This window comes from Pygocentrus nattereri, chromosome 13 (assembly GCF_015220715.1).
Source record: "Pygocentrus nattereri isolate fPygNat1 chromosome 13, fPygNat1.pri, whole genome shotgun sequence".
NCBI lineage: Eukaryota > Metazoa > Chordata > Actinopteri > Characiformes > Serrasalmidae > Pygocentrus > Pygocentrus nattereri.
Window position 1 is genome coordinate 13,811,334 of NC_051223.1, and position 143,376 is coordinate 13,954,709.

At 39.3% G+C, this 143,376-nt stretch overlaps 7 protein-coding genes, 1 long non-coding RNA gene and 1 pseudogene across 15 annotated transcripts in view; 7 read left to right on the plus strand and 2 right to left on the minus strand.

Moving 5' to 3' along the window:
• Positions 1-214: 214 nt before the first annotated feature.
• cdc42ep1a (CDC42 effector protein (Rho GTPase binding) 1a) lies at positions 215-14,099 on the plus strand. 2 transcript variants are annotated; one of them, XM_017705500.2, is made up of 4 exons: positions 215-348; positions 804-914; positions 7,308-9,460; positions 11,964-14,099. In XM_017705500.2, the coding sequence occupies exons 3-4, from the start codon at positions 9,013-9,015 to the stop codon at positions 12,587-12,589; spliced, it is 1,074 nt and encodes a 357-aa protein (XP_017560989.1). In that variant the 5' UTR covers positions 215-348; positions 804-914; positions 7,308-9,012; the 3' UTR covers positions 12,590-14,099. The 2 variants fall into 2 exon arrangements, with proteins under 2 accessions (XP_017560989.1, XP_017560988.1); XM_017705499.2 differs by lacking the exon at positions 804-914.
• Positions 14,100-14,104: 5 nt separating this feature from the next.
• sh3bp1 (SH3-domain binding protein 1) lies at positions 14,105-43,093 on the minus strand. 4 transcript variants are annotated; one of them, XM_017705495.2, is made up of 19 exons: positions 42,968-43,093; positions 41,694-41,830; positions 38,768-38,810; positions 37,930-38,034; positions 36,386-36,462; positions 35,936-36,047; positions 35,771-35,847; positions 35,351-35,438; positions 35,169-35,237; positions 35,001-35,091; positions 33,430-33,566; positions 23,444-23,555; positions 23,046-23,127; positions 22,867-22,947; positions 21,801-21,914; positions 21,309-21,406; positions 16,910-17,015; positions 16,155-16,462; positions 14,105-15,886 (listed from the first exon to the last, which is right to left on the minus strand). In XM_017705495.2, exons 2-19 carry the CDS (start codon positions 41,738-41,740, stop codon positions 15,570-15,572), a joined length of 2,064 nt encoding a protein of 687 aa, XP_017560984.1. In that variant the 5' UTR covers positions 41,741-41,830; positions 42,968-43,093; the 3' UTR covers positions 14,105-15,569. The 4 variants fall into 4 exon arrangements, with proteins under 4 accessions (XP_017560984.1, XP_017560983.1, XP_017560986.1 ...); XM_017705494.2 differs by lacking the exon at positions 42,968-43,093 and having other exon boundaries at positions 41,694-41,935; XM_017705497.2 differs by lacking the exon at positions 42,968-43,093 and having other exon boundaries at positions 38,122-38,810; positions 41,694-41,935.
• A 157-nt stretch (positions 43,094-43,250) lies between these two features.
• Positions 43,251-49,489, minus strand: LOC108431939 (annotated as a pseudogene).
• A 12,541-nt stretch (positions 49,490-62,030) lies between these two features.
• On the plus strand, positions 62,031-64,125 carry cby1 (chibby homolog 1 (Drosophila)). Its single transcript, XM_017705446.2, has 5 exons — positions 62,031-62,124; positions 62,528-62,631; positions 62,807-62,912; positions 63,022-63,134; positions 63,990-64,125. Exons 2-5 carry the CDS (start codon positions 62,554-62,556, stop codon positions 64,068-64,070), a joined length of 378 nt encoding a protein of 125 aa, XP_017560935.1. The 5' UTR covers positions 62,031-62,124; positions 62,528-62,553; the 3' UTR covers positions 64,071-64,125.
• A 3,088-nt stretch (positions 64,126-67,213) lies between these two features.
• On the plus strand, positions 67,214-70,591 carry slc16a8 (solute carrier family 16 member 8). Its single transcript, XM_037544280.1, is given in 9 exon segments — positions 67,214-67,252; positions 68,362-68,495; positions 69,000-69,069; positions 69,071-69,185; positions 69,188-69,450; positions 69,510-69,633; positions 69,636-69,722; positions 70,412-70,466; positions 70,468-70,591. Coding segments are annotated over 9 exon segments (1,011 nt in total).
• Positions 70,592-74,086: 3,495 nt separating this feature from the next.
• Positions 74,087-79,177, plus strand: pdap1a (pdgfa associated protein 1a). Its single transcript, XM_017705447.2, has 6 exons — positions 74,087-74,249; positions 76,693-76,775; positions 76,882-76,953; positions 77,044-77,168; positions 77,297-77,448; positions 78,060-79,177. The coding sequence occupies exons 1-6, from the start codon at positions 74,237-74,239 to the stop codon at positions 78,092-78,094; spliced, it is 480 nt and encodes a 159-aa protein (XP_017560936.1). The 5' UTR covers positions 74,087-74,236; the 3' UTR covers positions 78,095-79,177.
• A 10,707-nt stretch (positions 79,178-89,884) lies between these two features.
• Positions 89,885-92,712, plus strand: LOC108431987. 2 transcript variants are annotated; one of them, XR_001858191.2, is made up of 3 exons: positions 89,885-89,940; positions 90,762-90,946; positions 91,776-92,712. It is a non-coding gene; the product is annotated as an uncharacterized LOC108431987 (long non-coding RNA). The 2 variants fall into 2 exon arrangements; XR_001858192.2 differs by having other exon boundaries at positions 91,805-92,712.
• A 10,655-nt stretch (positions 92,713-103,367) lies between these two features.
• LOC119265013 lies at positions 103,368-108,801 on the plus strand. The gene is made up of 2 exons (XM_037544281.1): positions 103,368-104,337; positions 108,550-108,801. Exons 1-2 carry the CDS (start codon positions 103,456-103,458, stop codon positions 108,799-108,801), a joined length of 1,134 nt encoding a protein of 377 aa, XP_037400178.1. The 5' UTR covers positions 103,368-103,455.
• A 10,370-nt stretch (positions 108,802-119,171) lies between these two features.
• Positions 119,172-143,376, plus strand: part of zc3h7bb (zinc finger CCCH-type containing 7Bb) — a 37,058-nt gene continuing 12,853 nt past the window's right edge. Inside the window, exons 1-15 of one of the 3 annotated variants that reach the window (XM_037544158.1) lie at positions 119,172-119,469; positions 120,265-120,325; positions 120,444-120,480; positions 120,592-120,789; positions 121,361-121,519; positions 127,891-127,971; positions 128,081-128,140; positions 128,243-128,282; positions 128,435-128,676; positions 134,880-135,180; positions 139,762-139,820; positions 139,955-140,057; positions 140,159-140,320; positions 142,078-142,283; positions 142,393-142,493. In XM_037544158.1, coding sequence (XP_037400055.1) covers positions 120,267-120,325; positions 120,444-120,480; positions 120,592-120,789; positions 121,361-121,519; positions 127,891-127,971; positions 128,081-128,140; positions 128,243-128,282; positions 128,435-128,676; positions 134,880-135,180; positions 139,762-139,820; positions 139,955-140,057; positions 140,159-140,320; positions 142,078-142,283; positions 142,393-142,493 — 1,808 coding nt within the window. In that variant the 5' untranslated portion in view covers positions 119,172-119,469; positions 120,265-120,266. The remainder of the gene's footprint in view (positions 119,470-120,264; positions 120,326-120,443; positions 120,481-120,591; positions 120,790-121,360; positions 121,520-127,890; positions 127,972-128,080; positions 128,141-128,242; positions 128,283-128,434; positions 128,677-134,879; positions 135,181-139,761; positions 139,821-139,954; positions 140,058-140,158; positions 140,321-142,077; positions 142,284-142,392; positions 142,494-143,376) is intronic. The other 2 variants (XM_037544160.1, XM_037544159.1) reach the window with 2 other exon arrangements.

Sequence of the window (143,376 nt, forward strand, 5' to 3'; positions counted from 1 at the left end):
ACAACAACCGGGCAACTATCTTTGCAATAATTTATGACACGTCGAGGTGGCTAAAAGTGCGAGTATGCATAATCGTTCATTAATAAGGTTTTTGCTCAATGCTTGAAAAAAGCAAGGTCCTTGTTCAAATTCGACTTTTACTTGAGCAGAGAGAGAGAGAGAGAGAGAGAGAGAGAGAGAGAGAGAGAGAGCGAGCGTGTGTGCGTCCGTTTCTGCCCCAACGGTTCGTAGTGAGGAGCAGAAGGAGCTGCCTCAGTGGGAAAGTTTGCTGTCTGAACGTGAACGCTCACTGGAATATAACATTCACGGATCTCATTAATCACAGGGAAGATGATTCATCTTGATCAGGTAATTTGCTGAAGTAAGAAATGCTACCTTATACGCTCTAACGGGTTAATTAGTGGCAACTGTAGGCTGTTCCAAACTGGTACACAGAAGGCTAGTGTTGACTATTCCTGTACACTCCATTTGCTTTGACAGCTTTTGACCTTACAAGTACAGTAAAACTAAATCCTGTTTTTGTGAAGTGGGTAGGAACGTTGGCTTGTTCTGAATATGGTATGAAGTGTTGGAGATTTATGGCGCTTTACTGTACTTTATGCCATAGTACTGTAACAGGCATACTAGATAGTACCTAAATTGCTTTCTTCTATCTATCTATTCTTGTAATTTTGTACATGTTACAGGGGCTGGTCATTATCAGTATGAGGTCTTACAAAGTATGACCTCACAAATGGCAATACACAAACTGCCTTGGCATCAGTTACCCAACTTTACCAAACCTTCATTGTGTTTTATTACAGTATTGGAGGAAGTACTCAAAGTAAGCCTCTATTACCATGCTGTAGCCTTTGTGTGCAGTATTCTTGTGACACATCAAAAAGCTGAGTATTGACACAGTTTTCATTTTATTGGTAGGTAATGGCCCAATAAATTTACTCCATTCATTTGTCACTGTTTTTATGTATTGTATTTCTGATTCTCTCAAGAATTATTGATTAAGTATACAATGTATAATTATTTATTCTGCATAATTCAGATTACAGAGTGTGCTAGGTGTCATGGCCTCCAGGCATATTTTAAAATACTATTGTACATACCTGGACACGTCTTCATACTATTGGTGGGGTCTCAAATTCTTGTGTATGCATTATTGTTGATAGGATGATGCAAGCCATTTGTCTAGATGTTCTTTATGTTCACATGATACCACCAAACATACTTGTGCTACATTACTGAGATGAAGCACCTTGCACTAATCGCCAGTCTTGACATAAGTCATCAAATTATTAAGATTAAGTTACAAGTTATGCATTAATTGAACGTTTGAGAATGGATAAAATTGATTTCATTAGAAAACTAGTGAGAAAATGAAATTTTAAGGTTTTAAGGTATCTTCAGTTTGGTTTTAGGTACCTTTCATGACATTAGAAAAGGGTGCTTTTTAGGGTTCCTGTCATGTTATTCAGATCAAGAGTCATTGAAGTAAGGTCATTGGGTAAAGACAAAAGAATCATTATCTCGTGTGTTTATTCACCTGGTAAGTTACAGAGCACTACAGCCTATCTGAGAGTTTGGCCAGAAAGCACCAAAATTAAGCAAGTTCTTAACTACTGAAGTTATTAAATGAAAGAATCAGGTGGAGGAAACAGGGACAAAAGATCATGGCTTGAATATATGAGTACTTGAATATATGGGTGTTAAAATGCATTAATGCATCGTGATGCAATGATCTGACTGTGGCAATTCTACCGCATCAATTTTGGAAAGTTGTAATCAATTATAATAATACTGGCTAAAATAAAATACTCTAGCTATTATCAAACACAATAATCCTCTAAAACAGTGCATTGGTTTTATTTGTATTATATTGTCTGCATTGTGCTACTGCTGTAAACAGTTCCTCCATTCACATTTTTGTGTTTTGTGCATTTTGAAAATTTTGAATCATATCTGAATAACTGAATCAAGTAAAATCTTAGTGAAATTTGAGATTATCATGCAATGGGGGACAGAGATTCTTCCCATAATCTCATGCAGATCTTTCATTTCAGTAAACAATAACCTGTTTAAAGTATGATAAAATAGGTTTGTAGTGCCTGTTCATAAACTGGCAGTTTTGTGTAGGTTTGCAGAGAGAACACGGAGAAGAACACAAATGTGTTTCCAATCTTGGACACGTTCCCAGGAATGTGTTCACACACGCGGACCCCGTTATTCTGCGGTTTCTGAAATTTACATGCGCCTCCCCTATGGCTGCACTTCTTCTGCTTTCCAGAGCACAGCCATGATTGCACTGTTCGTATATTTTGTGTTACATCAGGACAAGGTTTTTGCAATGTATGCTTTGATGGCTTTTTAATCTGGTCACTTAATGTCGATTCAGGATGATCATGTTGATATGTAGCATCTGTGACCTCCAGAACAATGCTAATTGACAGTGCATTTATTAGAAAAATGATGCATGGATCACCATGTTTAATGCTTTTAATTTATTCATGAAGACACCAACATCATGAAGATGCAATTTTCCCATTACTCCAAATGTAATTGATCAGCCAAGACATATTTTCAGTTTTGTAATGGAGCTTTTGACGCAGACACAGCTAACAAGTAATGAAAGGCAATTTACATTGTGCAAATTGCATGCCTAAATCATCACATACATGCCTTAAATCACAAGTAATGTCAAATAGACTTGCTTATGCAGTTTTTGATACTGTATGACATACTGTTATCTAGTATGTAGGTAACAAGGACACAAGGGCTGCCTGCCGGAGCAGGATGACAGCAACAACACTCCCAGTGTACCATAATACTCTATGTCCATGAACCCTCATATCTGCGCCTTTTATCTAATGGGAAAAAAAACGTACTACCAAAGGCTAGGCTGAACAAGTAGGTTTTTAGCCTAGACTTAAAAAATTAGGTTGGGTCTGAGTCCTGAAAACTGACTAGAAGTTAATCACAAAACTGAGGACTTTGTATTAAAAGGCTGTATTACATCAGTTATGTAACTTCACTTATTCTAGGTACAAATAGTTAGCCAGCAACATGTGTTCTAAGTAGGTGTGAGAGTTTCTAATAAGAGATTCACTCAGTTACTGAAGGGTGAGGTCACTTAGACCTTTATATGTCAGTAAAAGAATTTTGTATTAAATGTGCAATTTAACTATAAACCAATATATGTTTCTCTGGATTGAAAACTGGCTTTAAATAAGACAGTTTGTTTCTAGCAGCTTTCGGACAAAGAAGAAGAACCTCTGTTTTGTCTGTGTTGGTTGAAGTTAAGAATTATGACAAGTAAGTTGAAGTTTGTTATTTTCTTCAATATATACAATTATATGTCATCAGTGCAGCAGGGAAAATTAATGCCATGTTTACTGATAATGGTAACCAGTGGTAGCATATATAGTGTGAATAATAGAGTTCCTAAAACAGAGCCTTATAGAACACCATACACTAAGAATAGATGATTCACTGTTTACATTCACAAACTGATAGCACTCAGGGAGGTAAGGTCTGAACCAGGAACGGGCTATTCCTATTAATTCTACATGTTTTCTTCTAGCCTCTCTAGTAGTAAGTTCTAACAGAATCAGGAAAGATACTTTTCCTTGGTCAGAGAATAATAAGAAATCATTTACAGTTTTCGCTAGTGCTGTGTCTTTATTATGATACCTTTTTTTCATATATGCGATTGCTATGCAAATAGGAACTTAATTGTTGTGCCACAGCTTTTTCCAAAATCTTTAATATAAAGAGAAGATTTCAGGTCTATAATTTGATCAAGGGGATCAAGATTACATTTCTTAATCAGAGGTCTAATTACTGCTAGTTTATGAGTTTTTGGCACATAACCAAGGCTAATAGAGTAGTTCATTACCAACAAAAGAAGCGTGGTTCATTTTGAGGAAATCATTTTAATTAGCTCTGTTTGACTGTTTCATTTTATTCTGCAAAAATTAATAAAATCATGGCTGTTATAGGCTTATGGCATCTGGGGTGCAGTAACGGTTTGTTTTTTAGTTTGTAATTTAGAAATTGTGCTAAATATTAATCTAGGATTGTTCTTATTATTTTCAATCAGAGGGGAGAGCGTGCTGCAGTGAGTGCCTTTCTATATGAGCAAGCTTTTGGTGCCTTATTCTTTTACTTTTTAATGGAGCCACTTTATCAAGAGTAGAACGAAAAGGATCTTCTAAGCACTCAGTCATCATATCTACATCAGTAGGTTCAGACAGACACCTGAATCTAGATCTAGGATGTCATAGTCCACTTTAAAATAGTGTGATAGTGTGGTGATAAACATAAATTAGAATGAAAGTGAATATATCCTAATCTGAAATTACTGTGTTCTGTTTACACCAAAGGTCAAAATGAAGTCAAGAGCATGGCTGCAGTAATAAGTGGGCCCCATTTTATTTTAAACGAAACCAACAGTCTAAGATAAATACAAATGTCTTACTCAGTGGATCCTGTGGTTTGTTAAAGTCAATATTAAAATCTCAAACAATTATTACTTTATTCGAGAGTGTTATCAAAGGTGATAGAAAGTCAGTAAAATCCTGTAAGTACTCAGAATACAGCTCTGGTGGCCTATAGATTGTAATTTGTGAAAATTAATTCTTACACGTTCCTAGATCACAAAGCTTTTGTATTCCTAATATGCCTCTTAAATGAGAGCTATGTACATAACTGTAGCCTGTGCTATATTTAGAGCAAAGTATTCATCAGGTCTTATTATGTTTCTCTGAGGCACAGAGCATCAAAATCATTATCAGTAATAAATCTATTACAACAACAGTCTTAAGATGTAAGAGATCTTATGTTAAGCAGTCCTAGCTTTAGACCAGACATGCCCAAAGTCCGGCCCGCGGGCCAAATCCGGCCTGTGTCTAAATTTAGACTGGCCCGAAGCATGTCATAAAATCAATAATATGTGGCCCGCTGGCACAATTTCCCACAGTAAACAATACACAGGCATGCACACACAAAAAAGCACTCTCATAACGTGAGCCCTGTGTGAACTTTCACCCCTGTGGTATTTTTTTAACACATTTCTAAAATGGCGACTGGTGCAAAACCGAATAAAAAGAGGAAAGTTGATAACGAGGGCCGCCGTTTCCAGGACAAGTGGAAGTCGGAGTACTTTTTCACTGACATACGAAACAATTGTCTGCTTAACATTAACATTTATGGCATTTGGCTGACGCTCTTATCCAGAGCGACTTACAATTTGATCATTTTACACAGGAAGGCCAAGGTAGTGTTAGGAGTCTTGCCCAAGGACTCTTATTGGTATAGTGTAGGGTGCTTGCCCTGGTGGGGGATTGAACCCCAGTCTACAGTTTGAAAGGCAAAGGTGTTAACCACTACACTAACCAACCACCACATGAACCGCATGAACCGCAACAAGAACCGCGTGAGGACAAGACTAAGTGACTCTCACCTGCGCGACATCTTGCGCATCAAAACCACTGCTTTTGAGCCAGACCTGGCCTGTTTACTGCAGTCAAAACACCAATATTACCCATCTCATTAATACAACAATAACAATAATAAAATAAACTCAATACATGTAATAAAAAAATTCATTCAACTTTCATAAAATCGTTCATTTGTATTTATTTTATTATTATTGTAATCTTTAACTATCCTGGTAATGCAATTGACAATAGATTCTGATTTGCAATATCAACCTATCTGCAGACAGCAAAGGATATAGTTACATATTTACAAGTTAATTTACAATGGTAATGGTTCGAGGAATGTCAGTCCGAATGGTCGGCCCCTATACATTTTCATCTAACCAAATCTGGCCCCCTTTGCAAAAAGTTTGGACACCCCTGCTTTAGACCAAATGTGCTGTCAACAAACTTTGAAAGAGTTTTTGAAATTTTGTTTGATTTGGTAAACACACACAGTCTCAATCGAATGGAACCTATGTAGTGTCTCAAGGTAGTTACGGTTGGTTTAAGCTGTCTGTCTCCTGCCTGGCCTTGGCCCTGGTTTGTCAGGCAACTGTCTGATGGCTATCTGAGAGACTACAAGCTATTCTACAAGAAATGAGAGCCAGATGGGGCCAAAGCACATTATCACATTGTATATCACCTGGGATAACCTTAAAGTTATCTTTGGTTATTTCTGACTGCCGCAGATGAACATCTTAGTACCTACATGAATGACTGTCCTAGAATACCATGGGTAGCTAACAGCTTCTGGTTCTCTCTAATGTCTGCCTCCCTGGTACCTGTTTACAGCTAACTGTTACTGGCACCCCTAAAGGACAAGCCATTTTCATGTGCTGTAAAATAGCATCACCTATAACCAGAGCTCTTTCAATACTCATCTCAGAGGGTGTCTCACTGAGTGGGGCAAACCTGTTGGACACTATGTGTCTAACTATGAGATGCCACACATTCACCCTGCTGTGAGGGCTCTGCTGCTGAAGTTGAGGGTATGCTTACTCTCCACTCTCTTCTAACAGCAAGTCTGAGCCCTGCTGACTAGCCCTGCTCTTTTCTAATTTCCAGATGCACACTTCTAAATGTATAATCTTCTCAGGCATAGCTAAACATGTAGCACTAGCTGTAGAGTAGAGCAATAGCTCTAGGTCTGCCATACTGATACTTATATTGCTTTCTCAGCTTTACAGGTGTCTTGCGAATCCAATGAGTGAAAGTAACCTCTAAAAATTGGTGGTTGTAATTTATTGCAAGAAATATGCAACAACTACTTAAAAAAGTAAAAAAAATGTAAAAACAGCAAGAGAGTAGCAAAAGATAGCACAGAAAACAGTAAACATTCCTCCCAGCCACAAATAAGAATAGGAGCAGATTCATCCCTCACCAAGGTAAAAAAGCATATCTTAGTGTCAAAACCCACAATGTTGCTGCCCAAAAAAATCGCTAAGATTTTATCCTTATTGGTCCATTCGTCATGAAATTTAAAGGGCATGTTTTTTGTTCACATTATGCAGAAAAGTTATCATTTTTAGTCATTTTGAAATTACAGAAATGATAAGCTAAACTTTTTAAATTTTACTTAAGCACTTCATGTGGTTTCAGGTGAACATATGATGATTTAGGCATGCAGCTTTACAGTGCTAATTTGAAGGACATAAATTTCAATTACTTGTTAGCTACAGAAGCAAATATCAAACTTCCAGCATGTTATAAGGTGATGGACTACATTTAGGATGATGAGGATTTTTTTAACCATACTGATGCTTTACTGCTTGGTTTTGTGGCATATGTGGCAGGACTGATAATGTTATAATGTTTATGATGATCTTTATCCCTCAGGGACACATAATTTCAGTGCAGCCACTTGCGCATCCAAAAAGCCAAAAGGACTGAGGGAACTGAAGAGAGGGACAAGAGGAGATGAGTGATTAGCAACTAATCCAGGACATGACCAATCCTGAAGGAGCTATTGCAAAGATTACTGCATTTACTTTATTTCCTTTAAAAGCCTTTTTTATCTATTTTTCCCTGACCGACGTGGATTAGTGAAATGTTGAACATGGACCAGGGGAGTCTCTGGCCAGGGCATGGTGTGTACATGCAAGGATAAAATACCAAACATGTGCTGGACATCCCTTGGAGAACACACTACAGCATGGCCTTCAGTGCACAGTCTGGCTAATTCGAAAAGGAAACTGTTTGTTTATTTTAGCTGCATAGCAAAAACTTCACTTAATATACTTAAGACTTGTTGAGTACTTAAATATTTTTGGTTTTATTGGATCATTGTTGGTGGATAACACATCAGATTTTGTCAGGAGATGTGACCACAAGACTCTGTATCAATACAGTCTTGAATTATGCAATTAAGTACATTGCGAACAGAGAGGTTACTGAAGTACTTTAAGTCAAACAGAATATCATACTTGAGCTTTTCTTGAGGGCATGAGACCTGTGTGACAAAAGAAAAAAACAAAACTAAAAGAAAGGTTTCAAATAAAGGCTAGGAATTGGAGTGCAAACAAGACCAAATTAAAAAAGCCCACTTGAAAGCTGATGAATCCTGTTGAAGCGTTGTAATAAGTCATTAATGAAGTCAAGCTAACATGTCTGGGAGGCCAGTGTTAAGCCCATAAAACATGCAAACCTATAAATGTGTGTTACTCTGTCAAAATGTTTAAGGAGCAATGGCCATTATGCATTCCATATTGAAATAACAGCAAAAAAGCCCAGATTTAGTGAAGATGTTTTTGGCTATAAATAGGTTCTCAAATATAAATATTCATATAGAAGGTTGTGGGCTGCAAAGGTTGTAAAGAACTTGATTCTTTTAGTCTTTCTTAGTCTGAGATTGAGAAACTCTTCACTTAAATGGGAGGCTTTTGCAATAGGATATATTGCAACTGAATGCCTAAAACACAATTTGTTACCCCCCATGCTTAATTTAAGGACTTTATACATTTTAAAAGCAGTGGACTTCAGCCTGAAGAATTTGAATGGGACATAACCTAGTTTTCCAAAGCCTAGAATCAGTAGTATAACTAACTATGCAGCAAATTAATAATTTTTGTATCCACACATACCACCATGTCACTTTCTTTTTTGGAAAAAAAAAAACAGGGCCTGTGATATTTGCTTAAAACCTGGTCTTCCTCAACATGTAGAAGTGGATTCTCTCAAATTCTGTGTAGAAGTTTTATGGTTTCTATCTTGAACCACAACACATACCAAATTTATTTCTAAACTTGTGCTGAGTACATTGTCGTGGAAAATTTTCTCTGAGAAACATTTTGATCAACTGCAGTTTTTTTCATTTGTGCTTAGATGAGCACTGAGCCATGCATAGTTTTGCACAAATGGCACTGTGTGGAACATTTTCTGTCAAGATCAGGCCAGATTCTTCTCACTACATAGTAACAAACCTCAAAAAAGAAACTGCTGGAATACAAGTTTTTTGCTGAAAGGCCATCTAACTAAAAAAAAAAAAACGGTTTTGAGTTTTTTGTTTTTGTGTTTTGGGTAATCACAATTGTCAGCTGCAGTCATGAACTTGGGCAAGCTGTCTGGACTGAAGGGCCTGGTGTCTCACTCACCAGGGAAGCGCAGATTCAAGGGTGATTTGACCCCAGATATGATTAGCCCACCACTAGGTGATTTCCGCCACACCATGCACGTGGGCAGAGGGGGTGATGTATTCGGAGACACGTCTTTCCTTAGCAATCATGGTGGGGTAAGGAGTGCTGGTGATGGAGACTCCATTGCTGCCTCAGAGAAAAGTGAAGGCTTCTTCTCTCGCACCCTGCGCCATGTCCGCAAAACCCCAGACAGGCCACAGGGGGGGTCCAAAGACCTTTCTCCCCCACCTCCACCCATTTCCCCCATCATAAAAAATGCAATCTCCCTCCCTCGTCTGGACATGGACTCACCCAACAGTTGCAAAGTGGTGTTTCCCAGCACACTGAAAACCCCTGAGGACTCTACGTGCTCCTACGGTAAGGCCAAAACAATACCACACATGTGCTTTTACAATTAACCTCCCAACCTTGTTTACTAAGTACCACTTTTTAGGATATGGCCAAGATTTAATAAATCGATAAAAAAAACTTTACACTGTTAAAAATGAAAGTCACTTCTTGGGATGATGGCTTAGTCAGTAGCAAACCTTGGATACCTGAAGTCACTCAGATTTTGTTTTTATACATGTTTAATACACTGTATAGAATATTTGTTGTTTTAACTAGCATGGTAACACTTGGTGCAACTGTCAGATAATCTAATAATTCATACCAACAGCAAGATTTTTTGAAGCCCAGCAACACCTTAGCAGTCCATAGCTGGAAGGCTAAGATGAGAAAATGCCTGATAGGATGGAAATGGAAAGAGTCCTAGCTAGAGGAAAAATTGTGTAAAAAAATAATTCTTTATAGTTTACTGAGATGCAGAACCAAAACTGATAACTTTTGACTAAGAAGTTTTAGTTAACTCAAAAAAGCTGTGTAATCAGTCAAGTTGAGCTAACTTCTCATTTTTACAACTTACTAGTAGACGTACAACTGATATTTTCCTGAGGCCCCCTTTTAAGAACCACTGCAAAAACCTATTGCTAGCAAGATCATTGTAAAGACTGAATTTGCTTTAGGACTTTGTTATACTCTTATATAGACCTTCTTATTGATCTGATATTATATATTATACCGTCTATAAAATATCTATAAATATCTATATATATCTATTAATATCTATTTATAAATAATTTTAAAAAGTTTGCACAGCTAAAGCAGTTTCAACTATCTTGAAATCAGAATTTTTTCCATACTTCTCTCCATATTTATAGATAAGATTGTGTTAGAAATCACAAAGACTTTTCTGAGATTAATTAGCAACTTCATGTGGTTAGCAGTATGTGCTATGGGTGCTATTGCAGCACAACCAACAACTGATGATATTTTGCACAAAAAACATGATTTGTCAGAAGGCAAAGATGTAGCATTATTTTATTTGGCCTTTGTTTCACATGTCCAGTCACTGCTGTTTATGCTGGCCGCATGGCGAACATCCAACTAGAATTTTCTGCCAAATGCCAAAAGGATTATTTCATGTTATTTGTGAAGCTAACACCTACTAACTCAACTACTAGCTCAAACTTAGTTATGGGGAGCCGAGCTACCTTTGAAAGCACTCAAAAAGTTTCAGCTCCTGAGGGAAGAAATTAAACTTGCTGTTCTCTTTTTGTTTCTTTTAAAATGGAAAGTATCTTTAAGCTTTTGCAATTTGTTGGTTACAATAGCCTTGTAGCTCGTGCAAAGCTAAATAAGGAAACGGCTGACGCCAATTGTGTCATGGCTGATCGACTACATTTGGGGTAAGGGGAAAATTGTGTGTAATGTGAATTTCATGAGATGATTAAACACATGCACATGTCAAAACAGCATCAGACAATTATCTTTTCCACATACCAAAAAAAGTTAAGAAGAGAGGAGACGATATTTTATTTTGGTCTTTGATCTGTGTTTTTCATACTTCAGACAAACTGCAAAAGAGTTCATTTTTTTGCTCTAACAAGCTACACTAAAAGAGCAATCTTGCCAGTGTTTGTTTTGATTGAACTAAACATGCCAAGTCTGAACACACCCAAGTCTGATATAGCATTAAGAGCTTTCCTAAGCATGGGATCAAACCCCAGACTGCAGAGTGAAAGGCACAGTTGTTACCTACTACACTACACCAACCACACATTTCTCCTTATTCAATTGATTAAGGGTAGTTTACCTCAGAGATTTCTATATATTTTTTAGCAAAAGCTTGTTGAAGTTAAACGGTAATCTGCACTGATATAAACTATGCATGAGGGTTGACTGTGGATTTGTTCAGCAAGTGCAAAGTTCTAAACATCTTTAAAATGCCCTTTAGTCACTGCCATCTGCTGGTGAAAGGAAAGTAAAATTGTAAAGGGGTCGGTGACCAATATGGAGGAGGCTAGATCACTCAACCTAAAAGCAAAGCAAGATGAAGATAACTTTTCAGCAGCTTTAAATAATGTCATTTAAACTTTTCACGGTTTTTACAATAAGTCACATTAGTGTACTTATCAGAACCCCTTGATCCAGTGAGAGGCAGGATGGAACTACTTAACAATAAACAAATATTATTTTTGGTGAATTGTTTTAGACTTTTTTTTTTTTTTTACTTTTAACTTGTAAACATGTAAACCAATGGCTGTTATATACCAAATTGCTCCTTCACCCACATTCAAAGCAATAGCACATGAACTCTAAAAACAGTTCCTACTTTCTGTTAGTAATAATAATAGTAATAATAACATATATTTTATTTGTGTAGCACCTTCTCCAAAAACTCAGAAAGCTTAATAGAAAAATACACAAATCTAAGACAAAGCAATGTACAGTCAGATAAAGAAATATCATAAGACCAGTGTAGCAAATATAAATACAAAGAAACAAATATATTATTATTGTTTTCTCCTCCTCTCTGTAGGTATAGAGTCTGGTTTTGTGACACTGCCCAGGATTCTCCATACAGACCATTCACTGCAGGGCAGCGCACCCTCTGGCTGCTCCACCCAAATCCATTGCAGCACCCTCACAGACATGGCCATTCTGAACCTCTCCTGCTCAGACACACTCAGTCCCTCTGACTCCATCACCTCCTTCACCATAGACCTTGGTCCCTCCCTCATGTCTGAGGTTTTCGCCGTGATCAACAGTCCTAATGTCCACCAGGAAACTAACAAAGTCTCTGAAGTGGAGCATGAGCCTGATGCTCCATTTGAGTTGGTGAATGGCAAAGCAGGAATGGGCCTGCACCCCAGAACCTCACTGGTGGATTCTCTTCTGAGAGAGGATTCTGAGGGCCTGAGCTGTTTGTGTGGTGTAGAATCAGGGTGTAAAGATGTAATGAACAGCGAAACCCCAAAAAGGCCTATCGTGGGGCAGGTGCGGTGTTATACTAGAGAAGAACATGGCATGGAAGCTGAGAGATTTCAGATGGCTGGTAATGTGCTGGCACGTCATTATGGTAGTGGAACAGAAAAGAATACTAAAATGAGCTTCTGTCAAAAGAGGCCTAACACTGACCCTGATGAAGAAGAGATCAAAGTGTAGCCTATGGGAAAAATGTTCTTGAGACAATCAAAAGTTTAACTGAAGCTCATATTACATGTTTTGTTCTAAGTGAAGGTAAGTTAATATATCCTGTACAGGGAATAAACTGTATATAAAATATTTAATTTTTTTCTGTACATTTTAGTGCTAAATTTAACATATTGGAAAACAAGAAAATATAAAAAAAAATTTAAATTTGCTTTTAAAATGGGATTTAGCAAATAAACGGTAATTGTGCATTAAAATGCTCTCTTTAGAGCATGTGTAAATATTTTCACGTATAAAAAAAAACAAAAAAACAAAACATGTAATTTGACTAGGGACTCACAGACCTGCATCTCTTGTTATGGACAAAAGCCTTTTTTTTCTAGAAAAGTGTGAGTTAAATGGATTTTTGTACTTTATTTGGACTAAAGATGGACTGGTGACCTGTCCAGGGTATATCCTGCCTTCTGCCCAATGACAGCTGGGATAAGCTCCAGCACCCCCCATGGCCCAGAAGAAGGAGAAGCGGCTTAGATGATGTGTGAATGTGTGTGTGGGTGTGTAGGTGTTTGGACTAAAAACAAAGCTTATCTTTATGTTTGTAATTCATTGAACTAAGTGCAACATGTGTAGATGAAAACATGCATTGAATGATTGGTGAATGAAATGCTTATTGGAGTCACTGAGAGATGTGGACGGTGAGAGAAGAAAGTATGTGGACTGGATGTTTGAGTATCTTTTTTTATGTGTACATGTAATATTTAGTGAGTGTGTGATCAAGGCCATGAGAAATGTGACCCAGTTACTGTCACTTTCCTTTATCTGATTATGAACATTAAGGTCGATTGCTAGATCTTAAAGGCACAAACGCAGGCCAGACTGTATGAAAGATACACTTCTATCTGCCAGTTGGTGGAAAATTGAATTCCTTTTCTATTGTAAAGGCTACACTTCATTATGGTATCACCTAATTATATTTTTCCCACATCTATTACAAAAGTGTTTTTTCTAAAAGTATAAAAAAAAATAACCACAACAATATGTACTATTCCTGAATGACAACTTATGGCATACTCACTTTTAAACCACCACTACTGGTGCATTCAAGTGGTTTATTACACATTTATTATTAATCTTCATTTAGACTAGGTGGCATTAATTGTTTGATTTATAAGTCTTGTTGCAAACAAGATTCCCATATAATGGGAAAGTAATTTTTAGTTCATAAAGCAATAAATATTTGCCTCCACAAATTTGATACGAATTTGTAAAATCACTTTTGTCGTGAAGATGTCCTTACATATCATTTGTCTGCCACATCAAATGCTGTGAATTATGACAGTAAATATGATGTTTGTATAAATCTCAACTCCCATATTATGACAAGAGGAGTTGACTCCTCAATGATGTTATGATGTCTGTTGTAGATATGCGGACGTGCTTCTATGCACAGGACATGCACAGTCCTAATGTACCCTTATAAACAATACCAGTTATGTTTCTAATAAAAAAAGACAACAGAAAACTTTGTATGAAAATATTGTTTACATGTATGATTATGATGATATGAATTACTGCTACAACTGTATCAGAGCTAAAAATCCCCAAATTAGTGAAGCATTTTAGCTGCACACATTAATACTGTTAACATACATATGCACCTTCAAATAGAAGTGAAAATGCAGATCTATAGAGTCATGCCTCGCAAAGCTGGAAGAAGTATAATAGTCTAAATAATAAAGTTGTTACATACCACTTCAAATGCAAAAACATTATGTACAAGAAATAAAGAATTGTGTTTTACAAATCATAGATGCCAGTTTGTCAGTTTTAAAAGGTTAATATCTTTTAATATACTTCATCAAAAGACCAGGTATGACATGAGCTGGCATTTATGGGCTGGACTCACTCTATTAACATCATCCATCTGCAGACCAGCCCCTCATTATGCCTCTGGACAAGAAAGTCTTTCATACTTCCCCTCTGTCCCTCCCTTTAAGGAGCCTCCATCAGCCTCTGTCTCTAAGGGCATTCCATTTGACAAATAGGTTAAGGAAAGTATATTATACTGGTAGCCCTGCAAACCTTTGGTTTTACTCAAACTGAATTAACTGCTTTTTTAAAATTTATCACAATCCTATAGCAATGAGCTATCCCCAGCTCAAAGTACAACATATACAAAAGATTTTAGCTAACATACAGCCATATGTGAGCATTATTTTTTTTGTCTGTGCCCATGAATTGCCAAAGATTTCAGTAACCTGCAACCAGCTGAAGCTAAAGTAAAGCTATCTAACTAACTTTAAGGAACTTACATTAACAAATGTTAGTTCAGCTTACCCTGATGACAGAGTGCTTAGCCCATTGCTAAGTGCAGTGCAAAATGCTAGGGTGCCAAAATGTTTTAACTTCATGTTTACAAGTGTTGGGTGTCTGTTCTGTTTTAAAACAAAGCCCCACACTTCCATTAGGAAGTTATGTATGTTGCAAATACACAGTTTGGGCGTGTTGAGGGGTAGTCACTGAAAAATGTAATTAAATTTGGGTGCCAGAGGGCCAGCAGCAGTTCAAGACCTGCAGTTTCAAGACATGCTGTGGTTTGTACCACCCCTCAGAGTTATGGTCATGGTTAGGGTTGCTTGGACTACCTGTTCACAGCTGAAGTTAATAGCTAGCGAGCTAAAAGCCATGGTGTCCAACGTAATTGTTAATCATTAAGAATTTGCCTTTTAATTCATAATGAAAAATAATACCCTAAATGTAAAGTTAAAGTTCAAATGTGTCAAACTATCTTAAGTATAAGCTGACTTACCAGCTACAAAAAAAATATACTAGTTAGCTATTGAAATTGTATACTAACACAGGCACATAAATAACACAGTGTTACTTTAACACAACATGTTTGTAGTTAAGTCTACAGTCACATTATGTTGTTGAAACTGCATGTCTAAATCTGCTTCTGGCTCTGCAGATCTGCAGATGGATGCATCTGGACTTACTGGACTGAGGATGAGAGCTGCTTGGGCAGCTGCTGAGGTGGTAATGGTGGCGGAATTTTAGGTCTTTTGCCAGGGGCCTTACGCTGTGGCCCTGCTTCAGGCAGTGAAGCTGAAGGGGCAGGTGGAGCTTGTGTTTTAGCCACAGGCTGTGTATGTGCTTCAGGAACTGTGGGAAGGGCTGATGCTATGCTTCTCGGCACTGGCGTTGGAGGAATTCCAACCTGGCTCAAGGGAGAAATGGGGGCTTTGGATTTGCCAGAGGTTATAGTCATAGATTCTCTGTATGACCTGGGCTGAATGAAAGACCTCCTTGCTGTAAAACAAAGAAAAAGAGTAATTTGTGATAGGAAAACAAGCTAAATGTACAAGCCATCAAGACTTACTGCAGAGTTTCTGTGTCATTCCTGTTTTAACACATCCAATTTATAAGTAATAAAAAGTAAATAAGTAAATAAATTAGTTATTTAACGATTTTTTTCCTGAGTTGAAGTTGGTGTGCTAAAACAGAGAAAACACTAAAATGTGCAGGATATGGGTAATACATGACCAGGATTGGGAGCAAGTATTAATGGAAGTCATACGTTTAAATGGAGTTGTGATTTTCAGTGTGGGCTCAGGTGAACCATGAGCCTGCCCTGAGCTGCCCTCTCCAGGACTAGAAGCCTTCAGTTGAGTTCGAGCCTGAGTCTGGATCTGAGGCTGGGCTTGGGTCTGAGGACTGGTCTGGACTTGGTGTTGAATATGACAGGGTACTGGATTTGGACTTGGGCCCTGAGCAGATGACTGACTGACTGGAGCAGGAATATTACTCTCCCATACTGTTGCACCACGATTGAGTGGGCCAGTTTTAACCATTATTGCTGGCCCAAAGTCGTTAGATGACGTTGTGCTATGGGATAGAAAAGAACAACATGCTCATAGCTTTAAAAGTTAAAACATTTTTCTTATCCATAAAAAAATTATTTACACAACATTGTTACTGCTCTTAAATCCTAATGTTTGACTACTTTAAATGTTATGTCTTTGAATGCCTATGTGAATTATAGGCCTTGCCGAAATCATGGCATCACAAGCAGTTTTATTCATCAGTTCACTTAGTTATGTAGGTTACTCTGATTCTGTAAGCTGCATAACTCCATCAAGGCAAAAAATGTTTTAAGTTAATTAAGCAATAAATATGTTTGTACAATGACTCTTTCCATGTTTTGTCATAATTTCTTTATACAATATTTGTTTGACAATCATGTCATGATGTACACGTACAGAAACACAGCCTTACTGTAAAATCAATTATAAGTGAGGTCTTGCTAAGAGAAAATCCATATTGAATGATTACCTGTCAGTTTTTGAAACAGAGGCAGGTGGAAAGACACTGTCAGACAGGCTCCTCTGAGATAAAGATGGAGATAGCTCTGGCAGTTCTGGAATGTCAAAATCAATTTCTGCAAAACAGTAAAACTGAATTGAGACAGAGATGTAGAACAGCTGATGCATTTCTCATCTCAGTCTGCAACAGTTAGTTTTCTCTAGATGTTAATTCACTTTTCAATTTCCACCAGCTGCCAAGTAAAAAGAATTCAACTGACAAATACAAAAAAAAGAAAAATTGATTAAAAAGAAACAGCAACATTTGACTTGCAACCATGTGATCAGATTCAAAAGAAAGGTAGGACATTAGCTGACCAAATTTTCAACCTGTTGTTTCCCTTAAGTCAACTTGTCAACAAGCAATTGTGAACTGAAAAGTAACAGTAAAATTTTTTTGGCAGAAGTAACTGCTATTATTAAAACTTATATTTGAAAAAAATTATGCAAAAAAAAAGAAAGCCTTTCTTTACTTTCTTTTGCTAACTGTTGTATACAAGCACTAAACTCAATGTTGTGTGTTATTGCTAATGACATCATGGCTGTGATGATCTACAGCAATCACCAAATCACAGCTGTAATTTTATTTGCGATAACCAGCTCCCTCTTATGTACTATGAGACCTCTGAGGTTGTGCATCTTAATGAAGTAATATAATATAATAATAATGTCCAAAAATGCACTCTGGGTATAAGCCATTTTCAATTATAAGGAAAAATGAAAAGCATTTTAAAAATGGGCCATCATCACCCCCTGCTATAAACAAAGCTAGTCCAATGCTGATGAGGTCAGTAAAAAATTCAAATATGAATGCTACATACATACTACGAGCAAGCTAGTAATTCTAATACTCCTGCTCATAATTGATGTCACCAAGTGGTAAGATACTATATACACATATGTATATAGACATTACATACACAACAAAAACGAAGAAACAGTTTTGTTCTGACAGTGACAGTATATACACTCGAGGAAATAAAATCACTCTATGAAAGGTTTCGACTTTTTCAACATATTCAGACAATAAATGTATCTCCATTTTTGTTGATTTTTAGTTTTCTGCATCATATGAACACAGTGATTTTCCTTTATATTTGGTGAAAATTTCATGATGAATGCACCAGCACAGCAATGCTCTAAAATTGCTTGGAATAAAAAGTAACATTGACTTACAGTAAAAGTAAAGTAAAAGTAAAACAATTTTGCCCTCTCCTTTAAAGTTACCATTTTGGAGATACTTGATTTTTCTTTGGACAGGAGCAATATATATTACTACTGCAAATATGTCAAATTGAGATCAGGTGCACCCAATCAGGTGTCAATAATTCAAACACATTTATTGCATGTGTTAGTGGAAACTGGTCTTACTTAAACCTCAGATATCTGATCTACTTTGTTCTTTTTTATTTAGAGTGTACTGTCCACACTAACATGTCCAGGCCTGGTTGCCCAGCAAATTAAACCCAAGAACAGAACAAAAGATGCTAAAGAAGTCTCCATGAAACCCAAAGTTTCAACACCGTATTTGCATGTAACTCTGTTGATGTGAACGTGCATGCACCATAAGAAAAAGACTGCACAAATTTGACCATCACAGGAAGCGCGCCAGGTGGAAGCATTTGCTGTCTAAAATGAACATCAGGCCAACACTAAAGGTTGCTAATGAATGAGTAGGCAAGGCCAGGACTTCTGGAACAATGTGCTATAGAAAGCTGAGTAAAAGATGTTTTGGCTACAGTACCAGAAACCATGTTTGGCGAAATGAGACTTCATCTGATCAAAAGACCCTCATAAAAACTGTAAAGCATGATGATGGAAATGTTATGGTATGGGCTGCTTTGCTGCCCTAGGGCCTTGACAACCTGCACTGAATCAAGTATGAATTACACTTCATACCAGAAAGTACTTGAGGACAATGTGTCCAACTGTCAAAAAGCAGATGCTGAAGAATTGTACCTTTCAACAGGAATATGATCCCAAATATACAGGTAAACCAGTAAAGAATGGCACAAAAGGAAGAAAGACAGTTATGAGATGGCCAAGTTAAAGCCCAGATCTGATTTCCATTGAAATGCTGAGGACTCCAGATGGTTTGTACATGCAAGAAACTCCTTAAACATTGCAGTTTAAAGAATTCTGAATGGAGGAGTGGGCAAAAAATTATCTCAGTAGATAACAAAACTAGTAGGCGGTTATAAGTATCATTTTCGTGAAGTTGTTTCTGACAAAGATAACAGTTACTGAAGTTAGAGGTGTGCTTACATTTTCTTACAAAAAAGGCAGTTTTTTAAATAAATGATTACAAATTCTAATTTACTATCTACACATACAGTTTAACTTAGGATCCATCCAAAGTCCACAGAAAATAAAAAAGTTCATGGGATGTACCTGACAAAAATAATATTTAAAAAATGTATAACTGAGCAGTGAAAATCATTAAAATTAGGACAAATGTGAACATTGACAAATTAATTATTGATTTTATTTTACTGTGTTTGGTTAACTGATTCCAAAACTCTCCTCAAGAATGCCCAGTATTATTTGTTGCTACTGTTCAACACCTAGTTTAGCTAATCCGTAATAAAAAAAATTTTGCACAGTATTATTTGGCAGCCTTCCACTTCCAAAATCACTTGACTACCTTACCTAACAAAGCTCACAGTCAGAATATTTTAATAAGGTTGACAGTTTAATGTGTCGATGATACTACTTAAATATACACTGCTCAAAAAAATAAAGGGAACACTCAAATAACACATCCTAGATCTGAATGAATGAAATATTCTCATTGAATACTTTGTTCTGTACAAAGTTGAATGTGTTGACAACAAAATCACACAAAAGTCATCAATGGAAATTTGGTAACCAATGGAGGCCTGGATTTGGAGTCACACACAAAATTAAAGTGGAAAAACACACTACAGGCTGATCCAACTTTGATGTAATGTCCTTAAAACAAGTCAAAATGAGGCTCAGTATTGTGTGTGGCCTCCATGTGCCTGTATGGCCTCCCTACAACGCCTGGGCATGCTCCTGATGAGGTGGCGGATGGTCTCCTGAGGGATCTCCTCCCAGACCTGGACTAAAGCATCTGCCAACTCCTGGACAGTCTGTGGTGCAACGTGGCGTTGGTGGATGGAGCGAGACATGATGTCCCAGATGTGCTCAATCGGATTCAGGTCTGGGGAACGGGCGGGTCAGTCCATAGCTTCAATGCCTTCATCTTGCAGGAACTGCTGACAGACTCCAGCCACATGAGGTCTAGCATTGTCCTGCAATAGGAGAAACCCAGGGCCAACCGCACCAGCATATGATCTCACAAGGGGTCTGAGGATCTCATCTCGATACCTAATGGCAGTCAGGCTCTTTTCATTGTGCGGCCCTCCAATGAAATGTCACCCTACACCATTACTGACCCACTGCCAAACTGGTCATGCTGAAGGATGTTGCAGGCAGCAGATTGCTCTCCACGGCGCCTCCAGACTCTGTCACGTCTGTCACATGTGCTCAGTGTGAACCTGCTTTCATCTGTGAAGAGCACAAGGTGCCAGTGGTGAATTTGCCAATCCTGGTGTTCTCTAGCAAATGGCAAGCATCCTGCACGGTGTTGGGCTGTGAGCACAACCTCCATCTATGGACGTCCGGCCCTCATACCATCCTCATGGAGTCGGTTCTAACCGTTTGTGCAGACACATGCACATTTGTGGCCTGCTGGAGGTCATTTTGCAGGGCTCTGGCAGTGCTCCTCCTGTTCCTCCTTGCACAAAGGTGGAGGTAGCAGTCCTGCTGCTGGGTTGTTGCCCTCCTACGGCCTCCTCCACGTCTTCTGGTAGCGCCTCCAGCCTCTGGACACTACGCTGACAGACACAGCAAACCTTCTTGCCATAGCTCGCATTGATGTGCCATCCTGGATGAGTCCGTCTCATGCTACCACGAGTGTGTAAGCACCACCAACATTCAAAAGTGACCAAAACATCAGCCAGAAAGCATAGGTACCGAGAAGTGGTCTGTCTTGCTAATTGCCAATAATTTCCACCTGTTGTCTATTCCATTTGCACAACAGCATGTGAAATTGATTGTCAATCAGTGTTGCTTCCTAAGTGGACAGTTTGATTTCACAGAAGTTTGATTTACTTCGAGTTATATTGTGTTGTTTAAGTGTTCCCTTTATTTTTTTATATTTACAATATATACTCAAAATAGGCATATTAGTACCTTAATGACTTTCATTAATTTTATTCAAATATCATGGTGACATTCAATTCAACATATGCAAAACCAATTCATTACTTTTTTTCCATACACACATACTGCATAGACTCAGACTACAACTACAAACTACAAAATGATGACACATTCTGCATTACCTTCAGGGAACAGGATGTTGGCATATTGTATAAGTGGTTCTATAACTGTCACAACTTGGACTGAGGAGGCAGAAGCCATGTCCAGCAGGGAGGTTTCTCTGAGAAAGAGAAATGATTCATGACATCAAGCACCTCTTGATTCAAATTCCCACTTACACTAACCAGCCTACTTGTAATAAGTTGTTTTTTTTGTTTGCTTACTATTATTATTGTTAGAATTATTTTGGCTAACCTTATAAATGCTGTTACTTCTGGGGAGTAAATTAAGTATAAAAACTCCATGGATCATAACTCAACTGATATGCCAAAAAAGTATCTTAAGCTTAATTAGTAATGTAATTAATTTAATTGTAATGTAGTTTACAAAAGAATACGAGTTAAATAAAACAACTGAATTTTGATGTTAAACCTGTGTGAGCACCTATTTTAAAACAGCTTGGTGTACAGACCTGTATGTGTATGTGTGCGTGTGTGTGTGTGTGTTACACTCACCCCTCAGTACGAGGCCACAGTAGATTAGGTCCGAGCACTATGGCAATATTACTTGGAGTCATCCTGTTCACGGCTTGCTGTTCTGACAAACATGCCAGAAACTGTATAAGGTATCTAAAGCAGTAAGGGAGAGGTTTGACAAATTTACCATTTTTTTCTTTATTCCAAATGTTATCAACAAACATAAGTTTGCTTCTCTAATGTTATAATGGCAATCAAAGGTTAATGCAGCCACCATTTTGCTATCGTGCAAAACATACAGCATACTTTTTTTCTATTTTTCAGTATGCAAAAAATACTCAGTAATACAGAGTTGGAATGTCCCAGAATACTAGTATATAGAATGTAAGTATCAGTTCATGCTCAGTCCATGTTACATTTTGGAAAAATGACAGTATTCAGAATACAGTTACTCTTTATCCAACTTGTTACCTTTAGCTTGTTCTCATCTCACAAATTATTTCCATGACTCAAGAAACCCATGCTTTCCATTGCAATTTAAGACAAAGAATACAGTTATATGACTGACAAAAAATATTTGGCTTCCTAGCAGTAACATTTGTTATTTGGCTTTTTTCTGCCTTAGACCAAAGGAATTAGCCAGCTAATGAAAATAAATTAATAAATCAACAGCAGACTTTGCAGTTTTCCATACTGCTTAGTGTCACTCAAAGATTCCTCCCATCTAGAGACTACTGGGACTGTAAGAGACAACTAGGCATGTGTACAACAGATGCAGCCCTGAATTATACACACACACACACACACACACACACACACACACACACACACACACACACACACACACACACATACATACATACATACATACATACATACATACATACATACATATATATATATATATATATATATAATGGTTTTTAATAATAATAATAATAATAATAATAATAATAATAATAATAATAGTAAAACATGTTAAAACATAAAACAAGTGTGTGACAGTTTTTTGATGAGATGTAAGCTTACAAGGGGAAAAAAAACGTGTGAATTTAATGTTTGGCCAAACTGTCTCTAAAAAAATTTTCATTTGAGCAATACATACCGGAGGTTGTTGTAGTTTTCTGGAGGGAGTTTTTTCAATACTTCTCGCAACTGCTCCAGTTTGCTGTCTAATTCTTTCTCTCTTAGAAGTCAGAGTTAGTGACACAGAATTATCAACATATTGCACTCTTAAGAATTACATGCACTGTTCAAATTAATTCTCATTAGAAAGGCCCTTACCCTGCTGCTCTGAACCAATCATTATACAGTTCAAATGTCATGAGAGGTTCTGGTAGTTCTCTCAGGTAAGACTTCAGCGCACCTACAAAGGCATTCACAAACAGTTGACAGAAAACAAAAAAAAAAAAGGTGAAGCTTATTTTTCAAAATGCCTTAACATTTTTGCTTTGACCAAAACAAAGTTATTTAAAAGAATATTTTCATAATCAATTATAATCAGTTCTAAATTTCAAAACTGTTCATTTTTTAAATTGATATGAACATCTGCAGAATGATGTATTTATGTTTCTGTATTACTAACAACTTTGCAGGTATTTTAATAAAATAAAATAAAATTCCTATTTCAAAAGAAGGCAAGCTGTGTATATTTGTGTGATACAGTTTATTTAATACTGGACCTGCTACTGCATGAGGGTCAGTGTCGAACTCAGAGTGGTCCACTGTGCCCGAGTCCAAGCTGCTCTTCAGCTTCTTCACCACCGAGGCAGCTGCTGCCAGCCTGAACAAACCCTGGAGTGAGCCGTGCAGTGTTAATAACAGGTTATGAAATGTAAAAAGAAGATACTTTGAGGGTTTGGGTACTGAGCTATGCATGTGCGGGTGAGTGCAAGCATGCATATCTTGTGGTCAGTCAGCCAGCGCTTGTGTGGTTAAAAATATAAAAGAGTGGACCGGAAACATCACAAATGAGTCCTGCTAGTTTTGTTTCAGTATTGTATCATATAACTGTTCTTATTTGAGACTATCTATATGATGTTGATCTGTACATATAAAAAGACTAAATTATGGACCTGGAGTTGAATACCTCTAATTCAAAGCTAATGATGATAAGTTCAATTGACTTAAATGGACATTTTTTTAAATCACTTGTTTAAATGAATCAAATGTCCAATTCAACACATTAATTTTTGTGGCTGGGATAGGGGGAGTTGCTGTGAAGCAGACCAACTCAATATATCAAATTCTCAAAACATAACAGGTACATTACAGGTACAACATACAGTACTCTGCATAAGTCAATCTCCACATTAACTCTCCCATCCTCCCAGTCTTAAAACCAACTAGTTATAAGCTGTGCCCTCACAAAAAAAAGTGTTCCAAAAGGTGCCCCTGACATCCCCTGAACCACACAAAAAAACAGGACCTATGTGGAAAAAATATACGGACATATAATGCATGTCATGACAAACACATTGTAATCCATACTGAAATACATTCCAAACACTAAAATGTAGATCAAAAATAAACTGCCATACTAAGTACAATAATAAGAACAGTAATAAAGTACAATAGAAAACACTTGCACAATGTACAACATTTGGTTATACCCATAATTTTTGTTAAAACTACATATAATTAAAAAAAAAAAAAAACACACAAAAAATACAATGAACACATTTTAAAAATATATATTTGATATATATACATTTGGAAAATGCATTCAAAAAGTGTTTAAAATATTTTAACAAGTATATTTTTGGGCTTTTAAATACATTTGGGATTTAAACTGTATTTTAAAAATATATTTAACAAGTACATTTTTGTCTATTTTCATACATTGCAAAAATATATTAGGTAAATACATTTCCGATGCATAGTACTTAAAGCATCACATGGTAAAATATATCTGTAGATTTCTTTGAAAGTCTGAGAGCAAATCCAAAAAGAATGGAAGTAAAGTAATAGTTGCAATAAAGTAACCCTTGAACAAATAATTTTATGACCCAACACCTCAGTGTAAATAAAATCAAAAAGCCTGACTGCCTTCAAAAGGCTGCAGTGTTCTTTTGGATGGGCTCTTTTGAGTTTTCAGTTAATTTCCAGTTGAATATGGCAGAAACAAGGAGGTTCAGCGCAATAATATTTTTTTCCCTCGGGTTCAATGAAGCTTCAGTTCTAAGTCTCAGAATCTCTCTAGCAGAAAGCCCCTAGCATGTACAAAGCACACATACAAGGAAGCTACAGTAGATTTCAGGTAAAAATAAAGTAATTCTCCTTTGCCGTAAAATAAAGCTCTGCAGATTGTTCAAACAATTTTAACAATAAATGATCTTAACACTGGAATTAATATAGCCTATAACTGCTAGTTCACCTAGCAAAGAGCAAACAAAAAAGCAAAGAGAAAGATTTTAAATGAAATGATCAGACAGCTGGTTTCCTGATACATTTAATCTGCAAAAAGAAACGGTCAAAGACTAGCTTCCAGCTCCAACTTCTTGTTTGAATTTTCCCATTCCACCAGTTGCAGCAGTTACATTCTGGTGCCTCAGGCAGCATTTCAGGTAGAACAGGAAAATTCGAACCTGAAACCTGGAGAACATAGTAGAACAAGTAGAACATTGAGAGACATTTTACAACAAACTGTTCTAATTTTGTTGTAAAGTTTCCAGCTGGTGTTGCAAGAAAAGCAGCTACAGCTGAGCTAAAGCTTAGCAAAGCAAGTCTGTGTTTTTGTTTGTACTATATTTTTGGCCTACACTATGACATTAGCAAGTACGGAGTCAGCTAAGATGATAAAATGGACTCAAATTTTGTGGTTCCCAAGGTGGTTTGCTTTTTTTTGAAAGGACAAAATGACTCTTATTAACGTTTGGATTGCAACCCCTGCACTAGCTTTTAATGTACTGTGTACAGCACAGACTGTCTGGGCGCTGCACTTCCGCTCTTTCCCCCTTTTGTGTTCCATCAACCTTACGCTGTTAATTAAAATTTTGAAAACTGATTTTTAACATTTGTGAATTGATTCAGAATCACCCACATCTGCATCGCAATTCATCTAAGATTCACAATTTGGAGAAATACCTCTTCTGTTTATGACCACTTTTCCACTATTGAGCCAAATGGTTCTCAGGACTGGTTATAATTTTTTTTCCATCTGTTGGACCGCTAAATCAGAACAAGGAAATATCCAAGAAAGCTACACAAACAAGTGGCTAACTGTGAACAGGCTGATACCCATGCACACACCACCCACCACCAAACAGTTTTATTTGTCTGTCACTACAACTCCAGTCTCTCAGTCAGAGACAGTTTATGAGGAGCTGTTATGTCTAAAAGCTGTTATGTCTGCAAAACACCAGAGGGTGCCTGTGAGTGAGTCCTTAATGAATAGGGGTGAATAGAGCTAAATGGCTAAAAAAGAAAAGTTAAAATAGTTTCTAATCATTTCTCTTAATTTTAGGAGAAGGTTGTATTTCACCAAAAAAGCAAAGAAAACTTACCTGTATACTGTCTTTTTCTACAGCAAATGGGTTTGGGCAGCAGGACAGCAGCATTGTTACTGATTTTCACCAGTGACATCATGAACATACATAAACTGTGTAAATGTACAAAAGTGCTCAAAAACTGCAATGTTAAAATGTTTTCTGCTGTTCTGTATTCAAGAAATTAATGTATTCCTTTATCTTAAAAATGTTTAAGTATTTACAAACTATGATTTTGCAGAGTGGTAATTCTCCTCCCTATTTTTCAGGATTTCAGGTCAAAGTACCATAGAACAATTCTATTTTTTATGTTTCTGTCACTTTAACACCAATCATTCAAATTTGTGCTCTCAGAAAGAGGTCTTTATCCTCTAAACAGTTTATTTTTATATTTTAATATAGAGCAGGTTCGAATTCAGCTTTCTGTCACTCCACCATCAATCAGTTGACATTGCTCTCACTGCTGTAAGTTTTTACAATCTATTCTAGTGATGGCAGAGCACCAGTTAGTCGAATTGAACCTGCACTGGGGTGTCTGTATCTCTATAGCTATGCTATGTTAACTGGGAGAGAAGAGCCGGCTAGCATTAGCTTAGCTTGCAGGCATCAGTTCCAGGCACCAGAGAACAGGTTTAATTTTAGCTTTCTTTCCCTTGAACATCAGCCACTCGACTTTGTCTCTTCAGAGCTGTGTCATTATCATCTAATCTTGTGTCAGTAAAATTTTTGTTTACTGTTCTGTACTGAACAGAGATGGCAGCATGCTAGCTATGCTAACACTTACCAGTTACCCTCTCCTGATTATATAAATTGGTGTTAAATTGAAGCTTTGATGTTTAATAAAGATAAAACAAATCAGCAAAAAGATACATTGTTATGTTATCGGACCAAACGGTTCTGTGGCCCTGACTGCAGTTAGCTAACTGTGCCGAACAAATCAGGCTGAGCCTGGTTTTTAACCATTCCATGTTTAGCCCTGCAGTGGAAAAGAGGCCAGTGTTGTCTCTCATCGTGCAACATTCACGTCTTAGTTCTGATGTGATTCTGGGCCCATTTAAGTCCAGTATGCGTGCATCTATTCATCAATTTCAGTCCAGCATGCAGGGTCCAAGCTATAAGAAGGGGGAGCTGCTGCCCTGTCAATGTCTCTTGCTTGACTCTTCTGTACTTTTTGTTAACCTTAGTGCCACATCAGGAGTTGGGGTTGTGGCAACTGTTAGTGGTATTTCAGATGGATCTGCCTGGTATTATGTTCTTCATTGTATTCAGTGGTGGGCCCTGGCTTTTCATGATAGGAAATAGTATGGTTTGCATCAAGCCTAGTATCAGAGCTAGCTGCTAACCCTCTAAGTGCAACACACTGGCAGAAGCAAATGAACAGTGCTGTAGAACCTGCCAAGAATTAAAACTGACCTAAGAACCTTTCCAAATGAACCAATACTGAACATTGTGTGAAACACTGTAATAGTCTAACGGTCACAATTTTTTCATTTAAAAAAAAAAAAAACAAAAAACCCAACAACAACAACAAAACAAAACATTTTTTTCTGGCCAATCAGTGGGCCCCAATCCCTGTACAAACTCACAGAGCAGTATGGCATTGGATGCTAAAGCAAGTAGCGTGTAAAAATGGCCTATCCAATAATGTATTTCTTACTACAGAGTTCCAAACTCCATCTGGAAGCAACACCACCACAAGAACAGAGCAAGAGATGATGAATCACGTTTCACTAGCTGGCAATCTATTGGATGAAACTGGGTTCTGTGGATGTCACAAGAATTTCCCACTGGATGCATAGTACCAACAATAAAGTTTGGTGGAGGATGGATTATGGTCTGGGTTTTTTGTCAGGGTTTGTGCTTGGCCCCTTAGTTCCATCATCACTGACCACTAGTCCAGACAGGGTCGCGGTAGCAGTTGGGATAGCAGAGAATCCCAGATGACCCTGTCCCCCGCAACTTCCTCCAGCTCATTCCCCGGGACCCCAAGCCATTCCCAGGCCAACTTGGAGACATAATCCCTCCAGGAGGTCCTAGGACGACCCCGGGGTCTTGTCCCGGTAGGCCATGCCTGGAACACCCCCACTGGGAGGCGTCCAGGGGGCATCCGGATCAGATGCCCGAACCACCTCAGCTGGCTCCTCTCAATGCGGAGGAGTAACAGCTCTACTCTGAGCTCCTCCCGGATGACCGAGCTCCTCACTCCTCACACACTCTCGCATAGCGTGTAGCCCACCACCCGACGAAGACAGCTCATTTCCGACGCTTGTCTTCGCAATCTCATTCTTTCGGTCATTACAGACAGGTTATGACCATAGGTGAGGGTTGGGATGTAGATCGACCAGTAAACAGAGAGCTTCGCCTTTTGGCTCAACTCCTTCTTTACCAATACAGTCTAGTACAGTGACTGCATTACTGCTGCCGCCTGTCCCAGCCTACGGCCGATCTCACGATCCCTCTTCCCGTCACTTGTGAACAAGACCCCGAGATACTTAAACTCCTCCACCTGGGGCAAGTCCTTTCCCCTTACCTGGAGTGGGCATGCCATCCTTTTCCAGGCCAAGACCATGGACTCAGACTTGGAGGTGCTGATCCGCATACCAACCACTTCACACTCAGCTGCAAACCGCTCCAGCGAGTGCTGGAGGAATCCATGTGATTCTGCCAAAAGAACAACATCATCTGCAAATAGCAGAGATGCCACCCTCCAGCCTCCACACATTATGCCCTCCTGACCCCGGCTACGCCCTGACACTCAGTCCATGAATATCATGAACAAGAGTGGAAACAGGGCACAGCCCTGGCGGAGTCCATTGCTAACATTGAAAGAGTCTGACATAATGCCGAGTATATGGACACAGGTCTCACTCCAGGAGTACAGAGATTGGATAGCCCGGAGTAATAGCCCCGGCACCCCATACTCCCAGAGGACCTCCCACAAGATATCTCGAGGAACATGGTCATAGGCCTTCTCCAAGTCCACAAAACACATGTAGACTCGGTTGACAAACTCCCATGCCCCCTCAACAATCTGTGAGAGGGTGAAAAGCTGATCTGTTGTTCCATGGCCGGGACGGAATCCACATTGTTCCTCCTCAATCTGAGGTTCAACTATCGGTTGGAGTCTCCTTTCCAGCACCTTTGCATAGACTTTCCCAGGGAGGCTGAGCAGTGTGATACCCCGATAATTGGCATACACCCTCCAGTCCCCCTTTTTAAATCTAAACCCAAATGGTTTTAGTTCCAGTAAAGGGTATTAATGCTACAACAATGGTCAAGGCTCTCTCCTATTCCAACTTGACTGTGAGGTCCATAAAGACGTGGTTTGATGAGTTCAGTGTAGAAGACTTCCAGTGGCCTGAAAAGAGCCCTGACCTCAATCCCACTAAACCACTGAAAAACTTTGGGATGAACTAGGAAAAATCACCCAACATCAGTGCCTGACCTAACAAACTTGACTGAAAGGCATAAACAACCCACAGACACACTCCAGAACCTTGTCGAAAGCCTTCCCAGATGAGTGGAGACTGTTGTAGCCACAAATTGGGGCTACTCTCTTCTTAGATTATCTATTCAGTGCCATCAGTAGAAGGAAACATTGTGTAGTCATTTTCTGTCTAAAGCCTCACAGTTCATCATTCCCTACTTTTAAAAGTCTACAAAATATTGGTTTTGACCACAGAGCTACCAACTGGATTAGTAATGATTTCTGATAGATGGCGATGTGTGGTCCTGGGACAAAGTAAATCAGAATTACTCCCAGTAATACCATTATAGTATAAAACTCCAAAGTGGATTCAAATGGCCAAAAGATGTTGTTAAATATCTTGGTATACACATCCCTAAATCTGTACAAAATCTTCATGATGCTAATTTAAAAAAAATAATTTGGTGTATTAGTAAAGATTTTGACCAATGATCCACACTCCCTCTATTTTTGCTAGGGTTGTATTGAAATTATACGTATGAATGTTTTGCCAAGATTGCTTTATTTATTTCAGATGTTAGCAATTGAAGTTCAAAAGGCTACTTTTAGCAACCTGGATAAATTGATTTCTTAGTTCATATGGCAAAGAAAATGTCTGAGAATTAGGCTTAAAACATTGCAGCTATCCAAATCAGATGGAAGGCTTAAATTGCCTAACTTAAAATATTATTTCTGGGCTGCACAGATGAAGCCCTTGTTAACATGGATCTAGAATAATATAGGTACATGCTGGCTTAATATCAAAAAAAGCATGTGTCCAGAGCTCCTTCATGCTCCTATAAAAGAAATGTGACAATGGACTGCAGTTACCTTTAAGATATGGAAAAGAAAATACAATAAGTATTCAGGCTGCCCAAGACAATCTTACTATTAACAATTATTGGACATATGAAAACGTGTATGCTGCACAGTTTATATACAGGGTTTAAAAGATCATCAGAGTATGGTTTATTTAAACTGTATCAGATGTTAGACAGGGGTAACCTTAAGACATTTGAACAGCTAAAAAATGAATTTGCCCTCAACAGAACAGACTTTTTTTAGATATTTGCAATTGAGAAATTAAGTAAACACAAAGAATGAGAAAAACTTAGACTAATTTGACTAATTTGTAAAAGACTAATTTGTAAACAGTTTCAAATATTCCTGTCTATGAACCTAAATAATTCCTTAAATATGAAGCAGAGATGGGAATCAGAACTAAATGTGGATATAACACAGGGTACTTGGAACGAAATATGCACCAAAGCAAATCTAGTGAGAAATTCAAACTCAAATTCAAATCTGGGAAGAATTCAAATGGAAAGTCGTCACTAGATATTTCCAAACGCCAGAAATAGTGTCGAAGATGGATTGAACAAATAACAGTTCATGTTGGAGAAATTGTGGAGCACAAATTGGAAACCATACTCACATATTTTGGCTGTGCCCTAAGTTACAGGTGTTCTGGAATTAAGTATTTGATACACTTAAGGAAGTGTATCAGCAGAATATTCCACAAGATCCTAGAGTAGCAATACTGGTAGTAAGACTGGATAACCTAGAGGGAAGATCTAAGAAATACGCTCTAGGAATATTACTAACAGTAGGTCTGAAATGTATTACAATTAAATGGATGAATCCAGACCCTCCCACATATAATTTATGGATCCAAAAGGTGTGGGATATCTACCAAATGGAACAAATAACATACTTAGTAAGAATTCAAAAAGATATATTTATTAAGATATGGAGCCCTGTGAGAGATCTACTAATGCAGTGAGAAATCTTGTTTTTCTTAAATGATTTGTCTAATTATTTATGTGTTTATTTATTTTTTAGATATATGTTCTGCAGTCATTTTCATTTATTTTTTCTTAAATTATTGGTTACTTTTATTTTGGAGTGGATCCTCTTTGTTGCTTATTCATGAAGAGTGTATAGATACAGCTTGTATTCTTTTTTTTTCTTTCATGGAAACATTGTAACACTGTTACAAAAAAAAAGAACTACTCCCACTAAATAAGGGAGTTCCTCAAAGTTTGATCCTTGGACCAGTATTATTTAATATCTCAAGTCAGGCCAAGTCAAAATATACTTATATAGTGCTTTTTACATTTTACTTTATCACAAGCAGCTTCACAGAAAAATCTGGCTCAAAGCCCCCATGTGCAAACCAATGGCAACAGTGGCAATCAAAATCTCCCTAAGAGCAAGAGGAAGAAACCTTGAGGGGAACCAAGACTCAAAAGGGGAACCAATTCTCCTCTGGTCAATACCGGATAGCAAACTGCATTAGTATAAAATATTAGAATACAAAACGGGGAAAACAGGCGGAGTAATGGTTAACTGGATTTAGCAGCAGCAGCATCAGGAGGGTGAGGATGGGGAGTTGTTCAACTCGGCAAAGAATTTAGACTTTACATCTACAAGGTGTACCAACAAGGCAGTAGTGTCTAACATAGTGGACAATGAGAGGATGCAGTGTTTAAAAACTCCAGCAGGACTACTGTGTCTGTTCCACTTGAACCAGCATAACACACACTAACATGCCCCAACAGCAGTGTCACTGCAGTGCTGACAATGATCCACCACCCAAATAATACCTGCTCTGTGGTGGTCCTTTGGGGGTCCTGACTTTTGAAAAACAGTATAAAAGGGAACTAACAAAGTATGTAGAGAGACAGATACAGTATATAATACTGTATACTACAGTATATAACTGTAGAACTAGAATGTAAAATGTTTAGTATACCGTTCTGCTGTAAGATTCATTACTGGTGACCCCTACAATACCCATCACTGTATACTGTATGAAAAGACTGGCTGGTCATCTCTGGTTGTGCGTCGGACACAATTGGCTTCTTTTTATCTATAAAGCTTTTACTGTCTGTATGCCATTGTGCATCACAAAAATGTTCAGTGTAAATAATGCATATTATCTGACTTGTTCCACCCTTCAGGTGGCTAGAGCTTTTATTGAACTGGGAAAATCTGCTTTTATTTGCTCCAGCAAGCTGGAATTCACTACAGGAATCTCTAAAACTTCTCTCGCTAGTGTTACTTGAACATTTTAAACTTTTAATCTCTAACCACTTCTGTTTTATTTGATTTTAGTTAACTTTTCATTTGATTTTGGTATGTTTCAGTTATTGTGTCACATTTATTATTCTTTTTATTTATGTGGTGATACACATACATTCTGACAATTGTGGGTTTAAAGTAGCTAAAATATAGCCAATACTTTTTCTAGAAAAGTAGCTAAATTGTAGATAGCTGCAAATTTTGGGAGCGTAGCTAAAAAAGTAGTTAACTACTAATTTTTCAGTAGCCATTCCAGCCCTGCAGGTGTCCATATACACAAAGTGTAGTTCCTAATATGTGATATTTTGGGTGGTGTTTGTATGATGTGAATTATTCAGTATATAACACAAATGGAAACATCTGCACAGATGCTATAGAAAAGTTGGATTCGGCTAGGCTTTTGAATCGATTAATTGAAAAGAACCAGTTCAAAAGAACAACTTGTTCATGTATCAGACAGCAGTAGTCTATGTGGTAAGGTGATAATGCGATCTGCCTATTCCTAACAATATACCAGAAAACATTAAGAGCACTTAAACCATTAATAGTCACATCAACAAAACCAACAAATACAAGTAAAGTGGGCAGGACCTGCCAGAGCTGTTTGATGTGTGATATGCCAGTGCTATACCTCTTCTCTAAGTCCTACATGCAGCAGCATGTTAACACACTCCTGAATGGGCAGAGCAATGTCTCGGCCAGAGCTCGTCAGGTGAGAGAGCAGAGACGCTCCATACACGTGTCCTGTGGAAACACCCACCTGGGGCTCTGTGTTCAAACACACATAAATACAATAAAAAATTAGGGTCATAAATATGTCTTTAATGTATTTTACACTCACTGAGCTCTTTATTAGGTTCTACCTTGTTTCTGCACTCAGTTTCCATTTTATTGTCTCCACTTAACATATAGGTGCATGTAGTTACAGACTGTAGTCCATCTGTTTATTTCCCTAATATGCTATCCCACCTTCATTATTGGCCAGGACCACCACAGTGCAGGTATTATTTGGGTGATGGATGATTTTCAGCACTGCAGTGACATCGAAGTGATGATCGCAGTGCATTAATGTGTGTTGTGCTGGTAAGCGTGAATCAGACACAGTGGTGTCTGAATTGGAGTTTTTAAACAGCTCAATGTCACTGCTAAATTTAGAATAGCCCACCAATTAAAAATTGATGATCAACAAAAACTGTGCAGCAACCAAAGAGCTATTATCTTTGACTTTACATCTATAAGGTGCACCAACAAGGCAGTAGTGTCTAATAGCATGGACAGTGAGAGGATGCATTGTTTAAAAACTCCAGCAGCACTACTGTGTCTGATCCACTTGTACCAACACAACACACACTAACATGCCACCACAACAGTGTCACTGCAGTGCAGAAAATCATCCGCCATCCAAATAATACCTGTGGTGGTCCTTTGGGTGTCCTGACTGTTGAAGAACAGTGTAAAAGGGGGCTAACAAAGTATGTAGAGAGACAGGTGGACTACAGTATATAACTGTAGAACTAGAATGTGCACCTACATTGTAAGTGGAGCTGATAAAATGGACATTAAGTGTAGATACAAGGTAGGTGTACCTAATAGTGCCCAGTAAGTGTATATATGTATAGGTGTATGCAAAGGTTTAAAGACCCCTGGTCAAATTACATGGTTAGTTGATTTTCTAAGTTAAAATAAGTTTTTATATATTTTTGTAAGTAAAAATAAAATTACCCTAGCTGCATTATGATAGTTTTTTGTTAAAAATTAAAGTAGTAACATTACTGAGTCAGGAGAATAAAAACATGCAAAAAATGTGGCGTCTATGTGCTGCTACTAGTCAGCCTGTAAAGCCTGAACCCTGTAGAGTCTGAAGTACAACTGATGTTACAAAATGTTCTTTCATATGTTGCGTGCAATTACACACTTCCAATAGACAACTCTCCAAATCCCTGTACATAATGTAGCTTTAACATACTGAAAGATAATAAAAAATAAAATGTTTTTTGAATATTTTAAATTCATGACTATAATTGCCTAAGAGTAATAAGAACATTGCTAGTCTTTGCTATAGCCATTGCTATAAGAACAATGCTATTCTTGAAGCTATATGCTACATTAGCCATGTAGCTCCAGTGCAAAAAAGGTGAAAAATTGGGGCACCAAAACATTTTGGCTGATCAACTACATTTTTGCTACTTTATTTTTCCTTACCTGATTGACTATGACTTTCCTTGAGCTCAGTGATATTTTTGTCTAAGAATTCATAGGAGACTCTGTGGTGTTCCGCCTGGAGTTCTAAGAGCTAAAAAGAAATCACAGTGAAAAACTTTCTGTGCATTTAATATTTTTCCACCCATACCCAAAATGTAAAGTACTTACACGAATGAAGTAGTTAGCATACTCATCTTCTTTAGTGGCAAAATGGTAGAGATCTGCTGAATACTGGTCCTATAAATGAATGATAATTTATCACTGTTGTTAGTACAAGCATAGTATTATGAAACTGCATAATCATGCAAGGAAAGCACATACTATGACAGACTGAAATTAAGCTATTTAACCTTGATTGACTCTAGTCTCCTCCATGCCTCCTCCACTTCCTCCCTCAGTCCATCCTGCTTGGCCTGAGGACCTGTACTAGCTTGGGATCTCAAAAAAGGAAACAATACAGGGAAACTAAGACTAATATGAGGACATTCCTGCCCCAAAAAAGTAATGAGCTAGGCACAGACACCTGAAGATGGTGAGTCATGGGCACTTAGTTAGAAATGTATAAATGTATTTGATTATGAGCATTTACAATATTCTATGCATTCATCTGAAGTGAATTGAAGTGAAACATAGTAAAATTATAAATTTACTGATGCACTGAATGATTTTGTAAATAGTAATTTAATCAAATTATTGTGAGCTCAGAAGTTTACAGTACTATCAGATAACATGAGAAGTGATCTATTGATGATGTCATAAAGAAACTTTACCTGGTGCGTGCATTGTGCCAGTCTGTTGTGAGTTTAGCAAACTGCTTCTTGTTTCTCAAAATCTCAGGAAGGTCTTCCTGATTAGGGAAGACGTTAATGTATTTAGAGGCTGGATATAGGTGAAACATGAGGAAAGAACTGTAGTAAATTGTAGCACATTCTTACCTCACTGAGTTTATTTAGAGGCTCCAGAACATCTTTTTCCAACTTCATCTCAAAATCTGCCAAGGTTTGTGCCAGAAAATTTTGCATGAAGCAGCACATTTCCAGAACTTTCCTGTACAGAGGCAGAACCAGATGCAGTTAGATAACTTATGGAGCCATTTTTGTCTTACTAGCCTAAGTGAGCCACAGTCAGTGCTAATAACCATCCAAAATATTGTAGGTTCTCCAATCATTGAAAAAATATTTCCCTCAAAAAAATTACCAACAGTTGTTTGACTTAAAAACTAAACATGTTGACACTAAATAAACAATTATTATACCTATAAATAACTGAGTAATGTGAATTAATGACTTGAAATTCATAAAACAATTTGTTTTTCATCAAACACCTCTTGTACTCAAAGATGTCAGTGAGCAATGGGATAAATGAGTGGGTATCCAAACTCTCACCTAATAGAAGATTCAGCATCAAAATCTTTAAAGCTCTCAGCCATACTGACAGAAAGCATCATGAGAGGGAGCTTTTTCTATGAGATGGCATGGGAGAGAAAAATGAGATATTACAGTTTTAAAGGGTAAGCAAAAAGAGCATCATGCCTTTTGGTCTAATCTAAAGAGAAGAGAGAAAGCTCAAATGCAGAATTTTTCCCTTCCCTTAGGAAAGAAAAATCAAATTAGAAATTTCCTTAACATCTCTGTTGTTTTTATTAGGCAACAATGAGTTCAGATGGAAAGACAAATGAGATGTCCGCTGCTCAGATATTTCTTCAGACATCATTTGTCTCATCTTGAGTCCCACACTGTACTTAGAAAGAAAATGAATAACTAATAAAACCTGTAACTGGGCCAGATTTTTTTTTTTTGTTTGTCTTATGCTATTTCTCCTAAGGAATTTTAGAAGAATGGTCATTAAATAATACAGTTTTCATTTGGATGAACACCAGAGGTAGTTGATAGGATATCAAAGATTGCTTCTTTCATGTTAAATTCGATCTATGAGGCCAGTTAACACGTGAAACTGTTTTAACTTAAAAAATAAGTTGATGAAACTTGCAATACAATTTTCACTGAACTGTAAATAATAACATGACACAACATAAGATTTTTGCTCTGTTAACTTACCTTCAGAAGTTCAGTAAACTTAAAATAAAATAAATTTATTGTAGAAAACTGACATACTTTAAGTTATCAATTTTATTACAGTGAAACTTACAACCACCAACCACTGTGCATACTGCATACCTAAATCATACACTTATCCCAGACAGCATAGAGCTGTTAAGTAATTTTTAATACACTTTGTTTTTTACGACACTGAATGATAGCTATAAAAGTGGGTGAAATTATGTTGTAAAGTAAAAGTAGTTGAACAAGTTTAATCTGTGCCTTTGTCCATTTCTATAAATAAAAGCATGTCATGCAGTGTCAGAAGGCACATGAACAACCTGTGGATTTAAGATAACATAACAAATTGACACAGTTTGTGGCATATATTATGATTTAAGCATGCAGTGTGCACATGCCTGTGAGGTACTGTCAACAATGATTAAAAATGCTTTAAGTAAATCAAATCAAATCAAATCAAATTTATTTGTATAGCGCTTTTTACAACGGATGTTGTCACAAAGCAGCTTTACAGGATTTCAGAAAAGACAAAGTTTCCACAGGACTGAAAGAATGTACAGACTGTACAGAAACCCCCCAGTGGGCAAGCCAGGGGCAACAGTGGCAAGGAAAAACTCCCTCAGAACTGAGGAAGAAACCTTGGGAGGAACCAGGCTCACCAGGGGGGACCCATCCTCCTCTGGTCAAACTACCTACAAGTGATTATACTACTAATAATATTATCAGCAGTAAACTTTGGTATAAGAGACTTTCTCAGTAAGCAAGTGGGCCTGTGTTTTACAAGACTTACAAAGTCTCTGCTAGCCAAATTATTGTTTAAATAAAATTATTATCAGGGCAAAGGGGGAGCAGATTGAGAAAAACATTACCATGCGTTTGTCTGAATCCAGGCCCTGCTGACTCTGAAGGCAGCTGGTCAGCTTCTTATGAATGATCTGGGCGGCTTTTCTCGCTGGCTCCACACGCTGTTCCACCTTCACAAAGCCACAGGTACACTGAGAAACCAAGCTTAAGTGCAATAATAATATGAAGCCATTTGTGGACACCCAGCAGCGACGAACCTCGGCGAGGGCGGCAGGGAGAGAGCCGCGACTGTGGAGGGGGCGGAGCACAAAACCCGAGCACCCTCGACGGACGCGAGTCATGAGAGTGACGGCTGGAGGAGGAGGACGAGGACGCTGGTGCCGGCCACGAGAGGCACCAGAGCAAGGAGCGAGTCCCGAGCTCCGCCTCCCGGGCCCCGCCCCCTGCTGCGTAGCGTTCGACCCGGGCGGCTGAGCTGCCAGCTGGGTGCAGTGACGAGGGGGCGGACCAGCGAGCTTTCCTTCCCTCTCGGCTTGTGAGCGCCTTTTAAAAAGAGCGAGAGGGAACAAAGACAGAGAGAGGGGAACCACGACGACGACGAGTGAAGAGCTGAAAAGCTCCAGTGAAAGGACTTAGAAGTCTAGCTAGCGTAAACCACTGAAAAGTGGCCAGCGTAGCATTGGTTGTGTTTGGTTTACTTTGTGTTGTACGGTGAATTAAAGTAATGGCTGTTGCAACCCTGAACCGTGCCTCCAGCGTCCTCCTAGAGCCCGGGGTAGCACATGCCGTGCTACACCATGTATGCCTGTTTGTGTGTGGGAATATGTTTTTGGCCACCAGCCCTAACCTGTGTAGTCTATAGGGAGAAGCAAGGTGACACACGAAAGTCTGAAAAGGACTCACCAAAACCAAATCCTCTGAGAGAAGATCAGTTGCATCTTGAGACCTGTAGTTGTAAAAAGTCATATATATATACACATCAGAATATATCTATACTTGAATTATGCAACAGTTAGATCCGGCCATGTTAGCTGATTGGTTGAGAGGCATTGGCGTGCTGTCATTGCGCCATAACATCACAGGTTTTTCACAAATATTGCACCCGCTAAGACAGCACTGCTAAGCAACGAGTCTGATGAGTTTGTACTTCTTGCACAAACAGAAAAATTATACTTTGAAGCTTACATTTGACCTCCAGCCGATTTGGTCAGATAAGACTACACTAAATTCCCAAACTGTCATCACCACTGAACAGCTTTTCAGTCGGCAGCTGTGACAGAAGAACACCTAAACAACCTGGAATTAGCCAGAAATTAAACTAATCTCATTCCGCAAAAGCATAACCTCATATTCAGAGCCTGACCAAATTGGACTGAGACGCAAAACTGCAATAAAAAATGAAAAAGTTGCTCAGTTGTAATGACAGTTTCGGAATTTAGTGTAAGGAGCTGGAGAATGAACTGCCAGCTGTGCAGCGACTGAGCAGAGCTTCTGACTGTGACGACGCAACAAGCTGCTTGTTAAGGAACTATGATTTGGCAGAAGGAATTGCTGACAAAACATATTAAATGACATGCTTTATTCATTTTATTTTTAATTATGAATTCTATTTATTACTTATTAATTTATTAATTTATTTTACTGTTTTATAAAAGCTATAGAACACTCAAGGTCATTTGTTCTTGTGTGTATTATGATGTTATTTTGCGATAACACACTCCCTCTGTTCAATTGCTTAAATCATCTAAACAACCTTCCAAAGCTTATAACTGAAGCAATTATCTGTTGATGCCGATATGATTCCAATACAATTCTGCATCCCTAAAACATTCGTTAACACACTCATAACTACTACTTTTTACTACTACTACTACATAACTTCTACTCTTTGTAGTTACCACATAATTCATAGTAGCTACTGCATAAAAAGTGTAGATTAATTAATTATGTAAGTCTTGGGTTCAAGGGGTTGCCAGATTTCAATCCTACAATGCCTTGTGTAAGGCTTGTTTATAATGTCATATTTTGTCATATGTGTCAGTATACTGCATGAAGTGTTATCATATACAATTTATTGAACAATAAGGTAACAAATTTGCAAACACTTCATGCAGGACATTTGATTTAAACATGGCCTTTGGCTGTCTTGACAGTCAGTACGTGAGATGAGGTCATTTGTATGAATACTGACAGCACATAAAAAAGAACAGTGTGTGTGAAGCGTGAAAATGACATGATCTGTATTCTGATCAACTTCTCTCAAGCAGCTCTTCCGTTGTGTCAGGCAGCCAAACTCTACATCCTAAAATTAGAGTGAGGGGTGCTGTGGTTAGGAAGCAGGCCAGAGAGAATGGAGGGGAAGTGGGCTGCAAGCTGAAGCACGCAAACAGTTCTACATGCCATTTGCTGTGTCCTTATTACTTTTCAACCATGTAATGCATAAGATTATAAGCCAGATGTATGGTTTACACTGTATTATGGAGCCATGTATGAATCTAATGTGCATTTTGGTCAGCCAACAAAAGCCAATGCAATGCATTATGGTTATATATTATAGCAGTACTAGTTCTGACGAACTAGTATCAGAGACAATGCACACACCCATAATTTCCTACAACTCGACACAAGACAAAGTCTCAAAGAGAAACCACTACAGTCTCAAAGAGGCTGCCACTCCCTATTATGGAGGTCATGTTGCTGTCATCTCAGATGATACTTATCAATAAGCTTGTTAGCTTTTTGACTGAACAAGCACAAAGGTTAGTTTGATGCTAACTATTGTTGCTAAGATTCTAGGATTGCTTTTAAGACTCAAAAATTGGCCTCCAGATTTGTAAAAATTCAGTCTTTGATATTTGAAGCTACACACACAGTTGCAGGAAAACTTCCCAGACATGTGTCAGATAGTGTTGGCAACCCTAATACTAACATCTTAATCTAACTCAAATTTAGACGCTAATACAGGATTAGCACCCACATTGCAATGGGCTTATCTAAGTATTTTGGGATGTTAAAATATCAGTAACCTTAAATTAAAATGTCAGCAACATAAATCAGGACAACTGAAACACTGGTGTACTGCTTGGCCAATTGTTCTCACAATTAGAAAAACTACTAAAACTTTCATATGTTTTGCCAACTGTTGCCAATACATCAACACAACTGAAAGCATGAATTGGCAAATAAATGCTCAAAAACACAAACAGGAACATTAATCCAACTTCTTACATTTAGTGCATTTATTCTGCTTGTGCTACAATAGCTGGTGAAAGGTTAAGCCGGTTTCATAACTAGTATGTTTTGACTGTGCGTTGGCGGATGCTTCTTTCTGTTCTAGATGAGTAGACCTGTAGCCAATGAGTTTAATAATACATTGTTAGCAGTGCAGGATGCAAATCAAGCAGCTTTTTCCATGCAGCCGGAAGAGACTGCAGCCTACAGTAAGTGGCAGCTTAGCATTAACAATCATCCCACATCACATCACAAAAACATTATTCATAAAAAATAATGATCAAATATACAATTAAATCAACAAGTAACTAAAATGAGATAGATATAATTATAATATAGATTGATAAACAGATAGACAGATACTGAACTAATTTAGTTTTTATTTCTAATTTATCACATCAAATACTACATAAACAGATTCAGTCTAAGTAATGCAGCAACCACGTTCATATTAAGAAGATAGTCTGAAATTGCAGTTTGTATGCCTATGAATCAATAAGCCATAGAACAAGTACAGTATGGTAGAAAATGTTAAGTAAAGTGACAGTCATGAAACTTACAATAACATGATCAGTAAATGCCATGCGAAAGTACTTACTTCCCCACACCTCCAAACTGCTTCAGGAGGTTAAATTGTTTGAGCATTGTTATGATGATTCCGTGCAACCACTGCTGTAGTTTGTTTTCTCAAGCTCACGTCTGAGGCTTCTCACTTTCACTTGATGGTTAATATTGCTTTAGGATTCATATAAATGGAGAAAACAATGTCATTCACTTGAGTTCTCCATTTGAAACACTTCACAGCTAGACTTCTTATATGCGCACGCCTCATCAGGTCAGAAAAAAATGAGGAAGTTACAACATGCGTACAGGGAAGGAGATCTATGTATCACACTGTGAAACTCTTGCAGTCCCATCTAGCCACTGTGAAAACAGAACTGTGATCGCTAACATTCACCACTTCTGGGTGAACTGTTTTTAGACAACAGGCTCTCCAAAAATTGTTTTATGAGCTTGGCCGATTTATACGACTGACAGTCAGCAGAGCTTTTGTGAACTGCCTTAGAGAAGATATTTTAAATACCCACATTTGCAGTAGATACAACAAACTGTGGCACTGGAAATGATTTTAGGCTTGGAAACACTGGATGCAATTTCTTCAATCAAGCCACATTACTAACACACTAATGAATTTCTAAATACTTCACAACATTTGTATTTTAAGAATGTTTTTAGTGTCATTACTTTGTAAATAAATCACCTCAACATTTTTCTTTACATATATACTGAAATATTGCCTTCTGTTTCAATGCTGAGCATAGCAAAGAAACAAAAATAAAGGTGATATAAAGGTGATATGAAAAAGAAAGAATAACTGTTATATGCATTTAAAATACAGAAGTTAAATATATGTGTTCAGTCCATTTTGTAAAGGCAATATTTAGAATAGTTTAGAATATGTAATGCTTTAGAATACCTGCCCACTTTTTCAAAATACCTATTCATGTTCAAAAGAAAGACCATCAATCATTGTTTTTTTTACAATTTTATATTCAGTGAAGTCATATTATAAAGAACAATGGGAGGTGTGAGATGTGACACAGATGATCAAAGCCAAAATGATGTTGAGAATTTTGCAATTTCGTATAAACAAGCAGATGATTTTTCATTAAGAAAACTGGCAACAGGTAATAGCAAGGAACAGAGTGCAATAAAACACACATCTTCTAAGCTGTTTCTCCTTCTGGAGCCTATCCCAGCTGTCAATTTACTCAAGACTTTCAGTGTGTCCCAACTCAGGGATTGTATCCTTTGAAGGACATAGTCTACATGGTTGCTTGACCTACAGAAATTACCTTCAGATATACATACCTAGATGCTGCTTTTATTTCTTTAATAAGTGACTGGACCAGCAGGAAAGTATTCACTCTGCACCTGACGTGAGTTTAGCTCGAGCCCCAGTAAAGTACCTTCAGTGAGTGAATCACTTCTAATCTTTATACACACAAGGACGAAGCTAAAGTTTACTTCCTATTCGCCAGCTTCTTGTTGAAAATCGGTTGAGCAATAAGGAAGTTGTGGCCGATTTAATCCCGAGAACTCTTCATCTCTCAATACAAATGAATTTGTTCTCAATCGGATCTTGACCGCTCAATCATGGCAGACTGCAGACGTATCGCCAGAGAAGTTGTAAAGAGGAGAATTTACGCCTCTGCAATTTCGTCCAGTTTTCTCAAACGCTAGAGGGAGCCCCCGAGCGACTCCAAAATGAATGGGTTGATATGGAGCATTTGAGCAAAATCAGAGTTTATAAATGCTTATGTGGCAGGCAAAGGATTAATCCTGTTGTTACCTTTTAAGGGTGAACTGTCACACCAGAAGTCCGTTTTTTTTTTAATTGTATGTGCGTCTTTAAAAGAGGCCCAAGTGGAGGCCCCCATAGACATATACAAATAGACGGCTCATGGACTGACACCACCTATTGGCGCCAACGTAACAGGCGGCCGCTATTTTGGATGGGTCTCCCCTGCGCTCCAAGTGCATTTATTTGTACTGAGGAAGGAGTATAATATAACTATAATAATCACAACTCGAATTTTTACCCGATTTTCACAGTTTGGTTTGTTACAAACAGCAGAGATGTAGTTATGACACAGGACACTGTCACACATTACATACACATTAAATACGTGAATACCTTTCATGCTGAAATACTGCTGAAATGTACTGAAATATTATGCTCTTTAACAAAGACAGACATATGATATGGTATATTAATAAGTGTATAAATTAATGAATAATTTATTTTCATGAATAATAATTAATGAATTAATAATTCACCCGCGACCCTGACGGAGAAGCGGATTAGAAAATGGATGGATGGATGGATGGATGGAATTAATAATTCATTAAACATTTTATTGTTCATTTGAAATTATTTCACACACACACGTACACACACACACACACACACACACACACACACACGTGTATTATTATTATTATCTTTAAAATGTATTATAAAAAAACATGAACTACACCTTTGCAATGTATGTGGATGTGGCAGAGGAAGATGCAGAGAATCCCTCAGGTAGCTGTGTGCATTTGGACCATGGAGGTGCAGTGTGAAGGCAAACTCTCTTTGGTCCTTTGTGTATTCATGGCCCCGCTTTGAAAAAAGGTCAATCTGAAGGTCTGAAATTCAGATAATACAAACTAGTCTGGCAATTAGTGTAAACATAACATAAAATTCAAAGTTATTATTATCAATTTATTTTACCTGAGTGGAAGTCAAGCTTTTCTTTCAACTCCTCGTTTATATGGTTATTTTTCTTCAGATCCTCCAAAAGACTCTTTTTACGGTTTTCTTTGCTCTCCGTTCTCGGGCCTTTGCATTCAGCTTCTCCTGCTCTAGACTCTCCACTCTATGCAAAGCCTCACTGAGTCTGGCCTTTAGATGAGTGGGTGAATCGGACAATGCATAGGAGTGGTCCTAGTAGAAAGAATGATGTTTTTCAGTCATGTTTATATCATACCACTCACAGTTGTTTGGTGTATAGCACTGCATATGTGCAGGGGAACATTCTTAATTTCATACCCGTAATATCACTGCCAGCACTGTGAGTATGAGAAAGAGAGAAAGTGTATGAGTGTCAGTGAAAGGGGGTGTATGTGTTCACATGTATTTATGTATTTATAGCATGTAAAAAGTGTATAGGTGAGTATGTCTGAAAAGAATTGCAGAAAGCAAGGGAGAGATTTTAATATGAGCAGAGCCATGATGCTCACAGCTGTATGGGACATATCAAATACAAATACTCACATCACATGGCTGAGGTTCACTTTCAGGGAAATGCTGAGGAAGGTCCACCGGTAGGTTCTCTTCAGCTTTCCTTGAATTTTTTGTGTTCCTTGTTGCTAGAGGCTAAAATATAAGAAACATTAAACTTAAAACAACTTCTTTTAAAAATTTGAATTAGTATACCACGTTGTATTGTAATACACAATACATCACTAATTCCTAAACATGCAGAAAGAACAAAAGGTAAAAACATGTTTAGCAAAGTGTGATATTAACTTTTGTTTCACATATGAATCATAGACATTTCTGTTAGCTTTAGGGGTGTGCCATATCGTATCGTACACAATAATTTCGCCAACCTTTGTGAATATCGTGAACAATATAATACCCTGAAATAAGTATCGTGCCATATCACCCATCCCTAATTATCACATCAGGGTGCTACTTTTTTTGCTATATTTAGCAAAAGAAAAATTCACACTTTTCTCATTTCCCATTATGTATCTACTAGAGACAGATTATATCTGTCCAGTATCATTCATTTATATATATATATATATATGAATGAATCATAGACATTTCAAATACACCTACTCTTTGGAGATGAGATGGGAAGTTAAAGACAGATGGTGTCGCACCATCTCTAAGCCTGACAATCTGACCCGTCCTGTCAAAGTCATCTGGCTTGAAGTGCTCGCTACAGAGCTTGGATGCCTCAGTAGCAACAAAACCCTCCCTTCTTATCGCAACTTCCCATTGCCTCTGCTGTTATGAGCTGCTGTTTTGCCTCACTGTTATTATCTCACTGTTTGTGTGGTCTGCTGGACTCAGTTTTCAGTCTTTGGTTTGGAGAATTCTCTTTTCTAGTTTTTGGCTTAGTAGTTCTTCCACGGCCGGGCTGAATCTGCGACATCTTTGTGTTTGGTGTTTTGGTTTTGGCTTTTTTGGTCTGATTAATTGTAATTTGCACTTGTTTGTAGTGATTTCGTTTTATACCAGTTCTCTCCACCCAGTGCCTCTGTAATACGGAGTTAAGCATGACTGGTTTTAGTTCGGCTAATGATTAGCCATTAACTATTATTTTAATTGTTATAATAAAGTGGTTTGCTTTTAAGATTATCAGTTGACTTCTCCTGCAGGTGTGTGCGCACATGAGTGTACCTGCAATTGTGTTAATAAACTGCCTGTTATTGTGAATTTATGTCTCTGCCTTTTTTGTCTCAACAAACCTGGGTGCTAATCTAATTCTCAGGGTGAAACTCCCTGGGTGGCGTAGTCGGTTGTGAATTTCTGAATCCTGAGGTATAGTTAACTGAAACTCCTTGTTACGAATTTCATCTTGTACATGTATCGCCACACTTAAATATTGTTAATGTAAAATAATGCAATAATTCCCTGAACACAAAACATTAACACCGCTGTTATATTTTTAATAGCTTTTAAACTCGATATAGGAGTTTAAACCGGCCCCTCGTGTAGGTCCATTACGTCAGTGAGTGCTTCGCTCGCCAATCACGCTCTAGAAATAATGCCCGCCTCCTGTTGCCCAAAACCCGTTTGCTGTAGAAAAAGGGAAATATATGGGTAAGATTTCTTTTCTTTTTTAGTGAAACGCATCCTTCTACTTTCTAAAACTAAAGAAACACACTCGCGAGCGCCCTCTACTGTTTAGCAGTCCTGTTTTTGTTATAAAGGGGGTTAGGAAGTGGCCAGGCTCCTCATAAACCGGCTCTGGTATCGCCAGAGAACTTGTAGAGAGGAGAATTACCACTCTGCAATGACTTCCGGTTTACTCAAACGCCAGAGGGCGCCCCTGAGTGAGTCCCAAATGAATGGGTTGATATGGAGCATTTGGCGTTTTTCACGCACGGATGAGGGGTCAAGTTCCGGGGGAAGTTATGTGTAAACTTATTTCTGGTTTCTGCACAGCTCAGCTGCGAATATGACTGCATTTCAGTATTCATCATCTTTGACTGAACTCCCGTGCTTTAGGCAGGGCAATGTGGTCAGACCTGTGGAAAAGCTATCAAGCACCAAACGTGCAAAACTCAATAAGGGATATAAATTACACTGCTCAAAGAAAATAAAGGGAACACTAACACATCCTAGATCTGAATGAATGAAATATTCTCATTCAACTTTGTACAGAACAAAGTATTCAATGTGCAGACAAAATCACAAAAATCAATGGAAATCAAATTTTCACCAATGGAGGCCTGGATTTGGAGTCACACACAAAATTAAAGTGGAAAAACACACTACAGGCTAATCCAACTTTGATGTAATGTTCTTAAAACAAGTCAAAATGAGGCTCAGTATTGTGTGTGGCCTCCACGTGCCTGTATGACCTCCCTACAATGCCTGGGCATGCTCCTGATGAGGTGGCGGATGGTCTCCTGAGGGATCTCCTCCCAGACCTGGACTAAAGCATTCGCCAACTCCTGGACAGTCTGTGGTGCAACGTGGCGTTGGTGGATGGAGCGAGACATGATGTCCCAGATGTGCTCAATCGGATTCAGGTCTGGGGAACGGGCGGGCCAGTCCAAAGCTTCAATGCCTTCATCTTGCAGGAACTGCTGACACACTCCAGCCACATGAGATCTAGCATTGTCCTGCAATTAGGAGGAACCCAGGGCCAACCGCACCAGCATATGGTCTCACAAGGGGTCTGAGGATCTCATCTCGGTACCTAATGGCAGTCAGGCTACCTCTGGCGAGCACATGGAGGGCTGTGCGGCCCTCCAAAGAAATGCTACCCCACACCATTACTGACCCACTGCCAAACCGGTCATGCTGAAGGATGTTGCAGGCAGCAGATTGCTCTCCACGGCGCCTCCAGACTCGGTCATGTCTGTCACATGTGCTCAGTGTGAACCTGCTTTCATCTGTGAAGAGCACAGGGCGCCAGTGGCGAATTTGCCAATCCTGGTGTTCTTTGGCAAATGCCAAGCGTCCTGCACAGTGTTGGGCTGTGAGCACAACCCCCATCTGTGGACGTTGGGCCCTCATACCATCCTCATGGAGTCAGTTTCTAACCGTTTGTGCAGACACATGCACATTTGTGGCCTGCTGGAGGTCATTTTGCAGGGCTCTGGCAGTGCTCCTCCTGTTCCTCCTTGCACAAAGGCGGACGTAGCGGTTCTGCTGCTGGGTTGGTGCCCTCCTCTGCACCTCCAGCCTCTGGACACTACGCTGACAGACACAGCAAACCTTCTTGCCACAGCTTGCTTTGATGTGCCATCCTGGATGAGCTGCACTACCTGAGCCACTTGTGTGGGTTGTAGAGTCCGTCTCATGCTACCACAAGTGTGAAAGCACCACCAACATTCAAAAGTGACCAAAACATCAGCCAGAAAGCATAGGTACCAAGAAGTGGTCTGTGGTCCCCACCTGCAGAACCACTCCTTTATTGAGTGTGTCTTACTAATTGCCAGTAATTTCCACCTGTTGTCTATTCCATTTGCACAACAGCATGTGAAATTGATTGTCAGTCAGTGTTGCTTCCTAAGTGGACAGTTTGATTTCACAGAAGTTTGATTTACTTGGAGTTATATTGTGTTGTTTAAATGTTCCCTTTATTTTTTTGAGCAGTGTATTTTTTGAGCAGTTTATTATAAAGGTAAATTGTTACCTGGTTCCCAGTGTTGTAGTTAGCTAGCTAACGCTAGCTACCTTACTTACTGTCACATATAGGATGAGTAATGTTAGGTAGTTTCAGCATTTAGGGATCTTTAAATATGTGTCTGATTAATAAATAAATAAACTGTGTCTAACATGAATTACTGTGTTAAATTATACCCTTCTCAGTGTCCAATGTTGTAGATGGGGAGATCAGTGCAAGGGCTCAGTGTTACCAGTCCTTAAAAGAAAAGCAGGACCAAAGACTTGAGGTCAAAATACTTAAAAGAAGTTTGAAGAGTTGAACCAGTCCATTGTCACAGCATTGCAGTTCACGAACCCATTTTACTGTTTTATACGCTAATTCACTATTAGGTTTATACTTATGTATCACATCATTCCAGTAACCACCTGGGTCACAGAAATTCATTCACGCCAGTCTTGGTGGTCTTGTACACTATCCATGATTTTGGTCCATAACAAAAAACCCACGCAGATATGGGTAGAACATGACATCTCAACATATATGACCGTTTAAATTTAGTATAAATCTAAACGAAAATAAATACAATTGTAAAAATGAAAACGGGAGCGCACCACAGTGGTTGTTGAAATTTTAGGGATATATTTTAATAACATCATTTCATACACAGTGTAAGTAATGGTTGCCTCATATATGCATATAAAAGTGTAAGTCTTCTTGTCTTGTTCCTCCTCTATCCCCGACATATCCTGCTCCACCACCCCGCCTCATTCGTATTGTGGCCGAGGCGGGCCCTCTCTCTGCTATACACCGGCTCTCTTGCGCCCCGTGTTTTTCCCTTCCGTGTAACGTAGATGTCCGACGGGTTGAAATGAGTGCTGCACACATACGTGCTGTTTCGAATTACTTTGAATTACCCCTCGCTCCTTTTTATAGTGATTAACCATTTCTTTCTGAGCTCATCATCAGATGGAAATGAATGAAAACTCATGAAATGATTTTACACAGAATTTTACCAAACCGGAAATGTCGGCCACGGAAACGGGAGAAAGGCTCTTTGAGCAAAATCATAGTTTATAAATGCCAAAACATTTTTAATGTAAAATAATACATTCATTTCCTGAACAATGAATATCATAAAACATTTTAACACCGCTGTTATATTTTTAAACTCGAGCTATAGTTTAAAACGGCACCTCATGTACGTCCAGGAACAGCCAATGAGCTACTCCGCTCGCCAATCAATCATCACGCTCTAGCAGTAAAGCCCGCCTCCCGCTGCCCAAAACCCGTTTACCGTAGAAAAAAGGAATATATGGATGAGTTTTCTTTGTTGTTGTTTTTATTTTTTTGTGAAATACATTCTTCTACTTTCTAAAATTAAAGTTTGTTAGTGTTGTAACTGTATGACATAAGTAATAAATAAATTGCAAGAACAGGAGCAGTAGGCAGATTTATACTAAAATTCTTTTTACATGCTTAATTAACACATGAATTCTTGATAAATTCAGATGTTGAAGAATACATAAATTAGTTAATACTGAGTAAATTAATCTTATGGTTGTTAAGACTTTCTTAGAGTTTTTCATTTAAAGCCTCATGTGTCGATTTTGTGTCTTCTTCTTCTTCTTCTTTCGGCTGCTCCCTTTAGGGGTCGCCACAGCGGATCATCTGCCTCCATCTTGCCCTATCCACTGCCTCCTCTACTTTTACACCAACCATCTCCATGTCCACCTTCACTACATCCATAAACCTTCTCTGAGGTCTACCTCTTCTCCTTCTGCCCGGCAGCTCCATCTCCAACATTCTTTGCCCAATATATCCACTATTCCTCCTCAACACATGTCCAAACCATCTCAACCTGGCCTCCCTGGCTTTATCTCCAAACTGCTCCACCTTCACTGTCCCTCTGATCTGCTCATTTCTAATCTTGTCCATCCTTGTCACTCCCAACGAAAATTTCAGCATCTTCATCTCTGCCACCTCCAGCTCAGCCTCCTGTCCATGGTTTGTTTCATAATGTCTTTTTGTTTTAAAGTCATTACACAATATGTGTCGATATTGTGTAATGACTTTAAAACCAAAAGACATTATGAAACAAACCATGGACATTACAATAAATATCCAAGGAAAAAGAGGGCAGAGTAACTAAAGCAGTTGGAAGCTACTATTTATTAATGTGGCTGTATATTCCTCTTTTACGATTTCTCAGTGCTGTTGATGCATTTATTGGATATGCAAAGAATTTAATTTCTTTTCATAACTTATATTTGTGTACAAGAAAACAGTAATAATTATAAACTTCACTCAGTAATAGCATTTTATTACTCTGACTTAATATATAAAAAAATTTTAATAAGCATATCAATCCAATTCGCTCTGAATGAGCTTGCTTACTCATTCAAAAAATCAGTTTATCCAGCAATCAAGGAAGTCTTGTGTATCTTTTATACAGTGATAGAAAAATCAGTTGCATATAGAAAGCTCAGATTCTACAAGCTTACACATGGATACACATAGCTAACATGGACATAATCACGCCATAACTGTTTTTTTGTGGGGAGGTTTAAATGACTTTAAATCCTTTTTTCTCCTCTATACGTAATATTTTTTTAATCTTTTATGAATAAAAGGTATTTTGAAATGGTGCAATCTGACCATCTTTGAAAAAGGTTTAGACACCATACTTCACTTCAGTATTTACACCAAAACTGCAACATACAGTTGAAAAGTGTATTATTTAAATGTCTAATGTACTTTAAATTTCTGATTGAGCTAAAAATATCAAGAGTAACATTAAAACCAGTGTAGAAAACAGTGTACAATGTTTTTTATGCCTAATGCAACTTAACATAGTACATAATGTAACATTAAAATGTATTTGAAGTGCTAAAAGAAATTAGCGATTATCATTGCTAAACTAAACTGCTAGCAAAGGCTAATAATGAAGTGAAGGTTTTTCATAGGACACTATTAACATGATGGAAAAATTCCTTCTGTGGTGCACGGTAAAACAGCCACAAACAATATGTAATATGTGCATATAACTGTGAACAACTGGAATGCTGCTATTTCTTGGCTTAGGTACTGCATCATTTGCATCATTTCAACACCCCACTGTTTTTAGATAATCCATTTTATGGTAGGCAGTTATGGTGCCACGGTTGATTCAAAGTGAGACTGAGTATGACTAGATCATTCAAGCACCTGGGCTTCAGGCAGGAACTAAGGGTGGTTCGAAGGGTCAAACTAGGAAATTTGATTAAAATAGCATTAAAAGCAGTCGCGACATTTTATTAACTAGGTATTATCACACTAACTATGATACCGCTAATATGTACATAATAATGATACAAACAGCATAGGTTACAATAAAAACAACACATTTATGAAGAATGCCTAGTTTAGAACCAATAACTGCTGGTGACAGTAACAAAGCTGTCTATGATAGGTCGTCAGTATGGTGGACATATGACAGATGGCTTTCATAGCCTTTGTCTCTACTCAAAAATTCAGTAGAAGCCCATGCTTAATGTTAATAATGGCTGTCAGATAATGCAACTGAAGTAAAAGTACTAGCAGTGTTTAAGAGCATTTCACCACTTTTCTTCTCCATAAACTATCAGCTGTTTCTTGCTGTTGTCCTGTATTTGTTTTTTTGCCACAAAGCTATTATCCACAGTGCTATACACTTGTAATGATGCTGATAAACTACATTTGGGTCATAGTAAAAGACATATGCTTTTTTTAGGTTGGTGATTTAGTTAAAAAACTGACATCACATCATTGATAGCTTGCATTCACATACAGACCAATCCAAAATGGTGTAATTTTAAGGTAAAGTCTAAGAACACTGCACATACAAAGGGGCAGCTGGAGTGGTGTAAAGCATGCTGCAACTGGAATCTGGAAAACTGGAAGTGCCTTGTTAGAGAAATATATTTTCACTATCCTTGGGCCTAGCAAATATCAGATAGAGTAGTTAGCCCAATTAGTGAAAACAGTGCCATGTCAGGATGCTCTTCTGTGTTTATCAAGAATAATACACTTAATCTCATGTATAAGTAACTGTCACAGTTAGGACAGGCTATAGATAAAGTTTGGCAAAATATTAAAAAGTAATGATGGCTGAATACTAAACACACTGTCCTAAATGTATTTCATTACCATACATAAAAAACCCAAAACACTTGCAATACATGTACGCTGGAGTACATGTGAAAAACTGCTTTTATTTAATTCACATTGATTCTCATCATTACTGGTTGGTGGTTTTCCTCATTTAATACTTAATGTTAATTTGTTTCATGAATCAAATGTAAGGTGGAGTGAGGAGGCAGATGCACGTGCTGAGAAGCAAGATTTATTAAGGGCAAATCCAAAATCAGGGTTGAGACAGTCCAGGGTCATAGAGCCAATACGGATAGTTTGGGGGGCAGACATGACAAATCAGAATCAAACAAAAAGTACATACAGAACATCCAACATAGCATACAGCACCATCCATCCATTTAAGCCACTTCTCCCCTCAGGGTCGCGGGTGGGTGCTGGAGCCTATCCCAGCGGTCATCGGGCAGAAGGCAGGATACATAACACCAACAAAGGAAACAGATGCAAACACAAGGGGCAAACACAGGGCTTAAATACACATGGAAAATGAGGGACAGGTGGAAAATGAGGGGGCTGGACTAAACCAAAACAAAATACACATGGGCCAAACCAAAACAAAAGCACATGGACTGGACGGGGAGGGGACAACCGAGACAGTACCACCCACCCAAAGGCGTGCACACCGAGGCATGCCAAACAAAAAACAAAAACAGAACAGAACCAAACCCAACCCGACAAGGGACCAAAAACAAGGACAGAACCAAACTAGACAAGGACAGGAGCCAGAACAGGCAGACAACTGAACAGGAGCAGGAGAACGTGGAACAGGAACCATGGGCACAGAAGCAGAAACAGAAACACTAGTGGAAGCCAAAAGGCACAAACAGGAGACAAAACAGGAACGCGGAACAGGAGCAGACAGACGGAGAACAAGGAACAGCAGCCAGAGCAGGAACAGACGAAACACTGAGGATGAGGAGGCACACCACAAAAAGACGCTGAAAGAGACGAACGGAGGAACATGAAGGAAACAAACAAAACAAACAAACAAACCACAGACCACGCAAAAGACAGGGGAACAGGAACCAAGACAGAAACAGGAACAGAAACAGGCACACAGACACAAGGATACACAGAAACAGGAGCTACCACAGGAACGGGCACCGACATGACGGAAGGGAACAAGACAAAACCAGGAACAGATGAAGGCAAGAACAAAGGAACCGAAACAGACCCAGAAGGAACAGGAGGCCAATGGGGAACAGCAGACATGGGAGAAACAGAAGACCCACGGGAAACAGACACAGGCAAGGGTGGAAAGGGAGGGAACAAAGGAGCTGTAATGTTCACGGGGGCAGACGGGCCTCCAACGACGTCCATAGAGACTGACGGTGGGTCCGGAGGCGCGGCGACGTGTGGCCACGGGATCAGGGAACTCGGGCTGGGGACAGCTGCTCCAACCTGGAGGAACAACAGAAACGGGACCCACTCGGCCGTTCTCAAAGCCCACTCAAGGGATTGGCATTTCAGAGTGGTGCTTGAGGACGAGCTGAGTACCACAGTAAGGGTTTTCTGCTTGCTCCTTCCGTCTAGCCACATCTTGCGCTGCAGGTCGCTCCTCCCTGCAACATTGCTCAAGACGGGCAGACCCAAGGCACTTACCTGAGCGCTCATCATCCAACTCGAAGACAGGATGGTCCTTCGTCTTCCTCCGGGACCAACAAGATGTTCGTGTACCCTCAGCGCCAGGGGATTTGCTCTCACTGGTAGGAACTCGTTGGAACGCCGGTAACTTGGGCTGCATGGAAACAGCCGGAGTTTCATCCCAACAGAACAGCCACTTGCCAGTATCTCGCTTACTCTGCAGGACAAATCAGAATCAAACAGAACATCCAACATAGCATACAACGCAAACAAAGACCATCAATCACAGGGCTTAAATACACATGGAAAACGAGGGACAGGTGGAAAACAGGCGGAGACAATCAGGGGTGGAGTCTTGAAACGAGGGGGCTGGACTAAAAAACCAAAACAAATACACATGGGCCAAACCAAAACAAACATGTTTACATGGACTGGACTGGGAGGGGTTAATCGTGATATCAAATCAAATCAAATTTCTCTGTATAGTGCTTTTTACAACTGATGTCACAAAGCAGCTTCACAGAATTCCAGAAAAGACAAAGTTTTAACATGAATGTAAAAACCCCCAAGTGAGCAAGCCAGGGGTGACGGTGGCAAGGAGAAACTCCCTCAGAGCTGAGGAAGAAACATTGGGAGGAACCAAGGCTCACAAGGACCAAGGACCCATCCTCCTCTGGTCAAACTACCTACAAATAATTATACTACTAATATTAATAGTAGTATTAGTAGTAGTAATAGCTAGGAGTCTATGAAAACTTCAAAGTAGGGTGGGCAGCTAGTCCAAGGCAGGTGGCGGTAGCTGGGGCGTGGGCAGCTGGTCTGAAGCGGGTAGCAGGAGAACTCGACAGTCAGTCGTCCTTCAGCGTCCAGCTGGACACGTGGGCGGTTGTTTAAAATGTAATCATTCAAATGAATACAAAATGATTCATGATTACAAAATTCACAACATTTTGGCTCCAGTGGACTGCTGTAGTCCACTGCTGCTTTAGCAGGAACTTTGGTGTTTGAAAAGAAGCTGTTTTTTTAGTTATTCTTTAGATGATGTTTTTACACAATGATTTTAAAGTAGTTAATAAACAAGCATTGATGGTGTTCTACCATGACCCTAAACGGTTAAATATAATGATGATGATGTTGTTTCTTTTACAGATGGTATATATACACTCATGGCCACTTTATTAGGTATTTTGCTAGTAAAAGGTTGGACCCCTTTTGCCTTCAGAACTGCCTTAATTCTTTGTGGCATACAACATTGAATTACTGTTGCCTTTCTATCATCTCGAACCAGTCTGCCCATTCTCCTCTGACCTCTCACATCAACAAGGCATTTTTGTCCACACAACTGCTGCTCACTGGATATTTTCTCTTTTTCCATACCAGACCATGATGGAGCTGGTAAGAACACTCGATTGTACTCCTGTAGAAGGTGCTGAGAATTTTGGCTGGCATGCCAAATTTCCTCAGCCTTCTCAGAAAGTACAGTCACTGCTGGGACTTTCTGATGATGATGTGTGTGTTGTGAGACCAGGTGAGATCCTCACTGATGTGGATGCCAAGGAATTTGAAGGTTTTCACCCTTTCCACCTCTGTCTCACCTATGTAGAGGGGTGTGTGCAGCTCCCGCTTCATCCTTGGATGAACAATCATTTCCTTGGTCTTGTCTGCATTCAAGGAAAGATTGTTGTCATGAAACCAGGCCACCAGCTCAACCACCTCCTTCTTGTACATTGTCTCGTCCCCTCCAGTGATCAACCCAATAACTGCAGTATCATCAGCAAACTTGTTGTTCTGGGAGGCCTTGCAGTCATACATGAAGAGCGTGTACAGAAGGGGTCTCAGCACACAGCTCTGGGGGACCCCAGTGCTCACTGTTCTTGTACTGGAAGTGCGGCTGCTGAATCTGACTGACTGGGGTCTGTCTGTTAGAAAGTTCAGCACCCAGTTGCACAGGGCGGGTGTCAGTCTGAGGGCAGTCTGAGGGCATGTCTTGTGTAACAGTCTCCAGTGCAGTAGTGATTCTCTGCTTAGAGTTCCTCTAAGCTTCTACGAAGAGGGGGGATATATACCAGCCATTTCACATAGCCCCTTAGAAAAAAATGACAAGATGTCAGGTCAGGTGAAAATGGTGGCCATTTCAACAACACAAAATTAAACAAGTTTGTTAAAATTTGAGATATTTTGAGGGAGAATAGGATATGTTATTAGACTACACAATGATGTAAATTTTTTGGTACACCCTGTATAATTGTGGGTTAGATTATGTACTAAACTCACTCTTTGCCCCTGATAGACACTAGGTTTCTAATTCAATATTCACACAATAGTTTTAAACAAAATAGAATGAAAAGAAAGAATGATATTCAATTCATTGGACAACCTACACAACTAAAGAATCTTTAGCTGGAATGTGAGAGGCTTGGAGCAAGAAGTGTGTCATATGAGATCGAACATGGCTTATGGTGATTGTGCTTTTTGGAATTTGCATTAAATGGCATGATTAAAAGAATGGCGATCACTGCTTTCCCCATATTATTTTTAGGCAGAAAGATAGAATCTTGCATCAGGCATTCAATTACTATTAACCTCAACCAAATTCCCATTGTTATTGTAGGAGCTTGTTTGCAGTCTCTTTGTTTATTAGGATATTCTGCCTAAACCCCTTCATCACCATAATTCATTATAGAATTATTTCACCCTCCCCAGTTTAATGGTTTTACATGCTGATTACATGGCTGATTACAGTCATGATAATACTCATCATAACTCAACCCCTGTTGTATTATATATAGTATAGAAAGCATTTTAAACAAAATAGAACAATGATTTGCATTGATCTTTTAGTGTGGAATAACTTGTAGTCGTATGTTGTCACTGTTAAAAAATAAGTGTAAAGCCTATTTAACAAGTTATACTTCTTACAGTGCACATCACTGGTATTTTGTGTTGTGTTGCAATGTATTGTTAAAGCCAAAATTAGAGCCAAAGAGTTTTTGTATATAATTGAGTAATCAGTAAATCACAGCATATGTGTTTTCAGAATTATTTCTATACACATTTAATATCCAGGTGAGTTAGTAAGAATTGTATTTTTCCAGTCTCAGATATGTGTTTTTTCAGTCACTACATTTGGCAATGCAGGTAGGAGGAACAAGGCATAGTGAGACACAGAAGACCAGTGATTTATTTCAGTAGGACATTATCTGTAGTGCATTTAAGACAGGAGTGAGCCTCTCTACTCCTTCTAAACACACTGTACTGAAAGGTATACTGCATACATACATACTTAGCTATTTCTGTTCATTAATTTAATAGCTTGTATAAAAAAAATAAATAAATAAATAACTGGTAGAAAGAAAAACTTGAGTCAAACACCTTCAAGCAGAAGGTAGCAGTTCAAAGGCTGAGAATGCCTTGGATCAGAGATGATACTTAGGTAAGGGATCTAGATATCTAGCCTCTAGATCTAATTTCTTCTACTGATGTGAATGCCCTGCAATTTGTCTGTGCTACAGTTGCATTTGCAAACCAGCATGTAACACTAAAAGTTAATGCTTTTATTGAGAAAAAAAGTGCTCTCGCTCAGCGCAGAGCTATCAAGAGGCAACCATTCTGTTCTATATATCTATCCTTAAACAACATACATAAATTATTTTTTATATGTTGCTGAGGTACCTTAACTTGTAAATGATAACATATCAACTTTCAAATACTTCAAATAAAATTAACTGTAATTAATAATAAACTTAAATATTGCATTATTTTCAATAATCACATTCTAATACTCTAGGCTACATTTAGGCTCCTATACCATCAATAGAATGACCCAAATATGTTTTTATAACAGATACTTCTTGAGTTGTATTTGGATGAGACTATTCGCCCATCTACATATGGTCCTATTACTTACACTGTTTGTAGCATGATGCAGTCTGTATCTCAAAAATACAGTCCAGTGTAACCCTGAAAAGAGAAAAAAAAATATTTTGAATAGTTGTTTCAAAGAAAATGTTCTAATGTTTTAGATGTCAAAGCATCACCATATGAGAAAAAGAAGCATTTTAAAGCATTTTAAAAAGAAAGTGAAAACAAGGTTGAAAAGAAATAGGTAGTTAAAAAATAGAATGTTCAAAATTTTGTTGAGATGTAGAGAGTGAACATGGGCTCAGTACCACCTATTCCTAAGTAGATCTGTCATTTTTATTTTCTTCTTGATCGGACAGATTTATGAGTTTGTTAGTGAGAATCTTTTATGATTGGTTCCTATGTAAAGAGGCAGGAGAGTATGCACGTGTGCACACAGAAAAAAAGACCTGCACTAAGTGTCGGCTACACAATTTTTATTTTCAGTTATATATTGCATCAGATGTATCAAGTATTCTATAGGGAGCATTTGTAAAATTCAGTGAACTATTTTTGAAATCGCCCTGCAAGGGACTGGGTGCGATGAACCTGTCCAGGGTGTATTTTTTAAATCTAGTTAACCCTTTAGTCAACATAAACATTTGTGTAAGGTGGATGACTTCAAATATCTTGGGTCAACCATCCAGAGCAATGGACAGTATAGAAAAGAGGTGAAGAAGAGGGTGCAGGCAGGATGGAGTGGGTGGAGGTGTCAGGGCTGATGTGTGACAGAAGGATTGCAGCAAGAGTGAAAGGGAAGGTTTACAAGACAGTAGTGCTTTCTGCTGTGATGTATGGTTTGGAGACTGTGGCTCTGTCTAAAAGACAGAAGGCTGAGCTGGAGGTGGCGGAGATGAAGATGCTGAGATTTTCGTTGGGAGTGACAAGGATGGACAAGATTAGAAATGAAATTGAAATGATTCGAAATCGGAGGGGCAGTGAAGGTGGAGCAGTTTGGAGATAAAGCCAGAGAGGCCAGGTTGAGATGGTTTGGACATGTGTTGAGGAGGAATAGTGGATATATTGGACAAATAATGTTGGAGATGGAGATGCCAGGTAGAAGGAGAAGAGGTAGACCTCAGAGAAGGTTTATGGATGTAGTGATGGTGGACATGGAGATGGTTGGTGTAAAAGTAGAGGAGGCAGTAGATAGGGCAAGATGGAGGCATCCGCTGTGGCGACCCCTAAAGGGAGCAGCCGAAAGAAGAAGAAACATTTATGTATGTATGAATGTTATGTTGAAAGAAACTTAATAAAGATAATATGGGAAAAAAATCAAACCAAAGATGTGTCTCTACACCACTGATTTTAGATCTGTATTTCACATGGATGTTTCACAGTAGCTATTTATTAAGGAAAACTCATTCAAATTGAAGCAATGCATATCTCCCTAAATTAAGGGTTGTAGTTTGTTTGTGTTTTAATGAACTACAAGGGATTTTACATCTGTAAGTCAAGTTGCAGTAGGTTTGTATGGTGTGCCTTAGGGAATTTATAGCAGGTTTGGGTTAAGTATTTTCCATTGTGTGTGTGTTTTTTTACATAACTTTGTATCTACGTAGCAGCAAATTTATAATAAAGGTTTAATAAGGCATGATACAGTTTTACTAAGTTATGCTGGTAAAACTTCAAAACTAGAATGTGTTGTAGTGTTGTGACAAGGCAATCTGCCAGTCCACTACTGCAGGCTTAGTCTGTTAAAACTGCTACAATTTGCAAGCGTCATTGTACATTAAATCCACTCTGGCTGTATTATACAAGGGGAAACCACTTTTCTCAGGCTCTAGTTGAAGATTTTCTCCCTGTATTCTCAGTTGTAAAGGTGGTATAATATGAATAAAAGTTACTGACAAGTAACTTTAGTACTATAACAGTAAGACTTCAGCTTCAAAGACTATAGGGAAACCAACTTCCTAGGTGCACTGCGATACACTATATTGACAAAAGTATTCACTCACCCATCCAAATCATTGAGTTCAGGTGTTCCAATCACTTCCACGGTCACAGGCCTATAAAACGAAGCACCTAGGCCTGCAGACTGCTTCTACAAACATTTGTGAATGAATGGGTCACTCTCAGGAGCTCAGTGAATTCCAGCATGGTACTGTGATAGGATGCCACCTGTCCAGTTGTGAAATTTCCTCCCTACTAAATATTCCACAGTCAACTTCCATTGGTATTATAACAAACTGGAAGTGATTGGGAACGACAGCAACTCAGCCATAAAGTGGTAGGCCACGTAAAATGACAGAGCAAGGTCAGCAGATGCTGAAATGCATAGTACGCAGATGCAAAATGTCAAATGCAATGGTGTAAAGTGCCACCACTGGACTCTAGAGCAGTGGAGACATGTTCTCTGGAGTGACACATCACACGTCTCCATCTGGCAATCCCATGGATGAGTCTGGGTTTGGTGGTTGCTAGGAGAACAGTACTTGTCTGACTGCACTGTGCCAAGTGTAAAGTTTGGTGGAGGGGGGATTATAGTGTGGGGTTGTTTTTTCAGAAGTTGGGCTTGGCCCCTTAGTTCCAGTGAAAGGAACTATTAATGCTTCAGCAGACCAAGAGATTCTGGTCAATTTCATGCTCCAAACTTTGTGGGAACAGTTTGGGGAAGGCCCCTTCCTGTTCCAACATGACTGCACACCAGTGCACAACGCAAGGTCCATAAAGACATGGATGAGCGAGTTTGGTGTGAAAGAACTTGACTGGGCTGCACAGGGTCCTGACCTCAACCTGACAGAACCCCTATGGGATGAATTAGAGCAGAGACTGTGAGCCAGGCCTTCTCATCCAACATCACTGTCTGACCTCAGGAAGAATGGTCAAAAATTTCCATAAACACACTCCTAAACCCTGTGGAAAGCCTTCCTAGAAGAGTTGAAGCTGTTATAGCTGCAAAGGGTGGGCCGACATCATATTAAACTATATTTTTAAGAATGGGATGCCACTCAAGTTCATATGCGTGTGAAGGCAGACGAGCGAATACTTTTGGCAATATAGTGTAAGTAGTCTAACAATAATAACACAGACTAATTACTGTGCTGTGTAATGTAGTGTTATTATTTCAGCAACAAATGTTTTAAATCTATTTACACATCTTAGCAAGACTGATGAGGATATGGGACATAACTACATCTATAAAATCACTTAAGTCTGAACAACAGAATGTGTCTACATATGTGGTAATTGAATTAGAAATGGTGCATTAAATCTGTTATTCGGAGAAGTTGATAACGAAGCCAAAGCTAGTATTAGCCTGATAACCTGCATAGTAACATCTGCTAACAACACATTTTATACTTTAAAACGTGTTTAACTAGCTACACACAACGTGATAATTCGCTCACCGGGAGAAATAGGACGAAAAACGGTATAAATACAAACAAATTAAGCCTATCTAAGCTATTCGACGATATACAATGATTGTGATTTGTTCTTTATTTTATCTCGATTTAGAAAATGTAATTTCGGCTATTTTAGGCGTTGTTTGGGAGCATTGGGAAGGGCAAAACGCAAACATCCGCTAACTATCCAATATTTCATATATCGTTATAATTTTTGCTTTTACTTTATAAATTTACCGAGCTCCTTTAGCAAGGATGAGGAATCTAGTCCTCAGTAGAAAACGTTTACTTCAGATCATTGCAGTCTGACACCATTTCCTCTTCAAATCCCCCCAAATGGTAGTCATAGAATACTTGACACTACAAAGGTACAACGCTTGATTTGCTATGTTTGTTGTTTTGCAATGTTGCTATATGTTTATAAATGTATATGTTACCCCATCTTAGTACTTAGCCATTATTTATTAAGGCTACTGATTTAACATCTTATAAATATATTAAAGCAACATCGTCTATTTATTTAATTATTTAAAGGACTTTTACCAGATGCAGCGTCCTGATCGCTGTTGCTAAGCGCCTCCGGAAGTAGCCCTGTGTTTACACGTTTCGGTGTGGAGACCTGACGGTAAGTTTACGCTGTCTGAATAAACTGAATAAAGGAAACATGAACGTGGACTACTTTTCCGAAAGATGTTCATAGTTTCTATAACCTCTTTAAAACCGATCACATGCCGTAATCAGTGTCTTACTTAGCGTTTCCGATAGCTGGATTTTCTCAGTTCTTCTTTATTTGAATTGTTGGTCCAAACTAGCCGGACCCCTCAAAACCAGCTAAAGTTAACGTTACCGTTAACTAGCTAGCTAGTTAACCTAGCTAAGCAGTCAATTATAAGCTCGTATGTAATGTTATGTAGTATCTTACAAAAAGTCAAATGCTGTTATATTACAATTTTGAGTGTAGCTATGTTTAGGTCTGTAGCGTATAGTCGGTATATCTTGAACTAATCTCTGCCTGTTTTTCTCTGTAGTACACGACCATCTCAGCTAAGCCAAAATGCCCCTTTTTGGCAATACATTCAGTCCCAAGAAGACACCACCTCGGAAATCAGCGTCTCTCTCTAACCTTCATGCAGTAATTGAACGATATTTGTGACTTATCATTTGTGCTCACATCAGACTCGGATTTTAGCAAATTGTTAGCTACATTAGTATGTGCATATACGGGTCTGTTTATTAACAACAGTGTGAATCTAAACAAATATAAGCTATAGTCCATCTTATAAAATTTTACATTTGTTTTGTAACAGTTGGATCGTTCTACTAGGGAGATAGAGTTGGGTCTGGAGTATGGAGCCCCTGTATTGAATATTGGAGGTCAGAGCTTGAAGTTTGAAGATGGACAGTGGGTTACAGGTAAGGAACTGTCTGAGATAAGCCAACTCCCATGTACTGTTTTCTGCTCATAAATTTGTATTTTATGTTTACATGTATCATCACCTTCTTACAATTTTATTACATACAGACTCAGGAGGTAATACACCAAACAAAGAAGTACAGAAATTGAAGAAGAGGAATATGCAGCTAGAAGAGGAGAATAATCTTCTCAAGCTTAAGATTGAACTTCTCTTAGACATGGTGAGTTCTTAACATGGTTGGATTGCCTAAAAATGATGTATAGTAAATAGCACAGCATTTTACACAGGACATTATGTAGAACTTGCATTAAGACCTCCCACTGGAACCCTATGGGTTCCACGTTGAAAACATCCATCCATTGTCTAAGCCGCTTCTCCCTCAGGGTCGCGGGCATGTTGAAAACATTCAATGTAAAATATTAAATAAGGTGTTCAGATGTACTCTATGCTATTTAAGATTTTTTTGGATAATGGTGAAAAGAAGACTACAGTTGCAGCAGAAATGGTCCCAGACTTGCCATACTATGGTTTCTATCTATTTTTCTATCTATTATTTTCTATCCACAAGTAGTGTTAGAAGGCTTAGCCCACTGAGTATGCCTGGTGCCATTAAAAAGGGACTTAATGACATATTGCACCAACGTTTCATCTCCTTGCATTATGCTCAGTGGTTAGGGTTAAGGTTAGGTTTGTGCTTATACAATTTTTTTTTTTTTTACTTTATTTACACAGATGAGTAAAATAAAATTTGTTCTTGAGGTGGAAACCTTAAAAAGCTTGGGTATTAAGAACTTCACCAAGAAACATTAATAAAGAAATTGTTATCTAATTTCTATCACACTTTAATAATTCATCATAATTTTATATGTTTTATATGTAACCCTGTTTGAGAGGTCTTGCAAGCTTTTTTCAATATTTTTATTAAATAATTACGGTGAGTTATATGCATATGCAACCTAGCGTGAGTAGTTTTCACATGAGTATGCTTGTCTTATCTCATTATGATTCTCAACTAGGATAGGAAAAAGACTCTATTTTTGTGGACATATATTTAATCACATTTTATATCTTTTAGCTCACAGAAACCACAGCAGAGTCACATCTGATACAGAAAGAATTAGAAGACATGAAGAATCATTACAAACGGAAGAAGTGATGAACAGTATTGGAGATTATTTAATGAGTGTTGGATCCAAGCTTTTGTTTGTTATGTTTTTTATATATATATATATATATATATATATATATATAGATAGATAGATAGATAGATAGATAGATATAGATGTGTGTGTGTGTGTGTGTGTGTGTGTGTGTGTGTGTGTGTGTGTGTCTGTATATGGCTTTCTGAATTTTTTTTGTTGCAGGTTGGAGGATGTAATTGTGTAAGTGAAAAATCTTGCCTTGGATGTTTCGATGCCAAACATGCCACTGGTGTACTTGGCTCTGTAGTTCTATTTAGGGCATTCTGGCAAAGTTGCATTGATCTGTTTGTTTCAGGGGTGTCCAGTCTTATCCACAAAGGGATAGTGTGGCTGCAGGTTTTCGTTTGAATAAAGCAGGAGATCACATGATCATTTGTTTGAAGACCGACCAGTTGATTTAAACAGGTGGAGTCAGGTGTGCTCCCGCTTGTTTGGAATGAAAACCTACAGCCACACTGGCCCTTTGTGGATAAAATTGGACACCCCTGATTTGTTTGAACCTCTCGGATGCATTTACAGTTGCTAGTGCTACTTTACTGTGTATTTTTGTACTATTTACTTGCCATTAAATCAACAGCCATGTCCAATTTCTTGATAATTCTTTGGCTTATATATATATATATATATATATATGTATGTATGCGTGTGTGTGTGTGTGTGTGTGTGTGTGTGTGTGTGTGTATGTATGTATGTATGTGTGTATGAGGTCAGCTGACTACCTGAATATACTGAACGACCAGGTTATTCCGTCAATGGATTTTTTTTCTTCCCTGATGGCACGATGACAATGCCAGGATGACAGTGTCAGGATTCATCAGGCTCAAATTGTGAAAGAGTGGTTCAGAGAGCATGAGACATCATTTTCACACATGGATTGGCCACCACAGAGTTCAGACCTGAACCACATTGAGAATTTTTGGGATGTGCTGGAGAAAACTTTGAGCAGTGGTCCAAATCTACTGTCATCAATACAAGATCTTGGGGGAAAAATGAATGCAACTCTGGACAGAAATAAATGTTGTCACATTACAGAAGCTTCTGGAAATGATGCCACAGCAAATACATGCTGTAATCAAAGCTAAAGGTGGTCCTAAAAATATTAGTGTGTGACTTTTTTTTTGGCCAGGCAGTATATTTCAGCCTTCCACACACCGGATACCTTAGAAATTATTAGCTCAGTTCTTCACCTGTTCCTATAATGGACAATATGCGGCTTAGTGATCTGACATATCAGCAATCCCAAATTCTTTCTGTGTTATTAAGTACTTATGAATGTCTGCAAATGAATAGAGAAGAGTCACACTTATTCTTTGCTTGTAGAAATAGCAGCTTACTTTTGTGTGTTTAAAAAATGTGCATGCAGATCTCTAGGGATTTTCAAATGCAGTGAAACTGCTTGTTTTCCTCCTTTTTACACTAAAATTCCAAAGTGACAGTTTGGCAAAAGAATTACACACTCCCAATTTCCCAAAATGCAGTCAATCAACCAAAACGTGTTTGGTGTTCCTTTAGTTTTGCAGTGAAGCTAAGAGGCTAATGTAGTTATGCGTGTTAAATTGTTAAGTATGTCAAGACCTGCTTGTGTGGTTTCACATAGTACAGACAGAAATTTAGGCTTCCAGGATGATTGCTACTCTTGGGCTAGGCAGCATACATTTGTCCATTTAATAGACAACAATATGCTATACTGTGTCAGAAACCGCACATTATCACTGTTCAAAATAAAAAAAAATCTAAAATAGCAACTTTACATTATGTAAGTCTGAGGTATTTACCTATCAACTAATTAGTGTCTTGTTACATTTGCCACATAGCTCTAAACACTTAAAAAAGATAGCTCTTCAAGGGTTCTTTGGTAAAGAAAATGGTTTTATATAGAACCATAAACACTCAGAGTACCTTTTTCATGATTAAAGGGTTCTTTGCATCATGAAAGTGTTCTTTAGATTAATGGAGAATGTGTTTTATTTGGTTCTATACATAACAGTTTTGAAAAGAGAGCTATATAGCGCCAAAACGTGTTCTTCTATTGTTACAGGCATGACATTTTATCAATAAAAGAATGCTGTTTAGTTCTATATATAACCCTTTTCAAAAATGTTCTATATAGATCCATCTACAGCACATTTCATTTTTTAAAATATTTTTATATAAAATTTATTATTATTATTCATAAGTTTTTCTCAACATAAATATTGACCACACATGCATAACATAGAAAAAAAGGGAAGGGGAAAAAACACCTAACTTACATACACAAATGTTTATGCTGACTAAAACTTTACCCACGTTTCAAAAATAGCACAGTGAATTATACAAATACTCTCATTAGAATGCTTGAGAGATCTGACCCAATATACGCCAGAAAAGGTTCCCAAATATCATAGATGTTTGTTTTAGAATGTAACGGGTGTGTTGAGTAGTCTAGAGATATATGTTCAAAAACATCTCTGCCAGCTTGCTATAGAGGGTATTTCTTTTGTAAGGTTATCTTTTATAATAAGGGTTATCTTTTGTAAAAAAAAATACATTTCTTTGCCCAAAATGTTAACACTCCATGTTTTTTCTTGTAGGATTTTACATCAATCTGAAGAACCATTTAATGATGCAAAGAACCCTTTAAATCATAGAAGCATTTATTTGGAAATTTTGTTCAAGAGTTTGGTCTGTGAAGAACTACAGAAACAAACTTCAGAATCCAAAGTTTGTCTCCTGATTGACTACATTTTAAGTACTGGGAAATGTGATTATTATGATTTACCAAACCATTTCAAAATAGATTGAACACCTAATAGTGATGTGAGTAGTTACTCTTCATTTATTTACTGTTTAAACAACAGCAAAATGTTTAACTTCAGTAACTTAATATCTTACTTTCTTGTGTTTCATGTGAGCGTCACCAGAACAAAACCGTTTTGTGATTCAGATCAGAATCAACTTAGAGATCCTAAGCCATTTGTAACCACAATGTTATTGTTCTTTTTGCTGAAACATTTTATGTAAGATGATATTTTGATTGTGAAATTTGTTTGAATGAAAATTATTTTTGTAATTTAATTTACTGTGGTACACAAATTGAACTTTATGTGTAGTAAATATGAGCTTTAATAAGGAATTAGAGATAATTAACTGGAAGGTTGGGTGGCAGGAAGAATCTCAAGAGCAGAGGGTTTATTTGGCAGTTTGTGTAAAAATGAAATCAGAATAGAAGAGGAGCTAGGAGGGATATCAAATCAAATCAAATTTATTTGTATAGTGCTTTTTACAACTGATGTCACAAAGCAGCTTCACAGAATTCCAGAAAAGACAAAGTTTTAACAAGAATGTAAAAACCCCCAGGTGAGCAAGCCATGGGCGACAGTGGCAAGGAAAAATTCCCTCAGAGCTGAGGAAAAAACCTTGGGAGGAACCAAGGCTCTCTAGGGAGGACCTATCCTCCTCTGGTCAGACTACCTACAAGTGATTATACTACTAATATTAATAGTAGTATTAGTAGTAGTAATAGCTAGGAGTCTATGAAAACATCAGTGTAGTTTTCCGGGCAGCTAGTCCAAGGCAGGTGGCAGTAGCTGGGGTGTGGGCAGCTGGTCTGAAGTGCAGGAGGGCTTGACGGTCAGTCGTCCTTCAGTGTCCGGCCGGACATGTGGGCGGTCGTATACTCGGGGAAAAAAAGGCAGGGAGATGGAATTAGTATAAGAGCTAGGTTGAATTGGAAGACTGGAAATATTTTATTTGTCCACTGTTGTATCTTAAACCACTGACCAGCTCTGAGATACACAGCTGTAAAAAATGAACATGACTGAGAAACATATTCACTTTATCTGATCTTGTTCATCTGGAATCTGAGGTGCTAAAGTAGCTACAGGGATTTTATGGATTTTTTTAAGTGACATCTTCCTTAAGGACAGGTACAGTATGAAGCTTCCCATACATATTTTCTTAGAACATATTAAGTTTTATGTAACAGTGTAACTAGCAGACTAAGATTAGTCCAGTCAGAGACACACAGAATAAGCCTACTAATACACCAACACACACCAGTACTCTAACTCAAAACCACACACAGAATCGTATAGCCCTAATTAGCCATAAGAGAAGAAAGCCATCAAGTTCAACAACTAAAGATAAACCATTCTTTGTGATATTTGCACCAGTTTTCTATGCCTTCTGTGGCACTTTATGCATTGTTAGATTCTACAGAACTACATGAGTAATATCATGACATAATGTAATTTTTTTAAATAGGCCCAGTTTCCACATTTGAACAAGTTTGGATGTTGCCCAATGATGCTTTTTAGAGGATTATTGGCATCAGCAGGGATAATTTTGGCTTCTTTCACCACCAACATCATTCTACTTTACCTCACTGCTGGAATCATCAGAGGTGACCATTTTTGTTTTGTTTTATGGCATCTCTGTTTTGTGCTGGAGCTTAAAGGTTAATACAGCTAACAAACAATGAAAGCTTAATTGCCTCATGGAGTTAAGTAATCTCTACTAGACCTGCTTATGTGGCTTTTGGCACTGTACAAAATCAGACAAAAGTGTAAAGCAAAAACAGTATCAGCTTCCTACCTTCCATTTTATCTGCCCTTTTGTCTTGCTTAACAACTCAAAACAGGTTAATGTGTGTGTGATGATTTAAGCATGCAGGTAAAAATAAAGAATCAAACTTTGAACACTGAACATGACCTGGCTTCTCACCTACATCTACATGTAAATATTCACTATTCTATCTCTTTAATCTGTTGCTGTAAGACCGTCCCTCTTCTATGTAATGCATATTGAAAAATATTTAATTTGAAAAGACAATTAATTTCCAGCTTAAGAACAGAGAAATCTGCAAAGCAATGATCATCCGTTTAACACTGTGCTTTCTTCTCCACAAGTCTCGGCCTAGTTGTGAATTTCCAACCCGCTTTAATTATGCTTGGGTGCTATTTTGACAAACACAGACAGACCTTTGGTCAGTGGACTGGCTGCCACTGGAAGTCCAGTCTTTTTGTCAGCTCTCTCTCCATTGCGACAAGTGCTACTGGATCACTTTGGCTGGAGAGGTGGCTTCCTCATCATGGTGGACTGCTTCTTAACTGCTGTACCTGCTGTGGAGCAGTTATGAGACCACCGGGGTGCAAAGTTAGGAAGATTGCAGGGTAAAGGTGCACTCAGGAGCTAAAGGAGATGCTGCCATCAAAATCTGGTCAGAGAATAGCAGTCTAGAGAAAACTAATAAGACAAGTCATCAAAAAGCTTCTTGACTTCAATGTGCTCCATGATGAAGGACTTATCATTAACTGTGCCAAATTCACAGTCGCTCACCCTAAATGCGGCATAGTGGGTGGCCTAAAGTGGCTTTGACACAAGATTATTATTTTAGACAAGAATTATTTTAGCTTTTTAATAGCTTCACTGATGTTTGCTCAGCCAGATGTACAGACTAGAAAGGACAAGTCATCTTCTGTGTGTTCTTTGGTCTTTCTTACAGTATGGTAGGTGCTCTGCAATTTGAAGTAGTATTAGTATTACAGGAACTGGCATGTTTTCCAGCACCCTTGGTCTGGTTTTCCTTGAACCAGTACCTGTGCTAATTGGACCTCCTTCTGCTGGTAAGTTATACTATAGTGAATGTGTTCAATATAAGAATTAAAGTAGCCATATTTTTACAAATCATATAATGCTGCTGTCGGAAGAAAACCTTGTATCTCCAGAATTGTAAATTTGCAAACATACTTTACTTTCAATTATGCCGGATGCCCTTCCTGACGAAACCCTCACCATTTATCTGGGCTTGGGACCGGCACCAGAAAAATAAAATAAAATAATTTATTTTAGGCCATTCATCACAAAATTTACAAACAATGTAAAGAGTAAAAGATACTTTCAAATTATGTCAAAAAATGCCAAAAATGGAGATACAAGGTTTTCTTCCGACAGCAACAATATATATCATGAATATTGTGAATATCGAAATAATCTTGCTCTTGTAAGACAAGCTTGCATCTCTGAAATGGAAAGCTTAACGGAAAAATTAAAAAATGTTCTTAACCTTAATGCATGTTAATATAGAGAATATTGAAATTATGGCAATTAATTTTTCCAATGGTCCAGTCATTGTGAAATATTCACAGAATGTAAAGGGCAGCTGCTGAGGCACATGATGTAAAAAAATGTTCTGACATGACTTACAATATGAGGACATTAGATGTTACTAAGAAATGTTTTTCTTCTTTCTTCTTCTTTTATGACTATGTTTACTGGTATATTGTTTTTTACCCCATATACTGCATTTATGCAGGGCATTAAGTGGATGCTTACAAGAACTATGAGGTGATTTTCTACATGGCTGGTGGAGATCACTGCTGGCATGTTCCTTGCTGCTGCATCTTACTGTTGCCCAAAGAGATTGGGGAACAAGGAGCAAGCCTGCCTTCAGGATTCTGACATTGAGGGCAACCATAACCATATTAATAATTAATCCATCTGTGCTATGAACGAGGCTGATAGATGCCAAGAATAATGAAAAAAACTTCGTCAGTATGTGATATTTACATTACATACATACTGTTGCCGTTGTATTATGTTAATCATAATTCACAACACAACACGCTACTTGAATGACAAAACTTAACCTTTAAGTAACAGAACAGCATGCTTCTAAAATAACAAAACTTAACTTTTACATGAATTAGATTATATTCCACATGTTGCACACAAAAAAACTATGATTTTTTAAAAAGATCAGGTGCTAAACACACATGGATCTGTAGACTCATATGTATGATATATAAATATTTTCTTTTTTGAGTTCTTATTAAACATATCTGATTTTCTAATACAGATTTATTTCATTAGTCATGTGTTCTGTTTCGTCTTCTTCTTCTTTTTTCGGCTGCTCCCTTTAGGGGTCGCCACAGCGGATCATCTGCCTCCATCTTGCCCTATCCGTTGCCTCCTCTACTTTTACACCAACCATCTCCATGTCCGCCTTCACTACATCCATAAACCTTCTCTGAGGTCTACCTCTTCTCCTTCTACCTGGCAGCTCCATCTCCAACATTCTTTGTCCAATATATCCACTATTCCTCCTCAACACATGTCCAAACCATCTCAATCCGGGCTCTTTGGCTTTATCTCCAAACTACTCCACCTTCACTGTCCCTCTGATCTGCTCATTTCTAATCTTGTCCAGCCTTGTCACTCCCAACGAAAATCTCAGCATCTTCATCTCCGCCACCTCCAGCTCAGCCTCCTGTCTTTTAGACAGAGCCACAGTCTCCAAACCATACATCATAGCAGGACGCACTACTGTCTTGTAAACCTTCCCTTTCACTCTTGCTGCTATCCTTCTGTCACACATCAGCCCTGACATCCGTCTCCACCCACTCCATCCTGCCTGCACCCTCTTCCTCACCTCTTTTTTGCACTGTCCATTGCTCTGGATGGTTGACCCAAGATATTTGAAGTCATCCACTTTAACGACCTCTACTCCTTGCATCTTCACCTTTCCACCTGCCTCCCTCTCATTCACACACATGTATTCCGTCTTATCTCTACTGACCTTCATTCCTCTCCTCTCCAGTGCAAACCTCCACCTCTCCAGATTCTCTTCCACCTGCTCTCTACTCTCACCACAGATTACAATGTCATCTGCAAACATCATGGTCCATGGAGCCTCCTGCCTGACCTCATCTGTCAACCTGTCCATCACCATTACAAACAAGAAGGGGCTCAAAGCTGATCCCTGATGTAACCCTACCTTCACCTTGAAACCATTTGTCACTCCAACTGCTCACCTCACCACTGTCTCACTATCCTCATACATGTCCTGCACCACCCTAACATACTTTTCAGCTATACCTGACTTCCTCATACAGTACCACAGTTCCTGTCTTGGCACCCTATAATATGCCTTCTCTAGATCCACAAAGACACAATGTAGCTCCTTCTGACCTCTGTACTTCTCTACCAACACTCTCAACGCAAAAATTGCATCTGTGGTACTCTTTCTGGGCATGAAACCAAACTGCTGCTCACTGATCTGGACCCCTCGCCTTAGCCTTGCTTCAACAACTCTTTCCCATACCTTCATGGTGTGGCAAATCAACTTTATACCTCTGTAGTTACTGCAGCTCTGCACATCACCCTTGTCCTTAAAAATGGCAACCAGTACACTACTTCTCCACTCATCAGGCATCCTCTCACTTTCCAGGATTTTGTTAAACAACCTGGTTAAAAAGTCCACTGCCTTCTCTCCTAAACATCTCCATACCTCCACAGGTATGTCATCTGGACCAACTGCCTTTTCATTCTTCATCCTTTTTAAAGCTGCCCTCACTTCCACCTTACTAATTCTCTGCACTTTCTGATCCACTATCTCTCCCCCCGTTGTCCACCTCTCTCGTTTTCCTCATTCATTAGTTCCTCAAAGTACTCCTTCCATCTACTCAACACTCTCTGTTCACTCACTAGTACATTTCCCTCTCTATCCTTTATCAGCCTAACCTGCTGTACATCCTTTCCAGCTCTATCTCTCTGTTTAGCCAAATGATACAAGTTCTTTACTCCTTCTTTACTGTCCAGCCTCTCATACAGCTCATCATAGGCCTGAGCCTTTGCCACCATTATTTTCGCTGTGCGACTAGCCTCACAGTACTCCTGCCTACTTCCTTCATCTCTCTGGTTATCCCACTTTTTCTTAGCTGCCTTCTTCTTCTGAATACTCTCCTGGACTTCCTCATTCAACCACCTTTCCTTGTCTTCTTTCCTCTGACCAGACGAAACACCCAGCACATTTTGCCAGTTTCTATCACCACCTTAGCTGTAGTTTCCCAGTCCTCAGGTAGCTCCACACTGCCCTCAAGGGCCTGTTGCAATTTTTCCCTGAACTGCCTGCAACCATCCTCCTCCTTCAGCTTCCACCATCTAATCTTTGGCTCTGTCTTCACTCTCTTCCTCTTCTTTGTTTCTAATCTCATTCTACAGACAACCACCCTATGCTGCCTTGCTACACTTTCCCCTGGTACCACTTTACAATCTCCAATCTCCTTTAGGTGGCATCTCCTGCTAAGGATATAATCCACCTGTGTGCACCTCCCTCCACCAACCTGTGGTGCATATGAACTGACCACATTCAAAATTACACCATCAACCTCCAACTTCAGGCTCATGATCCTGTCCGACACTCTGTTTACATCCAGAACACTTTTCCCAAGCTGCTCCTTTAGGATTATCCCTACTCAAATTCTCTTCCTCTCTACACCATGATAGAACAGTTTGAATCCACCTCCAATGTTCCTGGCCTTGCTTCCTTTCCATCTGGTCTCCTGGACACACAGAATATCTACCTTCTTTCTCTCCATCATGTCTGCAAGCTCTCTGCCTTTACAAGTCATTGTCCCTATGTTCAGAGTCCCTACTCTAACCTCCGCACCCCTGCCTTTCCTTCTCTCTCACTGCCTTCTAACCCGCCTTCCTCCTCTCCTCTTTGATGGTCTTCGACCTACAGTAGTCCAATTTCCACCGGCACCCTGCTGGTCAACAGCACCGGAGGCGGTCGTTGTTAACCCGGGCCTCGACCGATCCGGTATGGCAATCATATTTGTGATCCGCATGATAGTTTTGGCACAAGTTTTACGCCGGATGCCCTTCCTGACGCAACCCTCACCATTTATCCGGGCTTGGGACCGGCACCAGAAAAATAAAATAAAACAATTAACCATAGTTTATAATTAATGATGTGCATTGCTCATTTTTATTTGTTATCTTGAATATTATTTTGCATGTCATTTTTCTCATTCAGAAAACAAATGAAAATCATAAAACTGTAAGATCCGCCTTTTACAGCAATAAGCCATTTTATTGGTTCGAGACTGTGTTTCTATGTTTTAATTGGTGAAAATCAGCGTCCGTCAATTATCATCGTTTTCATTGGCTATTGCTTCCCTGCGTATTTAACGTCACTCGTGCAGGAAGCGGCAACGTTGTTCTTCGAAGGGTTAGAGCAGTCAAGGGCCTCAAGAAACGAAATTAATTATTTCAATAAAACAGGTGTTAAAACACTATTTAAAGACGCACATCCTTCGCAGTTCCATAACACAAACGTTTTGGGACAACTTTTACAATGCCTAGAGGAGGTAAGTGGCTAAGATGGTCCTGTAGTTGTGTGTTGGCTGAAACACGACGCTAACGCTAACCTCGCAGGAACTCAAACGTGTTAGTGTGCTGCTCACTGGTGATTTTACTTTAGATGGAAGCTCGATAGAGAATGAACTCGGTAATCGGCTACAAAACAGTAATGAGGCAAACTAACTGACTTGGATGGCGTTCCTTAAAAACATATTGGCACAAAAGGATTCTGAAGTGGTAGAGCAAACACCACAATTGAACGTCCTACCTACCGAGTTAAGATGACCTTAACATTAAAATGCATTTGGAAACGGGGTACAGAACCGCTTTGTTCTCCGTGTATAACGTCCGTTAACTACTAGTTTCCGAAGAGTTGCTGTTCGCAGTCATTATGCTTTAAAGCTGATGCTGACTTTGAGATATATGAACTTGCGTGTGATTATGGAGAGACGAGTTGCGCATTTCTTACCACTTTAGTCAAGAAATCTGTACTTTCAGTCACCAGCGTTAGATCAGTAGCGCAGCGTCTTATACGCCATCTGCATAGCAAATCGTGTTCGATGAAGAGGAGGTGGATGTGCTAGAGTAATGCTGCTGAGACCCATGCTCCTATATATCTTGAAAGCGTAAAGACGAAAAGCTTTGACATTTTTGTATTTGACTGTAGTCTTCATTGTGTTGGGCTTCCCATTAGTTAGGCAAGCCAAGTTAGAATGTGGTCCCCAACCGCCAAGCTTTCTGCGCAGGCGTGAACTGTGCGGGTTTTTTTAAGGTATTGTTCTATGCTACTTTCGTTGTATGCGCCGTGCTAGCTCTAAGCTGCTACTTCTAATCCATACCGAAATCGACGTATGTGTGTATATATACATAAACCGATCAGGCGTGACATCATGACCACCTCCTTGTTTCTACGCTCATTGTCCATTTTATGAGCTCCATTTACTATATAGGTGCACTTTGTAGTTCTACAGTTACAGACTTTAGTCCATCTGTTTCTCTGCATACTTTGTTAGCCCCCTTTTACCCTGTTCTTCAGTGGTCAGGACCCCCATGGACCCTCACATAGCAGGTACTATTTGGGTGGTGGATCATTCTCAGTCCTACAGCGGTGTCTGATCCACTCAGACCAGCGCAACATGCACTAACACACCAAATAGTACATGCTCTGTGAGGGTCCATGGGGCTCCTGACCACTGAAGAACAGGGTAAAAGTGTGTGTGTGTGTATGTGCCCCCCTTGCCCTCTTAAATGTATGTGTGTGTGTATATACATATATACATGCATATGCAGATATGTATGTGTGTATATATATATATACATACATACAAAGCAACCCCTGAAAAACAATCCCAGAGTGATCCCTCTTCTACCAAACTTTACACTTGGCATAGTGCAGTCAGGCATCTTCCTGGCATTTGCCAAACCCAGTTTTATCTATCAGACTGCCATATAGAAAAGCTTGATTTATCACTCCACAGGATCTGCACACTGCTTCAGAGTCCAGTGACAGCATGCTTTACAGCACAGATTTGTCTGTGTACGTGTATGTGTGCTATGGATGCTGTGCAAAATGAAATAAAAATTTAATTGAAAATGATACAAAAAACATGTTATGTTAAAACTGAGGAATTGTATTTTGAAAAAACATGCTGTTATATTACATGCAGAATGTGACAAAGGCATTGTCTTGCTGAAATAAGCAAGGCCTTTCTTGAAAAAGACATCTGGATGGCAGAATATGTTGCTTCAGAATCTGTATATATCATTAGCATTAATGTTGCCTTCACAGATGTGCACTATAGATGCTGGCTTTTAAAATGTATTCTGGTGAGCTGGATGGTCCCTCTCCTCTTTAGCGTCTTTTGTATTATTCTAACTTCAGTTTAGTGTTTAAATAATTAGCACGTCATTCATTTATACTTATACACATGTACATTTTTTTTATATGTATATGTCCTCCTTGTATCTCTGCCTGTCACGCAGAAGACTGGGGTTCGATTCCCGAGCAGAGAGGCTTTGTACTTTATGGGGCAGTCATGGGCTGGAGGTTAGGGAACCAACCCTGTGACCGGAAGGTCACCGGTTCGATCCCCGGAGCCGACAGCATATGATTGAGGTGTCCTTGAGCGAGGCACCTAACCCCCAACTGCTCCCCGGGCGCTGCAGATAGGGTTGCCCACCGCTCTGGGCAAGTGTATAGTATAGTGTTTCACTGCATGGATTGGTTAAATGCAGAGGTGAAATTTCCCTCTTATGGGACTAATAAGGGTCACTTATCCACAATCTTAATATAGAAAGATAATTTCACACACACAGTATAGCACCTAAGTTAACATTTTTAGGGCTCTTGCTCTTTGTGTTTACAGTCTAATGCATGCCCTCAATCAGAGTTTTTGCTGAGTATCCGCACTGCACATTGACATTTTTTCTATGTAACTTTTGTGTCCTTAGGGAAAAAAGGCCACAAAGGTCGTGGCAAACAGTTCAGCAATCCTGAAGAAATCGACAGACAGATGCGAGCGCAGAGGGAGAGGGTGAATATCTGTTAATTATTGTGGGTCCTCAGCTGTACAAAGCCTCTCAGATGGAGGTGTTCACGTACAGACGCAATCCTTAAAGTGCAAACTTTTCATTTTGTAGGAGGAAAATGGTGATGCTGAATGTAAAAGTTCATCGGAATCTGAGGAGGAAAGCAGCAGTGAAGATGAAAAGGTAGATATAACACAAGAACAAATAAATGTTCCTTATACTGTATGTATTATCTTTTAAATTGCTTTAAATGTGCTTATTTTTTTATGCAAGAACCAGAAAAGGAGTGGCGTGGAAGGATTGATTGAGATTGAGAATCCCAATCGTGTCTCCCAAAAGAACAAAAATATTGCTGAAGTAGATGTTAGCGTACCAAAAGAGCTCTCACGTAGAGAGAGGTATGTATAAATACCTGGTTTCACAGAGAGTAGCTTGGCTATTGAATATATATTTTTAACTTGTTTATTTATTTGATCATTTACTTCTTGTGTAATTAAACTTAATAATGAATGTGTCTTGGTGGCAGGGAGGAGATTGAGAAGCAGAAAGCAAAGGAACGCTACATGAAGCTGCATCTAGAAGGGAAGACTGAGCAAGCCAGGGCAGATTTGGCTAGACTGGCCATCATTAAGAAACAAAGAGAAGAAGCAGCAAGAAAGAGAGAGGAAATGAGAAAAGGTGAGTCCATTAATCCAGTTTTCATTCTCTTTCTGTATGGATTTTGTGCAATAGTGTACATGTCATAGACTTGATTCTCATTTATTTTTACTTAATTACACCTTGTGCTATATTAACTAAGGTGAATCAGTAATATGACATGTTAATGTAATTTGGCATGCATTATTTTAGCTAAAATAATTGACTTTTGTTGAATTACATCAGAGGATGGGAACTGAAAGCCAGAGACCTGCACAGTTTGCTGATTTCCATACTCAGTTTCCGTAATTCCATTGGCAATTAATTGAAACAGGGATGTTTGGGCATGGACATTGCCTGTACAGGAATCTGGCCCTCCTCTGGATTACATAAATACCTAGATCGGGATGCCCACTCATGGTCCTGGGAATCTAACACCCTGCAGTGTTTACCTCCAACCCTAATTTAAAACACCTGATTCAGGGAATGAAGGCCTTCAGGAATGTCTGAGCATTAGAGCAAGTTGTGTTGGAACTGAACTCTCCAGGGTGATGGAGCCTTCAGCACCTAGATTTATCAAATCATGACGACAGAATTGTTATATTTCTAACTTTTTTTTTTTTTTTTTTATTTTTTTTTTATATCCATCACAGAAAAAGAGGTACAGGAGGCAAAGTCCAAACGTTAGCCTCTTTCCCATCTTTGAGGACAGGGCTGTCCTGGGGCGGGCAGGTGGACAGGGACCAAATTAATGAGGGATACAGCTCAGGGGTATCCAGGCACACTGTCCTTTCATCTTTCACTGCAGAGGGACAGGACAGCAATTTGGACATTTCGAAGCGTCAGATAGAAGTGAGTGTTAACTGCAGGAGCTAACTCTCCTTAAAAGATTAAGTAGTCAGGAACACCATAATGTGCCCACCCCCCCAAAAAAAATATACACACACCTTCACTGTGCTCTGATCCTAAAGCTGCTGGAGTTTACTCCTAAATTAGTTTTTATATGTTTTAATATACCATTGATTAGGATGTGCTCCAAGTTTTCTTACTGACATCTCTTAGTTGGTTCCAAAGGAGTCGCTTAGAGTAGTGAATGGAGAAACACTAGCAAACCTGTGGCACCTGTAAAACACCATCTGCTTCTGTTGTGGCCTGTGCCCGTTTCTTTTTTTACATCCTTAAATGCATAAGTTTGATACCTTTTCAATTAATCTGTGCTGGGTAATTCCTTTTTTTGCATGCCAGTTACTTGATGCATCAAATTTCATTTTGCTGATTCACAGGTTACCACATGACTTTATGCGGTTAAACAGTAGCTGAGTAATTTAATGTCAACAGTATTAAGTGACTGGTCTGTTGTAATGTTGGCAGTAAACAGACATTTAAGCAGAGTTAAGTGCTCTTGCTTTTATATGAAAATTGCCATTTACTCATGACCAATTCATAGGCTTGTCTCTTGATATAAATATTGTATGCTTCAGTCTATTTGTGGGACCCAAATTGCCTTGAACATTAAGAAAAGCAATAGTACACATGCAGATGAGTATTTACAGTTGGCTCAGCTCTGAAGTGTATACGTTTGAAAGTGTGCTGTCCAGGATTAAAATGAGTATTTGCATTGTAAGGTATTGGTAGGAGGGATAATGTGTTTGTATCCTAACTTGATTTGTTGCATAGAAATAAATGCTTTTTTTTTTTTTTGCTTTTTTTTTTTTTTTTGCCCACGGACTTTGTCACAAATTCTAATAAATATGTATGCCATGGTTTTGGAGTATAGTTTCTGGTCACTTTATTGGAAACCTTTACTTTGCAGGTTCATCTTGCTATCATCTAGCTTGCAGGTTCTAAACATTCCCTCATGGGAAGATGGATAAAATACATTGTGGAAGCACTTTATTGTAAGGGTACAGTAATTAGGGTAATTACAAATCAAAAAAATAATTAGAAAATAGTCATTAATCAAGAACAAAAACATTGAACATTAAAAACTCAGATTAAAGTCCTCAACTAATGCATGTACTAATGAATGGAGATGAAGGTAATAGAGGCTTCAGTGTCTGAATTGATTGGGAATTAATGTGTTCATTAAAGACCCTCTCCAGGCATTGATTAAACCCCTAAAAATCTCTGATGAGCAAAATTACATATGAGATTATTTTAAAGAAAAAAAAAAAAACCTTAATGTCTTAGATGTAATTCTACACCTTTTGCCTTCACCTTTGCTAAACCAACCATCTGCGATCCGCCTTGAGGCGTCACCCAAGATCAACCTTATTGATCAACATTGACTGTGTCTTTGCCCCGAATTAAAACAAAATTTAATCACAGAAAAACTCAGTCCGTTTAAATAACCTTATCAACATATATCCATGTTCTGATGATCGCACTAACACACCTTAGATCTAAAACTTGGACTACTTAATATAAGATCATTAAACTCTAAGGCAGTCGTCGTAAATGAAATTATAAGCGATCATAAAAAAAAAATATTTGTCTTACTGAAACGTGGGTTAGACCAGATGAATATTTAGCTTTAAATGAAGCCATGCCTGTAGGCTATAATTATGCACATAGGCCAAGATTATCAGGCAAGGGAGGTGGAGTCTGTGTAATATACCAAAATACTCTTGATATTAGTCAGAAACAATGCGACACCTTTACTTCCTTTGAGGTCCTCTCTATTCACGTTACAAATCCGGTCACAAAAAAGACGTTTTCATTATTTAACATTTACAGGCCACCAGGGCCATACTCTGAATTTATAAAAGAATTTAGTGACTTCGCTGCAAACCTGGCTGTGTGCAACGATAAAGTAATAATTGTAGGAGATTTTAATATTCACTTTGAGAAGGTAGATGACCCATTAAAAAGGGCATTTACCTCAATCGTAGACTCTGTTGGTTTTACCCAAAATGTAACAGGGTCTACACACTACTGTAGTTATACGTTAGATTTAGTTTTGACACTAGGTCTTAACATAGACAAGCTTAATATCCTACCGCAAACCACAGCGATCTCCGACCATTACTTAATTTCATATGAGCTACGACTTAGCCATAATATATATACGTCCCCTTGTTATTCAACAAAGCGCTCAATAAAACCATCTACCGCTCTACAATTTATAGAAAATCTTCCAGAGTTATTAACCCCAGTCTCCACTCCATCAGACCCAATGGAACTAGATTTACTAACCGATTATTTAGAAAATACCTTACGATCCACTTTAGAAAATGTGGCCCCACTTAAAATAAAAAGAATAAGGCAGAAAAAGCTCGCCGCATGGTACAACGATAAAACCCGGACCTTAAAACAAACAGCTCGGAAATTAGAGCAGAAATGGCGTCGTACCAAACTAGAAGTGTTCCATACTGCCTGGAAGGACAGCCTTATAGAGTATAGAAATGCTCTCACTAAAGCTCGCTCAGCATATCTGGCCTCGCTGATCGAGAATAATAAGTATAATCCTAGAATACTGTTTAATGTGATTTCCCAAATCACACAAAATCAGGCAGGTACTGAACCAGAAATTCCAGCAACTCTCACCAGTGAAGTTTTTATGGACTTCTTTAATAATAAAATTGAAAATATTAGACAACAATTAACCCACAGTATCAAATTCAAATCCAGCTTGGCTGTCATCTGACTTGGCTGATATAGAACAAAACACAGCTGTAGAAAAGAGCCTGGAAACTTTTTACCCCCTCCCACAGCTGGAACTAGAGAAGATTATCTCTTCTGCAAATTGCACAACCTGCATACTCGATGCAATTCCATCAAAATTACTCAAAGAAGTACTGCCAGTCATTATAAACCCTCATCTCAACTATTGTAAACTCGTCCGTTAGTCTGGGCCATGTTCCCAAAGCTTTTAAACTAGCAGTTATCAAACCTCTGATCAAGAAACCAAATCTTGATGTCACTGTTTTGTCTAATTACAGGCCTGTTTCTAACTTACCGTTTATATCAAAGATCTTAGAAAAAGCTGTGGCCCAACAACTTAGTTCATATCTACATAAGAACCATATATATGAAAAATTCCAATCTGGATTCAGGCCACACCACAGCACTGAGACGGCTCTAGTTAAGACAACTAATGATCTTCTTGCCTCTGATGAAGGCTACATATCTCTCTTAGTGCTACTTGACCTTAGCGCGGCTTTTGATACAATAGACCACAATATTCTCTTAGAAAGGTTAGAAAACATGGTTGGAATCACAGGGACGGCCCTATCATGGTTCAGATCTTACCTATCAGAACGTTATCAGTTTGTTAGGGTAAACAATTTATCTTCCACTTATTCAAAAGTGAGATTTGGAATTCCGCAGGGGTCTATATTAGGACCATTACTATTTACACTGTACATGTTACCGTTAGGCACAGTTATAAGTAACCATGGCATAAACTTTCATTGTTATGCAGACGATACTCAAATGTACATATCAGCCAAACCTGATGACCAATACAGCTTAAAGAAAATGGAGGACTGTGTAAAAGACGTGAAAGGCTGGATGTCACGCAACTTCCTCCTATTAAGCAGTAACAAAACAGAGGTTCTCATTCTGGGTCCAAAATTAGCAAGAAGTGAATCACCAGATTTAATCTTAAATCTCGCCGACTTTCCAGCCACACCTGGATCAGCAGCAAAAAATCTTGGCGTTATAATAGATTCAGATTTATCATTCGATCAACACACAGGCAGCATCACTAGGACAGCTTTTCTACATCTTCGCAACATTGCCAAGATAAGAAATGCCCTATCCCTGCGTGATGCAGAAACACTAGTACATGCCTTTATTACTTCTAGGCTAGACTACTGTAACGCACTACTTTCAGGATGCTCGAGCAGGAATTTAAACAAACTCCAACTAGTCCAAAACGCCGCAGCCAGGGTCCTCATTAAAACTAGAAAATTTGAGCATATTAGTCCAGTGCTATCATCACTTCATTGGCTACCTATTAAATTCCGTATTGATTATAAAATCCTTTTATTGACTTATAAAGCCCTACATGGTCTTGCTCCTGAGTACCTGCAAGACCTTATTTCTCATTATGAGCCATCACGACCACCGAGTGCTGGCTTATTAATAGTCCCCAGAATTCAGAAGGTTTCAGCTGGGGGAAGAGCTATTTCTTATAAAGCCCCCAAACTCTGGAATGATCTTCCAGAAACTGATCGGGACTCAGACACAGTCTCAATCTTTAAGACTAGGCTGAAAACTCACTTGTTCAGTTTAGCTTTTGGTAGCTAATGTTCCCCCTTAGATAAAGGCAGCAGATCCAGGGGTCCATGGACACAGGGAATTATAGTAAACTGAGACGCTGGTGCTGTCGTCCCGCTGCTCGCACTCAAGTTTGTGGACGGTGGAGCGGAGGCATGCCGAACTGTTTCAGAGTGCTGCCGTGTCTGTGTGTCCTTCTGGTTCTCTCCTTTTAGTTAAGCTGTCATAGTCAGATCTGCCGGAGTCGTTAGCCACACTCTGTAAATGTTTACATTCCCTGTTTATGTATAAACACAGAGAATAAAACTAATTCCATTTACCTGCTTTCTTTCCGAGTATACAATCACCCATATGTCCGACTGGACACTGAAGGACGACTGAATGCTGAGCCCTCCTGCTACCCACTTCAGACCAGCTGCCTGAACATTAACTAAAATAACTAAAATAAACTCAATTCTGAGTAAAAGTACCTCTGTGTCAACATTTCACGGCTGCTAACATTGCACTGAATGTGGATTGTGGTTAAAGTTGCAGCTGCCACCACCCTACAATGATGTTCTCATAGACTCCTAGTTATTCCTAATACCAATATTACTGCTATTAATATTAGTAATATAATCACTTGTAGGTAGTTTGACCAGAGGAGGATGGGTCCCCACTGGTGAGCCTGGTTCCTCCCAAGGTTTCTTCCTCAGTTCTGAGGGAGTTTTTCCTTGCCACTGTTGCCCCTCGCTTGCCCACCAGGGGGTTTCTGTACATTCTTAGTCCTGTTGAAACTTTGTCTTTTCTGAAATTCTGTAAAGCTGCTTTGTGAGAACATCCGTTGTAAAAAGTGCTATCCAAATAAATTTGATTTGATTTGATTTGATTAAGTATGTACAGATCTACAAATATGCAAACAGAGGTTTGCCTTTCAGGCTTTCTCCACGTTCCATATGCATAACCTTATCTTGCTGAAGTATTAGTATTAGTGGCTTATGAAGACATCCTATATAATGACAAACAGAAGAAAGTCGTGATCTCTTTTGTTAGAATTATTGTAATGAATATAGACAACATCTAATTTGTCAAGCTTAGCTATTTTCCGTTCCCTTATCTAGCACCCCTGATAGGCCATTTTTACATTTCAACATTTTTTTTCTGCTGGAAGTACTTGCAGGATAATGCTGCTTAAGCAGTTACAATAGCAATGATGATGAGTAGAGCGTCAGGTGTTCGAGCTTGAAGCAAAAACAGCCATATCTCTGTTTCAGTGGTTTGTCTGCTGCCCATTAGTAGAGGAAAAAGAGTTTGTGCAGTTAAGAAAATCAAATTTATTTGTATAGTGCTTTTTTACAACTGATGTCACAAAGTAGCTTCACAGAATTCCAGTAAAGACAAGGTTTTAACATGAAATGTAAAACCCCCAAGTGAGCAAGTCAGGGGCGATGGTGGCAAGGAAAAAAAGACGAAGAAACCTTGGGAGGAACCAAGGCTCACAAGAGGGGACCTATCCTCCTCCGGTCAAGCTACCTACAAATTATTGATGAAAAAAAAAAGAGGACCTAAGCATCACATAGGTCTGCTATTATGCTCATGTGTACTGATATGTATAATGTAAACGATTATATTATTATTATTAATAGTAGTAGTATTAGTTAGGAGTCCATGAAAACTTCAATGTAGGGTGGGCAGCTAGTCCAAGGCAAGTGGTGGTAGCTGAAGCGTCAGCAGCTAGTCTGAAGTGGATAGCTGGAGAGCTCGACAGTCAGTCATTCATCAGTGTCCAGCTGGACAGGTGGGCAGTTGTTTACTCTGAAAAGCCTAGGGATATGGAATTAGCTTTGTTCTGTTTGGGTGTATGTAAAACAGAATGTGAACATTTCCAGGGTGTGGGTAACGAATCCGGCAGATCTGACTATAACAACTAAAAGGAGAGAACCAGAAGGACACACAGACACGGGAGCACTCAAACAATTGGCATCCCTCCGCTCACCTGTCCACAAACCTGAGTGATCGCGTGTGAGCAGTGGGACGACAGCACCAGCGTCTCAGTGTACCATGGATCCGCCGCCTTTATCTAAGAGGGAACATTAACTCAAATAAACTCCATACTGAGTAAAAGTACCTCTGTGTCAACATTTCACGGCTGCTAACATTGCACTGAATGTGGATTGTGGTTAAAGTTGCTGCTGCAGTCACTTTCAGAGAAACAGTTTTTCTCCTTCAGAAACTTTCAGAATCTGAGAGAGGGATAGGGGGTAGCTAAGTAGCGTGCTACTTTTTGTAGCTAACTGCAAATTTTTGTAGATAATAGCTGTAGCCACTACAGTTTTATGAAATGTAGCTAATAGCTGTAGTGCCTAAAATTTTTGGTGTAGCTTTAGCGATAATTTTCACTACAATTTCACTACAGGCTTCAGGCAATCCACGCAAAGTTTGAGCTACAGAACGTGGACAGTTCAAGCAAATGGTTGGTTGCGCTGGTCCCACATGCCTTAAGCTTTAGTAGGCTTAACTCCGTGGGGGTCGGCAACAGAAATGAAGAATGTACTGCTATGCCATTAAAGATTGGAATGGGAAAATTTTAATGAGAAGCTTGCAAAAGAGAAGCTGCAGCCTTGTAATTTAGTGTTTGAAAGTTTCTCGTTGCAGATTAAACGTATCATGAAACCAGGTGGAGTGCTTTTAAGTGCAAATAAGTCAGTTCGTCTCCAAATTATTGATGTTTGTCATAAATCTTTTTCTTTGCCATTTCGTTAGCTGCTAGCTAAGCAAGTTTGTTCTTCTCTGCATCGGTGACCAACAGGCTGTGCGTCAATCTTCAGCATTAAATGTTTGTGAACTTGCAGCTATGCATTAACTCCATCATTTAAGACCATTTATTTGAAAACTGGTAGAACTGTGTGTTATAATAAGAAAAAATGTCAACAAATCTGTGAGCCAGTTGTTTTTTATTTTTACTTTTTATTTTACATTTTCCCATGACTTCAAATGGCCACTCTTTATTCAAAATATGCCAAAACTACAACAGCAAAAAACAGGGCACTGAATACTTGAACTATTCAAAACTGTTTTATATAAAACAATAGACTACATTAGCTGCAGATAACTGTTAAATCTCTTTAAATGTCCACAGCGTACAGTACGTTTATTTGAACTATCCATTCTCTTGAACTGGATGCCTGACACCTCTTTTTGTGGTGCTGTCCCATAGATTGATGTTGGGTAAGGGTGGGAGCACACATTATATTGCAGTACATGCTGGGAACTGTAGTGCAGCTCACTGTGATATTACTAGAAAATTAAACTAACTTTTGGGTCTGAATAGGATTGTATCACAAGTCTGACATATGGTGTGTGTATATATATATATATATATATATATACACACACAAGCTTTTATTATAATTATTTTTTTAATTAATTCATATTTAAAGATTCACATTTACGACATTTAACAGATGCTCTTATCCACAGTGACTTTTGTTAAAATTCTTTGTTATCTATGCAGAAAAATATATTTGCTAGTTACAAATAGGTTAGAGAAAAGGCTAGTCTTGAGGTCAAATATTGCTAGAAACAAAAGCCCATGTCGATACCCATGTTAGGAGAAAAAGAAACAGAATTAAACAAAACTATAAATTACTCAGTGCTCAGCTTTTTTACAGCTTAAGTACTATAAAAAGAAAGGTGTCTTGACTTTTTGTGTCTTCAGATGGAACAGAGTTCTCAAATGAGATGGCAAGATCATGATGGGGACCTGTAGTTGCAGCGATGAATAGCAGCTCAGTCTTGCTAGCATCCACATGCTGCTATTCTGTCAGCTTCTAGTCCTCCAGCCTGCAGTTTGCCAGCTACTAACTTTCCCACAGTCCATCTGCGAAGCAATAGTCATCACAGGAACATTCCCCCAACTAGGTTAAGAGCTAAAATAAAGATGCTGAAAAGAGAAAACAGGATGCCTACAGCAAATCTGGATATAATCAGTAAAATAAGTTAATCAAAGTATCAGTCGGTTAAAAATCGTCCTTAAATTATGTTAAAATTACTTGTTCATGACAATCCTAGGTCTTTTAAGTTAAAACATTGTGTCCAAAATGTCATTCATTTTAATGTGTCTTGTTTATGGCCCTGTATCTAATGTGAAAAACCTTTAATCAATGTGTTATTTTGTCCAAATTCATATGAGAACAAAGACTATAATGAATTTGAATGCAAATTTTACCAACTGTTGACTGACACAATAGATTGTTTATATAAAAATTAGTGTCAAAATGTTTAGCTTTATTGAAAAACAGAACTGTACCTTAGCTATTTACCGCCATTAGCTCAAATCCAAAACGAAGTGCTGTCAGCCCTGTACGATACAGGAAAATTAGGCAACATAAATATGGTAGGTGCTGTCCTATCTCAGTCATGTTGAGGGGTTTGAGATCTTAAAACTAACATCCCACCCTAAGCGTAGTCAATAATTTATAGTGCAAAACCAACTCCTTTAAAATGCCATTTCAAATGTCAGCATGAAGACAACTACCATTTCAAAAACTAACATGAGCATAAAGACTCAATGCAGTTTATTTGGTAAACATGCCAGACCATCCAAAGGAACTTACATTCCACCACATGTGAAAATGTTTCTGCTTAGTCTGTCCATCCAAATTCATCAAGATATTCTGGACAAACTGACAGACAAGTTGTCAGAAAGCTGAAAACAAAGGCATAAAGGAGTCCAAACACTATGATGAATGCATTTCCAAAATTGTTGCCCTCTATCACAATGGCAGCGTCCCATAGCTCAGCATCATACTCATTGCTGTCTCTTCAAATTGTGTGAATCCCCATTGTTCACTCACATGTCCTTCTCCGCATCACCAATGACAGACCTGAACACAGATACAAACACATAATCACTGACCTGTCACAGAAGTGGACAAGCAGATGTCTGCATTTTCAAGGCTTGTGAAAAACACAACTTTAGCTTAGTTATGCACCATCATCAGCTCAAATTCAATCAAAATCAGATCTTAACGGATGTTCATTTTGTACCAATAATAGGAATATTAAAGTGTTAATTTACTGATGCAATTGCCAAAAATGACAAGTGGTCCATCTTTAGATAAGATTTAGATTCTGAATCAACTGCAGGTACAATGCATATTGCTGATGTTGAAGTAGCATCTCAAATTCCAGTGGAACTCAGATAAGGTGAACATGCAGCCCCTCCATCAAATGATAATTTTTAAAGCACACTTTCATCATGTCCTAGCATGTTAACCTTGTCTGAGTCCCTCCGAAAACCTTAAGTAAGCTACATATTTATGGCTCTAGACATCAGTTTTCTTCCAAGAACACTGAAAAAAATGTTGAGTAGGATTTACTTAAAAATACTTAGGAAAGTTTTTCCACGTAAAAAGTGCTAGTATATTTAACAGACCATATTTTCATTTAAAGTTTACTCAGAATTCTTGGTGGATTTAATTAGAAATTCTTCAGTAAAGGCTAGTTTCCAACACCCTCATTCAAGTATATTTTAATCGCTGTATCTTAGTAGATTTTACTCAAAACATTGTAATACCACATTAAGCCATGGCTTTTAAAATTCACATACTAATACTAGTAATGTTGTAGCAATGCATTAGTAATGCTTATTTTTACATTATGGTATTCAATTTCTTAATTGATGATTGCCATAAAACAACCAATAAGTGACAGACAACATTCTAAATATTTTTTTATTGTCACACTGATTGGAAATGCATTTTCAAGTAACAATTGAAAGGGTAAAATGGTATAATTAGGATACAAGATAAAAGGACAAAACAAATGATATTGATCTTTCGTCACATGCAGCTCAAGTAAAATCTTTTGATACACTGTGTATGTATGGCAGGTGTCTCTGAAAATGTGTGGGAGGCATAAAAAGTGTGAGGACTGAGTGAGTGAGTGAGTGAAGGGGCTGTGCATGTGTGCATGTCTGTGCAAAACATGTACATTTGGAGAAAATAACATAAAATGAATTAAAATATATAGCTCAAGAAAATAACAATTCAAGAAAAGGAGTAAGGCCAAATTATACAAATCTTTAAAACAACTGTCACATTGTTTCTAAAGTCTCACTTGCTTCAAAAAACAAGTTAAGCGTCACATACAGCTCAAGTAAACTAGGATACAAGACAAAGGAGTAAAGGGCAAATTATGTCCGTCTTTCAAATCAACTGTCAAACTGATTCTCACTTGCTGCAAAAAATAAAAACAAAAATAGAAGTATAAAAGTGCAAGTGCTGAGTGTCACAGTGTATAACTTTCATTCTTACAATGGTAGTTCTCTACAAAGAGTTAACTTTTGGAAAAAAATTTTGAACATCCAGCTCAAGTAAAACTATGATACAAGACAAGAGTAAGGACAAAAATGATGCACGTCTTTCAACTGTGTTTGTAAATTCTCACTTGCTCTGCAGAAGTAAAAATACAAACGGTGGAAGTGCAAGCATTAAGTATCACAGTGTAAGGACAAAAATGATATCCATCTTTCAATCATCAAACATTCTAAAGTCTCATTTGCTGCACAAAATAAAAAATGAAAATTGCAGCAATTAAAAGTGCAAGTACAGTGTCACAGTGGACAGTTTTCATTCTTACATCAGTAGTTTTCTTTGTAAAGAGTGAACTTTTGGAGAAAATTTTAGAACATCCAGCTCAAGTAAAAACACTTGAAACACTTCAAATGTGTATCTCAGCTTAGGGGGATAACTGAGATTCAAGGAACAGATTAACCCCATGAGCAGAAGGCAGGCATTTGTGAGATTTCTACATCCATCCAGTACCTCAGTTCCATCAATAACAACGATCACGCTGTCTGGGGTAGCAACTTCCTCCTCTGCTGCAGCACCGGCCAATACAATGATCTTCATCGCAAGGTCAGCAAAGCTATCTTTGATCATGTCTTTGCTGATATCCTGCCAAATGCACAAATAGTTGCAAAGTGGTCAAAACACTGAACAGAATTAAACAGTCCCTATAGACATCCCAACACGAGCCACAACTACTATCTGAAGTCAAAGAAGAAATGGGAAAACACTAAAATTTACCTGGTAGTCTTTAATGAGCTCCTCACAGGAGAAATTCTCCCAGGAAATTAATGAGGCATCGGATCACAGTATCTCGCCTACCTTCCATCCATCCATCCATTTTCTAATCCGCTTCTCCGTCAGGGTCGCGGGGGGGTGCTGGAGCCTATCCCAGCAGTCTTCGGGCGGAAGGCAGGATACACCCTGGACAGGTCGCCAGTCCATCGCAGGGAGACAGACAGACAGACAGGGTCAGCCTCAGGTACTTTTAAACCTATCATGAGAGGCAACAAACGCAATAAGCACCAATTTTCATGTGCATTCCCACCTACAGATCTTCTTGTGGCAAAATTGGCAGGGATCATATGTGGGCAATTTGTTCTGTCACTCCACTTATAAGGGAACTGACAAACCGAATGATTGAGATCCACCAGAGAAAAATATTTCTTTGTGATAAAGGCAGTAAATGACAATGCCAGTTCTACTGGAACAACACCTTCAAGAAGGTCATGTAACCAGATGTTACATCAAAATGCTGCAGTTTTTCAGACAGTGCACAATTCTTTCACACCATAGCAAGGAGTTTGAGTAGGACTTGACAAAGCTGTCTGAACATGCAACGCATGCTGCACTTCGTCTCTCTGCTGAAAAAGTCCAGATCTTACCTCTGTAATCTGAAACTCAGACTGTTTCCCAGACAAATTCTGCAAACATATGATCCTGTGAAGCTTTCGACAAATCCAGCCACAGAATAAGCTCACAAATTATCAGCCACTACACTTGCCACACTGCCTTTGATGACTTTTCCCAAACTCGGAATAAAAAGTCCATCTCTCTCCAAGATTTTGAGATCTGTTAGTAGTGGCTCCAAAACCTTTTGAATCCCAAATCACTTGGGGTCATCTGCTTTACAAAGAATAGCTAAATAAATACTTGCCAATGTTGATCGTGCCTATGCTGAAATGTTTCCTAACACCCAATATACAGCAGTGACTTTGTGTATTTGGTGGGATGTTCCCAAGGGATTACACACCTCGAAGTCATCAATGTACAGAATAAGACTTAATCTCTCTTCATCCACAGAGAAAAAGTCATTTTTCTGAAAGTGAGATCCATCATGAAATGACTGGTATGTTGATCCACACAAATAATGGCACTAGACCAGCAGGGGGCGCACCTTAATGAGAGATCGGTCCGGGCTATAAAAATGGCAGCGAGGAACCACTCTTCAGAACGCTAACTTCTGTGAACCGTCTCTCTCGTCTAAGGTACGAAAAAATATGGTATTCCACTATCGCCTTTTCTCTGCATGGTTTTAAAATGTATTGTATGTGTCTTGGGTTATATGCAGTGTACGATTCTCACGTAGTTTGAAACACATGTAAGTGCAACACGCCATTAGCTGGCTCAGATAAGTTCTCAATGACTGAAGGCTATTGGTTGTGTATGTTAAGCTCAAGGTAAAAGAATAATTAGCTGAGTTAACGTAAATGTTATTAATAGAATTTTCTTTTCTGTTGCACTTTTGTACCTTTTGAGATGGGTAGTACTTATTAAATGCTGAATGAAGTTTATTATTGGTTTGTATGTGGGATTAAGGGGTTTATAGTTGTTTTTTTGAGTTAGTGCTTAAGTTTGCTTTTTTATATATATATATATATATATATATATATATATATATATATATATATATATATATATATATATTTCCTTTCTCATAATTATGGGCTATTTTGTGTAAGTGTATTTGTACGAGTTATTTATTTCTTTTCTTGATTATGGTGTTTCTTGAGTTTTGGGTTTGTCCAACTGATTTCATTAGTTATGTTGGTTTATTTTATTAAGGTTGTTTCTTTGCTTTATTATTATTATTATTATTATTATTATTATTATTATTATTATTATTCTGCCTTATGAATAGGATTTGTTTTCGGATTATTTATTATATTAGTGCATTTATTGAAGTTTACTTTAGTTTCTTATCTTCCTTATACTTTATTATTTTTTGTATATTTGGTTAACTTCGTTGGTGATTACTTTGAAATTTATTGTTTTGTATTTCAATGTTAATCTTGTGTAACTGTCTTTTGGTTTAAGGTTAGGGTTACGTTTGTACTGTGCCCCAGGTTTCCCCTAGGCCTGAGTCCGGTAACATCAACAACAGAATAATGTGCCTTCATGAACTCTCCTTTTATACGATGTGGCAAAGGTCCCATCTTTCCCCAAAGCTGAGCTTAGAGGATGTGATTCACACAGATTTTTCACCAAATCTGCGATAAGAGCTTAATCTAAATCACAGTTGTGACTTCTGAAAGTGGACTCAAAACTCTCTCAAAAAATCTCTCAAAACTGGACCATATGCCAAGCATGATGTAAACTGAAGTTCATCTACAATTTCATCTATGCACTTGTTCGACACATTAAAACAGCTCTCCAACTTCAGAAAAAGACCAAGCTTATTCTTAATAACTTCAAACAAATCCTCGGGGGTTTCAACCAAAAGTTCAGCATCATCTTCAGAGTCCTCTGGATCATGGTGAAAGACTGGATTTGGAGTTGGATTTGGATATGTTTTCAAAACTTCAGCTTTAAAATCTTCATGTGAGTGTTCAGTGTTTTCTGTGCCCGAGTAGCAAACGTTGAATAAATGTTTGTACTAAAGTTGCAGTTTTTGAAGATGCATGAAACTACTTCAAACCTCCTTAGATGGCTGTTAAGATGTTCGAAATACTGTTTCTTGGAAGAGAAAGAAGCTGAACTGCAGAGGAGACAACTGAATGAAAGAACCTCCCTGGTGTGACTGAATCTGAATGGTGACGAGTCAAATGAATCTGAAGGGCATTAAATGTTCTAAACGAACATGGACAATCTGCATGAAGACAAGGGATTAACTGACTGCGGCCACCATTTCCATGCTTAAGTCTCAAATGTTTAAGTAGCTCAATCCTTTTGTTTGAGGCAAAGCTACATAATTTACACAACCATCTCATGCTGTGACACCTAGTATAGGAAAAATAAACATGCAAGTCTGTTATCCATGTCCATCTATCCTTGGACAGTACTTCAAACTCAATCATGCTGTTTGGTGAGTGTGTTCGACTTGCCTAGAATAAGATCCAAGTCTTAGTCAAGTGGCATGTCAATAGTGGAATAAATAGCTGTCCAGCTATTCCTGCTAAAATAATGCACACATAGTATAGTAGTGTGTGTGTGTGTGTGTGTGTGTGTGTGTGTGTGTGTGTGTGTGTATATATATATATATATATATATATATATATATATATATATATATATATATATATATATATATATATATATATATATATATATATATATATATAATTACACCCACAACACTTCTTCTTTCGGCTGAATTTAAGATACTACCCTTTCAAGATAGTCATCAGTTCTTTTTAGTGCACTATGTCACCATGCCCTGCATCTTTCTTCTTCTTTAGGCTGCTCCCTTTAGGGGTCGCCACAGCGGATCATCTGCCTCCACTTGCCCTATCCACTGCCTCCTCTACTTTTACAACAACCATCTCCATGTCCACCATCACTACATCCATAAACCTTCTCTGAGGTCTACCTCTTCTCCTTCTACCCGGCAGCTCCACCTCCAACATTGTTCGACCAATATATCCACTATTCCTCCTCAACACATGTCCAAACCATCTCAACCTGGCCTCTCTGGCTTTATCTCCAAACTGCTCCACCTTCACTGCCCCTCCGATTTCGAATCATTTCAATTTCATTTCTTATCTTGTCCATCCTTGTCACTCCCAACGAAAATCTCAGCATCTTCATCTCCGCCACCTCCAGCTCAGCCTCCTGTCTTTTAGACAGAGCCACAGTCTCCAAACCATACATCATAGCAGGATGCACTACTGTCTTGTAAACCTTCCCTTTCACTCTTGCTGCTATCCTTCTGTCACACATCAGCGCTGACACCCATCTCCACCCACTCCATCCTGCCTGCACCCTCTTCTTCACCTCTTTTCTACACTGTCCATTGCTCTGGATGGTTGACTCAAGATATTTGAAGTCATCCACCTTTACGACCTCTACTCCTTGCATCTTCACCTTTCCACCTGCCTCCCTCTCATTCACACACATGTATTCCGTCTTGTCTCTACTGACCTTCATTCCTCTCCTCTCCAGTGCAAACCTCCACCTCTCCAGATTCTCTTCCACCTGCTCTCTACTCTCACCACAGATTACAATGTCATCTGCAAACATCATGGTCCATAGAGCCTCCTGCCTGACCTCATCTGTCAACCTGTCCATCACCATTGCAAACAAGAAGGGGCTCAAAGCTGATCCCTGATGTAACCCTACCTTCACCTTGAAACCATTTGTCTGTCCAACTGCACACCTCACCACTGTCTCACTATCCTCATACATGTCCTGCACCACCCTAACATACTTTTCAGCTACGCCTGACTTCCTCATGCAGTACCACAGTTCCTCTCTTGGCACCCTATCATATGCCTTCTCTAGATCCACAAAGACACAATGTCTTCTGACCTTCTCTGTACTTCTCTACCAACACTCTTAATGCAAAAATTGCATCTGTGGTACTCTGGGCATGAAACCAAACTGCTGCTCACTGATCTGAACCTCTCTCCTTAGCCTTGCTTCAACAACTCTGTCCCATACCTTCATGGTGTGGCTCATCAACGTTATACCTCTGTAGTTACTGCAGCTCTGCACATCACCCTTGTTCTTAAAAATGGGGACCAGTACACTACTTCTCCACTAATCAGGCATCCTCTCACTCTCCAGGATTTTGTTAAACAACCTGGTTAAAAAGTCCACTGCCTTCTCTCCTAAACATCTCCATACCTCCACAGGCATGTCATTTGGACCAACTTCCTTTCCATTCTTCATCCTTTTTAAAGCTGCCCTCACTTCCACCTTACCAATTCTCTGCACTTCCCGATCCACTATCTCTCCCCCCGTTGTCCTTCTCTCTCTCTCTCGTTTTCCTCATTCATTAGTTCTTCAAAGTACTCCTTCCATCTACTCAACACTCTCTGTTCACTCACTAGTACATTTCCCTCTCTAGCCTTTATCAGCCTAACCTGCTGTACATCCTTTCCAGCTCTGTCTCTGTTTAGCCAAACGATACAAGTTCTTTACTCCTTCTTTACTGTCCAGCCTCTCATACAGCTCATCATAGGCCTGAGCCTTTGCCTTTGCCACCATTCTTTTCGCTATGCGACTAGCCTCACAGTACTCCTGCCTACTTCCTTCATCTCTCTGGTTATCCCAGTTTTTCTTAGCTGCCTTTTTCTTCTGAATACTCTCCTGGACTTCCGCATTCATCAACCTCCAACTTCAGGCTCACGATCCTGTCTGACACTCTCTTTACATCTAGAACACTTTTCACAAGCTGACTTAACTTAATTATGTATAAGGAGTTACATTTGACATTTCAGCAGGTACAACTACAACACCAAGGCATGAACTAGTGTTAGTTTGTTAACACTGCATGCATAAACCTCTACTATCAAAGTCATCCAATTTTTCAGTTAGTATTGATGGCCTGCTCGTTAAGCCTGCACCTGTCGTTAGAAATCTTGGTGTTTTACTCGACCCATCACTCAATTTTGATCTGCACATCAAATTCCTCATCAAGACTGCATTCTTTCATTTACATAACATTGCTCGTCTCTGACCGTTCCTGTCTGATAAAGATGCCAAAACTCTGGTTCATGCCTTCGTTATGTCCCGCATTGACTACCGTAACTCCCTCTTTGTTGGTCTCCCTGTAAAGTCTATCCAAAAGCTACAGTACATTCACAACTCTGCAGCTAGAGTGCTCACCCACACTAAGCGTTCAGCTCATATCACCCCCATTCTCTCCCAGCTACACTGGCTACCAGTCCTGTCCCATATAAAGTTTAAAATCTTACTTCTCACTTTCAAAGCTTTGCATAATCTTGCCCCACTAATCAGACCCACTTCTAAAATCACATCAGCCTAGCACAATCTGGGCCTCGATGGATTATCAATTACTAATGGTAGAATAACCACGCATAAAAAGCAACCACAATACCAGCCTGGGTTCAACCCCCCATACTAAATTACACACTGCAATTAAATTAATTCAGTAGACGATGAAAACAAATCACATAAATATACTTCCAATCAAATACACACTAATCAAATCAAAATAAACCAAACGTGACACAGCAACCTTCAATATAGGTGGGACAGAAACCCGGCTTAAATGGGCGGAATATCCTCTACCTTTCAGCGTGCTCTTCCTAACCGTCCTTCCTAAATTAAAAAGGCACCAGATTAACCAGCGGTAGAATACTAAGGGCTGCCCTGGGTCAAAAAGCCTCCCAATAATATACTAAAATATTCCTTTATTAACTATTTAAAATGATGTAATGCAGAGATAAAAAAAAAAACGGGGAAGAAGAAAACAGTGGCTATTGTTGCTGGCCGTACAGACCGGTTAACTATAGCAGGTGGGATGCACAGCGCAACTTCACTTTGTAGTACTTCCAGATATCCCCAGGGGCTCACACAATATCTGCCACGCCACACTGCTGATTCAGAAAGCCCCCCACTCTCCCTGTGTAAATGTGGGCTTCTCGCACACACACGGCGCCAGCAGGCTCAGTCACGTTCCTATGGTCTTCCCCAAAAGTTTAAAATGCAAGTTAGCAACATACAGCGTCACGGATCTTCCCGACGCCGAGCTCAGATTTGCCTCCACGAGATCAAACGATGCTTCGTTCTCCCTGCGCGAGACTATATAGCGGGTGAAGCCGAGATCAATCAAAACGCAAGTGTCAAAATAAAAGCCCCCTCTTGCCGGTACAGAGCCACTAGCGGACAAGGACGCTATAAAAGTCGCTACAATTAAACGACCATTTTCAACCTAACGGTCTCACCTTTTGCCCTATCCTTCTACCCTTCACGCTAGCGACTGCTAACTTGGCACCAAGAGTACAGAAAGTTAAACTACAGCTCGAATATTAATAGCCGGCACGGTAATGTTATTTCTTAAACGGTAAGGACTTACCATTACACAGACCCCTTCGGCCAATGCATGTACCCGGCAACCGCTGAACCGCTGAATGTGGTGAAGAGAGGCGAAAACCACAAGTTTAACTTTCCGTGAAATCTGACGTCATCGCGTGAACGTGTACGCGACTTTTACTAGTAGTTTTCAGTTTTGGTTTGCATCAAGCGAAATAATCATAAAAACCTTGTAAATTTTACTTTGCCATTTAGAGTCACATTTACGAGTGTATTTGATAGCAAACAATAGCAAAGAAAAACAAGTAGTTCACTGAATTATATGTGAAATTAAGTAATAAGAATGTAATAGTATATTCTTGTAGAAAGTACTTCAATAATCTTCATTCGATTTACAAAGTCAAAAAGTCATTTTTTCCAGTGAATGAACTTTGAGATGTTATTTCAGCATCAGAGCTATGTATTCTACCTGCAAAATTCAGAGTCTAATCAAATCAATAAATCAAAGACTCCTCCTGGTTATATCTAATCATGGCAATTAATAAAGCTGAATAAGTGAATAAGTGCTGAAAAATTAGACTGGAATTATAACATCATTTTGTCGGTTCTAAAGGATATACAGCACCACCTTCATGAAACTACTGCTTTCACGTTGTTGCACAGATTTAGTGAAAGTGCATCTTTTGGTAAATTATTAATCTCTCCAATTACATGACATACAGCAATTTTACCACTCATTTCTAAATAACACATGGTGTTATTTTTACTGGTATCTTGAGTTATCCTGAATATCTAGTTATACCAAATAACAATTTGTACATGTAAATTGTATTATAATAAACACATGTATATCACCTGGGGTGTCCACCACCGGGTTCGAGGATTACTGCCCCGACAGGCACCAACTATCTTATGGCTTACAGTCAGCCGCTTCAACAATGGAGGAACGGAACATGGCCCATTCTGAGTCAATGTCCCCCACCTCCCCCGATATCTGTTCAAAGTTCTGACGGAGATGAGAGTTGAAGATCAATCTGACAGGTTCTTCTGCCAGACGTTCCCAGCAAACCCTCACTATACGTTTGGGCTTGCCTGGTCTGACCGGCATCTTCCCCTCACCACCTGATCCAACTCACAAAGTCAATCATTGAACTGCGGCCTAGGGTGTCCTGGACCAGGGTGCACTTATGGATATCCTTATGTTCAAACATGGTGTTCGTGATGGACAAACTGTAGTTTGCACAGAAGTCCAAAAACTGAACACCACTCGGGTTCAGATCAGAGAGGCCATTCCTCCCAATCACACCCCTCCAGGTCTCACTGTCATTGCCCAGTCTGCCACTGTCATTGAGTGTTAAAGTCCCCCAGTAGGACAATAGAGTCTCCAGGAGGAGCACTTTCAAGCACCCTTCCCAAGGACTCTAAGAAGGCTGGGTACGCTGAACTGCTGTTCGGTGCATAAGCACAGACAGCAGTCGGGACCCGTTCCCCAACCCGAAGGCGTAGGGAAGCTACCCTCTCGTCCACCGGAGAAAACCCCAACATACAAGCACCGAGTCGAGGGGCTATGAGAAGGCCCACACCTGCCCGCCGCCTCTCATCATGGGCAACTCCAGAAAAGAATAAAGTCCAGCCCCTCTCAAGGAGATTGGACCCAGAGCCCAGAGACTATATCTAGCCGGTATCTCTCAACATCGCGCACTCAGGCTCCTTCCCCACCAGTGAGGTAACGTTCACACCAAGGCCCACGCCTTCGGACACTGCCCGATCCACAAAGCACCGAACCCCTACTACTGACCCTCCCATTGGTGGTGGGTCGATGGGAGGGGGGACTCATGTAACTCCTTCGGGCTGGGCCTGGCCAGGCACCATGAGTAAATACCTGGCCACCACATGCTCACTGGCGAGCCCCTCCCCCAGGCCTGGCTCCAGGGTGGGGCCCCGATAACCCTGTTCCGGGCAGGGTACACAAGTCCTGTTTTTGTCTTTTCATAGGGGTTATTATGGATCAAACTTTATCTGACCTGTCACCTAGGATCAGTTTGCCATGGGAGACCCTACCAGGAGCTTTTGCTCCACACAACATAGCTCCTAGGTTCATTCAAGCACGCAGACCCCTCCACCATGATAAGGTGGTGATCCATGGAGAGGGTTAAAGCAAACAGTGTATTATTAAACAAGTTGTATGTGTGCATCACTGCCACAGCCACTTTTCATATACACCGACTGGCCACTTCATTAAATCCAGCTCCTTGTATCTACATTCACTGTCACTTTGTAAATCTACAATTACAGACTGTAGTCCATCTGTTTCTCTGCATACTTGTTCTCTGTAACCCTGTTCTTCAATGGTCAGAACCCCCACAGCACCCCCACAGAGCAGGAATTATTTGAGTGGTGGATCATTCTCAGCGCTGCAGCTCACCACCCAAATAATACCTGCTCTGTGGGGGTGCTGTGGGGGTTCTGACCATTTGAAGAACAGGGTTACAAAGTATGCAGAGAAACAGATGGACTACAGTCTGTAAATGTAGATCTACAAAGTGCTCCTATATGGTAAGTGGACCTGATAAAATGGACAGTGAGTGTAGATACAAGGGGGTTGTTTTAATGAAGTGGCCAGTCATTGTTTATCCCCCAGTTCAGCATTGTGTCTGGGTTTTTGAAGAAATATGTCCTTAAATCACCTTTTTTGTTTTGTAATAATCACCTAAGCTTTGTAATAATAATTAACTTAGAAATTATTAAAGACAGAGTTATAAACACTACACTGAGACAGACGGGCCTATAAACATTTAACTGAGGCAGGCAGACAGGGACCAGAAAAAGCAGGCCCAATATTTCCATATATGGGATAACGTGAACTCTATTCCAGACACAAAGCAGGGTAGTGTAATGAAAGGAGCCATTGTGGTAGGAAAAAAACCTCGAAGGTCAGAAAAAGTGAGAAACTGCTTTTACAGTAGATGTTAGCTGGGAATAGGAAGGCTAGCTGATAAGGATTGGTAAGAACCAGTTTTTGAGCCAAATTAATAAGAAAGTGTTACATACAACGGACACAGGGAGTTATAGGGAGGCCTGATAAAACAAGGCAGAGAAAATTAATTTAAAAACATATCTTGAGTTGAGTGAGAAATTCTATTGGTATCCAAGGTGATTTCAGGATGTATCAAAAACAAGTGGAGCGATGATCTCACCCCTAGGAGGGGTGATAAGGTTGCTCATCTTTGGGTATAAGATGTAATGTGTTTGTATTGTCTGCACATTTTGGTATTGGGGAGCCATTTTGTCACATTGGAACTAATAAAGAGGGCCTTTTCTTCCCTTTGAACCGAACCTGCGGCTGAAGTTTTGTTTTTCCATCTGACTTTGACTTTTTGCAAGATTGATTCTTCACTTTTCTTTAACTTTTGTAAGAATGCTTTTTCAATCTTCTTAATTCGCTACCCATTTTTACATTAGATAACAGATTAAATTAAAACTTTGATTTAACTTTAATTAATTAGTAACGTTTTTTTCCACATCATAGGGTACTTAGGAGTGGAGGACGGGGAACTCTTTGGTCCCGACAATTGCTTATAAGAGAAGAAAAGCTACAAACATTTAACCTTAAAGCCAAAAAATGACATGTAAACTGGAACATTTAAACATGTTTACATCACTACCATTGCCATAGCCCCCCAAACCACACCTCACCAACCTAACTTATCAATGAAAAGCAAAACTGAAGTACAGCCAAAATCCAAACAGTAGTGTACAGGTCACCAGGGTCGAGATCGCCATTGGTCATCACATCTCCCCCAGAGGAACACTGCTGCGAGACGCTCTTTTACCCCTCCCCCCACTTCCCTGGATCTGCTGATTGTTGACTCTGCCTGGGCCCGATCAAGGTTGTCTCCATGGCAAATTTTGCAATTTTATTCCTGTCTTCCTTTCCTGCCCCCCCCCCCTTGTCATATTGTATGTGCTCGGATGGGTTGATCAAAATTTCGCTAGTTACTCTGGTGACTATGTGACAATAAAGGCTTCATTCAATTCAAAAAGAGTTGGTTTTAATGAAGTGGCCTGTCAGTGTCTATTACATGTATATTATGGCATTGTATGCTATCCAATAGCTATAGCTATATTTGGGAATTGGGATCTCAAAAAACACTCCAAAACTCTACATACTGAAAATAAACACAGAATTGTTTCTTTTCTTACCATAACTCAGATGGAGTCTGATCAACAAAGGCTTCCCTGAATCAGATATAATAACAAAAAAATAAATAAACATCAGTTCATTTTGCTCAAAGTCATTTAGATAAGCACAGTCAGTATGAGCTGACAATTTAAAATACACTGCAATGTAACATTAATCTACCTGGCATTTTAAATTCATGGGCGTTCAGTGGTTATGCTGGTTTACCTGCCTCGTTTGGAATGCAGTAGTGGGTTTGGAAATGTCCTTTTTATTAAACTGTAGGGGTGTAACGTGATGGTATGGGACGAATATATGTACCCTTACACCAATAAATAGAACTATTTCTTTTCACTACGGAGCCCTCCTAAATGTCTCCTAAATGACAGAGCGGGATGTAAATATAAATAAAAATATACATATATAAAAAATTGAAAAAAGACATAAGTAACTCTACTAAAGTATCTCTTTTACGGTCACTTTGCCATTCCCAAGCCCAGATAAAGGAGGACGGTTGAACGTAGAGTAGCAGTAGCACCCCACACAACAGTCTTGATTAAATTTGATATGCTAACATTTAACAACACAGGACAAAATTGATTTATGAAATTTACGGTAAAATGATTTATGTAATGTGGGTCTAGACAAAGAATTAAAATCATGAAGTTATTTTAGAAGTGACAGCCTATTTCAAAGGCAAAAAAAAACAATAGAATCAACAGAAGAAGCTCATTTATTCAGAGTTCATTTGTAGTTCTATCATATTTAGGGTGTTTTTTACTCACTTTTTTTCTCTCTCACAACGTTATTCCTTTATTCTACAGCTTCAAATACATGCAAATTGACGATTATGCAAAATAGGCGATGATGTCATTTAGCGACTTCCAGCGACTTTTAAGACAGCCAATAGCTACTTTCCTTACTGAGGAGTTGGCAACACTGCACTGAGCATCTGAAGTCAGCGTCAGAAAAATTCAAGCATCCACTTGCAGCGCCGGCATCTCCAAAGATTAGGCTACTTACAGAAATCCCTCCATTTTTGCTATCGTTAGTGATAGCAAGCGAACACTGCCTAACTCGCTAACCACGAAAAAGTAAAAACACAAAATAAATAAGCACGTAGGTTGATTAATTACTGGTGAACACAGTGCTGCAGGCTGACTCCAGATCACTGAAAAAAATTATGAGTAAAATTTACTTTTAAAAAGTTTTGCAACTTTCTGCATTCTTTTTTTTAAGTAAATTTAATTTCAGATAAATTTAAGTAACTTTAACTCGGTTTCATCACTTAAATGTTACATAGATTAAATAAGTGAACTGAACTTCAATCAATCCTTTCTTTCTTTCTTCTCAGTAAACTACTTAACTTCTGCATACAATATTACTTAACATTTTTCAAATCAACCCAATCATGTATTTTTTCTAAAATAATTTATGATATAGTCTATTATAATTCTGGTGAAATGTAAATATTCTTTGTTAAAAAACAAATTAAAATATTTACAACATTTCAAAGATTTATTTAGTAAACAGAACAATTCTCACCACCTGGATGGCATATAATACATGCTTTTCAGTAGAGACCAACAGTGCATCAAGTTTCAAAAATAAAGTGCATATTTATAGTTTTTCACTGAAAAAACAAAACAAAGTGTAGTAACTTAAAAAAAGTTGCACATTTGACAAAAATATATGAAAATAATATATACTGTCAAAAACGTTGAAAAAGCAAAGAGCATTACATTTGAAAAATGACTTTAGGAAAGTGCAATAATTTTTCAAAATGGCCATCGCTAAATCTGAAAGCACGTCTCCGACAAACTGTACTGTTTTTTTTTTCACAGAACCAACTCTTAAGAACATGAAAGTCTTTGGACTAAGGTGCAATAAACACCCATTTGTATTCCTTATTTTTTTAATGTGAACATGAACGCTTATTCATGTAGCTGAAGGTGAACACTGCAGCATTCAAATAAAATTTACAAAGGTTTTGAAGACTGATCCTTGAATCCAGACTTGCTCAGTATGCAATCTAAGAACAAGTCATTGTAGCACAGCAGAAGATAACACTTTTTATAAAAAGACCCAATTTAAGTAATTTATAGTAAAATGTTACAATGGCAAACAAAGTAAAACTAATTTATTAAATGTGAGCGTAAAAACATTCATCTTATTGGCAGAATTCTAGCAAACATGACTCAAATATTCACCTGCTTTCAGAAAATGCCTCAGACACAATTAACAGCAGGACAGCGCTTCAGAAAACATGCTTTTTAGTCGAAACAACTTCTTCAGATCTAGAAGTTCACTGCTCAAAAGCACAACCAAAACAGCAGAGGGCGACCAGTCACGAAAGGAGTTTGTTCCGCAAAGACACCACTTTTGGAGACTTCATGGTATCCAACTTCATGGTATCCAACTGAAGAAAAATCTTTTGAAATACTTCAAAAGTGTACTTCAATTTGGATGGGATGATTAAATGCAGGGCATACATGCTGCTCTCTGCTACTCTGGTTTGCTGGATTAGCTGTTTGCTGCTGCTGTTTGGTTTGTGTTAGTTTCTAATTTCAACTGAAACAAGGTGAGTGCTTTTTTGTCATGGCTACTGCTGGGTTTTTCTCTTGTTCAGAGTGTGGCATGTTTAGTTTAGACCCCTTCTCCACCGATAGTCATAATGATAGTGGTGTTTGTTCAAAGTGCAAGCTAGTTAACTGCCTGGTAGAGAAGGTGGACAAGTTAGAGCTGCGTATCCGGGGTTTAATAAGGGATAGACAGCAAGGGTCACTGTTAGCAGCCCCGGGTACACCAGGGAGAGCTAGTACCCCCTCGACTCCGGCCTTAGAGCCCCCACAGCAGGGCGAATGGGTAACGTCTCGGCGGCATAGTCGAAAGGCTAAGGCTAATGCTACTGCAAAGGCCACAGCCAGCCCACCTGTACACCATGCTCCCCCAGTTCACGTGTCAAACAGGTTTGCCCCGCTCAGTGAAGCACCCGCTGAGGAGCCTGTTAAAGGTACTCTGGTGATAGGAGATTCTATCGTCCGGCACGTGAAATTAGCTACTCCTTTAGGGGCACCAGCGGCTAGAGTTATCTGCTTACCGGGAGCCAGAGCACCGGACATTAGTGGCAACCTTAGGCTGTTAGCAAATAGGAGATATTCGAGGGTAGTTATTCATGTAGGGGCCAATGATATTCGTCTGCGGCAGTCTGAAGTAACTAAGGCTAATATTAAAGAGGTGGTTAAACAGGCCCAGACGCTGTCCGAAGAGGTAATCTGTTCTGGCCCCATCCCAATGAGGCGTGGTGATGAAGCTTACAGCAGGCTTTCTTCGCTGAACCGCTGGATGTCCAAGTGGTGTACGGACAATCATGTGGGCTTTATAGACAACTGGCTAATGTTTGAGGGCAAGCCTGGTCTTTTAGGTAGGGATGGTGTCCACCCCACGCGGGATGGTGCTGCCTTACTTTCGTGCAGCATAGCACATAGTCTCTTAGTTAGTCGGCAGAGTAGCAGTAGCCTTAGAAGCTGCTGACAAACCGGAGCCGGGACCAGGCCGCAGACAGAGAGGCTTAACCGACCGTCTGTGAGCTGCAAAGAGACGTTACCTAGATACCAATGTATTCAGACTGTGTCTGTCCCCCGAGTCAAACATAAATGTCAAAAAACTCAAACAGTAAATCTAAATAACCTAACGTATATTAAACAATCATATCCAGACTGTAGCACTAGCACTTCAAAACTAAAGATTGGTTTACTTAACATAAGATCTCTAAATTCAAAAGCAGTAATAGTGAATGAAATCATAACTGATCAGAAATTTGATGTGTTGTGCCTCACTGAAACCTGGATTAGACCCGATGAATATTTAGCATTAAACGAAGCCACCCCTGCAGGCTATAATTATATACACAACCCCAGATCGTCCGGTAGAGGAGGCGGGGTCTGCATAATTTTTAGAAATTCCCTAGCTGTCAATCAGAAACACTATGATAATTTCACTTCTTTTGAGCTTCTTTACATCAATATAATTAATCCAATTACAAAACAGAATGCATTTTCTTTAATTAATATTTACAGACCACCAGGACCCTATGTAGAATTTTTAAAAGAATTTAGTGATTTCGCTGCAGATTTAGCAGTTTGTAGTGATAAAGTAATTATAGTAGGAGACTTCAACATTCATTTTGAAAAAGTTGATGACTCATTAAAAAAGGCTTTTGCATCAATTCTAGACTCAGTTGGTATTGCTCAAAATGTAACAGGACCTACGCATTACTGTAATCATACTCTGGATCTGGTTTTGACCCTGGGTGTTAGCATAGATAACCTAGATATTCTTTCTCAAACCTCAGTAATCTCAGATCATTATCTTATTTCTTTTAAACTTCATCTTAGTCATAATATACGTACATCCCCCAGCTACTCTATGAAACGTTCAATAACGCCCTTTACCGCTCAACAATTTACTGATAACCTTCCTGATTTATCAACCATAGTGTACTCTCCAGGTAACCCAGCAGAACTAGACAAACTAACTGATTGTTTAGAAAATACCTTCCGGTCTACTTTAGATGGTGTAGCACCACTTAAACACAAAAAAGAGAGACAGAAAAAACTTGCGCTGTGGTATAACGACCAAACTCGTACTTTAAAGCAATTAGTACGAAATTTTGAGCGAAAATGGCGATCAACCAAACTGGAAGTATTCCACTCTGCTTGGAAAGACAGTATTGTTGAATATAGAAGAGAAATTAATAAAGCCCGCTCAGAGTATCTGGCCTCTCAGATCGAGATTAATAAAAACAACCCTAGAGTTCTCTTTAGTGTTATTTCTAAACTGACTAAAAATCAGGCAGGTACTGATCCTCAGATTCCAGCAATCCACACTAGCAATGCTTTTATGGACTATTTTGATAATAAAATCGAAAATATTCGGGACAAAGTTCAACAGATAAATAGCACATCTTGTCTGTCATCTGGTGTGGCTGATATAGAACAAAATCCAGCTACCGAAGTCAGGTTGGAAGTTTTTAACCCACTACATCATTTAGAACTGGAGAAAATTATCTCCTCATCAAACTGCACAACCTGTACACTTGATGCAGTTCCCACAAAACTATTAAAACAGGTATTACCAGACATAATTAAACCACTATTAACAATAGTAAACTCATCATTAAACCTGGGGTATGTTCCCAAAGCCTTTAAACTAGCAGTAATTAAACCTTTGATCAAGAAACCAAATCTTGATCCTAGTGTACTATCTAACTATAGACCTATTTCAAATTTACCATTTATTTCTAAGATTTTAGAAAAGGCCGTGGCCCAACAACTTGGCTCTTATCTGCAAAGAAACCAGATCTATGAAAAATTCCAATCTGGATTTAGGCCTCATCATAGCACTGAGACAGCTCTAGTTAAGATAACAAATGATCTGCTTCTTGCCGCTGACCAAGGCTGCGTTTCTTTACTGGTACTTCTTGACCTGAGCGCAGCTTTTGATACAATAGATCATAATATCCTCCTAGAAAGATTAGAGAAAATGGTCGGTATAACTGGAACTGCCTTATCGTGGTTCAAATCATACTTGACCGATCGTTTTCAGTTTGTGAGGGTAAATAATATACCCTCCAATTATACAAAGGTTAGATATGGAGTTCCACAAGGCTCTATCTTAGGACCGTTATTATTTACGTTATACATGCTCCCCCTGGGCAAAGTTATTAGAAAACATAATGTTAATTTTCATTGTTATGCAGACGACACGCAGCTCTTCATATCAGCCAAACCTGATGACAAACAGAGAATAAAGAAAATGGAGGATTGCGTAAAAGATGTGAAATCATGGATGTCACACAACTTTCTTCTATTAAATAGTGATAAAACAGAAGTTCTTCTATTAGGCCCTAAAGCTGCTAGAAATAAATTATCACACCTAATGTTGAATCTGGCCGACTTCTCAGTCACACCTGGTTCAACAGCTAAAAATCTTGGCGTTATCATAGATTCAGATCTAGCATTTGATAAACACATATCTAATGTTACTAAAACAGCTTTTCTACATCTCCGTAACATCGCCAAGCTAAGAAATGCTTTATCCTTACATGACGCAGAAAAATTAGTACATGCCTTCATTACGTCAAGGCTAGACTACTGTAATGCGCTACTGTCAGGATGTTCTAGCAGTAACTTAAATAAACTTCAGCTAGTTCAAAATGCTGCAGCCAGGGTCCTTACTAAAACTAGAAAATTTGACCATATTAGTCCAGTCCTATCAGCTCTTCACTGGCTTCCAGTCAAATTCCGCATAGACTATAAAATTCTCCTGTTAACGTATAAAGCCCTACATGGGCTCGCTCCTGAGTATCTGAGAGACCTTATCTCCTATTATGAACCACCACGATTACTTAGATCACAGGGTGCTGGCTTCCTAGTAGTTCCCAAAATTCAGAGAAGCTCTGCAGGAGGAAGAGCTTTCTCTTATAAAGCGCCCCAACTCTGGAATAATCTCCCCGATAATGTTCGGGACTCAGACACAGTCTCAATCTTTAAGTCTAGACTAAAAACTTACTTGTTTAGTTTAGCTTTTGGTAGTTAATGTTAATTCCCTTTAGATAAGGCTGCAGATCCAGGGGTTCATGGACATAGTGAATTGTGGGTAAACTGAGATGCTGGTGCTGCTGTCACTCACTACATGCAGTCACTCAGGTTTGTGGACGGTGGAGTGGGTGAATGCCAGTGTCTCAGGGAGCCTCCGTGTCTATGTTACCTTCTGGCTCTCTCCCTTTAGTTAGGCTGTCATATTCAGACCTGCCGGAGTCATTAGTCACACTCTGATAATTTTTTACATTTTCTGTTCTTCATAAATACAGTCTAAACTAATTCCTAAATCTTTCCTTCCTCCGAGTTACTGACTGTCCACCGGTCCGGCCCAATACTGATGGATGTCCCACCCTCAAGTCCCCCTGTCCCCCTGATTGACCAGACTGATGGAAGTTTCTGGAACGCAGCTTCTCCACTACAGATCACATCCAAATCTATATGAACTCTAATTGTTTCCACTGTTGATTATACACACCTGAATATATTAGAACTGCGTGGATGTAAAATTGACTTTTCAATGTTTAACTTATAAGTTGTCTGACCAGTGGTAGGATGGTCCCCCCTTTAGATGTGAGTCTTGGTCCTCCCGAGGTTTCTTCCTCCTCCAGCTCTGAGGGAGTTTTTCCTTGCCTCAGCGCTCACGGGGGTTCTGTATATTCTGTATATTATGTTCAGTGTTTTGTCTGATTCTCTGTGCTGTGATTCCCATTTTTGTAAAGCTGCTTTGTGACAACATCAGTTGTAAAAAGCGCTATATAAATAAATTTGATTTGATTTGATTCATCTGAACGGTTTTACTACCATGAGACAGAGACCACAAGCGCACTGGTAAGAAGAAGGGAGGAGGGCTGGCTGTGTTCGTGAACAACAGATGGTGTAATCCTGCTCACATCATGGTTAAAGAAGTGATCTGTAAGCTGGACATTGAACTGTGTGTTGTAGCTATGCATCCATATTATCTCCCACGCGATTTCTCCCAAGTCATTGTGTGTACTGTGTACATCCCACCTTCTGCGAACGCCACGTGACGTCATCTATTCCACCATTGCAAGGGTGTAAAACCAGAGCCCCAGTGCATTCATTGCAGCATCTGGAGACTTCAACCATGTTCAACCTCTCATTATGTCTGCCCACTTTCAGCCAATTTGTGGACTGCAAGACGAGAGAGAACAAGACTCTGGACCTACTGTGTGCCAATGTCAAGGAAGCATATAAATCCACAGCTCTTCCTCCACTGGGCCTTTCAGACCATAACATGGTTCATCTCAACTTGTGGTATAAACCCATGGTTCAGAGACAGGCAGTGAACCACAAGGACAGTGAGGAAGTGGTCACCTGAGGCTTTAGAATTGCCGAGGGGCTATCTGAAGGCTACACAATGGGATGTCCTGTGTGAACCACATGGCGAGGACATTGATGCAGTAACATAAATAAATAACCTTATCAACATATATCCATGTTATGATGATGGCACTAAGACCTTCAATCTAAAACTTGGACTACTTAATATAAGATCATTAAACTCTAAAGCAGTCGTCGTAAATGAAATTATAAGCGATCATAAATTTGACTTTTTCTGTCTTACTGAAACGTGGGTTAGACCAGATGAATATTTAGCGTTAAATGAAGCCACGCCTGTAGGCTATAATTATGCACATAGGCCAAGACTAACAGGCAAGGGAGGTGGAGTCTGTGTAATATACCAAAATACTCTCGATATTAGTCAGAAACAATGCGACACTTTTACTTCCTTTGAGGTCCTCTCTATTCACGTCACAAATCCGGTCACAAAAAAGAAGGCGTTTTCATTATTTAACATTTACAGACCACCAGGGTCATACTCTGAATTTATAAAAGAATTTAGTGACTTCGCTGCAAACCTGGCTGTGTGTAATGATAAAGTAATAATTGTAGGAGATTTTATCGTCAAAGATTAATTTAAAAAATGATATTAAAACTTGCCTGATAATCTTTGAGTAGATCTTCTCCATTTTCACCAAGATATGATATGAGGCCTCTCCATGGATCACCACCTTATCGTGGTGGAGGGGTTTGCATGCTTGAATGATCCTAGGAGCTATGTTGTGTGGAGCAAAAGCTCCTGGTGGGGTCTCCCATGGCAAACTGGTCCTAGGTGACAGGTCAGACAAAGTGTGATCCATAATAACCCCTATGAAAAGACAAAAACAGGACTTGTGTACCCTGCCCGGAACAGGGTTATCGGGGCCCTACCCTGGAGCCAGGCCTGGGGGAGGGGCTCGCCAGCGAGCGTCCGGTGGCCAGGCATTTACTCATGGTGCCCGGCCGGGCCCAGCCCGAAGGAGTTACATGAGTCCCCCTCCCATCGACCCACCACCAATGGGAGGGACAGTAGTAGGGGTTGGGTTCTTTGTGGTTCTTTTTGGCTTATGCACCGAACAGCAGTTCAGAGTACACAGCCTTCTTAGAGTCCTTGGGAAGGGTGCTTGAAAGTGCTCCTCCTGGAGACTCTATTGTACTACTGGGGGACTTTATGACAGTGAGACCTGGAGGGGTGTGATTGGGAGGAATGGCCTCTCTGATCTGAACCCGAGTGCATCACGAACACCATGTTTGAACACAAGGATGTCCATAAGTGCACATGGCACCAAGACACCCTAGGCCGCAGTTCAATGATTGACTTTGTAGTCGTGTCATCGGACTTGCGGCCATGTGTTTTGGACACTCGGGTAAAGAGAGGAGCTGAGCTGTCAATTAATCACCACCTGGTGGTGAGTTGGATCAGGTGGTGGGGGAAGATGCCGGTCAGACCAGGCAAGCCCAAACGTATAGTGAGGGTTTGCTGGGAACGTCTGGCAGAAGAACCTATCAGATTGATCTTCAACTCACACCTCCGTCAGAAATTTGACCATATATCGGGGGAGATGGGGGACATTGACTCAGAATGGGCCATGTTCCGTTCCTCCATTGTTGAAGTGGCTGACTGTAGCTGTGGCCGTAAGGTAGTTGGTGCCTGTCGGGGCGGTGGTGACACCCCAGGTGAGAGATGCCGTCAAGCTGAAGAAGGAGTCCTACCAGGCATGGTTGGCCTGTGGGACACCAGAGGCAGCTGGCAGGTATCGACAAGCCAAGTGTTCAGCGGCTTCAGTCGTCGCCAAGGCAAAATCCTGTGTATGGGAGGAGTTTGGTGAGGCCATGGAAAGTGACTTTAAGTCGCCTCCGAAATTATTCTGGCAAACTGTCAGGTGACTCAGAAGGGCAAAGCAGTGTGCCACTAGCACTGTATATAGTGGAGAAGGTGTGCTGCTGACTTCGACTGAAGACGTCATTGGAAGAAATACTTTGAGGACCTTCTCCATCCCACCGACACGTTCTCCAGTGAGGAGGCAGAGTCTGGGGACATGGCAATAGGCTTGTCCATTACTGAGGCCGAAGTCGCTAAGGTAGTTAAGAAGCTTAACTTCTTGGTGGAACACTGGACCAACTCTTCACCCTCTCTAAGATTCTGGAGGGTTCATGGGAGTTTGCCCAACCAGTCCACATGTGCTTTGTGGATCTGGAGAAGGCATTCGACTGTGTTCCCCGGGGTTTTCTGTGGGAGATGCTTTGGGAGTACGGGGTACATGGCTCTTTGCTACGAGCCATTCAGGCCCTGTACAAACAAAGCTGGAGTTTGGTTCGCATAGCCGGCAGTAAGTCAGACTTGTTCCCAGTGAGAGTTGGACTCCGTCAGGGCTGCCCTTTGTCACCGATTTTATTCATAATTTTTATGGGTAGAATTTCTAGGCGCAGTCAGGGGATGGAGGGTGTCCGGTTTGGTGACCTCAGGGTCACATCGCTGCTGTTTGCAGATGATGTGGTCCTATTGGGGACATCAGGCCATGAACTTTGATCGGTTTGCAGCCGAGTGTGAAGCGGTCGGGATGAGAATCAGTACCTCTAAATACGAGACCATGGTTCTCAGGCGGAAAAGGGCAGAGAGCCCTCTCTGGGTCGGGGATGAGCTCTTGCCTCAAGTGGAGGAGTTCAAGTATCTCGTGGTCTTGTTCACAAGTGATGATAAAAGGGAGCGGGAGATTGACAGGCGGATTGGTGCTGGGTCAGCTGTGATGCAGGCTCTTTACCGGTCTGTTGTGGTAAAGAAAGAGCTGAGCCATAAGGCAAGGCTCTCGATTTACCGGTCGATCTACGTTCCCACCCTCACCTATGGTCATGAGCTTTGGGTAATGACCGAAAGAATAAGATCGCGAATACAAGCGGCCGAAATTAGTTTCCTCCGCAGGGTGTCTGGGCTCTCCCTTAGAGATAGGGTGAGAAGTTCGATCATCCGGGAGGGACTCGGAGTAGAGCCGCTGCTTCTTCACGTCGAGAGGAGCCAGCTGAGGTGGTTCGGGCATCTGGTTAGGATGCCTCCTGGACGCCTCCCTCGGGAGGTGTCACAGGCAAGTCCACCTGGGAGGAGACCCCGGGGAAGACCCAGGACACGCTGGCGTGACTATATCGCCCAGCTGGCCTGGGAGCGCCTCAGAATCCCCTTTGGAGAACTAGTGGAAGTGGCTGGGGAAAGGGAGGTCTGGGCCTCATTGCTTAGGATGCTGCCCCCACGACCCAAACCCCAGAGAAGCGGAAGATAATGGATGGATGGATGGATGGAGGAATTTTGAAAAATAAGACTAGATTAGCTAATATATGAAAACTTGTTAAGATTTTTTCAAGAACTGCATGTGAGAGCATTCTTAGCGTTACTCTTAACAAACTTTCCAAGGTTTTTCTTAAGAAAGCTTTCGTGTACAACTGAGAACTGAATACAATGATTTGCAAATCCTTTTCAACCTATATTCAATTGAATACACTACAAAGACAAGATATTTAATGTTCAAATAAAAAAAATTTATTGTTTTTTGCGAATATTCACTCATTTTGAATTTGATGCCTGCAACACGTTCCAAAGAAGTTGGGACAGGGGCAACAAAAGACAGGGAAAGTTGAGGAATGCTCAAAAAACACCTGTTTTGGAACATTCCACAGGTGAACAGGTTAATTGGAAACAGGTCATGATTGGGTATAAAGGGAGCATCCCTGAAAGGCTCAGTCATTCAGAAGCAAGGATGGGGCAAGGTTCACCACTTTGTGAACTGCGTGAGCAAATAGTCCAACAGTTTAAGAACGTTTCTCAATGTGCAATTGCAAGGAATTTAGGGATTTCATCATCTACAGTCCATAATATCATCAAAAGATTCAGAGAATCTGGAGAAAATCTCTGCAAGTAAGCGGCAAGGCAGAAAACCAACATTGAATGCCTGTGACCTTCAATACCTCAGGCAGCACTGCATTAAAAACCGACATCATTCTGTAGTGGATATTACCACATGGGCTCAGGAGCATTTAGGAAAACCATGTCAGTGAACAGTTCATCGCTCCATCTACAAGTGCAAGTTAAAACTCTGCCATGCAAAGCGAAAGCCATATATCAACAACACCCAGAAACGCCGCCGGCTTCTCTGGGCCCGAGCTCATCTGAGATGGACTGACACAAAGTGGAAAAGTGTCCTGTGGTCTGACGAGTCCACATTTCAGATTGTCCGCATTGTTATCAGTGCAAAATTCAAAAGCCAGCATCTCTGATGGTATGGGGGTGTGTTAGTGCCCATGGCATGGGTAACTTGCACATCTGTGAAGGCACCATTAATGCTGAAAAGTACATACAGGTTTTGGAGCAACGTATGCTGCCATCCAACTTTTTTGCCACTGCCATCTTTTTCAGGGATGTCCTTGCTTATTTCAGCAAGACAATGCCAAGCCACATTCATGTGTTACAACAGCGTGGCTTCGTAGTAAAAGAGTGCTGGTACTAGACTGGCCTGCCTGCAGTCCTGACCTGTGTCCCATTGAAAATGTGTGGTGCATTATGAAGCGCAAAATATGACAACAGAGACCCCGGCCTGTTGGGCAACTAAGGTTGTACATCAAGCAAGAATGGGAGAGAATTTCACCTACAAAGCTTCAACAATTAGTGTCCTCAGTTCCCAAATGCTTGAGTGTTGTTATAAGGAAAGGTGATGTAACACCTTTGGGTAAACATGCCCCTGTCCCAACTTCTTTGGAAAGTGTTGCAGGCATCAAATTCAAACTGAGCGAATATTTGCAAAAAACTATATAGTTTATCCGTTTGAACATTAAATATCTTGTCTTTGTCAAGAGTATTGCGTACAATCCTGTTTAACCACCCCTTCCATGTCCATTCGGTCCAATTCCATAGAAAGTCCTGATGCCGATACCACTTTTGTCATCACCCCTGAGTGTGTAGATCTAGGAGATGTTTTCAATAAACAGAAAGCTACTATGTTGCTGCCTCAGACCCTATGATTGTGCAATAGAGCTCACAGAAGATCCATTTTTCCCTAAGTCCCGAGTATATCCCCTAACCCAAGAAGAGCAATACGCCCTTGATGTATATATTGAAGAGGCTCTTCAGCAAGGTTTCATACATCCGTCCACTTCCCCTATAGGTTCCAGTTTCTTCTTCATTAAGAAGAAAGATGGTGGTCTACTTCCCTGCACTGACTAGCGAGCACTCAACCAGATTTCTAAGCCATACCTCTATTCTCTGCCATTATTTCTAGTAGCTTTAGAACAGCTCTAAGGAGCTAGATACTTTTACTAAATTGTGTCTACAATTTTGTCTAAGTAAAGAATGGAGACGAGAGGAAGACCGCATTTGTGGCCACCAGGGGACACTATGAATACCAAGTGACACCCTTCCGACTCTCTATTACCCCCTCAGTGTTTCAAGCATTTATAAATGATGTACTTGGACATATTAGGAAAATGTTATTACTTATCTAGATGACTTCCTAGTGTGTTCCCCAGACCTAGAGACACATGGTAAACAAGTCTGATCTGTTTCCTAGACAACCATTTGTTTATTAAAGGAGAAAAATGCAAATTTCATTTGCAATCCATAGCATTCCTGGGATATATCACTTCTCAAGGGATATTTATGGATGACCACAAGGTTGATGCGGTAGTTCAGTGGCCCACACCCACTACGGTAAAGGAGCTGCAGAGGTTCCTCAGCTTTGTCAACTTTTATCGTAGGTTCATTAGAAATATCAGCAGCATTGCTGCTCCCCTCACTTCTCTGTTAGAAGGGTCGTCCAGAAAGATAACATGGAACACACAGGCAGAAAAAGCCTTTAAAGACCTCAAGGAAGCATTCACTATTGCCCCATCCTAAAACATCCCAATCCCAATTTACCCTTTACAGTAGAAGTAGAAGTAGAAGTAGAAGCTTCTGAGACCGGAATAGGGGCAGTGTTGTCTCAAAGGACTGGGTCCCCTCAGAAGTTATACCCTGTTGCATTTTATTCCCATAAGTTAGCCCAGGTGGAAAGAAACTATGGTATTGGAGATTGAGAATTACTGGCTGTTAAGTTAGCCTTAGAAGAATGGCGACACTGGCTGTAGAGAGCGCAGTATCCCTTTACTGTATTGACAGACCATAAGAACCTGGAGTATCTTTGTAATGCCAAAAGAGTAAATGCTCGCTGAGGTCAATGGTCCCTTTTCTTTGCTAGATTTTGCTTCAATATAATTTATAGACCAGGTTTTCATAATACCAAAGCAGATGCACTGTTCAGGAACTACCAAGAAAGTAGCCCCACATCTATACCCAAGGAGCCAGAATGCATCTTACCCACTGATGTTCACATATCGTCAGTCAGATTTATCATCGGTCAGAGATTGATGAAGAAATTGAACAGGCATTGCTCCAGGTTGAGGTACCCAGTCAATGCCCTCATCAAAAACTATACATACCTGAACCTTTCCATACTCGACTTATCACCTGGGCACATTCCTCCTTGATACTGGGGCATCCTGGAGAGACATGAACCCACAAGCTTCTTGCACAGTGTTATTGGTGGGAGTCGATGTTGAAGGACATTCATGCTATTGTATCATCTTGCTCGATTTGTTCATAATGTAAGACTCCTAAAACTCTACCAGCTGGGAAACTAATGCCCTTGCCAGTGCCTAACAGGCCATGGTCCCATATAGCACTTGACTTTGTTATGGACTTCCCAGAATAGCGGTATTGTGGTAGATAGATTTTCAAGAGGAGTCAGATTTGTACCTTTTTCCAACCTTCCCAGTGACTTTTAAACCACACAAGCTCTATTTCAACAGGTATTTTGAATCTTCAGGGTCCCTGAAGATATCGTCTCTGACAGAGGACCCCAGTTCACTTCTCAAGTTTGGACTGCCTTCTTCGAGTGTATTGGGGTGTCTTAGTCTATCCTCTGGATAACTTCTGGATAACTGGATATTCTTCTCTTTTGGCTCTCAACGAAGGCGGTCACATTTTTTCCCTCTCCTCTCCCTTATCTCTCCTGCTTTGCTTCTGCGGTTGTGTTTAGTCTATTGTCTACGCTCTCTATTCAGAGGCTCTCTCCGCGCTGTTCTTCTTCACACTAAAGAAAAATGGCTTTGATCAAATGGTCTCTCAACGCAATTAACACCATCTTCTTGACGATAAGTCTGGGTTCGGGGGAACCAGCCTGTCCTGTCGGAAGGTTTGCAGCTGGCTACATGATGGATGCATGGGAGAGGTGGCGAGTCGTGTACCTGGCGGCTCTTTCCGTGGAGAATATTGAGGACGTCTACCTATTCGGAACCATGATTACAGGAGTTTTGCTAAATGGATTAGGCATTGCCCTGGTTTATCACAAAATTCGAGGAATGAGGACAGCTGTGCTTGGCCCCTTAAAGCTGCCCGACATGATTGACGTGGTGGGCAGAGCTGTCAACACTCAGACCGTGACCGTAAGTCGCACCCTGGATAACATCGAGGAGAAGCTGGCAGCTTTGCAAAGGAAAATGGATCGTTTGGGTGGCCAAAATGGACTTGGTGAGTTGACGTGAAAATGCGGCTACTTGCCCGAAGCCTGTAACCCTTTTCTTAATCTGCTTTTGGCTCCCCGTATCAGCACTGGCCTTGGCCAAGGCCACTGCTGGAACATCAAATTCCTCCAGAAGATCATTGCAGCAAGACACTCTTTTATCCCTTCCCCGGATTCCTGCTGATAGACTCTGCCTGGGACCCAATCAAGGTTGTCTCCATGGCAATTTGCTGTGTTATCGCCACAACACCCTGCTGACTGAGACACCTGGACTGGGATGCCAGGTCATCATGTGACCTCACAGCTTCCTCCTGATTCGGACTCCGAGACTGACCCAGAATACTACTGGGGATCACATGACTTCTAACGCCCGGTTGCAAAGTTTTCCCAATCCCTTGATTATTGAGAGGGATCACCTCTGTTTCTGTGTCACATGTATTTACTAGATAATATATAAGCCTGGGCTTTAGTAGTAGTCAGTGAGGTATTGTTTCTTTGTGAACTTACTGAGTGTTTATTCTGGTTGTTATTGCTGATTATCCAAACTTTGCCTGTTTATCTTTCTTTGTTTTTGCTTGCCTCTTTTGTACTGTCGACTTGGACTTTTTGCTTTATGTTTTGGAACCTTTTGCCTATCTTTTGACCATGTCTTCTGCCTTGCCTTGTAAACCCAAACAATGGGTTTACCTACTTAAGCCCCTAGTGTGTTAAATCAGGAGTGCTGGTCTGTGGTTTTAAACATTTTGCAATAGTCATTGAAGAAAAGGGACTTAATTATCAAATATCTTAATCATATTTTTGATTACAAGAATTTCTTGGTATATTTTATATTTTACTGTATTGGAGTATTTATGCTAATGTTATATTGTGATATTACTAGCAAAATCATACTTACAACCAAGATAAAACCTTTTAACCAATTTGCTTAAGTGTCCAAGGCTTTTGCACAGTACTGCCTGTGTTTTTGGTCTTTTGATGTATGATGTCTTGCAAATTTCCTAGTGTATTAGCTATGCTCTTCGTTCTTGTTTTGTGAACTTGCTCATTCTGACCATTTGTGTTTCGTTGCCCCTGCTTATCTGTGTACTGACTCCAGGTTCTGATGACAATGAGTATCAGATTGTCTCTAATAAATCTGCTCAGCACATCTATGATGCCACCATAGTTTGTTACACTGACAAGTATCATAAACTTACAATAGACTTTGGTTAAAGAATAAATTAAATTGGAGGATTTTTATTATAATAAATAAAAAGCACTGCTGTCACAAACCTTTTTGATATACAGATTTGAGAAATAAAGCTTTGATTGAATTTTATTGAAACATTTTGTGTATATTCCATCAAAGCATATCTTACTAAACTAAAAGTTGTAGCATGTTTGTCAGACATGTCTTTGTACAATACATATAATTTTAGACCTGTATGTCATTGGGAGGCAGTTTATGCTTATAAAAATTGCTTAAAAACTCAACAAAGTCTTTGTCAAATGTGTCCCTAGATCTATATTTCAAATGGATGTGTAACAGTACCTAATTTCTTAAAATTCAAACAAAGCATGTCTTAGCAAACTAAGTGTAGTATATTTGTCAGATGGGTTTTTGTGCACTACATGCAATTTTAGATCTCTGTCATGTTAGATTGCAGTTTCTCAGGAACTCCACAGTAAATGCTGTGGATTGATGGAAATGTAGTTTATTTGCATACTATAAATGCTCTGATGCTGCAGAGCAGAATGTTCTCTGCCAGTGTAATTTGAAGTACAGGCTTTATACAGATACAGATCTAACAAAGGTATTTTGCTAGGTGGGAAGTTAAAGATTCAAGCTATTAGAATTACAATGCAACAGATTTCCAGAGACCAAATGTCCTTGTCTAAATAAAATCAAAATGAAATATATTAAAACATTTACATAAGCCCAATAATGCAGTATGTAAGTCATGTGAATGTGTCACAGTATTTATTTATTTCTTATTAAAACACTTAAAATTCAGCCAGTCCATATCTGCCCAAATTAAAGGATGTAGTTGTGTAAAGATGTGTTTTAATAAATTACAAGTGATTTTACATTTGTATGTCACATGAATGTATCATAGAAGCATTTTTACATTTGTTGCAGTAGGATTGTGTGGTGTGCCCCAGTAAAGTTATAGCAGGTTTTTTTGTTAGTTCTGTATTTTTTCATGCAACTTTGTATGTACATAGCATCAAATATATAATAGTGGCTTAACAAAGCACGATACAGTTTCAAAAAGTTATGTTGGAAAAATGTTTAGAAACAGGAATGTGTTGTAATGTTTGACAAAGCAATTTGCCAGTCCACTACATGCATGTTTGTGTAATCAAAAATCTGTTAAAATGAATTAACTTTGACGTTAGTTATTGATTTTCACATTATCACGACCAACAGGCTCCTTATCTCTGTGAACGTATAACATTTTTAAATAGTACCCACACTTCTCAAGCAGGTTTTTGAATCCACCAGTTTTTACAAATTTTGAAAATGTGCAATATGACTGAAAAGAAAAGGCCTTGGTGCCTGCTGTAGCAATTCTGACTATTTTGATGACTACTATTTTGAGCTGAGTGAAATGGAAAAATTGGGATTTTTTAGGATTGTATTAGGATTCTATTTTGTTCTGTTTCATTGTGATTTTGAAAATGTAATTTCAAAAATTAGATTTTAGGTGATATTAGTGAACAATAGGGAGGGTGACGTGAATACCTGCTGGATATCCAATATCAAACCTCTAACACACCTCTCGGCAGCTAAATACCCCCCGCTGAGACCTCACAGCGTCCTCTAACTGTTGTTACTGGACGGAATGCTGCCGTTAACGTTCAACCCGTAACCGTGGACCCGTCAGGCTCTAGGACCCCGAAGGCGATCCAGCGGCCTACTAAACTTGAGCGCAACTTGGACAAACCAACTGGGAAGTATCACATGTTCCGTCCAGATTTAGCAACTCTAATTTGGGGGGGAAAACGGACATTTTTGAAATCATGAGTTTAGAAGACTAACAAAAAAAATCGAGCGATTTTCTTGCAGCACCACTTTCCAAGGGATTAAATTAAAAACAGACCAGGAGTGAACTCGATTTTGCCCTATAAACTAGCTAGCGAGGCGGGTAAGTGAACGTGCACAAAAACAAGCCACTATTTTAATCAACATTAGCTACCTAACGCGCAGTGCGTTTGTTTATGGATTTAATAAATCCGTGAACAAACCGAAGTTGACATAACTTTACAGCTGAGTTAGCCGGTAAGCTAGCTAGATCGCTAGCTAACGCTGACTAAATGCCGTTAGCTGTAGCGGCTAACGTTAGCTCCTAGTTGGGCAAATAAGCATCAAATAACGTTTTAGTTAACTTTTTTGCTGGTTATGGCTGCTGATGGCGGCTTTCATTTATCAATATTAGCTACGTAGACACTTAACATGAACAAAAAGCGAGTCATACGAAACGGATGAATTCCGTTTTATGTTGGGCGTTTTACTTGTTCTGGGAGTATTTGGTCCGTAGGTTAGCTAAGCTAGCTAGTTAGCTAGCTAACTCCATATTTACGGCCTTTTCCCCAGGCAAGCGCGGGGCTTTGCTGGGAACAGCTCGGTTTTAAAAAAAACAGGCCTTACAACTAATGTAGTTGAGCCAATTCGTGTAAGCATAGTGCATTTCTTTCACTTGCATAGTAAGCATAGTGCATTTCTTTCACTAAATGTATAGATGACCACAACGTTTTCTTGAATGAGTCATTTTTGTTGGACCACTTAGCTAACAAGTTATAAGCCAACGCGAACGTTAGAGCGAAACAATGCCACTTAAGACGCCAGCGACCCTGCGATTGTTTTGTTTTTGTAACGGTATTCGTAATTAGGTTTCTATTTGTGTCATATTTGATCACTGCTGCTCTTTTCTAAATTGCAGCGATGGATCCAGAGAGACAGAAACGCAAGGAGGAAATTGACAAAGCCCTGGGATTCATTCAGTAAGTCATTGTGTTGTTTCCTTTTTTAGTGCACGCAATACGTTACTACATGGATGTTGATTTGGAATAAACTTGGCGTCTAATATGACTTTTGTAATTGTCTTTCTTGTTGCTGTAGGTCATCTTTGCCTTTTCCTGATTCTGAAGGTTATGAGGTCAGTATGTCCCGTATGCAACTTTAATTGGTGTTTGTGCATCTAATGTAAAGTTAATTTATTAAAGTCACAAATTGAATCTTTATCTCTTGTTCTTTTATGCTCTTTTAGGCATTTTTGACTCAGTTAGTGTGCAATTTGCTGGATGAAGGTAACACAGTGTTTCGGGATGGAGAATGGAGGCAGGCAGCAGCACACTACAGTGAGGGTGTTAATGTGGCCCGGTATGCCCAGTCTGAAGCACTGGTGATTCCTCCAGAACTGCTGGAGAGTCTGTATGTTAACAGAGCAGCTGCACACTACAACCTTGTAAGTACGCTCTTTCGTCTTCTGTGTGTCAGTTAATTTAACACTTTACATCAACTTCTGACGTTGAATCATTGCAGCAAAATGCAGAGGTACCAGTGAACAGGTTTCCATTCAAGGGACTTCATAAGAAAGTGGAATAATATTTTGAAGTATTTGATAATGTAGATGATGGAAATGGCAGTAAGATTTTAAAAATATAGGCAAAGTTTTTAAGATCATTTTCTATTTTAGCAGATAAATTTCTTTTGCAGTATTTGAAATATTTCAAAAAACTATAAACATATGGAAACATGTGGAAACATACATGACTGGTTTAATCTGCCATTCCACAAATCTTGATAGTCATGATGCTATTGAAAAGTAGGGAAAGCCAAACAAAACAATGTGTCCAATTACAATGTATGTGAAAGTCTTGATGGAAAGATGTTCCTGAGTTTGAAGTGCTGGTAGAGAAATTCACAAATAAATGCATCTTTATGTCTTTGCTTGCAGAATGCCCACAGTGTTGGGTGACTGTGTTAGAATAGTGCTGAAACTGTGCCTGACAGTTTTATTTTGTTGTCTTGCTCAGGGTGAGTATGAGCGAGGGGTGCAGGACTGTGACAGTGCTCTGTGCGTTTCAGAGGGCAGCCGTAGAGCGCTCTACAGGAAAGCACTGTGCCTCAGAGAGCTAGGTCGATTCAGAGAGGCCTACGAGTGTGGCACTGCCTGCCTGCTCACTGCACCTCATGTAAGTATTTAAAGAGGTTGAATTTGATTCATTACACTCTTTAGGCATCTGGCAGCAGAAAGTACTCTGACATCCAGAAATGGCATATATCTAGAGGTCCCACTCTGCAAATGGCAACTACCATCGATAACTGTTGTGTGATGCCACATACAACCCCAATTCCAGCGAAGTTGGGATATTGTGTAAAACCTAAATAAAAACAGAATACATTGATTTGCAAATCCTTTTCAACCTATGTTCAATTGAATACATTACAAAGACATGATATTTAATGTTCAAACAGATAAACTTTATTGGTTTTTGCAAATATTCACTCATTTTGAATTTGGTGCCTGCAACATGTTCCAAAGAAGCTGGAACAGGGGCAACAAAAGACTGGGAAAGTTGAGGAATGCACAAAAAACACCTGTTTGGAACATTCCACAGGTGAACAGGTTAATTGGGTTAAAAAGGAGCATCCCTGAAAAGCTCAGTCATTCACAAGCAAGGATGGGGTGAGTTTCACCACTTTGTGAACGATTGCATGAACAAATAGTCCAACAATTTAAGAACAACGTTTCTCAACGGTTATTTGCAAGGAATTTAGGGATTTAATCATCTACAGTCATAATATTAAAAGATTCAGAGAGTCTGGAGAAATCTCTGCAAGTAAGCAGCAAGGCAGAAAACCAACATTGAATGCCCGTGACCTTCGATCCCTCAGGCGGCACTGCATTAAAAACCAGCATCATTCTATAACAGATATTACCACATGGGCTCAGGAACACTTCAGAAAACCATTGTCAGTGAACACAGTTCATCGCTCCATCTACAAGTGCAAGTTAAAACTGTGCCACGCAAAGCGAAAGCCATATATCAACAACACCCAGAAACGCCGCTGGCTTCTCTGGGCCAGAGCTTATCTGAGATGGACTGATGCAAAGTGGAAAAGTGTCCTGTGGTCTGACGAGTCCACATTTCAAATTGTTTTTGGAAATCATGGACGTCGTGTCCTCCAGGCCAAAGAGGAAAAGGACTGTCCAGATTGTTATCAGCACAAAGTTCAAAAGCCAGCATCTCTGATGGTATGGGGGTGTGTTAGTGCCCATGGCATGGGTAACTTGCACATCTGTGAAGGCACCATTAATGCTGAAAAGTACATACAGGTTTTGGAACAACATATGCTGCCATCCAAGCAACGTCTTTTTCAGGGACATCCCTGCTTATTTCAGCAAGACAATGCCAAGCCACATTCTGCACATTACAACAGCGTGGCTTCATAGTAAAATAGTGCGGGTGCTAGACTGGCTTGCCTGCAGTCCAGATCTGTCTCCCATTGAAAATGTGTGGAGCATTATGAAGCTCAAAATATGACAACTGAGACCCCGGACTGTTGAGCAACAGAAGTTGTACATCGAGCAAGAATGGGACAGAATTCCACCTACAAAGCTTCAACAATTTGTGTCCTCAGTTCCCAAATGCTTATTAAGTGTCGTTAAAAGGAAAGGTGATGTAACACAGTGGTAAACATGCCCCTGTCCTAACTTCTTTGGAACGTGTTGCAGACATCAAATTCAAAATGAGTGAATATGTGCAAAAACAACAAAGTTTATCCGTTTGAACATTAAATGTCTTGTGTTTGTAGTGAATTCAATTGAATATAGGTTGAAAAGGATTTGCAAATAATCATATTCTGTTTTTATTTTATGTTTTACACAACGTCCCAATTTCATTGGAATTGGGGTTGTACATTAGTGGTGCTTGCCAGTGGCACCTACGATGCAGTAGCACATTGTGCAAATCGAAACAGACACATACAAACAACTCTAGTGATTAAACCTGTGACACTGCATACTGGCCACTTGGCTATATTAGTTGGCAGCACATCATTAATCAACAGTTGGCAGTCAAAACTTGTGAGAAGTGCTGAGTAAGTGTCTGAAGACTAGGAAGATGAAGTCTGTAGTTATTTATTTATTTATTTATTTATTTATTTATTTTTCTCTCAACCCTGGTCCTGGAGGCCTACTGACCTGTGCTTTGTGCTGTTTTCACCATTCCTAGCACACATGATACAGCTCATCAGCTTATGAGCATTTATGTTTTTCAAGGTAATTTACTAGCAAGTTTGTTAAACATCACATGAGCAATGTAGGTTTTGTGTTTTTGTTGCTGTTCATTTTTATTAATTAGAGTGATCTCTCATTGGCACCTGGAATAGATAGCCATCGGCATCTTCCTGCTCAGGAGTGGCATTTGCAAGAGGTAGTGGCACCAGCCATCAAAAGCTATATGCATCTCACTCTCAGTAGTTGTATTTACCAGTGCAGGTGGCACCAGTCATTGACATCTGATTCTTATTAGTGGCAATTGTCAACTCTTTGCCAAATCCACACCAGCCATTAATAACCATCAGTGTTTGGTGCTGAGAGGTGAGAATAGCTAAATGCTAGTGGTGCTGGCCTAGCCATTTACTTAGAAATTACAGCAAGACATCTCCTTTCCTGTAAAACAATGAACAAGCAATTTGTTCATTAGTGGTGGCTGCTGTTCAAGGGAGTGACCTCTATCGACAGCTGTGGCACATGTATGCATCTGACACAGCCACTTATGTTCTGAAGATATGAATTGTTAATTTAAAGTAGCTTTGTTTTGAATCTAATTAAATAGTTTAATCAGTCAATGTTCAACTCTTTAGTGTTACTTTTATTAGAGTATAGAAGGTGTATGAAAATGAGTAAGGGCATATTATTTATTTGTGCAATGCATTTCAAGTACATTGTTCAGTTCCACAATGTGTTCCACATTACATGAAGCAAAATAAAAGGCCATCACATATATTTTCAAAATTACTGGATGAGTACAGTTGCCTGCATTTTTTTTGAGCCCATAAATATCCTTAATCTTTCTGTTGGAAAGTGCTTTGCTATATATAATGTATGTATGTGTGTATAATGTGTACACACACGTGTGTGTGTGTATATATACATATTAAAAACGTGTGTGTGTGTGTGTGTGTGTGTATATGTGTGTATATATATATATATATATATATATATATATATAATACACATATGTATGTGTATATATACACACATTTTTTGTGTATGTATATATAATGTACACACATGTATGTGTGTGTATATATATATACATGTAAAAAAATGTGTGTGTGTGTGTGTATATATACATACACACGTGTGTGTGTGTATATATATATATATATATACGCTGCTCAAAAAAATAAAAGGAACACTCAAATAACACATCCTAGATCTAAATTAATGAAATATTCTTATAATATATATATGATATATAATATAATGAATACTTTGTTCTGTACAAAGTTGAATGTGCTGACAACAAAATCACACAAAAATCATCAATGGAAATCAAATTTATTAACCAATGGAGGCCTGGATTTGGAGTCAGGCAAAAATTAAAGTGGAAAAACATACTACAGGCTGATCCAACTTTGATGTAATGTTCTTAAAACAAGTCAAAATAAGGCTCAGTATTGTGTGTGGCCTCCACGTGCCTGTATGACCTCCCTACAACGCCTGGGCATGCTCCTGATGAGGTGGTGGATGGTCTCCAGATCTCCTCCCAGACCTGGACTAAAGCATCTGCCAACTCCTGGACAGTCTGTGGTGCAATGTGGCGTTGGTGGATGGAGCAAGACATGATGGCCCAGATGTGCTCAATCGGCGATGAACTTGAAGGGCTGTGTGGCCCTCCAAAGAAATGCCACCCCACACCATTGCTGACCCACTGCCAAACCGGTCATGCCGAAGGACGTTGCAGGCAGCAGATTGCTCTCCACGGCGCCTCCAGACTCTGTCACGTCTGTCACATGTGCTCAGTGTGAACCTGCTTTCATCTGTGAAGAGCACAGGGCGCCAGAGGTGAATTTGCCAATCCTGGTGTTCTCTGGCAAATGCCAAGCGTCCTGCACGGTTTTGGGCTGTGAGCACCACCCCCGTCTGTGGACGTCGGGCCCTCATACCATCCTCATGGAGTCGGTTTCTAACCGTTTGTGCAGACACATGCACAATTGTGCGTGCTGGAGGTCATTTTGCAGGGCTCTGGCAGTGCTCCTCCTGTTCCTCCTTGCACAAAGGCGGAGGTACCAGTCCTGCTGCTGGGTTGTTGCCCTCCTACGGCCTCCTCCACATCTCCTGGTGTAATGGCCTGTCTCCTGGTAGCGCCTCCAGCCTGTGGACACTACTCTGTCAGACACAGCAAACCTTCTTGCCACAGCTCACATTGATGTGCCATCCTGGATGAGCTGCACTACCTGAGCCACTTGTGTGGGTTGTAGAGTCCGTCTCATGCTACCACGAGTGTGAAAGCACCACCAACATTCAAAAGTGACCAAAACATCAGCCAGAAAGCATAGGTACTGAGAAGTGGTCTGTGGTCCCCACCTGCAGAACCACTCCTTTATTGAGTGTGTCTTGCTAATTGCCAATAATTTCCACCTGTTGTCTATTCCATTTGCACAACAGCTGTGAAATTGATTGTCAATCAGTGTTGCTTCCTAAGTGGACAGTTTGATTTCACAGAAGTTTGATTTACTTGGAGTTATATTGTGTTGTTTAAGTGTTCCCTTTATTTTTTTGAGCAGTGTGTATCGCTGTTGTCAGAGCAAAGCCCTTTCTCCTTTTTTGTTTTGCAGTTTTTGACATTTCAATAATATCAAATAATAATATAAAAATAATATCAAACGCTCAAAGCCGGTGTTTTATATATCAATATCAGTCCATGGCATTCATGAGTATATACAATAATAATAAAAAAAAAGTACAAGGCATGATGTTTTTATGGTTATGTGTTCAAGGTGCTGGTTTTATTTTGTGTTGAACAGCTTTACTGCTCTTGTTAAAGGTCACAGTGCTCTACAGCAGGGTTATCAAACTCAGTCCTAACTGCATGTGGTCTTGGATTATTATTATGTATCCTTTACGTTCACACCAGTAGCGAATTTTCGCCTCTTGTTGCCTAAATCGCTGGTTGCTCATCACCTGTGGGTGTTTCTGAACTGGGCCGTTGGTTGCCATGGTTTCACAGATGCCAAGCAGAAATCAGATGCATTCCCGCTAAAATTAAAAGTCCTAATGGGAAGTCGCTTGTGTGCTTATTTTTATTTAATCCCCATGTCTGTGCAGTCAGTTTGTGAGGAAAATGCTGTTCTTTGTGATTGCTGTCTGTTTGCATCTCTAGTAGTAACAATTAGCTAGAAATCAAAAAAGGAGGATACCATTTCAAAGTGGCAAAGATAAAGCATGTGCTTATGTATCTGTACTTTACTGAAGTATTTCCATTTGGGGTGACTTTCTACTTTCACTCCACTACATTTCAAAGTCAAATATTTTACTTTTCACTCCACTACATTATGTGAAATCTCTCATTCCTTTTGTTTTTTGTGTGTATAAAAACGTAACATGTAAAAATTAAAGCTTGTTTTGAACTTATTTTGACCTGTTGGACATACCGACCCAGTGCAAGCACATGGTTCAACGTCAGTTGAACTAACCTAACTGTATGTAAATAGATCACAGTGTAGAAATATGTACACACATGCAATTGTGACTTTTTTCTGAATTTATACAAACACTTTTATAGTACATTTTATAGTAAATTTGTTTTTGCTAGTTTATGAAGAGACTTCCAGATGCAATATAGTAAAGGAAAACTCATTTGTGAATCTGAGTTTAAAGCAAGTTTTTATTAATCTTAAACTTGTAACTAAGTTAGATAAATCTTAACTTTTTACAAACAAGCAAAGTTTCAGTTTTTTTCAGAGCCACTTGGTTTTACCTGATGGAAATTATTTGCCTTCAGTGTTTTGTGCATATGATCATTTTAATAGACATCAGTGTCAGACTTATTAATAACATTCTATTAAAAGATTCATTTACCAAGCGTGACACTGGAGTATTTTCACCTAAAATGAGGTAATGAAGCAAGAGTTTTAACAAAAATGATAATAGGACATTAGTCGTCAAATACTTTTGTACTTTTACTCAGGGGTCTAAAGGGAGGACTTCTGCTTTTACTGGAGTAATATCTTACCTTGGGTATCTCTACTTTAACTCAAGTACATGATTTATGTACTTTGTCCACCTCTGTGCATAAAGTTAAACTCTGTGACTCTGCCCACTTAGTGTTGCCAATGTTCATGCCGCCTCCTGTCATCGGAAATTGCCAGCTCTCATTGAAAATGAATGACCTCCTAGACTGCTAAATTTATATTTAGAGCGGCTTTCAAGTTTAAAAGTAAATCTGAGTTGTAATTTTAAGTAGTTTTAAATACTATGTCATGATATTAAGTTGGTAAGATTATTATTTTTTTTTTTATTTAATTTTTTTTTATATATTTATATATACAGGACAGACAAGTCAGTGAACTGGCTCAGGATCTGGCCGTGAAACTTGGCTTGAAACTCCGTAAAGCCTATATCAGCACACAGGTGTGTCATTTGAACTCTTTCAACTTTAAAGTTCTGGCAAAATGATAGAGAAACGGTAACGAGTGTAAACCCTGTATGTGCGTTGAGGGTTTTTTGTATGTGTGTCCAGGATGACACTCTGGCATCTCAAACAGACAGTAATGGAGAAACCGCTTCTTCTACAGGGGATGTAAGTATTGGCTTCTGGTGGTCTGCTGGTATAATGAGACTCCATATATCTTCTGGATAACATCAGTAGTTCGGCTTTTTCATTTGTTGCTTCTTTCTTTAGACATCAAATGGGCTTGAGTCTTTGACAGATATTGGGTCAGGTACTGGTGCTTTTCAAAATACTCAAAATATATATTTTTACTACTTTGACATTAGTCGGTGATGCTTTTTTGGCATTTTTAAGTGACGTCTCTTGCATTTCCTTTACTAAGTCCCCACCCTCAAATTTTTCTGACTTTATGGTCCCTCACAGACTTGGCAAATGCCCAGTGCATTCCCGCACCTTTGGCCACTCCAATCCCAGTCAGTGATGATCCACCGATGCCATCACTGAGTCCAGTAGTACCCCAGGATACACCAGAGAGCCCAAACCAAGTACCCACAGGGCGGGTACAATATTCTGTGCCTGTGTCTGAGCATATGGGTGAATGTGTGATAAACGAAGATTTGGACAGCCTGCTGGAAAACATCCCCAAAGGAGCTGAGGTCAGCGTGGTGAGTGAAATGGAAAACGGCGCAGGACAGTTGTAGGACGAAGTGATAAGCTCTGCTTTCCTATGTTTTTGCATCTTTTTCTCTGTGATAATTTTTAAATTTATTTATTTTTGTCCATAGACAGTAAAAAACAGATCAAATATATGAGAAGATAAAGACTTTTACCTGTATACAGAATAATATAGGACATATATAAAACAATGGTTTGGCCAGAAATCAAATTTGCACATTTTTTATTAGCTGCAAATATTTTCAGGCAGCTGAATCACTTTTATGCTTTTTTTTTAAAAAGAACAATAACTGCGTTATAAGTGCAGTAGAAACGTAATTTTAGATATTCGATGTTCTGTATGTACTGAGCATGTAAAGGTTTTTATCATGTAGAGATAAGACATTTGCTATATTTGCCAGATAATACATTTCTGTTTCAGAAATATTTATATAGAAATCAAGTGATAAAACATCAAGCTCTAGTGGGAAGTAAAATACCTTCTCAAGCAGATATAGTACCATAATCTTTAGTGTCTTTAACACAGCATTTCTTGTAGTGGATGAACTGAAAAGTACACTGTGTTGCCAAAAGTATTCACTCACCCGTCCAAATAATTTACTTCAGGTGTTCCAATCACTTCCATGGCCACAGGTGTATGAAACCAAGCATCCAGGCATGCAGACTGCTTCTACTAACATTTATGAAAGAATGGTCACTCTCAGGAGCTCAGTGAATTCCAGCATGGTGCCGTGGCAGGATGCCACCTGTACAGTCCTGACATTTCCTCGCTACTGAATATTCCACAGTCAACCCTCAGTGGTGTTATAAAAAAGTGCAAACGATGGGGAGTGACAGCAATTCAGCCGTGAAGTGCTTCTCCATCTGGCAATCCAATGGATGACTCTGGGTTTGGCGGTTGCCACGAGAATGGTACTTGTTTGGCGGCACGGTGGCGTGGTGGGTAGCGCTGTCGCCTCACAGCAAGGAGGGCCTGGGTTCGATTCCCTGGCCGGGCGACCGGGGTCCTCTCTGTGTGGAGTTTGCATGTTCTCCCAGTGTCTGCGTGGGTTTCCTCCGGGTTCTCCGGTTTCCTCCCACAGTCCAAAAGACATGCAGTCAGGCCAATTGTGTAAAATGATCAAATTGTAAGTCGCTCTGGATAAGAGCGTCAGCCAAATGCTGTTAATGTAATGTAAATGTAATGTAATGCATTGAAATTTTGGAGGAGGGGGGAATTATGTTGTGGGGTTGTTTTTCAGGAGTAGGGCTCAGCCTCTTAGTTTCATTGAAAGGAACTCTTAATGCTTCAGCAGACCAAGAGATTTTAGACAATTTCATGCTCCCAGCTTTGTGTGAACAGTTTGGACACACCATTTCCTGTTCCAACATTACTATGGACTTTGCTTTGTGCTCTGGTGCACAAAGACATGGATGAGCTAGTTTGGTGTGGAAGAACTTGACTGGCCTGCACAGAGTCCTGACCTCAACCTGATGGAACACCTTTGGGATAATCAGTGTCTGACCTCAACAATGTGCTTCTGGAAGAATGGTCAAAAATTCCCATAAACACACTCCTGAACCTTGTGGAAAGCCTTCCCAGAAGAGCTGAAGCTGTTATAGCTGCAAAGGGTGGGCAGTCATATTAAATCTGCCTGGAGTAAGAATGGGATGTCACTCCAGTTTATGTGTGTGAATGCAGATGAGGGAATACTTTTGGCAATGTAGTGTATGTATATGGTCAGCATAAAAATTAAAGGAGTTGGTGAATTATGTCCCAGGGGGAATCTTGTGGGACACCCTAATGTGCCCTTTAAGCTCTAGAAACTCTTCATTGATGCTCATAAAATTGGTACCGGTCTTTCAGATATGATTATAATTTCAATTAAATCAGGTAAAAACTTGAAGCCTGTCCACTAAAAATTCATGATCAATAGTGTCGACTGCTACACTCAAATACAAAAGCACCAAGACCGAAACATAGACGCAATTTGAAGGCAGCCACAGACCAATAAGCACTGTTAGGATATCTTTTGTGCTGTAATATTCCTTGAAGCCTGACTGGAACAAATCATGCTTAATATTCCTTCTTAAGAAAGAACAGTTATTGGACACAATTTTCTTTAAAGTCTTGGAGAGGAAAAAACATGGAGATTGGACAGTAGTTTGAAATATCTTTCTGACTTTGCTGTGTTAAATGTGCGGTGTGTAAGTTTTACAGAGATCTCTTAGCAGAAATGGATTGTATAGTACAAAAGTGTATATCGGTATAACAGGAGTGTCCAATCTTGTCCACAAACAGCCATTTTGAGTGCAGGATTTGGTTCCAAACGAGAAAAGCACACCTCCATTTCAACTGGAACTGAGGTACAAGGGGTAGTGGTTGAAATATTGCCCTACGAAATGGGACAGCCCTCAAAAAAAAAATAATGTCATTAACAGGCAACTAGCAGTGCTGTGTCGGCGACCTAGCCCGTCTTCCGCGGTGGCGGAGAAAGGAGGAAAAGTTCAGCAACCTTGCTGCTGGGCTTCAGTTACATTTAGGGCATCATATCCTTTCAAAAAGGGGGTGTAAGACAAATAATAAACCCCCCCCGGTAACATTTCATTTGGATTGTGCCTCTGAAATACCATGTAGCCATAACAATTCACCCTACCCTACTATATCTCCAAAAAAAATCAGACCCTAGATGTGAATGTGCAAAACAGAGGGCTAAATATTAAGGGCAAGGGATAAAATGGGATTGGGTCTCAGTCTTCAAACAGCTGATGAAGTCAGCTTCTGTTTTGTTGCAGAGAAAACTTGCAGCCACACTTGCAGTTTGAGGGTAAGATGTTACAAGCCCAGAATGGACAAACCAAACACAGGTTCAAGACAGTGCCTTTCTTGTTTTTACCATAAAGCAGCTGCTTGAATTTGGAGACACTAAAGCACGAGTTGGAAGAAAGAATAGTCAGTGGTTGATGAGGGTGCTGGCTGAGGATTTTGTGCTGTGTGAAATTGGAGAACCCAAATTTTCAGAGATGGAGGATCATACTTATTACTTGGCACAAGAGAAAAGAAAGGGAGGTGCAATCCTCATCGTCGAAGAAGCAAAACAAAATGGGTGACGGACGAAAAGCCGCCACGCTAACGTCATTTTGCATCGGATTACTTGTAGTGGGCATGTAAACGAAGATTTTTGTCAGATTGTTGAGTAGACTGAGCATATAAACACCTCAGTCTGAATCTGTAATCCGATTGTATTCAGACCTATATAGTAAGTGGAGCTGATAAAATGCACAATGAGTGAAGAAACAAGGTGATCATAATTTTATGCCTGATCGGTGTATATCATGTACAACCCCAATTCCAGTGAAGTTGGGACGTTGTGTAAAACATAAAAACAGAATACGATGATTTGCAAATCCTTTTCAACCTATATTCTGTTGAATATGCTACAAAGACAAGATATTTAATATTCAGATGGATAAGCTTTATTGTTTTTTGCAAATATTCACTCATTTTGAATTTGATGCCTGCAACAGGTTCCAAGGAAGTTGGGACAGGGGCATGTTTACCGCTGTGTTACATCACCTTTCCTTTTAACAACACTCAATAAGCATTTGGGAACTGAGGACACTAATTGTTGAAGCTTTGTAGGTGGAATTCTTTCCCATTTTTGCTTGACGTTCAACTTCAGTTGCTCAACAGTCCGGGGTCTCTGTCATGTTTTGCGTTTCATAATGCACCACACACTTTCAATGGGAGACAGGTCTGGACTGCAGGCAGGCCAGTCTAGTACCTGCACTCTTTTACCACAAACGAACGAGCGACGAACTGTGTTTACTGACAATGGTTTTCTGAAGTGTTCCTGAGCCCATGTGGTAATATCCATTACAGAATGATGTGGGTTTTTAATGCAGTGCTGCCTGAGGGATTGAAGGTCACGGGCATTCAATGTTGGTTTTCTTACTTGCAGAGATTTTCTCCAGATTCTCTGAATCCTTTGATGATATTATGGACTGTAGATGATGAAATCCCTAAATTCCTTGCAGTTGCACGTTGAGAAACATTGTTCTTAAACTGTTGGACTATTTGTTCATGCAGTTGTTCACAAAGCGGTGAACCTCGCCCCATCCTTGCTTGTTGCCTTTCAGGGATGCTCCCTTTATACCCAATCATGACACTCACCTGTTTCCAGTTAACCTGTTCACCTGTGGAACGTTCCAAAACAGGTGTGTTTTGAGCATTCCTTGACTTTCCCAGTCTTTTATTGCCCCTGTTCCAACTTCTTTGGAACGTGTTGCAGGCATCAAATTTAAAATGAGTGAATATTTGTAAAAAAAACAACAAAGTTTATCCGTTTGAACATTAAATATCTTGTCTTTGTAGTGTATTCAATTGAATATAGGTTGAAAAGGATTTGCAAATCATCGTATTCTGTTTTTATTTATTTATTACACAATGTCCCAACTTCACTGGAATTGGGGTTGTAAGATAAGATGCCTTTGTCATTGCAGTGTTCAATGAAATTGAGCAGCAATCCAACGGCACTTTACACACAAAATAAACATAAGGTTAAAATATATCCATATACACTTGCCTAAAAAAATCAAGAACAAGACTGTAGAACTATATATTTTAAATAGGCAATAGACAAGTTAGGTAGCAGTTAATATGATGTGCAATAATAATATTGCACGTCTTAAGAATGATTGCACAAAGATTACACTAATAGATTACACTAATCCAAAGGCCCACTGAGTGGAGTGTGGTTTACTTCAAATGAAAACTATACTCCAGACCAACCACCACAGGAGTTTTGCAGTGAAAACTCAGTGAACTGCAGCTCTAAATCATAGTCCACATCTACATTTCCCTTTTTTTTCTTGGTTTTTGACAATTTGATCTTTTCAGGTGCTTATTCACAGGTATTCAGTGTGAGAACCCCTGTTCTAGAAGACAGCATCTTGGTGTAAAGCTGATTGTATTCAGTACATTTCAGATGTTTTCTTTTGTACAGTGCATATCATCAAAAGATTCAAGGGATCGCGAAAAATGTGTCTGTATAAGGCAAGGCCAAAAAAAAAACAACTTGATGCCCATGATTTTGGCATTGCATCAAAAACTGCCCTACTTCTGTGATGAACATTACTGCAGGTGCTCAGGAATACTTTTCATCAAAGAGTGTTTACTGTCGTTCAGTGCAAATTAAGACTGCTGTTTACAGCAGAAGCCATATGTCAACAGCGTCTAGAAATGCAGTCAGCTTATCTGGGCTTAAGCTCATTTGAAATTAACTGATAGACCATATAAATGTCTGTTGTTGTGTGGCTAGTCATTTTTTCAGATTGTTTATGGATGTTTGGATCATCCTTTTCTTCTTCGGCTGGGAGAACATAAGTTGAAAAGCTAGGGTCTGTCATGTCCTTAATGGGTAATTGGCACATCTGTGAAGGCATTTGGTATTTATCAGGGAAGTCCATGCTGATTTCAATATGACCACACCTTTCTGCCCATTTTACAGGAGCGTGGCAGTGTAATCACAGTGTGGGTGCTAGACTGGCCTGGATATTATAATCCACTCAAAAAATGAATGTCCCATAGAACTGTGCAGCTGAAGATTTTTATTATAGAAGAATGGTAAAAAAAATTCTGCTTGAATCAGTCTCCAGATGAGTATTAAAGTCTACGTAAAGCAGACATAAATGTTATTAACCACCCAGCCTGCAGATTCCTGCTATCTCAACAGGAGTCGTGCTTTCTCCTGAACTCTGTGGTCCACATGCTCAAACATAGTAGTTTCTCCAGGTTTTAGGAAATCATGCCTTTAAGTTATGAATATTGAATCTTACACATCACAATGCACTGTATTAAAGACGCTCCCCGCATATGTAAAAGGTCACTTTCTTTCCCTTTTTGAATATTAAAATGACTCACAATTACAGCTTTGTCCATAGAGACGGCGACTCCTTTAAAAACCTAGTGTTTGGCCCTTTGATTCTATGTATCTATATATATATATATATATATATATATATATATATATATATATATATATATATATATATATGTGACTAGTACAGGTTTTTTTTTTTTTTTCTTTCTAAATACATAATCAGTAAACATTTAAAGCTAAGAGTCAAAGATCTGAAGTGGTACTGCATATATTAAATTTAATCTCTGGTTTTGTCTTTTTTTTTTTTTTTTTTTTCCCTTCCTTACCATGAGAACCCTGTTCAGGGTGCCATTCCTACTAACCTACCAAACACGGCAGTAGGATTGCGTCCTCCCTACCCCTCTGGACTCCCAGCTTCTTCCTCCCAGCTCACACCCCCTTATTTTGCCTCTGTGGTCAGCCCTCTTCCTCAGCTGGATGCCTTCTCTGTGCTGGGGCAGAGTGAGAGTTCCACACAGCCCATGGAGTCTCTCATCTCATTCAGTTCTGAAACTGGAGATTCTCCGGGGAGAGGCAGGGCTGAATCACGGAGCACAGAAGGGCTCGACTCACTGTCAGAGTACACGCTACCAGGTAATCTGTGATGTCAGCTGGTGTTCTCATAACTAGGGCAACAAGTGATAAAGGTTTGACTCACTTCACAGGCTTTTTTTTTTTGGTTTAAACAAAATGTTGTGTAACCTAACTAAAGAAAACAATTACCTTTTATTTGCTGTTTTCTTAACAGTTTACCAAAACAATTTAAAAAGATTGAAAGTACTTTACATCATGGGCATAGCCAAGAAACTGTAGGTATCCTTTCTCTGCAAGATACATGAAAAATGAAAGTAAACTTAAATATTAAGTAAAATTAAATGTGCTCTTTTAAGACCTATTCAAGTTGCATTTGTTTTTCAGAGGAGGTACAGAGTAGTGTAATTTGTGTTTTGATTTGACTGGCTGATTTGTACAGGATAAAGGATTTGTGTAATTTCCCCAAATTGTCCTAAATGGCCTGGATTGAAGCATCCTTGCGTGGACATTTATGCTGGCTTTATGCGAAAGACACTTTGGCTAAATGACAAACACGGTGCTAACAAAAACGAAATGCACCACTGGACACGGGAGGAGACATTACATCTCATTTCAGTGTGTGGTAGCACCCATTATCAGTTCAGTTTTAAATGATGGTGCATAATCATGCAGTGCAGGAGGGAATAGACACCAAATTGTTGTGGGTTTCTTCCCCACAACAGTGGTCCCGTTATGAGCTTGAACAATGACAAATTGGGTTAAATCAGTCTCTGTTTTAGCTGTTAGCCTTGTCTCCAAGTTGCAAAAAAAGAAAAAAAAGGTGTTTTCTTTACCTGTTTTGTTATGATACTGATGTTGATTCAAACAGGACTAGTGGGAGCTTTCAAGTTTTGCTAAATTCATTCTAGAATTATTACTTAGCAGACTTTTAAGAACTACAGAGATGGCAGATTACACCCAGAAACGTGAATGTATTTTATTGGGATTTTATGTGATAGACCAACACAAAGTAGCAATAATTGTGAAATGAAAAGAAAAGTATACATGATTTTCAAGATTTTTTACAAATAAAAATCTGGGATGCGTGGCATTCATTTATATTCATTCATTCATTCATTCATTCATTTATATTCAGCTTCCATGATTCAATGCTTTGTAGGACCACCTTTCGCTGCAATTACAGCTGCAAGTCTTTTAGGGCATGTCTCTACCAGCTCTGCAGATATAGAGACTGAAATTTCTGCCCATTCTTCTTTGCAAAAAAAGATCAAGCCCAGGCAGATTAGATGGGCAAGTTTGTGAACAGCAGTTAAGTCTTGCCACAGATTCTCAATGGGATTTAGGTCTGGACTTTGACTGGGCCATTCTAACACATGAATATGCTTTGATCTAAACCATTCCATTACAGCTCTGTATTTTTAGGGTCATTGTCCTGTTACAAGGTGAACCTCCGTCCCAGTCTCAAGTCTTTTGCAACCTCTAACAGGTTTTCCTTCAGGATTGCCCTGTATTTAGCTCCAGCTGTCTTTCTATCAGCTCTGACCAGCTTCCCTGTGCCTGCTGAAGAGAAGCATTCCCACAGCATGATGCTGCCGCCACCATGTTTCATGGTGGGGTTGGTGTGTTCAGTGTGATGTGTGGTATTAATTTTCCACCACATACAGTGTTTTGCATTTAGGGCAAAAAGTTAAACTTTGGTCTCATCTGATCAGAGAACCTTCCTCCACATGTTTGCTGTGTCCCGTTCTTATGGACTTCTTATGGCTTGCTATCAGAAAAGGCTTTCTTCTTGCCACTCTACAAATCTGGCCTATATGGAAGGGTGCACAACTAATAGTTGTCCTGTGGACAGATTCTCCCACCTGAGTTGTGGATCTCTGCAGCTCCTCCAGAGTGACCATGGGCCTCTTGCCTGCTTCTCTAATTAGTGCTGTCCTTGCCTGGGCTGTCAGTTTAGGTAGAAGGCCATGTCTTGGTAGGTTTGCAGTTGTGCCATACTTGTTCCATTTTTGGATGATGGACTGAACAGTGCTCTATGAGATGTGTTCATAGCTTGGGATACTTTTTTTATAACCTAACCCTGCTTTACACTTGTCCACAACTTTATCTCTGACCTGTCTGGTGTGTTCATTGGTTCTCATGATTCATTCTTTGTTTGATCATTAATGTTCTCTAACAAGCCTCTGAGGCCTTCACAGAACAGCCCTAGTTATACTGAGAATACAGTACACACAGGTGGGCTCTATTTACTAATTAGGTGACGTCTGAAAGCAGATGGTCACACTGGTTTTTATTTAGGGGTTTCAGAGTACAGGGAGCTGAATAGAAATGCATGCCACACTTTTCAGATTTTTATTTACTAAAAGTTTTGAAAAAGATGTATAATGTTCTTTTCCCTTCATAATTTCAACTGTGTGTTGGTCTGTCACATGAAATACATTTTAAGTTTCTGGGTGTAACCTGAAAAAAATGTGGAAAAGTTCAAGGGGTATGAATACTTTTTCAAGGCACTGTATCTAGTCGGTTATCACTCAATAACTGCACCTCCTGAGATGAAACTAATCTAGCTCGATAGGACTTAAACTACATCTTTCCAGAACAAAAAGCATACATATTCATTCTAGTAATAATGAAGCATATACACAGCAGACTTGATGCAGTAGAGTGATGTTACATAGCAACTGCAGATATAGAATAAAGATATAATGACATGCAAAAATTTGGGCACCCCTGGTCATAAGTTCAGTTACTGTGACTGGGTAATTGAGTGAAAAATAACGATTTTCCAAAAGGCATTAGGTTAAAATAACATTTCTTAAATATTCTAAGAGAGATTACTTTATTTCAGTCTTTTGCAACACAACAATTAAAAAGGAAAAGGGCCCTGCATGGTTAGTATTTAGTAACACCCCATTTATCAAGTTTCACATCTTGTGCTGTTGTGTGGGGTTTTTTTTTTTTTTTTTTTTTTTTTTTTTTTTTCTTCTGTGAGATTATTTGGCTGCTTTGCATGCACTGCTCTTTAGAAGTGTATCTAAAGAAAACCCATAGATTTTCATTGATGTTTAGATTGAGGGACTTTGAGAGCCATGTCATGCTTTTTTGTTGTCTCTAGCATTATTCTAAGTTCAAAAGACGTGTTTGCTATACATGGTAACCAAATAAATGATCACCGTTTATGATTTTCATTCGATAAATGTCATGCCATTTATCGAGCAGTTGGTAAGTCCGTGCTTCTAATTAGGAGAGAGATCTTTGTTGGCACATATTAGATATAAAGCTGATGGTTTAGATAATGATGAAAATAAAGATTTCAATCTGAGAGATTGAAGTCGAGCAACCATTGAAAAGACGAAAAGGCAGAATTCAACCTGTTCAGTAGGATCTGTAGCCTGATGACCATAACGTTAGCGAAAAAGGTTTGCGAGTGCAAAAGAAGAGTGACAGCTGAAATTTAACCTGTTTTGTGGTTTTTGGGAGAGAGCTTAGTTTGCAGGCCAAATATACCACACCACAGCACAGGCTTGGTGGTAGTTATTGCTGTTGGCTGATGTTAAAATGACACCAGTTTAGAGGATAGCGCATCGGTTTAAGGGACAGTGCAAAGTTGAGTAACAGTTGGAGTGAAAGCTAAAATCAAGTGTTTTCTGTTGTGTGTACAGAGACTGTGGTTCTGATAAATGTAGCTGTGGCTACATTTTCTTTTTCTTTTTTTTTTTTTTTTTCTAGCTTTGATTTCCTCCCTTTTTCTGTTAGCAACACAAATTAGCATGCCTTTTAAACAGAATTGAGAGGAATGTGTTTATCGTTTACCATCATACTGCCCTATATAATATCTCTTTGCTAAGTGTGGCCCAAACATTCTGTTTTAGGTTCATCAGTCTGTAGGACTTATTTCCAAAATGCATCAGGTTTGTTAGGTTTTCCTTTGTGGTCTTCTGATGCTGAATTTTGTGATGACTCGGGAAAGATTTCCTGCTGATTTACTCTCCCATGAAGGTCATATTTGTGCAGATGTCACTGCACAGTAGAACTGTGCACCACCATTCCAGAGTCTTTTAAACCTTCAGAAAGTCTTTTGCAGTCTTATGAGGGTTTAATTCACAGGTCTAGCAATCTTAGAAGTTCTCTTGGGAAGTTTTCTTGGTCTTCCAGAACTCAGCTTTACCCTTCCGTTCGTATTAACTGCTGCTTCTTAATTATGCTATGAACTGAGGAAGCGGTTACCTGAAAACACTATCATCTTGTAGCCTTCTCCTGCGGCTGCTAATTGTTGGAACAAAGTTTGACAAGTCAGAGTATTTATAAACTTCTGAAATTTACATTGCCTGGCCTTGCCCAACAATGATTGCAAACAAACTATAGCCCTAACAAGCTAATTAAGGTCTGATGATCATTTACATGATGATCCTTTTTGTTTTTTCACTGTAAAATTGTGAAATGCTTTTTGGATATCGTTATCTTCTACTCACTTAGGTAGTCATAGTAACAGAAATTTTTACCATAGGTACTCAAACTTTTGCATGCCACTGTAAGAATGGCTCCTGTTTCAAATATGTATGTAATTGCAAAGCTATTATAGTGTGAATATAACATTTTAGTGATGCTTATTTTATACCTATTTTTACTTGACACCTTCAGGAGGAAGAATCTCTACTAATTTCATCCCTGGGTTACGGAACCTCAGTGCCATCCACACAGTAAGCACTTTTTTTGCTTCTTTTACCTTTCAGCTCCCTCACAACCTTATCTGTTTAACTTCAGAGTGATTTTGCTGTGCAGTATATTGTCCCACAAAATCTGTTTGGAAACCACATTTGACCTTTGAACCCAGCAGAATGGCTCAACTACCACCAACCTTTCCCTGCTCTCCCGGAACCCACTGGCTGCCACCCATGAGTTTAGACAGGCCTGCCATGCCTGCTACAGCCGTATAGGTACTGTTTTTGACATCAACAGTACAGTCTGTGGTGCTTGTATATTCAGTGTATTATAAGCATGGCTTTTGAAGAGCAAAATGGGCTCTTTTCTGGTGTAGGTCCTCGGGTCATGGATTACAAGTACCAGCCTGAAGCAGCTCATCGCTGCAAGAGAGATGTGCTGCTGTGTCGTCTCAAATCGTCTGACGATACAACTTGGAAGAGGATAAGACCTCGCCCTGCCCGCAATAACTTTCTAGGAGCGTTCGTTCTCTGCAAAGGTTTTTTTGTTTTATCATTGTGCAAATCTGCCAGGGATGTGAAATGTCTGTGTGGTTTCTTTGAATGATTTGAAAGATTTTAGTACAGTAGACCAGTGTTAGCTAAACATTTTGCTCTTTTGGAGTACAATAGTCAAATACCTTTCTGAAATATTAATAATCTGTTCAATGGCAATAATGTTTAATCAGTTTCTGTTACTGATATAATTTTAAATATTATCCATCCCTAAATTTTGTTAGATTATAAAAACGATTCTCGATGCATCTCCATTTTTTATTTATATTGACTATCATTGTTTTAATATGTATCGTAATTGGCTGTTGTGCAAAGTCGTGTTATTACATAGGATATGTGTGCCTTAGTGAGGTGTTGCATTGTCTTTCCTCCAAGCCAGTCTGCAGCAAAGTATTCCTCTTTATAATTTTCTTTATAAATTTCTAGTTTTGTAAATCGATTCAGAATTTTTCAAGAGATAATCACTTCTATGACCATGAGAGAATCTCTGTCCAAGAATCTAGAATTTCTTTTCACCCCTAGTGGTTGGCATAAGTTGTTTTGTGGTGGCAACTAAAAGTATTGTAAAATTTGCTATTCTAAGTGGCATGCACAGAGTTTTGGATGGGAACCAAGTTTGGAGTGGGGGCAAAAGATTCTTGGATGCCCTGTGGTACAGACTTGGACAACTCTGAATCTGTTCGCAAATGTCAAAGATAGATTTTCTGAGTTTTAATTTAGAATGTGTAGTGTTGATGGAACGCAAATGGTGGAACTTGGAAGTGCAGAAGCACAGCGACTGGACACTTTGTGACGTGCATATAACAAAAATAAATGGATGAGCAAGCACCCAATGCATTAAATGCTAGGTTGGGCAAGTTGTGTCAAACTAAACGAAAATATTTTGGAAATGACAAACATGAGAAACCGTATTAGTTGTTTCTACTCATTTTCTGTCTGGTTGTACTTGCTGCCAATCAGAGGACCATTGAGCAATTGTTTTCAAAGCTTCCACCCAAATTGGAAGCGAATTGCAAATTCTGTTGCAACTTTTATTGCCAAGGATTGGCGTCTGTACCCCGTCTTTGAGAACCAGGGCTTTCGTGCTATGTTGCCCACTTTGGAGCTGAGATATAGTGTCTCGTCTCGAACGTATTTCACTGACAAAGCGACCCCCGCTCACTACAAGACCTAAATCAGTTATCAAATCACTAAAGAAAACTGGTAAGACAGCTGTAACGTGCTGCGTGGATATCCATTTCCACAGGGCCTTAGGTCACTGTAACAGTGCATTTTATCACAGATGAGTGGCACCTGGTGTCTCATGCTCCAAACAAGAGCAGTGATTGAAAGCCAGCTCACTTGCCACATCACTTCCATTTGTTTTATTAATAAGTTATTGGAAGGAAATTCATTATGGGTCATTACAAGTACTTTGCTTTAAAAGTACAAAGTCCTCACAGTGAGAGAAAAAAATCCTGAATAGGAAAAAAGAGGCATCAAGATGCATCGATATTCTTATTATAAGAACATTGCAGTCCTCAATCATAATCAAATCAAATCGCCCAGAGATTCCCACCCCTAGAACTAAGTTATATTCAAGGACTACAGTTACTTGGGAAACCCTACTTATGTCAGCAGTCATTAAATATGAGTTTTCACGAGGATCATTTGGGTTTTTCCTTTTCAGTGATGTAAGTGGAATCTGATGGGATGTAGTTTTCTTTTTTAAGCGCTCTGACTTCTTCTTCTCTCCATGCAGAGGTGCAGGAGCGTCAAGAGTGCCAGTACGGGGAAAACTGTACTTTTGCCTATTGCCAGGAAGAGATAGATGTGTGGACTCAGGAGAGGAAAGGAGCCCTGAGCAGAGAGCTTTTATTCGATCCTCTGGGCACAAACGAGAGAAGAGCACTTAGTGTTACACGCCTTCTACAGCTTCATATGGGCATGTTCATGTTTCTCTGTGAGGTAGGATATAATGACTTAATTGACTTATGTTAGTTTTACATTTAGTCATTTGAAAGAAATTTATCACATGTTTGTGTTCCTTGTCACATGTTTGTGTTTTTTGCTTTAGGAGTGTTTTGACAGTAAACCTCGTATTATAAGCAAACGTAGCAAAGAGAACCTAGGTGTCTGCTCCAACCTTACTGCAAGACATCCTTTTGATGATAACAAGTAAGCCCCCCTTTGTTTCTTGACTTTTCTGTACACTCTCGAAGTTTATAGTGTATATAGTGAAGTTTCTACAGCATAGTTGTTTATTAACTAATAATAAAGGTGGTATTTATTTTCTGCATAAAGGTCATTTTTGGGCGTGTAATGGAAAGAATAAAAATCGGCCTCTTACGTTTTTTTAATTGGGCCACTGAAGTGTTACACTTCAAATAATGTATGTTGCAGTGCCATGCACAGTTTCATAGAAATTAAATTATGGTGTCTCAGTGGCTCTTAAGAAGGTGAAGAGTTGGATAGGCTTTGTACTGACAAAAAATTTGAACTACCTGCTGCCTTGGAGCTGCCTGCATTTATCTGTAAAGTTGTCTTTAAAATATGATCACGTGTTCTAAGAACAGTATGTTGGAGAAAAGACAGGCAACAGACCGCAAAGAGAGACCAAAAAAAAACAAAATGAATGCTGAAGCATGCGCCTGTCCCCCAGGCACAAATAATTGCCGTGAAAGCCATTTAGAAGGCCCAGCCCTGACTCCGAGTGAGGACAGCAGGGAGAGAACAGTGAGTGAGTGGGGGGGCGGCATGTGAGTTCCGAGCCCCGCCTCCTGGGTGCCGCCTCTGGTCCGCAGTGATTCCACTTTAATTTGCCTTATGTTCGACCTGGGTGGCCTAGCTGACTAGCGGGGCCGGTGATGAGGAGGTGGAGCAGAAGAGCAGAGAGGGAACACAGAGACAACAGCAGATTGAAGCACTAAAACGCAGTTTGGAGAAAAGGGCTGAAAAGTCTGGATTTGCAGAAATAGAACTGAAAAGTCTTATTTGAAGCCACTGAAACGTGACCAGCTTAGCTTTGGTTGTGGTTTTGTTTGTGGGGTTTGGTGTTAAA

What these genes read in the sequence shown, in the direction of transcription:
- cby1 (XM_017705446.2), top strand. Translation starts at nt 62,554, where the DNA reads ATGCCCCTTTTTGGCAATACATTCAGTCCCAAGAAGACACCACCTCGG. An exon ending in CTCTCTCTAACCTTCATGCA is followed by an intron (nt 62,632 to 62,806) that starts GTAATTGAACGA and finishes GTTTTGTAACAG; the next exon opens with TTGGATCGTTCTACTAGGGA. An exon ending in TTGAACTTCTCTTAGACATG is followed by an intron (nt 63,135 to 63,989) that starts GTGAGTTCTTAA and finishes TATATCTTTTAG; the next exon opens with CTCACAGAAACCACAGCAGA.
- cdc42ep1a (XM_017705500.2), top strand. Translation starts at nt 9,013, where the DNA reads ATGAACTTGGGCAAGCTGTCTGGACTGAAGGGCCTGGTGTCTCACTCA. An exon ending in GGACTCTACGTGCTCCTACG is followed by an intron (nt 9,461 to 11,963) that starts GTAAGGCCAAAA and finishes TCCTCTCTGTAG; the next exon opens with GTATAGAGTCTGGTTTTGTG.
- pdap1a (XM_017705447.2), top strand. An exon ending in GCAGCAGTGAAGATGAAAAG is followed by an intron (nt 76,954 to 77,043) that starts GTAGATATAACA and finishes TTTTTATGCAAG; the next exon opens with AACCAGAAAAGGAGTGGCGT. An exon ending in GAGCTCTCACGTAGAGAGAG is followed by an intron (nt 77,169 to 77,296) that starts GTATGTATAAAT and finishes TCTTGGTGGCAG; the next exon opens with GGAGGAGATTGAGAAGCAGA.
- LOC119265013 (XM_037544281.1), top strand. Translation starts at nt 103,456, where the DNA reads ATGGCTACTGCTGGGTTTTTCTCTTGTTCAGAGTGTGGCATGTTTAGT. An exon ending in CCTTACTTTCGTGCAGCATA is followed by an intron (nt 104,338 to 108,549) that starts GCACATAGTCTC and finishes CATTCATTGCAG; the next exon opens with CATCTGGAGACTTCAACCAT.
- sh3bp1 (XM_017705495.2), bottom strand. Translation starts at nt 41,740, where the DNA reads ATGCTCAAACAATTTAACCTCCTGAAGCAGTTTGGAGGTGTGGGGAA. An exon ending in TGGCACAATGCACGCACCAG is followed by an intron (nt 35,439 to 35,770) that starts GTAAAGTTTCTT and finishes TCCTTTTTTGAG; the next exon opens with ATCCCAAGCTAGTACAGGTC. An exon ending in CAACATCCTGTTCCCTGAAG is followed by an intron (nt 17,016 to 21,308) that starts GTAATGCAGAAT and finishes ACTGTTTTGCAG; the next exon opens with AAATTGATTTTGACATTCCA.